General features: G+C 27.3%; 2 protein-coding genes across 2 annotated transcripts; both read right to left on the reverse strand.

Annotated features, from left to right (window-relative positions):
• Positions 1 to 4830: 4830 nt before the first annotated feature.
• On the reverse strand, positions 4831 to 80892 carry LOC101236710 (tudor and KH domain-containing protein). Its single transcript, XM_065806005.1, has 10 exons — positions 80399 to 80892; positions 66534 to 66657; positions 55497 to 55641; positions 38714 to 38887; positions 26965 to 27228; positions 21972 to 22134; positions 21794 to 21855; positions 18924 to 19075; positions 6018 to 6111; positions 4831 to 5937 (listed from the first exon to the last, which is right to left on the reverse strand). The coding sequence occupies exons 1-10, from the start codon at positions 80677 to 80679 to the stop codon at positions 4925 to 4927; spliced, it is 2472 nt and encodes an 823-aa protein (XP_065662077.1). The 5' UTR covers positions 80680 to 80892; the 3' UTR covers positions 4831 to 4924.
• Positions 80893 to 100517: 19625 nt separating this feature from the next.
• On the reverse strand, positions 100518 to 137146 carry LOC100208025 (tight junction protein ZO-2-like; the record flags this gene model as incomplete). The annotated part of the gene is given in 26 exon segments (NM_001309750.1): positions 100518 to 101201; positions 101278 to 101386; positions 101973 to 102125; positions 102587 to 102777; positions 102879 to 103339; positions 108877 to 109111; positions 109206 to 109555; positions 109630 to 109726; positions 109803 to 109928; positions 111024 to 111163; positions 112576 to 113024; positions 113124 to 113219; positions 113514 to 113561; positions 113953 to 114101; positions 114249 to 114422; positions 114555 to 114600; positions 114974 to 115076; positions 115657 to 115807; positions 117292 to 117532; positions 117623 to 117851; positions 117968 to 118732; positions 118793 to 119257; positions 119479 to 119581; positions 123346 to 123473; positions 123589 to 123630; positions 137038 to 137146. Coding segments are annotated over 25 exon segments (5082 nt in total). The 3' UTR covers positions 100518 to 101201; positions 101278 to 101279.
• Positions 137147 to 144179: the final 7033 nt, after the last annotated feature.

Genomic DNA, 144179 nt, shown 5'->3' on the forward strand with positions numbered 1-144179 from the left:
AAGTTCAACATCATTAGGAGCGATGGCATTTGCCGTGTACGTCGACCGGCCGGAAAACGCTTCGATTTACGTTACTGCCATAAGCTCGTGAAGCATGGTGGAGGCAATGTAATGGTCTGAGGGTGTTTTTCTACTAACGGTCTAGGTCCAATACATCGAAACGATGGAATAATGGACCGTTTCATATATAAAAATATCCTGAAAGATGTTATATTACCTCATGCTGAATGGAATATGCCAATAAAATAGGTTTTTCAGCAAGACAACGATCCGAAACACACTGCAAAAGTAGTCAAGCAGTGGTTTCAAGACAACCACCTATCGGTGATGGATTGGCCGCCTCAATCTCCGGATCTCAACCCTATCGAGAACCTGTGGGAGAACGTCAACCGCAGAATTAATCGTGAAGGTATTCGTAATAAGGATCAACTGTTTGAACAAATCCAAAAGGCCTGGGCAGCGATTCCACAAAGTTTCATTAATCACCTGATCGAATCTATGCCTCGAAGATGCAAGGCTGTGATCGAAAACAAAGGATTCGCCACGAAATATTGATAGCGAAATACAGCTTGGTCAACATTTTGTCGAGTTGCACTTGTTTTGTCCAGAAGGAAATCAACTTTTTTTAATACTTTTGATTAATTTATTAATTTTCGTGTACAAATAATGAACTTTGTGATGTATAAAACTTGAAGAACTTTGTCTCTAAACAGTTACATAGTTATTTCTCTAAATTGAAAAAATGCAGCACTTTTATATAAAGAAACTAAATTAGCATTATTTGGTTGCGCTCGTTTTGTCCGATACTGTATATGTATATATATATATATATATATATATATATATATATATATATATATATATATATATATATATATATATATATATATATATATATATATATATATATATATATATATATATATAATAGTACTTATATTAACTTGTAAAAAAGGTGATTAATTTGCCCACAATATTTTGTGACTCTATATGGTATTTAGATTTGGTTCAATACTTTATCATACTTTTAATTTATTTTAATAATTTTTAAGGTTACTCAAATGAGAGGAATGGGAGGAGCGACTCCACAGAAAATAGTTAAAAATGTTTTGAATGCTATCATGGAATACAGGCATTATTTAGCTCCTTATTATATACGCATAAAAGGTGAGCATTTAATGTGAGTTTGTAGCTATTGCATTTTGTATAAGACTGAAATATTTTTGTTAACAACAAATAACAGAATGTGAAACAGTAATACGTTGCTCATTTTCTCCTATTCAATATTTGCAAATATATTTTCGGTCGTTTTTTATTTCAATTAAGTCTTTTTATCTATGACTTTTACAAAACTAATAACAAGTATTTTAATATAAATTTTTATTGTGGATGTCTTTTAATTTGTTAACTTTTTGGAAATCTAATTCAAAAGCAAAGTTTCTTTACTAATTTTAACGTTTATTTTTGTTTTTCTGAAACATGCTCTCTGATTGACAGACAATTTTGCGATAAATATTATTTCTTTAAATACTATTGTATGTGGCAATTTGGTTATGATGCAAGCAACATCAAGTGTGCAATTGGCGACATTAAAACAAGCCAAAAAATAATGTTTTTGCTAAATTGTATTTATATATTAATATTGTTAAAAATATTACTCTTTTTATTTTTTTGCAATAATTTAAGTCAATACTGGACACACATACTGGGATTTAATTATTTATGAAGTAACCTTATTATTATCCTAATGAGGGTTGCCACTCGTGTTGAATCCCAAAAACACGTTTAGATTAAATTTAGGCTTTGTGGGAAAAAAAAAGACTTTATTTCTTATATCAAGACTCCATTTTTTATAGTTGCTAGAAATGGAGTCAGTATGAAAATGAGCTGAATAAAATTAAACGCCGAATGAACGGACAAAATTTAGACGTCCGTAAGACGTCCAAAAGCGTCTATTGCGGACCTCCGAATGGACTGTTTTGGACATCATTGGACGTACTTTATAGGTCCAAAATGAACGGACGAAAGTCATTGCATTTGGTACGTCCAATGGACGTCCGAACGAACCATTTTGGACGTACTATGACCGTCCGTGTGCTCATTGGGCTATTTTGTTTGCTGACAATACCAATTTATTTTTTTTACCATAGAAATATAAAAACTCTATTTAAAACAGTCAACAAAGAACTGTTAAAAGTAACTGAATGGTTTAGCGCAAATAAGTTGTCATTAAACTTAATCAAAACTAAATATACTTTCTTTTTATCGCCTTTATCAAAAAAGAAATTCCTCTAAAGCTCCCAAATGTTAGTATTGGAAAACAATTTATTAAAAGAAAACAGTCAATGAAGTTTTAGGTGTTCTTCTTGACGAAGAAAATTTGCTTAAAATATATCTAAAATATATCAAATTTGCTTAAAATATATCTACTTCTCTTTTATTCATTGTTATCTCAATTATTATTGGTGAGCACCAATAAAAAAAACTAAACAAACTTTTCAACAAACAAAAATATGCTTTAAGAATAATATCCAACGCAGACCGTCTCTCATTCACAACCACTATTTATTAATCTAAAAAGTTAATTTGTTTACCAAATAAATATATATCATCATTTAATTTTTTATCTACAAAATTAATAACGGTATTAATAACGGATGTCAAATAATTTTAAAACGCTATTTAAAAAAATTTAGCACAAATATCTTAATAAACATGCAAACAATAATTATATCCAAGCTAAAACTCACTCTGAAGCCACGAAGTTTTTTATCACAGCTAGAGGTCCCCAATTATAGAGTATAGTAGTTAGAAACAACACTAAAAAGCTTGCAAACATAAATATTTTTAAATCAAAACTAAAAAAAATAATCTTAATTAACTTCTTCTTGAGCAATTTTTAATTATTGGTCTTTAAAATATTGTATAGTATACTTTCGTTTTATTCACGACGATTTAGAAAATTGAGTTTTTTAAATAATTTTTATTTTATATTTTCTTGTTATATAACATAATAAATTTTTCTTCAAATTTTAAATTCTTTTCATTATATTTCTTAATTCGGATATCTTAATCGTAATAATTGAAAACTGTTCTTTATAATTTTGAATACTTTTTTTGTTTGTTTCTTTTTTATTTATGCTTTATGGTCATTTATTATTGAAAATAATTTTGGAATTTATTATCTTTATTTTTTTTCAAATTTTTTTAAATATTTGACAACATTTTTAATGACTAGATTTGATGGCTATATTATTTACGGATTATTGGGAGCTTGTCGATTAGACTATTTTGTCTTTTTCTTGCCCCCGCCAATTGTATATTTTACAAATACCAGTTGTGAATACTTTAAACAGCAAATTTATAATAATAAAATGTAACAATAATAATAAAAAATTTAAAATATAGTTTTTAAACATAAATGTATGGTAGAGTTTTATAAAATTTTGGTAGTGCCTTATATTGATGCGCTATGCAGACGCGGTGCATGGTTAGAGCGTTTTCTATTTAAGCAGGAGATCCAGAGTTCGAGGCGAGCTCTTGAATAGCTATTCCGCAATATTGAAAATATAACGAAAAAAAAAAAAAAAATGAATTCGCTCCGAGTCAAGTTTCAACATTAACAGGTGAAGTCTTAGCAATAATTTAAAATTATTTTTCTTAGAAAAACTATTAGCTAGTTAGTAATTTAATCGTTTCACATAAATTTTATACTTATAATAGAAAAAAGTAGAATACAGAAAGTACCTGTAGACCAAGATGTATATTCATTGATTTACAAAAGATTGGCTATTTGAGATTTTACACAAGCCTGCCATTTTAACTAAATTTATGATCACATCACTCTATTACCATAATTTCAGAATGTACAAATTTTATATAAAAAACTGTTTAGCAAATTTCATAAAAAAAAAAAAAAACAAGCAAAAATCAAACATAACAACTAAACTCTAGTAAATGTTTTTTCGCAATAAGTTTTTATTAAAAATGCATATAAAAAAATAAACAGCAACATTTGATTCTTTTTATGTTTTTTTGTTGTATTAGCAAACTTTTCCTCAAGTTGAAATATTCGCGCGAAGTGAACTTTTTCGTCGATAAGCATGCGCAGATAAAACATTTCTGGCAATTATGCTGATACAGCGTTTCGCTGCAGCGAAAAAAGTCGGATTCATTTCAACTTTAAGCGAAAGCCAATCAAATTTCGAATATTATATCACGTGATGTCAACAGTAAAAAAGGCACGTTGTTTTTTCAACTACAACAACAACAACAAATAAAAATTCTTAACCTGGCGTTGTTATTGATTTTCTATAAACTCACTCTGAACATTGGCAAACAGTAGTAATCAAAAATTTACGAAAAAAAAAAGAAAAATTTGTTGCTAAACGTGTCTTTATCTTAAATAAAAGTTTTTTATCTTAAATAAAAAATTTCTTAAACATATTTGATTTTGAAACATAGCTAAAAGTACAGAACACAAACTTTTGATTTTCTTACACTTACGAGTTCGGAGCTTTAATCATTTAGTGCAGGTGACAAAAATATTAGATTTTACATTCAATTTTGATAAATAAAATAAAAACTTAAAGAGGCATTCATTTTTTTATCAATAAATCATCAACTTAAAGTCATAAAGTTAAGTAATCAAGTTAAGCAATTTACTCAGTAATTGCTCAGGTTTAAGTGAACAAAAACTTAAGCAAAATTGCTGAAATTTTTATTCACGTAAAGCTGACCAATTACTGAGTAAAAGCAAATGCTTTTTTTTATTCACCTGGCCTATAGAATTATAAAAAAAGTTACACTTTTTTTTAAACATCACTATGGTAACATTTGATGTTTTTATTTCACTAAAACAAGAAAACTGGTAAAATATTAAACATCTTAACAAAACTTTCATAAATAAAATATTTAAAATTTATTAAAAACAATTTATATGATCTTTACTTGAAACTTTAATTGACTCACTAGACAAACCCATTTTCTTTTTTTCGTCTATAACTTGAATACTGTAAGGTAATCCATTCTTTTGAGTGTAAACCGGTCCTTTTGAAAGCGAATCATGCATTGAATCATAAAAGTCATTAATAGATTTTGCTTCTAACAACTCAACGGAAGAAAAATCTGGAATGTTGACAGAAATATCGCTCTCTATTGTTGATAGTTCTTCTGCATTTACGTCTTCAATATCGGTAATCGTCACCTCTGAACGTGCACTGAAAAACGAACCAGTATCATCATCATCATCACTAGTAAACTCCATACTTTTAACATTTTTTCGACTCGTTTCCTCTAATGACTTTTGAAGTTCAGTGAATTCATTTACTATTATTTCTTCACTTGACTTACTTATATCCCCGTTGAGCTCCTTAAACTCTTCGTCTCTGTTAAGATTGTCTGATAAATGTTCATTTACAACTGATAATATCGCTCCACTCAAAGTGTTATCGTTAATATTAACAAAATCATCAGAGGAATGTCGTGATGATGTAGACTTAGGAGTCGGTATATTACAAAGCGAATCTGTACTACTTTCTGAAGATGTTTTATTTTGAATAGCAACTCCAGACATTAACGAACTTATTATACCACATTCTTCTAATTGTTCAGTAACCTTATTATGCGTATTAATAATTAATTCATCATCATCAAAAAACTGATTTTCTAGATGCTGATCCCTATTTTGTTTTTCTTCAAAACAATCTTCAAAAATAGTTCTTTGATGATTTGTCTTATCGGTATGATTATCTAAAAAATTTAAATTCTCATGGAAAACACTACCACCTTCTAACTCATTACAAATATCTTCCTGTACACCTTGAACATCTGCAGGTTTGACATTAAAAATATTTTCTTGTACACCTTTAACATCTGCAGGTTTGACAAGACACGTTTCAAATTCAAAACACGCATACTCATTATTATTTGGATGATCTATGATAAATGATGCAATGTATGTAAAATAATAAAATACAATAAAACACACTTTACGATTTTTATTATGTAATTCGTACCTAGTGTTGTTAATAAACCATCATTTTCAATACAATGTTTAGATGAATCAATCGCGTAACCTTTTTTAACCATATCGTCACATATATCCAATTCCTAAAATTATTATAGATAAGTTATTAAACTTGTATCTATGCATGCATGCATGTATACATTTATGTAAATATAAATGTATGTGCATCCTTAGGAAGTTAAAATGGTACTAAAGACAAAATCTCATTCTAACTCTAAATATATTGATCAGAAAAAAAGTTTTATTTTCTGCTTTTGCAGAAACAAATTTTATTTTGTGATGATTATTGAATACAATAGAAACATATTTTGTTGCTATGATACTAAGTTACTGCTCCTTAACTTTTACAATGCTCGATAATAATTATTTGGAATAAAAGGTCTCAAAACTTATTTTTTGTACTATAATATATAACAAACATAATATTGCATTATTTAATATAAGTTTAACTTGAAAAATCTTTACATTCTAGTATTTTTTTTAGTCAGTTCAGAAATTTTAGTAAATCCTGGCACATGACATGGTATTTCCTCATAAAAAAAAAATAAAAAATTTATCTTCAAAGGTTAATTATATTTGTAAAGATAATTTATTATTGTATTTTCTGATTATGTGTTCGTTAAAGTTGCGCAAACCGCTATTTATCAGCGGTTCGTATATTAGTAACTGTCTAAATAATATTTAGAATACCCACTTAAAATGTGTAATTACAATTGGTATAAAAAGTTTAAAAACAAGTAAAAATAAACTTAAAAATGTGTGGAATAATTGACTTAGCATGAGTCATATAATATGGGTCATGGTAAGTCTATTCCAAACCAATCGTTTCTATATTTTTTCAATGAGTTAGCAATTAATGTTCAATACTTTATAACTTCTTATTGTAAAACTGTACAGTTCTATAAAGGGATGACAGTTCCATAAAGGGAGGACAGGGATAGACTTATAGATTTTTTTCTTTAATAAGTTTCTATTAAGTTTTTATTAAATTTTTTTCAGATCATCTGCAGCTTATTAGGACCCTCGCCTCGTTAATTAACTTTGAAGAAAATAAAAGTTTGAATGTAAAATCTTTTTTGCTATAAGAAAAAAAGTTTTCTTTTTAACGTGCATTAAACGCGCAAACTTAACTAATTACCTGAGCATATTAATAACATAAATATCTTGTGAAATACGCGCGAAAAATTTTTCCTGCTGATTTGATGTATATAAAATTTTAAAATATTTAAAAAATTCTCTCTCTTTCGTTTGTTATAGTATATAATATCTTTAGTAGGAAGGAAGGAGAAGTGAACTTCCTGGTTAAACACTCCTTCGCAGTGCTCTGTGATAGGACTTTTAAGAGTACCTTAATAACCAAAATAAAAAAATAAAGAATTTATATACAACTAATAATATCTATATTTTTATACTATAATTTTGTATTTAGTTTCCTTAACTGATATGTTTAGCATGTGTAAAATTATTGACTAAACAAAAAGTTGAGTAAACTTTTTAATTTTAAACTAAAGTTGTTTTTAATTGTTGTTGTAAGGTTATTCTTGTCATTATTTTTTTTTTAAATCTTGCTTTCAAGTTCTTTGCAAACCAGCACTTTTAGTTTGTCATCAGCTCATTATATCTTTTAATATTTGAAAACTTTTGAAAACAGTTGTAGCATATTTAATACACTTAAAAACTTATCATATATGTTTATGATTTTTTGGATTTTATTTAATGACTTATAGATAGTTTTGCAATGTTTTTATAGGCATTTAGCAATAAAGCCTATGTCATTTGATATTTAATCTTTATTACCATATTATTATAAGAACTTATGATTATTGCTTTGTTATAAAATACCATATTTTTTGTAAAAATTTTTTACAAAACCAATTTTATTACTGGGAACCCAGTTGTTGTTGTAGTAAAACTAGTTTTTTTGTTTTTGCATTAAAATCTAAAACTGTATAATATTTGAAAGTTAATTATAGGAGAACAAATGTTATTACTTTTGATAGACAGCCTTACTTTCCTGTTGATGTCTATCGCTAACAATGATTATTAGGTAGTTTCAATATTATAACTCACTGAGTAAGACTCACTGAGTCTAATAGTGAATGATTATTCACTAAAAGCCTGATTGGCAACTAAAGCAGGGCTAAAATTTCCAAAGCATTTAAAGACCTTGTTCAAAAGATTAAGACCATCATTGGAATAACAAGCCCAAATATGAAAATAATATTCCATACAAGATCAGGTAAAAGATTATATATATATATATATATATATATATATATATATATATATATATATATATATATATATATATATATATATATATATATATATATATATATATATATATATATATATATATATATATATATATATATATATATATATATTTATATATATATTTATATATATATATATTAGACCATTTCAAAATTGTATTTAAAAAATAATTTTTGAACTTAATTTGGGCTATCCTTTGATTTGATGTGGTTTGCGGTCAGGAAAATTAGTTTGCGGTCAGCAAAATTGCAAACATAAATAATGTGTTTTAGGGACAGCTCAATTAACTTTACTTTTTAACAGGTCCCTATTATTTTGAAAAAAGAAGTTTTTTGAAAAGTATGTCATGTTGGGTTTTAAAGGTAGCAAAATTATTTAAAAATTTCAAAAAAATGATAATTTCATATTACAATTATTATTTTAGATTTAATTGCACAAAAACTATGGTTTTTTAACTAGAAATAAAAAAAGTACATTTTCACAAGTTTTTAATAAAAATAAAAATTTATTAATTTACTTTTTATAAAACAATTATTATTATTGAAATTTATATATTATTTTGCTTCTTTTGAGTACCATGTTGACCTACTTTTAAGAAACTTTTTTTTTTAATTTTAGGACTCTATAGAAAAGTAAACTTAATTGAGCTGTTACTAAATATTGGAATAATGCTTTGAAACTTTAATGATTTACTTCTTTTCATAAATTAACAAAATGAGAGGGGGTAATATTTTAAGATTCCCCCTCCCCCTTTTTCCTTAGATAAAATCAGTGTTGCGAAGATGATTTTTAATTATCATTTTCTTAATCATCATTTTAATCATATAATTTTATTTTGTTTAGTTTTATCCAAAGGTAGGAAGTAGATTTAAAGATATTTACATATATTGAACCGCTTAATAATTTAAAAATTAACAAAATAGTATTACGTCTTGTATTCGAATAACTATTCAAACAAAAAACATAAGCATTAAATAAACATATTTACTGTTATTTTAATTTTAAAATCTTAATTTAAATATTAGCAAATCTTTTCATTTAACTCTTACTAAAGGTTAATAATATTTAAAGTGATTTTAAGGCGCCCTTTAAATTAAAGATAATTAAAGAAGAGATAATTATGATAAAAGTTATTTTAAAAATGTTATATTTTTTTAATTAAAAATCATATATATAAAAAAACATATTACACTTTTTTATTCATTCCGTCTGATAAAAAAATTACAATTAAGAAATATGTTACATTTAATTCGGTTTTTTTTTTAACTTTAAAGACATTGTTAAAAAAAAAAATAATTAGATTTAAATAAAACTTCTACTAAATTGTTGTAATCATTATTTTTTTTATTTTTAAAGTCAAAAAGAATATAAAAAAAACAAATTTTTTTTGAAAAAGTTTACATTTTGCTTTTTCATTTTCCTTAAGTAAACTATAATAGCAAGCTTAAGATCAAAAGTTCATTAATCTAAAAATTAATTTAATTATTATTTCAACAAAGAAATAATAATTATAAGGTGAGCTTAAGCGTAAATGTAATATAGCCTAAGCGTAAAACAAAACTTGTCCTACTAAATCATAAAAACTTCCAGATTGTCAAACTTGTGCATTCCCAAAGTTTATCGTAACTACAAATTTTCTTCCACTATTTTTTACAGACTTATCAATTCTTTATTGTCAACCCATGAGTTGAACGAATCAGGATATCCATACTACTTTACTAATGATTTGTTTTTGAGTTTACGAATAACTTTTTCAATTCTAAATATTTTTTGATCAGTTTTTTGCATTTCTTGTTCACAAAATGTACCTTGTATTTCTTCACCATTATCGTCAGTTAATTTATACGTTGGTGGATCTGTGAACTGAGTCTGTGACACAGTAAAACCTTCCTCAGTCCATCTCGGTGTGTATTCTTTTTCAAATGCTATCTTCTTTTTAACTATCCTAACTCTATCACCAATTGAAAACTTTGGTTTTACGGACTCTGATCGTGCATTTCCATTTAGATTCAACCAAACAATGTTTTCATTCTTTTTATCGCAAGCTTCAACTGGTGTAATTTTAATTGAAGAATGCCTTGTGTGGTTGTATTTATTTACCATTTCATCTAAAACGTCAATATATTTTCTAGTAGAAGTAGCTGAAAAGTATTTGAACATTCTCTCTTTCACTGTTCTATTCCAACGTTTAACTGCACAACTTCTTTCTTCATTTTCAGTTGAATATAACTGAACACCCAGCGCTTTAACATGCTTATTATAAAATTCTAAGCCTTTATCAACCCATATCTTATTACACCTTCTTTCTTCAAAGATTTTATTTAATGCATCAGCAACACCAACTCCAGTTTTACTCATCAATAGAACAATCCATCCGTACTTTGAAAAAACATCTATCACCGTTAATAAGTATTTTATGCCGTCATTCAATTTGGAAAAAGATTGCATGTCAACTAAATCAACAGCCCATAATTCATCGATTCCATTTACAATAACTTTTCTTTTTCTGAAATGTTTTACAACTGGTCTATGAAGTTTGTTTGCAAGTTTGTCAGTCCATTTTAATTCTTTATCCTCGTCTTTTTTACTGATCGTTGGTAGTTTTTTTGAACACCCAACCCAAACTTTGCTTTAGATGATATAATTGGTTTTATAATACCTCGTTCAATTCTTTCAGGTATTGTTGGATTTTTTATAGCATCCATTTCTTCGAGCATAATTTTATCAGCTAAATTTCTTTTTGCCGTGTCTTCAAAGTATTTATAAGCAAGATAATGATGGTAAGCTGCATTATCAATTCTATCTACAGGTTTCCTCCATTCTTTATATGCGTAAGTAGAAGTTAATCGTTCATCTAAATTAGTACCAGGACCTGCAAAGTTCATACCAAGTAAATGCATTTCAACTGGAAATTTTGACCACGGTAGTTTTATTTTACTTGTTGCTGAAATAATTGAACTAACTAAATCACCTCCTTCTTTTGCTGATACGAATTTAGTTTTTGTTTTTCCACAAATAGCACAAGTTCCACGTTGCATATTTCTTTTGTTTTTACTCACAACATTTTGTAAGTTTAGTGTATTTGTTTTGTTTTTGCATTTAACACAGTATATTTTTTTATATATAGTAAATGAAAAAATGGATATTATAGATTTATCATGGAATGTAAATAACAATAAGAGAAATAATAATAAGTTGTTACCTAAAACTATAAGAGGAATTATAGTTGGAAAGTCAGGTTGCGGAAAAACTACTTTCTTATTGAATTTACTTTTGAGACCCGGTTTGTTAGACTATAATAATTTACAAGTTGTTGGAAAATCTCTTTTTTAACCAGAATACAAAATATTAAAACAATCTTTTGAAAAAAAATTAACAAAAAAAAGTTATTCTTGAACTATTTAAGTTACAAGACAAAATAGAAAAATTAAATGCAAATCCTGAGCTTATAATTGAAGACATTTCCAAAAAACTTAAATGAGAAAAAGTATATGGAGTGCAAGTTTTTTGAAACAGCTGAGGATGTACCAGATCCCAAAGATCTTGCTATTCATAAGAATAACTTGATGATATTTGATGATTTACAATTAACAAAGCAAAATAAGTGTGAAAAATGTTATATAAAAGGAAAGCATAGTAAGATTGTTTCTATCTTGCACAAAATTATTTTATGTTACCTAGACAAACTATTAAGGAAAATACAAATTTTATTTGCTTATTTCCACAAGATTCAAAGAATTTAAATCATATTTATAAAGATTATGTTTCAAGTGATATGACAAAAGACGAGTTTATAAAATTTTGTAAGGATGCCTGATCAGAACCTCATGGACTTGTTATTATAGATCTATCTTTTAAAAGAGATTATGGAAAATATAGAAGTGAATTAGATAATTTTTATATACCAACTTGTGAATTTAAAAATTTTTAATAAAAAAAATTATAAAATTTTTTTTTTCTTGTATATATAAAAAACAAAATGTCATATTTATTAGTGAGTGGAAATAGCAATATCTTAAAAACAAAGTTTGCCCCTATTATTGAACTTAGACAAGATAAAGAATATGAAATGGCTCTAGTTAAATTAGAGACATATTACAGTTTTCCTAATATCAATTCTTCAAACAACAATTTTAGATATAGCGCAGGTAACGGAGCAACTTGGAAGGATATAAACATTCCAGATGGATGTTATGAAATAACTGATATAAATAAATATATTCAATTTATTATGACAGGAAACGGTGATGCAAGTGGAGGAGTTGCAAATATTACAATGGAAGGGAATAATAAATTAAGGTTAGCTTTAACTATTGCAACTGGTTATAAAGCTGGTTTTACAACTTCAAATTCAATTCTACAAACTCTACTGTCAAAACCAAAAACAGTTCTGTTTTTGGTTTTGACAGTAGTTTTTGGTTTATTCAGCAGACTACAATATATCAACTAATATCGTAAACCTATTAAATGTTAATAGTACACGTATTACAAGTGATATAATAGAATCATCGTATATAAATGGAGGAACTGATAACGTTATATACTCATTTTTCGCAACTGTAGGTCCTGAATACAAAATTGCTCTAGAGCCATATAACTTAATTTATTTACCAGTAACACTAAAAACAATATTATAATTTTTTATAATTTATTTTCTGTATATAATAAAATGAATATGAAATATTCAAAGAAAATTTAAAAAAATCTTTTAGAAGAAAATAACATTTCAAAAACATCTGACAACCTTGCTACATTGGTAATGATTGCTATGGATAATGGGTTATTAAATAAAGAATCTATTATAACTGAAGCGAAAGAAGTAAATGAGAAAAAATCAGTTGGGAGACCTAGAATACATCCAGTATTAGAAACAAATGTGAAAAGACTAGTTGGAAGACCTAGAAAAAATCATGAAAAACCAGAAAAAATTGCAGATCCAAAATATGAAAGATTAAGGGCAATTAGAAATAATCCAGTGTCTATTAAATTAACTAACATGGAAACAGGAGAAATTACAATATATCCATCATTATATAGTGCTATGCGCATAACTAAGTATGGATGGAGATACCTTGAATTACAAGATGGAAAAGTTGATAATGGTGTTAAGATTGAGATAATAAAATCTTAAAAAAATCAAGAAACAATCGCAGAAATCATATAAAATCTTTATATATATAAAAAAAATTTTTATATATGCATATAAGAAAATAAAAAAACTTTATGTTTAGAAAATAAAAATATTAAAATGATATAAGAAAAATAAAAATATAAAAAAAATAAAAATATAAAACAAAGAGCAGTACAAGATCCATTAGTTGAACAAAAAGCAGTACAAAATAAATTAAACGAGCCGATTCTGGATATAGCATCTTCAACAACTTTAACCCCTACACCTTTTATTGCAACTAATACAGCAATATCTCAAAAAGAATCAAGTAATATATATAATTCTATTGCAGATTGGATTACGTCTGTTACTGATACAATTAAAAGAACAACTAATGAAAAGATTGAAGCATTAAAATCTAAAGTTGTAAAGTTGTAAAATAAATTTGGAATTAAAAAACAAATAAAATTCAAACTAACACAATCATCTATTAAGAATGTTACAAAAAAATTAACAGCTACAGGTGAAAAAGGTTATGATGCTTTATCATTTATAAACCTTGTAAAAAATAGTCCAATTAAAATGAAAATAGAAAACCAAAGGTTTATATAGTTCTAACTTGTGAAATGTAGTGTACTGATATTAAAACAGGAGAAACTATAATCACAACTGCTCTATTAGCAACGAAGAATCAAGTTGTATTAGAATCAACAGGTTTGAATGAATTGCATGAAACATCAAAGCTGAGAATTCAAGAAAATTTATCATAATTTCAACGGTCAGGATGGAGGTTTGTTCCTATTAAAAAGATGGATATAAATATTATAGAGTATAGTCTTATAAAAGCTAAATCATACATTTCACTTGATAAAAATTTAGCAACTAAAAAGCTAATAATTAATATAAAAAATGAAGATAATGAGTGTTTTAAGTGGTGTGTCACAAGAGCATTAAATCCAACAGATAATAATCCTCAAAGATTAGACAAGGAACTTAAAAATCAAGCTAAAAAATTAAATCGGGAAAAAATAGAATTTTTAGTATCATTAAACCAAACTACACAATTTGAAAAAAATAATGCAGATATCAGTGTATTTCGATATGAAATAATAATGCAGATATCAATGTATTTCGATATGAAAATTCATCAGTTCATATTTTGCGTGTGTCAAAAAATAATGATCGTAAACATTTAATAGATTTATTGTTAATTTCAAATGGTGAAACTAACCATTGTTTAATAAAAAGTTTAAGCAGATTTTCTTAATTTCTAATTAAGAAAGACTTTCCAAATTGCTTATTAGGATTTAATACTGAAGAATCTTTATCTAAACATAAACTGTATTGTGGCACACATAATTTAGTACGTATTGAACTTCCGCCACCAAATTTAACAATGCAGTTCAATAATTATAACAAATCTATGAGAGTACCGTTTGTAGTATATGCTAACTCTGAAAGTTTTATCAAACCAATTAACACCTGTGAACCAAATCCAAATGATTCCTATACTAAGCAATAAAGACATATTCCAAGTTCATTCTGTTATTATAATAAATGTTTTGACGAAAGTATTTATCACCGCAGTCCAGTTACATTTACTGCGAGTAATGAAACAGATGATGTTGCGCAAATTTTTGTTGACAGCTTAGAAGAAGATATTAGGAAAATTTGTAACATGATTTAATTTAAAAAAAGATGATATATACTCCAGAAATTGATGATGATTTTAATGCAGCAACAGAATGTCACATTTGTGGAAAAGATCTTGAAAATGATAAAGTGCATGATCACTGTCATATTTCTGGAAAGTATAGAGGTGCTGCTCATCAAAACTGTAATAAAAAATATGCAATTCCAAAATTCTTTCCAGTACTATTTCACAATTTATCTGGTTATGATTCTCACTTATTTATAAAGAAATTATCAGGAGGAGAGTTGAGTTGTATACCAAACAATGAAGAAGAGTATATTAGTTTTTCTAGAAAAATTAAAGTTGGTGAGTTTATTAGAGATGGTAAGAAAGTTGAAATTTGGCGTGAACTCCATTTCTTAGATAGTTATAGATTTATGCCTTCTAATTTAGATGGTTTATCAAAGAATTTAACAAAATAATAATGTAAAAATATAGGAAATTATATTCAAGTAAAAAAATTAGATTTGTTACTAAGAAAAGGTGTGTACCCATATGATTGGGTTGATTCTACTAATAAATTTTCTGAAACACAATTACCACCAAAAGAATCAATCTTTTCAAAATTAAATGATGAAGGTATAAGTGATGATGATTACTCACATGCACAAATTGTATGGAATGAGTTTAATTGTAAAACATTTAGAGATTACCACAATTTGTACAACGTTTCAGATGTGATGTTACAAACTGATGTATTTGAAAATTTTTGAGATGTTTGTATAAACTGTTATAAATTAGATCCTGTTTGGTATTATACATCACCAGGATTAGCTTGGGATGCAGCATTAAAGAAAACAAAAATAAAATTAGAATTGCTGAGTGATATTGATGGTGAAGTATGGCATGATTTGACATTGATATGAAGAAAGGAATAAGAGGAAGAATTAGTATGATATCAAATAGATTAGGAACTTCTAATAATAAGTATATGAATGATAAGTATGATCAAAACAAACAATTAACATATATACAGTACCTAGATGCTAATAATTTATATGGGTGGGCAATGAGTAAACCACTTCCAACACATGGTTTTAAATGGATGGATGAAAACGAGTTAACAAACTGGAAATCAATTTCCTGTATACTAGAAGTTGATTTAGATAACCCTGAAAATATACATGATGATCATAATGATTATCCACTTGCACCTGAAAGAATAACTGTTGATAATGTTGAAAAATTAGTACCTAACTTGAATAATAAGAAAAATTATATAGTTCATTATGAAAATCTTAAATTGTATGATAGATATAAAGATAGGTATAAAGTTTGAAGAAAGAGCATGGTTAAGTGAATTCATTGAACTAAATACAAAACTAAGAACTAAAGCAACTAATGATTTGAGATTTTTTTTTTTTTTAATGATGAACAATTCAGTATTTGGAAAAACAATGGAGAATATTGAAAACAGAGTTGATATTAGATTAGTTACAAACAGAGATGAGGCTATTAAATTAGCATCTAAACCAAACTATAAAAGTAGAATAATATTTGATAAAAACTTAATAGCAATACATATGAAAAAAACAAAATTACTTTATATCATACCAATTTAATTAGGTATGTGTATATTAGATTTAAGTAAAACACTAATGTATGAATTTCACTATGATTACATAAAAAATATTCTGATCGAGCAAAACTATTATTCACAGACAAAGATTTTTTAGCATACGAAATAAAAACAGAAGACTTTTATGCAGATATTTCTAATGACGTTGAAAGCAAACTTCATACAAAAGAGTTTGACCCAAAGCACCCAGCAATTAATAATGTAGGTTTTAAAGTTGGTGCTAATAAGAAAGTAATAGGGATGTTTAAAAATAAAACAGCAGGAGCACAAATTTATAGGACTCAGATCAAAGTTGTATTCTTACAAAGTACACAGAAAAGATAATAAAAAATGTAAGGGAGTAAAGAAAAATGTTGTAAATAAATATATAACACATGAAGATTACAAAAAATGTTTATTAAGTAAAGAAAATCAGATGAGGAAAATGAATGTAATAAGATCTCATTTAGATGAAATTTACACAGTAGAGATCAATAAAATAGCATTAAGCTCAGAAGGCGATAAAAGAGTTTTTTTAGAAGATGGTATACACACATTAGCATATGGACACTACAAACTAAAAGAAGAAAAAAACAATAGTTTTTAGGTCAATGAGATCAAAGAGGCTGATAAAGAGGTCAAATAGGTCAAAGAGTTATTTTAGAAGAAAAAAAATAATCTTGTTTTAAAACAAAATGGAAACGATTAATAACAATTATTATAAACATATCAATGTTGAAGGAATAATTTTACCAAATGAACCACTAACAAATTTTTAAAGCAGCAAAAAAACTAAAACTAAAACATTTTAAAGGTGTATTTGTAAGAGATGTAATAATTACCTAAAAATACACAAAATAAAAAAATGTGGAATATTAAATACAAGAGATTCAAATACGCAGGGATTTCATTGGATTTGCTGGTATAAAGAGATAAAAAAGTTTTAACTCTTATGGACAACCACCACCAGTTGAAATTGTTAATTATTTAAAAAGTCCCGTTTATTATAATAGTGAAAGAGTTCAGATTGGAAATACTTCATTGAATGAAGTATTTCCAATCTGAATGACAATGTTGATAATATAATACCTAATCTACAATTTGCAAATAATACCAAATTCAAGTATTATTATGGTTAGCAATTACAGGAACAAGTGCTACTGGAACTGTACCAAGTAATGTATTTATTAAAATATATGCAGATAATACACTTTGCATAGGAAATTCTTCTTCTTCTACATCTATTAACAGAATAAATGATATTTTATTTTCTTCACTTGGTGGACCATATTATGCAAACTCTTTACAAGGTTGTAAAGTATACACTAACATATTCGCTACACCTTTTATTACATTAAGTCCATCAATACCACAATCAATTTCATCTTTTAAATTATACTCATCAACATTTAGATATTTGAATACAGTTTATGGTAGAGAATATATATTATTGGATACTGTAGGTAATAATAATGATGTTTATTTAAAATATGCTAGATTTCATGTTGTTAGTGCATCTGGAAATTGGTGGGAATCAAGAGTACACATGTATGATGCACTCAATTCTCCTGTAAAAACTAACTTTGCTATACAACCTTGGACACCATATAACTATAGTAATTCTACAATATTCCTGGATATGATGATAATAGTTCATATTTTTACTGTTCATCTGGTTTAGAAAATTTTTATCTTTCTTCAATCAAAAGCAACAATTGATTCTACAACTACTATCTCATTTTACAAAAATTATACCGATTCTATGCCTAGCGTTACTAATGGAAGAAGATTAGTGGTTACATTTAACTCTAGGGATGAACAAATTGGACAATCCGGAAGTTTTTATGCGTTAAAAGGACAATTTTACTATTACACTTAGATTTCAGTTGTGAAATCAATTGAGCTATATTACATTTACGCTTAATGTTTATGATTCACCTAGAATAACTAGTGAGCCAAAAACTATAAAATAAATTTTATAATTTTGAAATTTTTATATTTTTCTTTATATTATTTTATTTTTATTTGTTTTATTGTTTTTATTTTTCATTATCGGCTCAGAAATTATGGTTAAGATAATCGTTGAAATAAGCTAAGAAATTATGGTTGGGTTTATGGTAGTAGTAGGATATGTGCCAGAAACAGCCTTTTCCTACTACTCCATTATATATATATATATATATATATATATATATATATATATATATATATATATATATATATATATATATATATATATACATTCTGACAAATGTACCTTTTCTTCCGTGCTATCAACCATCTGAAGTATAGGATATTTAGCAGTATCTGTATTTTTGTATCCTATGACTTTTGCAACGAGTGGTAACCATTGTGAACAGTGAACAATATTTTCAAAATGTTCTAAAGCTTCATCTGACCAATCACTATCTAAATAAATAAGAAAAAAAAATTTGTGACTTAAATTTAAAAACTAAAAAACGATATCAATAAAAAAGGAAAATTTTTTTGGGAAGAGTTATTTTTCCAAAATTTATTAAGAAAGAGGGGAGGAGGATTACTAAAAACTGCAACAATTTCTGGAGAATCCAAATCTAGTTTTAAAATTTGAATTTGAAAAAAATTTGCTAACATGATTTGTATTTTTTTCTTTTAATTGTTTACTCAAAAAAAAAAAATTTTATTCATTTTTTTGTTAAAATTAATGAACTTTTTCAAAATCTAATAAAGTATTTATATTTGGAATTTAAAAGTTAATTAAAAAGATGTGAATGAAAAAAAAAAAAGAAGATGAAAACGAAGCTTTGTAACTTATGAACTCTTACAAAAGAGTAAAGACTTTTAAAAAAAATTAGAACCTGTACATTGAATTCAACAAATAATTATATACCAGTGACAAATTTACAGATAAAACTAATATTATATTCAAATAATTCTTAAAATGATTTTTCAGTAGTTTTCTAAACACAGATTGTCCTAATAAAGTGTTTTAACTTTATCTAAATTTTCTTGTTAATAGCCTAAATAGATGATAAGTATGTCTGAAATAGTCTAAAAAGATGATAAGGGATGATAAGAGTTAAATTTATCAGTTATATAAAAATCTTTTATTCTCACTATATCAAGTGGTCAGATGTCCACCAAAGTCGTGCGCTAACTGTACAAAAACATTTCTGTCAAACTTTCAAGATCTTAATTACTGCTATTTTAAAACATAGTCTTTTTGTGAGTGTGCACTCTACTCAAAGTCTCTGTAACTTATCTTACACAATGTTTGACAGATTGCCAATGACAAGATCCTTTCAGGACCTTCAAGCTTTGATAAAAATTGCCTAATTTCAGAAGTTGTTAGAGAAATAGTTAGGACTGATTTATAAATATGTGATACCTATAGTATTAGCTCCAACTATTTCACAGCACTCAAATTCAGAATAGAAGTCTTTCTTGTTCTTTGACACGAATCACTTTTTTGTAAATCCTCATTTCCAGAACTGTTTTAATAGCTAAACTTTTACATTATTCAAAACTTGAACACAACAATGTTTAACGTAAACACTCACTGAAACAAAATCAAGCTGGTCTTTGAATGGATAGTACTATTTTAGCAGCATCTACTTTCTGAAATGAGTTACTGCAGCTAGTAAAGTACATGTTTAGGACTTTTAATTCAAGAATGCTTAAATTGGACCAGAAAACAACAAAGAAACACCCGCATTGAATTCAGCAATTCAATTTTCTGAACCTTTACCTTACCATCCTTGTTTAGATTTACATATTCTTTTAGAAGTAATAAACCATCTTGTATGTGAAACAAGACTATTTAGTAAGAAATGAAGTTTAGGTGATGGAATCTCATTTTTTTAATGATGCAAAAAACTTTGTGACTAATCAAGTAAGAAATGAAGTTTTGATGATAGAATCCCATTTTTAATAGTGCAAAAAACTGATCCACAAATAAGCCAAAAAAAAAACTAACTTCTCCACTTTTTGCAATATTGCGGAAATTCTTCTTAAGCTAAGTTAAGATATTTTTTTATTTTCTTTATCTTTACAATGCTCATTACATAATTTTTTATCATCAGATATAACTAATCCTACAACAATAAGTCTTACTAAACTGATTGTACTAGTTTTCTTAGAGTACTAGTTTGCGGTATATATAATATATATCTACAGTGTAATACCTTAGTCATGATGTTAAACTGATCCACTACTAAAGCTTTTATTTATTGTAAACTTAAAATTAAACAAATTCAGTCATAAACAGTCCAAAACAGATTAACATTAGGAAGAGAATTCAGTTGATAAAATCTTCCAAGCTTTCAGCTTCAACTCCTTTATGTTATATTTAAATAAGAAATCCTGATTATGAAAACTTAAAAAAAGTCTAACCACAAAAGTGTGCAACAATAAACATTAAAAACACACACACAAATGTTTTATCAGAAATTTTCAGGCGTCGATAGAAATTTGTGAAAGTAGCTTTTCTATATTTAACACTTTGCAAATATGTGAAATATTGCTTTGAATAAAAAAGATAATTAAATAAACAAAATTCCTTAAAATATCTTAATAATTCATTTATCATAATAAAATTGATTACTAGGATAGAAAACTAATTAAATATAAAACAAGCTAATTAGTATGTTTTCTCAAAATATTTTATACACAAATGTACAGTATTTAAATTCTAAAATTTAATATTTAGAAAACAAAAAATTAAAATTGAATTAAAAAAAAAATCACTTCAGTGGTGATCACTTAAAAACATTATGCACAAATGACAATAGAACAAGTTTTTTAATTGCAATCTATTATTATTATCAACCAATAAAGTATCAATATGTTTTTTAAAACTAAAAAATATTAGTAGCAAATTGTCTGACTTGATTAATGGTAAAAACCAATTTTTTTTAAACCAACATTACATTCTCTTACACTACTTTGAAGCAAGTAAGTAAAAATCTTTAAATAACATTTATTATGTTATTATTCTTACTCATGAAAACAATGTTTCTTCAAAATATCGAGATAAGTGTCAACATTTGTAAAAAGAAATTAAAAAAATTTTTTTTTTCAAGACTTAATGCTATTTCATAAATATGTTAAAAAGTAGTTACTTCAAAATACTGTCTATAATAATCTAACCCTTTGCAGAAATTGGCAGGTAGCATTCAACAGCTTGCGGAGGAAGCACAAGATGTTCAGATCTTAAAATGTACCAAAATAAAAAATTAACTTTAAATCAGAATCACACTCATAATCAATATTCAAATAATATCTCAGATAACAATGATTAGAAGAAATAATAATTAAGAAGTTTTACCTTATTTGTTTTAGTTGGTCAATATCTTGATATCCTGTGTCTCCAAAATCAATATAAAATAGTTCAACAGCTCGAGAATCTAAGTTAACTGATTTTATACAAGCTCTAAACATCTCTCCACTGTCATTGTCAAAAGGAGCTACACAAATATCCCCTATTGTTCCTGTTTAAATAGGTAATATACAAATATACAAAAACACACACATTAAGACATTGTGAAATTTGTCGGCACCAGTATGATTGGTTGGTTGTAATGTTAATACCAGATTTTTTATTGTGGACTATTATTATATTTTTGATGTTAGGAAAACAGCTGTAGCTAATAAGCTAGATTTTAGTTGTTTTTGTTGAAGAGTTAATAAAGTTTATGTGATCTTGATTTTATTTTGTTGCGTTAGAATTTGGTTAAAAGATTTTTTCTTTATACTCATTAAATGCCAAGGCTTTATTATAAAAAGGTGCAGCTTTACTATTACTTTATTGGATTGGATTTGGTAATATAAGGAGGGTGGTTAGAATCAACATTAATGAACAGAGGGTGGTTACCTAGTTTTCTTTACAGTTGGAAGGAACTGTCGGATAAATTAAACGCAACATTTAAGTAATTTACATTTTTACATTTGTTTTTACCCCTAATTCTAGATTGAATTTATCCCTAAAAAGGTTGACAAAATTTTTCTTTATTTTTTTGGATTCTGGTCCATTAACAAAAAAAAGAACAGTCTATTGTCTCTAAAATTCATTTAATTGCAATCCATGTATGCTACTTATCATATGCAGGATGTAAAGACCAATAAGCTGGCAAAACTACTGTTTTGATCAGTAAAAAGCAATAAATAAACTTCTCAGATTTACGTCTATTATTAAGTTTTGAAGAGAAACATCACTAATAACTAGTTTATCTTGTCAGATAAATGTCAAAATGCTTTACCCTGTGATTTACAATTCCAAAACTTTTATCTGGTATTAACACCCCAACCAACCAATCATACAATTGCTGACAAACATTTAGAAAAAAAAATGTGTTAAAAAAATATAGTATACAAAAAATAGTTGTAAAGTTAAAACTTTACTGCAAAATATTGGATTCAATTATATTGGACTAAAAGAAAATACTTTTAAAGACCATTAGTGCTAACATTTTTAATGCGAGAGTAAAGCAAACTCAACAGAGCTTTCCAAACTTTTGTGCGAAATTAAAAAAAAGGATTATACAAATCCTATTATAACATGGAAAATTATTGATAAAGTGCAACCATTTAAACCCAGAGAAAAAATTATGCAACCTTTGCTAAAAACTGAAAAACATATCAAAACATCAAAATTGAAACAAAAGAAATGAGCTACTATCAAAATATCAACATAAAAAACTCATCATAAGTTAATTTTATCATAGTTAACATTAGCATAAGTTAATTTTTTTTTGTCGTTAAGATTGTTTGTAACTAATGATGATCACCTAAGGCATGTGTGTGTATATATATATATATATATATATATATATATATATATATATATATATATATATATATATATATATATATACATATATATATCTTTAAAAGTCATATCTTGTTATACGATATGTATATAAATAAATTGATTTTAATAAAAAAGGTAGCGTATAACTATTTTTTTAAATATATTTTAGATATAATAATATATTTACAATATTTCGTTGACCTATTGTGGTCAGCGTCATCAGGTAATGAAAAAAGCGTTACAAAACAACATAAAACCAACCATTTAAAAAAGAAGACATTAAAAAGCCTAAAATATAAAAACCAATCAAATAATATAATAGTGACGACAGCTAAATTTTTGTCAAAATTGATCCCCACTTTTTTGTTTTCACACTATCCCCGTCATCTCTATTTAGAACAGCTTGCCCAATACTTATCTCGTGTCGAATTCTTGCTTTATTTATCTCCAGGGATAACTTTTCTTATCCTGTATTCTGGAATGACTGCCAAGGTTTTAGGATTCAGCCAATTAAAAGTACCCTGGCATGTTCTAGAATGTTCTGTGGCTCCTGAACTCGACCATTTTTGATTTTTACAGGCTCTTTGGTGTGCCGCACTTCTTGAAATGATTTTCTTTTTGGTCTCACCAATATATATACTTCCGCATGAGCATTTAAGCTCGTAAACACCCGGATTCGAGTTCGGTGGTAGTTTTGTTTTGTTGATGCATAGTGAGTTATTTAAATTGGGAGTTGCATAGTATGTTATTTAAAGTAAATATAACTCTGATGTTTTGTTTTTGAAACTTTGACAATTTTGACAAAATTTAAAAAACTTAAATTAAAATAAACTGAAAATAAATATTAAAAAAATAAGTAATAAAAAAATAAAACTGAAAAAATTAAAATCTTCTACAACTTCTTTTTGTGGGTAGCATTTTTTATTTGTGAAAATTTTATTGATTCAAGGGATATTAATATAAATTTTGACCAATTTTGACAAAAATTTAGCTGTCCTCACTATTATATTATTTGATTAGTTTTCATATTTTATGCTTTTTAATGTCTTCTTTTTTAAACGGTTGGTTTTATGTTGTTTTGTAACGTTTTTTTCATTACCTGATGACGCTGACCACAATAGGTCAACGAAATATTGTAAATATATTATTTTATCTAAAATATATTTTAAAAAATAGTTATACGCTGCCTTTTTTATTAAAATCAATTTATTTATATACATACATAAGGGTCTGGCAGTAATTCGCATTTTTCACATTGAATTTTTAAAGCACTAAAAAATTATATTCATGGAATATTAATAGAAGAAAAGTTGAAGATAAATACTTTTTCCACTTTAACATTCAATCAAGTCTCCTTTTTTTTGATCACTGCCTCATCACCTCCTTTTTTTTTTCATCACTGCCTCACTGCCTAGGATGGAAGGACTGGCAGGTGCTTATTATATAGTCTCTTGACATTAAGTTCCAAGCACAGGTAATTGATGACTTCAGTGATTTGACACTTGAGTGGGCCTTTTTGCAACCCTTACTCTCAACTATGCTCCACACACTATAGTCAAGGGGATTCAGGTCAGGGCTGGATGGTGGCCAAAAGTGTTTGGGCCAGAAATTAGCCATATTGCCCTGAAGATATTGTTGAGTTTTCTGGACCCATGACAAGGTGCATTGTCGTGTTGAAAAATGTAATTGTTTTCTGGGAATGTCTTCTTCAGCAATGGCACCACATAGTGTTTTAGTAAGCTAATATACACATCAGAGGTAACTTTTTCTTTCTCTTTGATGTAGATTGGTGGACATTTCTCTCCATTAGAAGCGATGATTCCTAGCATCATAATAGACTGAGGGTGCTTGGTGTGACACACAGGTGGTGCTATGTCACCCTTCTGCACAATGAATCTGTCATTTCCCTTATTTATCACACAGTCAACACTAAAAAGTTTCATCTGAGAAAACTTTAACTGTTGATGAAGCATGGCTTTTTAGCTGATTTAGAAGCTTCTTTGATTGTTCCAATTGTAAAGTTTTTAGTCTTTCTGTTAAAAGTTGACATGAAGGTCAAGCCACACTGACTTTTCCAAGTGTTTTTAGAATTCTTCTGACTGTCCTTTCATCAACATTGAACAATTTTGCTGTCTTTCTGATGGATACAGTAGGATTCTTTTCAACATGCTTTTTAAGCTTTTCTGTGAACTTTTTATCAACTTTTTTTATTCATTGGAGAAGGCATTTTGGCTCTTTCAGCACTGCCACATTTAACCACTTTGTAAAATGTAGTTTTAGATACTCCAGAAACACAAATCACTTCACATGCAGACAAACCCGCTTGAATCAAATTTAAAACTTCGGTTCTTTTGGCTTCTATTGTAAAACTTTTAACTAAAATGTGTTTTATTTACTATTTTATTAAAATCTAAAATGGTCATTGAACATTAATCAACAAAAACAAATTGTGGAAGTATTTTATCTACATAACAAAACCTAGCAGAGAATTAGTTTGCGAATCGCAGCCGCACCCTGTATATATATAACAAACAGCATTTTTACTAAGAACATATCGCTAAGAACATTAAGTATTCTTTTTGTAGAATACATTAACTCTATTTATACTTCTTTTGATGTTAGCAATTAGAATTTCCCTAAATACAACTTTTTATAAATACTCCACTTTTTTTTTGTACTTATCTTTATACCTTTATTTTCAATGTTGATATATTTCTCAATTTTTATATCTTCAATTTTGTACTTCTAAGGGACTTTCAATATTTTAAAGTTGTAATTTCTTCAACAATTTTTTTCTTCTGTATATTAAATTAATTAAGCTAATGTTATCATTATCTATGTTTTTAACAGTTTTTTCAACATTACTATCAAAAAAAAGTATCAATAAAATATTTAATCTGTATAGTGTTTTTTTGTATGCTATTTATTTACAAAGTTCATTTTTGTTTTGTGAACTATCTAAGAATGAAATAAGCACATGATTTGGAGAAAGGCCCAACAAATTTTAAGTAAAAGTTTAGTTAAAAACACTCTTCAGTAATTTAAGTTTTTTTCATAAAGAACATCAAAGAACAACAGACACCAATATAAGATTGAGGTTTGTTAATACTCATAACAAATGAGTAAAACTAATATTTAACTATGACAAATTTTAAGTTTAAATTTATTTTTAATATACATTTTTTATGTTTTTATTAAATTTTTATTAACTTTTGAATTATTTTCAGCAAGTATCATTGTGATATAATGACAATTATCATCTATCCCTAATAAAAAAATTATCTGATAACCAAAAAAAATGACATTGGGATGACCTAGATCATAGTGGTGCCTATTGAGTTTTATGGGCCTTTATTGGTAGTATAATAGTGCTAGCTAAAATGGTAATATAATAGTGCTAGCTAATAATAGCAATTAACAAACAAAACAAAAAATTAAATAAGTTATTAAAGAATATACATAAAGTAAAGCATATATATAAAATTATTAAACATAATAATAATTTTCTGACCCTTTTCCAACCTAGCAATTTGAGATTGCTTTCCTCCATAAAATTCTGTCATCTCTTTTATTAATGCATCTAAGAATTGAAACTCACTGTGTAGATATTGCACCCAAATATGTTCTGGAGTTTCAAAGGCAGATACAAAAACTTTAAAATATTCATTAATAGGCAGCTGCAGAGATTTTAAAGGTTTTTGAATAATACTTGATGGCAGCTCAATGACATTTTGAATTTGATCAAATTGTTTTTTTCTTGTAAAATCAGTGTTCTCTAAAAAACATAAAAATTTATGTAATAGTGTAATAGATTTAAACAATAAATAATAATATTTAAATAGTTAACTCTTATAAAAAAGGCTACCAACTTTTTTTTCTGAACTATTATTATATATATATCTTTCAACCCTTGGAGAAACAATTTGAAAATTCAAATTTCCCAGAACATGATGGGTGTAAATTAAATTACAAGGAAAGTGCTTTGCAACTGTATAGTTACCACATTAAAAACAAAAGTGCTCTGCAACTAGCGCATTAAAACACAACTAGCACATTAAATGTGGTTATGCAGTTGCATAATGATTATGTTTTCTAATATGTAATAACAACCATCTGTATATGATATGATGATAATCTGTATATGATAATATGATGAACCATCTAAAGATGATCCTGACCTCACTTAAGTTGACCATTACTAAATCATACACTTTGAAAAACATTACACTATTTTAATATTAATAACAACTAATAAAGACTTTTTTTAACTTGTGACAATTTATTTTCTTATTTTTGTGTGTGAGGGGCAACTGCCTATGTGCGAATTACTAGCCGCAAATTATTGACTTTTTTTTAATGACTTGAGAGATCAACTTTTTTTAATAATTATCATAAATAATTTTTAAACATTAAAATTGTTATTTTGATCTGAAAAAAGATTTATAACAATAAACAACAAGATACTTGTAAACATAACTGATGCTCATTAGGGTGATGCAAAATTTTTAGGTTCAAAACTTTAGTTATCCTCAAGCTTGCCCTTGTTCTATATGACAATAGTAATTATTTTCCAAAATTTGAATCAAATCGGATGATATTTATGGGTTCCCATGTTTTGTCACATTTTGGAATGAGGTTAAAATAGTAAAAAAAAAATTTATTCTTTAATTATTTATTATCAATTACTTATTATTATGTGGTGGATTGTGGATGTTTAATGTTAAACAAACAATAATATAGTACTGTAATACTATGTAACTACACTAGGCAATAATAGATCAATCATTTTCATCATTCAACACTCAACTTCATCAAGGTAGACTTTGTTGAAGGATGTTATAAGTGCTATGCCTCATTCCGCGCAATCACTGACGACCTTCATTTGATGAACCTTGTGCTTCATTTCAAGATATGTTGAATCCATTTCCCACTCTGAAGATTTTTTTATTAAAAATGATTCAGCTTTTTCTTTGCCATTCTTCAAAATTAGATCGAAAAGTTCTGCGGCGCATTGTGTAACAAAGGAAGACAATGTACTGTGACAATTGAATGTGGCAGCATCAAGTCTTTTGAGAGATTTCTGTTTTGGCTGTTGTTTCAGGTTGTTTGCCATGTCTCTCTTGGTGTTTTTGTGGACATGGGAATCAAAGAAAGCCAATCCTATTAGATGTTCAGAAAAATACCACAGATGGCGATGAAAAGCTTTTCCTGCATTAATTGCAATTGTACAATTTGGATATTCTTGAATTCATTGAAGAAGCTTGGCATCATTGAATGGTGCTCATTCAGCTAACGGAGCTTCATTCCAAAACTGTCTGTATATAAATGCCACAAAAAGACTTATGTCTGTTACTCCTTTCTTATCCTTTGCAGTAATAACAAATTGATCTGAAACAAATATATCCTCATACAATATATAGCTTTTGCCGTCCAACGTGCATTGTGCGTTGCACCTGGTGCCCGAAACTTTACATTCAACTCTGATGTTGCAGTTGATCATCCAAGAAAAATAAGGCACAATTTCAAGAGTTCTAAGTAATCATCCCTGGGGTGTTGACCTCTAATTGCTTCACCATAATACACTAGCATTTCTTCACAGAGTTTGAGAAAAAAATCACAGTTATACAATTCTTCATTCCCTATAGTGAACACCTCCTTGTTGATTGCTGGCCATTGCTTCTGGAAACGGTTAAAATTCCAACTTCAGGTCCTCCACTGCTTCCAAATGCAGTTATGAAAATGGTGGAAAGCATGACTTCAAAGACATGGTGTCTGTATGCTATCCATATAAGATTACGGTCAAGATTCTGCTCTATTATTGTGCAGGCACCAATGTTAAACCCAGTGTTGGATTAAGTAGTGTCAAAAACCAGTCCCTGAACAAATTCTTCCATTTTCCAATCTTTAAGAGCCTTCATGCAAGCATCAGCCTGTTGCTCACCTGTACCTCGATCAATCTTTGGAATGCCCAGCAAATTTTCCACCTTACCACCAGTCACAAGGATGGCAATTCTATCCACTTTTTTTCTTACCACTAGTGATATCAAGTAAGAGCTTTCTATCCCAATACAGAAGAAGTGGATCATCAGGAGAGAAATCAACCTTGTCAGCTGTAGTCAGCGCTTCACAAACAGATCGCCTTTCTCTGCGGATTGTGCTGTACGACAATGATAAAACTTTTAGAGAGTGACCAAGAGCCTGAGCAACTGTTTCAACCAAGAAGAGTGCACGGCGATCAGAAATATGAACACGATCAAGAGACAATACAACATTATTTTTTAGAACTTTCATCTTCTTTTTCGTTGAACCACTTGTGCTCAGTGTGGTGGAAGTGGAAGGAGTCTGATATTCATCATCATCCGAGGAACTTGAGCTACTTTAACTCACAATGTCAACTGCTGATGAAGAAGAAATGAGTTCTGTTTTTTCATCAGTTCCGCTTTACTGCTTTGATTTTAGTTTCTCGGACTCGTTTCCGTGCCTCCCTAGTTGTTAAATTCCGATCAATTCCTGCCATGCTACAACTTAATAGATCTTCTTGCTGCTGATGTAAAAATGCTTTATCTTCATTGTTTTTTATAACTTCTGATGCATTTTTGGTTGATATATCATAAAGTTCTTCAAGGTCAGCATGGAAAAGTCCTTCTTTCATTTGACAGCTGTCCAAGATTTGTTGGACAGCTGTCAAATGTTTTGATCGTCGGTGTTTTTTCAGCAACAGATTCGTCATAAAGTTTTTTTAACTTTTTTTCTGCATTGTCAATTCTTTGAGTTGGAATTCTTCCTCTCTCCCATAAAACAAGAACTGCTTCAATTGTTGCCCAAATACTTTTTTTCACTTCTTGTTTCTCTTCTATATGATGGAAGAGCAACCTCCGAAGAACATCCCTTCTTGAAGGAAGTCTGGCAGTCGACAGAGTTTGTGTAGGTTTACCAACAAGCCACACCACAGCAGAAGATCTAGTGGTTGCCATATTAATTTCTATTCAAAATATATTGTTATATATATATATATATATATATATATATATATATATATATATATATATATATATATATATATACAGTGTTGCAAAAAAACCGGTTTTTTTTAAAAAAACCAAAAACCATAGGTTTTTAAAAAAAAAACCAAAAAAACCATGGTTTTTTTGGTTTAAATTAGGTTTTTATTAAAAAATGCCGTATTTAGTTACCCTTTTAAATTAAAAAAAAGCATAACGCATACTATGTGAGTAAACTATATTCTTTATCAATATTAATGTTATATTTCATCAAAATTATTCAATACATCATTATTTAATGTTCTATATATAAATACAAGCTTTGCTGCTTTTTCTACCCCCAATTGGTTTCTTAACTTAGAATGAACAAGGCCAAAAGTTGAAAAAATTCTTTCGATTCCAGCACTAGAAGCTGGTGCATTTAATAAACCTTCAATATCCACTATGTTACAATCCACAATTTTAAGAGATTTCCACCATTCTATTGGTGATACATTTTTTAAAACAGATTCACTATACAAATAGCTTTTATCGAATGGAGCAGATTTGGCTTTTAATTTGAATATTATTGGTAACAAGTTCTTGAACTCTTTATCTGCGAAATTCATGGCAGCTTCATTTTCATTTTCAGAAAGATTAGATCCAAAATATCTAGGATCTAGTGTGTTTGCCAGTAAATGAGCATCACAGCCTGATGGTATCTAGATTCAATTTTTTTTTTTTTTTTCGTTTGATAAAAATGATAAACTGTTCATCAAATCTTGAAAAATTTCAACACTGTCACTTATTTTTGCTTGATCACTTTGCAACGTATCTAGAGCTACTGCAATTGGTTTTAACATTTTTAATAAATCCTCTGCGTTTCGCTTTATCTGTATATCACTTACTTTTTTACCAATCATAGGATCCAATTCTTTATTTTTTTCAAACATTGTGAAAATGATGCTCCAGTTGTTGACATATTTTTCAACTGAATCACATACAGAATTCCAGCGAGTTTCAGTATTAAGTGGCAATTTTGTTCCTCCGCTTAATTTATAAATTGCTCCAGCTTGATGATTATTTCTTATATATTTTATTATTTGTGTAACATGCTTGCTCACATTTTCAATGTTAAGATCATTTGCTAAAAGATTCAGCATATGAGCAGCACACCCATAAGTTATGATATCTTTTTCAGATGACAGTTCTTGTCTCATTGATTTCATATTAGCTGCATTGTCAGTCACAAAGCTTTTTACTGTGCATCCAAATTTACGTCTTACAGAATTTATTGCTTCTTTTGCTAATTGTGTAAGATATTCACCAGTATGTGAATGACCAGAAGTGTTGATTGTTTCTACTAAAATGTTAATTTTATCTGTAATTACAGAGATACAAACTATTGGTTCATTATGTACATTACTCCAGCCATTTAAAGACATGGCTACAATTTTCCCATTCAATACATTACATTTTTCAATTTCTTCTGTGTAAACCCTATCTAATATTTCTCCTCCAATTTGAGTTCTATTAGGTAGAGTGTATCCTGGATGAAGCATATTGATAAATTTTTTAAATTCTTTGTGTTCAACTGTTCTGAAGCTAGAGTTTGTACTGTATATAAATCTACCAAGTTGCAGATCAAATAAATCTTTCTCTTTGAGGCTTGTTCGTGTGAAAAACTTATCAATTTTCAAATATTTATCAGCTGATGTTGAATTGGGCTGGAACCTTTTCATTTGTTGTTGTGATGTTGATGGTGAGTTACCTTTAAAATGAAATTGCAGTTTATTGAATTATTCTAGATATATATGTTTACAATTTAGGGAAAGTATAAAATTTAAAATAACAATGCACTCATTTAATTACCTTCAAGAAGTTGTTGATCTTCAATTGAATCCATAATTTCATGGGGTTGTGATTGCTTGCACTTTTTTATATGTTCATGCATCCTTTGAATTTGACCTTCCATTTCTTTTCTACACGCATTACAAACTGCTCTACACCCCTTTCTTTCTGGAACAGTCACTAGTGTATATTTTAACCAAATCATATCACATTTGCGCCCAGTTTTTTGAGACATTTTTGTGGTATCAATAAATTATGTTATAACTACTTATACTTTTGCTAAACATATAAATATATATATATATATATATATATATATATATATATATATATATATATATATATATATATATATATATATATATATATATATATATATATATATATATATATATATATATATATATATATATTGTTAAGAAAACTTCCTGATGAAATAAGTTCATCAGGAAGCAATGCTTCTTGATGAACCTATTGAAGGAGAAACTGCCTGTAGAAGAAAACAGATAAATAAGTGTTATTACTAATTTATTACTGCTTTGTTCTATAATAACACTGAGGACTCTATTCTATGAAAGAACAAAAACAAAACTCATGGATTCAAAAAAAATCATCTATATTGAAGATTAGTTTTATTTGTGAACATAACCCTCTTTTAGTTTCCTGTTGTAAGTTCAAATCATTTTTTAAAAAAACATTAATTTGGTTTAAACCAACATTTTTTTAATTGGTTTAAACCATGGTTTAAACCAATGGTTTAAACCATTTGGTTAAAACCATGCAACCCTGTATATATATATATATATATATATATATATATATATATAATAAAATAACAAATTTGCAAAATTTGAGAGAATCACAAAATTTTACTAATGGTTAATTCATCTTATAAAACATGGCATGCCTAAAATTGCTTCTTTTAGTCTAATCTTTGGTCCTAGGTGATAAAGGAACACAGGCAATCTTGAGGAGAATGCTTTTTGTGAACTTTTTTTCTATTACAATCTGAATCACCCTAATGCTCATAAATAAAACATATATCATAAGAACTATTTGCGATATATATTTGCGAATATGTGGATTTTTACTAAAATTTAATAATAATAACAAAAATATCTAAATACTCAAATATTTAAACATTGAGTGCTACATTTTTTTAATCATTATGAAACAAATAAATGAAGTTTTATCACAAATTTAAATCATAAAAATTGTTGACAAACATATAATCTTCACTGCCTTTGTTATTTATTTAGTTTCTTTATACGTTTGCATTGTTCTTTGCAGATTTGATCTTTTGTACTTTCTCAGAATCACTGACATCAGATTTTTTTGTTGATTCGTGTATTTTAAAAAGATTGGCCAAAAATATCCAATTAATCTTCTTTTGAGCTAAAACCTTTGTTTCCAAGAACATAAAAACACGACTCAGTAAAAGAAGTGAATAGAACATCTACATAAAAGCACGACTCAATGAAAGAAGTGCATAGTAATACAAGTTTATTGTATATACAATTTTATAATAGGTGACAAAATCGGTATACAAACATCACAATAATATTTAAATGTGCTTCTATATTAACTAAGAATGTTTTTTAATTTTTTTTTATAAACATTTTTTTATTGCGCAAATAAAAAATTTACTTATATTTACACAGTGTTATTCAGAAATAAACTAAAAGGATAAAAACTACAAAAAATGAGGTATTCAAAGAGTTGCAAAATAGAATACAACTTTCTGTTACAAAATAGAAGAATTTATGCTAACAAATGAATTTATTTTAGTAAAAACTTCATTTAATAAAAGCACATTGCTAAAAACACTTTTGTTTTGTTTTGTTTTGTTCAAAAAACAATTTGATTTTTTTAAATATATGCAATAATTTAATTGAACTTAAGTTTCAATTTTCATAGTAAATAAAAAGCCTGCTTTTGAACTTCTGTTATATACAGTTTTAATTTTAATAATAAATAATAAGCCTGTTTTTAAATATCAAATCAAAAAAATTCTCTAACTTTTAATAAATTTGTAACAAGTAAGTTTACAGTTTAAAAAAAATGAAGTATAAGTCATGACCTTTATTATCTTTTAAATTAGATTTCACCCTATCATTATCACATTATCACTACCATAATTACCCTATCACTGCCATAATTATCCGAACACTACCATAATCACCCCCATATATTACCTGTCATATATTACTACTGCCTAACTACTACTTTAAGGCTAACTCAAATTCTTTTCATAACGTTCTTCATGGTGATCCTTGGGTTGATGTTCTTTTTCCCTTCCAAAAATTATGCCTCTTATAATCTCCTAGATTCAGGCAGACATCAAACCTTGTGATAAAGCGTTAGGCATAGTGCATTTCATGTATTTCAAGGTGAATTTGCGTAAAGCTAGGCTATTTAAGTTAAGCTAAAAACTTTTTTTTTTGGTTTAACTCTTTCCCTACTAGCCATTTAAACAAAAATCTAGTTGCTGCGACCGCACATTTTATTAAATAAAATTTGGAATTTAATTTGTTGTTGACACTATCATTGACAACTAATTAAAACTTGAACAAGACTTTAAAAGCATATATCAATAGAAAGGTAAACAAATAGACTTTCCAACTAAATGGGTTTTTAACACGCATCATTGAACAATAAGAAATGCAATGTGCTTAAAACCATTGCCTTATAAATAGTAATGCAAACATTATGTCCAAAACTAATTCAATTTATAAAAATGTTTTTCTTCAAATGACTTTTGTAATTACTTAGCTAAATACTAATACACTTCTACAAGTTAAATTTTACAGTGTTAACGCTGCTTTATTTTGTAACAAAATAAACTTTTGTAACTAAAGTTTTTTTTATCAAGGATTACTCAAGATTTTTTAACTTTGTCAAGTGATTACTTTTTATAATTACACAATATGGCTCTTGTTTGTTCTTGATTATGTAGAGAATTAATTAAACCTTTACAACAAACACATGTGTCTAAAATGAAAATTTATATACAAAACAAGATAAATTGTAAACTTAGAAAAATTAAAAACCTGTCACCGGCTTGCGGTAGTGAAAGAGTTAAGCTAAAAACTTTTTTTCTGGCATTGGAAATACAGTGACAAAAGACAATTAAAATATTACTTTAAAGAACTCTATTTTTAACTAAATTAGCTTTATTTTTATAAATTTCATAGTTGTTTGGTTTCCATATAACAATTGATTTTATCACTTGAAAGACGCTGCGTTTATTACAAACATGTATGCTTGAAACAAGCTAGATTATATAAAATATAAATATAATAAAATTTTAACTTTTGCTATGTCTGAAATTATATTTACAAAAATTATATGAGAAAAGTAGTTTCTTTTAAACACCAGGTTGAAGTAGTTAACAGAGTTTACTACATTAACCTTGCATAAAGTGCACAGAATTTTCTGTACAAATGAATTTATAAAAAGTATTAAATGATATAATTATTTCAATATATAGCATATATTGAAATAATTATATCATTTCAAAATATATAGCATAAAATTTTATGAAGAAAAAATTATTGATTATATTTAACCATGTAATGATTAATATTGGCTTAATTAATTTTAAATTTAAATCTGTAAAAAATCTTGTTTAAACCTAAAAGACTTTTATCCACTTTTTTTATTTTAATTTACTAGAAATTCCTTATTAATATCAAAAATGTGCACAAAGTGTGTGTTAAAGTTTTTTAATAACACAAGTAAAGGTATGCATCAACCATTTTTTAAATAAAAATTTAATAAATCTTACATAAACCTGCCGGTAAAAAAAAAAAACTAAAAAACTATTACACAGTTTTTATTCTTGCAATATTTAAAGTTTTTAGTTTATGACTAGCTGACTTTTGAAAAATTAAAAAAAAACTATAATTTGCAAAACCGTAAATACATATTTAAATATAATATTCAAGAAATATTAATAAACAAACATTAATAAAACAAAATCAAATATTATCATATTATATATTGAGTGACTTAATGTTATTGCCTATTCATGAGTGATTGACACAGTACTCATGGCAGCCATTACACCCGAGTTAGTGGCGAGAAAGAGTCACAGCACTTTTTTTTATGAGAAAATTGGAACGATTGTGTATATCTAACTTTTGTAAACTTCAAATTACGAAATGTTAAAACATACATCAAGTTTTACAGTTTTCTTTAAATGTTATATACATAAAATATATAAAGACATATAATATAACAAATGAAAGGGAGAGATTTTAAAATAAACTTAAAATTTCTAAAAACATCAACACACCAGAAGAAAACTGTTATATACATATTAATTGTTATAAATAGCTTATACCATGATAGACATTGAGACTTATGTTATTAACATGCTCAGATAATTAGTCCTAATAAGCTGTGGATGGTCTAAAACTTAATAAAGAAAAATATGAATAAGCCCCTCCTGCTACTCCAGAAGGTGCTGCTGTATTTATTTTTTTGCTATAAATATATAGCCAAATTAAAAAAAATTAAAAATGTATTGTGTTTAGGGGCTGATTTGAACCCTCACAAAATTACACCAATGACAGGCCACTAGACCACTGAGCTATCAAAATTATGCATGAAAGAGGAAAAAAAATCATTTTATAGATCTCTTATAAGCTTTACTTTTGCAGAAAAGGTGAGTATGTTAATTTTTTTGCTTGTAATTTTTTTAAATGAATTGTTCTTCTACCATTGATTACAAAAAAGACATGCAAAATGCAGGTCTATTAAAATAAAGGACATCTAGAATATATATATATATATATATATATATATATATATATATATATATATATATATATATATATATATATATATATATATATATATATATATGTATATATATTTATATATATATATATATATTTTACAGTTTTCTTTAAATGTTATATACATAAAATATATAAAGACATATAATATAACAAATGAAAGGGAGAGATTTTAAAATAAACTTAAAATTTCTAAAAACATCAACACACCAGAAGAAAACACCCGTATTTTTATGTGTCCAGTCAGCTAGTCATATTTTTATTTATTTAGTTATAAACAAAAAAAATTATAAACAAAAAAACAAATTTTAAAAAAAATAAACAAATAATTTAATATAAAATACTTAATATAATAATAATAAACAAATTAACATTTTTTAACATTATTATGTAAAATAAAATTTTTGCAGTAATTTAATAAATAGCAATAGTTCAAAAAGCTTAATGTCAATAAAAATAAAAAGTAAATAAAAAGATTTTATGATGCTAAAAACTCCATTAAGCTTAAGGCTTATGCGTTGGTGCATTTGTCATCACAAGGCCCAAGATATAAATTTTTTTTTAATGGAAACTTTCTTTTCACCAGTTTTGAGAAAGGCACTGGACTCCACTGGTCCACCTCACTGGACTCCACTGTAATCATTTCTTTCATCTTTTCCACATAAACAACTCTCTGAAGTATAAATGTTTTTTAATCACTGCAAGAAATGGAATTTTAAGCCAAATAAAAGTTGTTTACTGTTAATAACTATCACAATACTGTTGATTTTATTATTTAGTGGCAACACTCTTACTGAATCCTGTACTATACATCTTTTCAGATTATCCTTTACTCTGACCTATCTTAGAAACCATACAATCCTTTGCAAAGTTAGCATCTGTTGCCTTTCCTTTATTGTGTTTGTCATTTGCCTTTCCTTTATTGTGCTTGTCATTTTTTTATTCCTGATTCCATTTCCACTATAAATATATTATTCATCTTTGTATACTGTTGTTATTATTTTGGTCAGTTCTTCTAACAAGGCCCTCACTTTTTTAAGCGCAATCCAAAAACACATTGAAAATGTTGTTGGATCTAATACTGTATTCTTATCTCTCTGTTAAGCTTTTTTAATGTAGTTAAACAGAAATTTTTAACTACATTAAAAAAAACTTCTTTAAAAATGTAATTTTTCAAACGTAAATGTTTTATTTTAGTATTAGTTTTATTTAAACAATTTTAAATAAAGTTTTCATTATTTCTTTTTTTAAAAATAGCATATATATAATATAAATAAAACTATAATAAATAATTAAAAAATGTTCAAAACTAAATATGAAATATTTAATCTTGAACAAAAACAAAAAAATTTCATACAAAATTATTTATAAATATTCTACAAAATACTCCATATAAACACAAATTCTTTTGAATTTGTTTTTAAAATGTTTTGAACATTTTTCAAAACAAACACAATTCTAAAAATTGTAAAGAAAAATCATGTACATAATAATTAAGTCAATAATTAATAATTAAGTTATTTTTTAATCTGCAAGTTCTTGATCAAAATAAAAAATAAAAAATTTCTTTACTTAAAAAGTGTTATAAAAAGCATACATGAAAATACAATCATGTAAAAACTTTTACCTTTCTTTGCGTTTTCATTAGTTTTATTCTTTTTATGAAATTCTGTTTCTTGGAAGACTTTTTTTTTAACAAGCAAAATTGCATCATCAACTTGAGTTTTTGTACCTGTTATGCGTACTCTACATTGATCACCAATTGAACTATCTTGATCTTTATTGACAATAATTTTTGCACCTAAACGCAGTTTAACAAATAACATATATATGCAGTGAAGGCTTGCCTATAAAGGCCATAGAGGCCCGGTCTCACCTACATTTATATAAATGTAGCATTTCAAGCACTAAAATATTTATGTAATTATGTATATCAAATAAAATTTATTTATGTAAATATCGAGTTTCTCAAAAACAGGTAGTTTCAGAAAACAGCTGTTTTCTGTTTTAAGTTTTAAAAAAACAGCTGTTAACAATTGTTTTCTGTTTTTCATGGAATTTACAACAAAATAGTCCGATTTCTAGCAATATTTTTTATTATAGTAAAATTTAAGAAACACGAGTGAATTCAGAGATTCATCCGATGGATGTGAATGAATCTTTGTTTAAAAGTTTGTTGAAATTGTAAAAACTTGTTCAACATCTGTGGATGTTGATTTAATTGTAAGGAGACCCTCATATAATTTTTCCAAATTTACTGTTCTTTTTGCTGTGTTCTGAAATACCAAAAATTCCTGTTTAGCTATTTGAACTCATTGTTGACTGTTGAAATGGGAGTAACTTTTCCTTTCTCAGCAATAAATCCAACTCTTCTTGAAGAGATTTTGAAGCTGGACTAGTCTGATGGCCTTCAGAATCGTCAGAATCAGAAGTTTCTTTATCTCCTTGAAAACCAAAAATTTTCAATTTTCCAGCAAAGAGCAAAGTGTCTCTTGATGGAATATTTGTAGGATCTCTCAGTCATCTTAATAAGTTCATTACATCGTTATTCCATCTTTCACTCGTTTGATTCTTGAGATTTTCATATAACTCCTTCCCAATGTTGTTATTTAAATTTAAAAGTTTTTCCAGCATAAAGCCAATAACAGTATCAGCTGTCAAAAGTGTTAAACTCTCACGACTCAGTGTCTCAACAGCAATTTTGATTGGTTCCATGGCAGTTTACAACATCAACAAAGCATTAAAATCTACCTTATTGATTAGATCAAGCATATTTAATTCAGTTAATGTCTCAAACAGGCAAAGTTTTGTTTTAATCAGTGGATCAATCATTGTGGGGATGGAATTCCAACGATGTTTTGTCAAGGTGCAATTTGAAGCTTCAAACGCTTGAGTTACTTTCGACTAAAATATTTGATTTCTAACGGTCCGACTTCTGATATATTTGACAACATCATTTTTCAAAACAGAACAGAAACTTCTTTCAAAACAGAACTTCTGAATAATCTACTTGCACAACCTCCATGTCATTATTTTCAAAATTGTTAACCTGATCTTCATCATCAGAGTCCGAATTCAACTCACTTGAACTAATTCGGTCGTTTTTCTTATACAAAGTGTCAGTTACTCCCAAGTGAATCCCATGATTAATGCAATACAGGTCGATAATCTTGACAATTTTCATATATTTCTTGTTGATTGCACCGTCTTGTGTTGATCCTACAAAATCTTTTTCAAATTCAATTGAAAAACTCTTCAAGTGATTTGATATTTTTAATGATTGCTTCAGTATTGCACGAACCAAAGATGCTAACTAATCCCAATTTGTATGTTTTATTTTCTCCACTACAATGAAGATTTATTCCGAAGAAGCTGCGGCGGCAAACAGTTGTATACTCATCAACATTTATACTGAATTTTCTTCCCTTCCCAATTTTTAAAACAATTTCTGTTTTAATATAACATAAGAATTTTACAACTTCGTACTTCATACAAAAAAGTAAGTAAAACAGATAGGGGCTCAAAGAAGATGAGGATGACAGTACGTCATCACAATCTTTTCATAGAGCCCCTTTAACAAAATTTCATTAAAATATTGTAATACGTAATACATAATAAAGTTTTGTAAAATATACATGTAATAAAATTTCAATTAAATATCTTTATAAAATGAGTAATTCGCTAATAAGATTGTTAAGCAACAAACAAAAGTTGAGTAGTAACATTAACCAAAAATGTTTCTCAAGTTTTGAAAATTTCTTTTTTTGTTATAAACTTAAATGAACTTAACGAATTCACTGTACCTTTGAATCATTTTTAAAAGGTATTCCATACTTTAGGACCTCAATATGCTATATTCTGAATATTTATTTATTATCCGAGGCAGTTTATATGCGTTTAACATATTTGCTCTAAGATTATAGCTTTCACTTTTATTTAATTCAAACTTGTTATTAAAGCTTATAGGATAGACATTGTAATTGTAATGATACATAAAAATTAAATGCTGATAGACAGTTATTTCAAACACATTTATCATTTTCATATCTTTCATTAAGAGTTAAGCGTGTTCATACCTGTCATTATAGTAAATGATTCTGCAAGCATGTTTTTGTAAACTATACAGTTTATTAAGCTTTGATGTTCGAGTACTTGCCCATGAAATGTTTGCATAGCTGATGAAGCTATGAGTCAGCCCAAAGTAGATTAATTCAAGACTTTGTGTATTGACTTTGTATATTTGATTTTTCTTGTTATGAAAATCAGCGTTGATTGATATCTTTCTTTTTTGATTGCATTGCGAATAAACTGATTTCTGGTGATAGCTCTGACATGGCCACATATGGATATTCCATATGTGGCCATGTCAGAAACTATTTCATTTAAGCTCTTACGTTGAACAAAATTAGGCATTGTGTTAGGTTTCTTTTCTGCTACAACTTGATCAGGAGGAATTTTTTCAGTTTGAGACCAATCAACTCCATGCTTCGATTTTAAGTGAGCCTTTAAGCTCATGGTAGATCCTCCAGAGCACTTCATGACATAATTGCAGCGATTGCAAACTCCTTTTATATCCTTAGTCACAGGATTTTTTCATTTTGTTGCAAACTTGCAAACAGATGACATCTCTATTGAATTTAGGTGTATATTATATATACATATATAATAAATATTCTTCATAATAAAAATAATATCTACTTTCTAGCGAAATATTAAAATAATTAATCACAAATTCAATTAGTTGAGCCAATAATATTTACAATTAATAATAACAACAACCTCATTGTTATGTTTTGTATTCTTATTTAAAGGAAAGAGAATCAGTATCATGTTTTGTTTAACATTTATTTCTATATTATATTAAACTATTACAAGTAATTATATTATGTTAAAACTATGTGTAGTGTTTCGTATCGTTATTACAACTCAGTTGAACTTAGTGCTACGGCTTTTATTCCATTCGTGCAAAAATTCCTCATGCTGAATGAATCTCTTAAGGAAATAGTTTTGCAATCATTATAGAGTTTTCATATAATTCTCTAAAGGGAACTGCTTGTGTTGCAATCTTTAAGGATTATTTTAAATGAGTATAAGAAATGATTGTCCATAGGGAATTGGTTTCATAACAATTGTTACACTCGCTTCACAAAACAAATATTTTTATAAATAAAACTTGCTTCACAAAACAAATATTTTTACGAATAAAACTTATTTATTCATAGTGCCCTCTATGAATAAATAAGTTTTATTCATAGAGGACACTCTTACTTTGTTACTTTGTACTTGTATTTTGTTCCATATAAAAAATCCAGAAATCGTTCAAAAATCAAACTGCTCTTTTAAATTTTTTAAATTTTTTTTTTAATTTTCTGTTAGAAAAAAATATTAAGATAAAAATCAAAAACAGGTAGCAAAAAATAGCTGTTTACTGTTTTACCATTTTGGCTAAAAAACAGCTATTTTACGGTTTCTGTTAACAGCTGTTAGAAACCCTATGTAAATATATAAACATTATTCAAATTTTAATCAAATCATTAGACAGAACTAACAAAGGTTTAAATTGATATTTAAAGTTAATATTTTATTTATAAGTTTTTTATAAGTACTGTAGTATTACTTCATTTCATTAGCAATGACTGCTGGACTTATATTTTCTGACCCTACTTAATATACACTACTGTTTATAATTATTCGAATGGCATTAACTTTTTTTAAAAATACTAATTTTTATGTTTATTTTTGCACTATTAGATAATTTAAAAATATTTTTACAAAGTACAGTTAAGTACTTGTAGTACTTGTACACACAATACTTGAACAATTAAGTACACTTAAAGTACTTGTACACACAATACTTGAACACTTAAAATACTTGTACACTTAAAATACTTGTACACTTGTACACACAATACTTGTACACTTAAAAAATTATGCAACACCTTCGATGGGTTAATGAGAAGCTATTCATTTTTCCAAAAGAAAATGACTTGAAGCTTAAATCTAAAACATATTTTTCAAAAACTTGTTTGAGTTATTTAACTGAGTTCAAGAACGACCAAATAATAAACAAAATGATTTAGCCTCTCCAATCATAAGATTTCTTCTTATAATCACTCCTATCGGATTTTTATTGAAGGTATTAAAAGTAATGTCAAAAACTAATGCCAAATGATGCATAAGATGTGGACAAAACTTATAAGTTAGTGGCATAAAATTGACTTTGACAATTGGATAAGTTTTTAGGTAGAATGCCAAGAATTTCTATGGTGGTTATTGTTGCTAAGAGTGATTAAAAAGAGTGATTTTCAAAACACAGTATGGAATTTTAAATTTATTTTCAAAGTTTATTTAAAATGTAAATAACTGTGACCAATCTGTGGCATGTATATTACTTCTGCGCAAACCTTGTTAAGTCATGTTAATAAAATGGCGGATTGCGATGGACTAGATTAATGTGTTATCTAACCTCATATTAAACATTAAAAAAAAAACATGAAATGCTTGAAACAAGAAAAAAGAAAAGCATTTCTTTATTCTAGTGTTTATTTATACTTTTGTTTGAACTGAACTGGTTATGGAATGACAGAAAGTATAATAAAAAGACATCTTATATTAATGAGTTTAAATATATTTGTTATCTGTTTCTTTTTATGGAAAGCATTCAATAATAATACTTATTTTTTATTTGTTTGTTAAACCAACAATTTCTTTTTTGCAAAGAAAACATGAAGCTATTGCAGTGTTTTATTTTTACCATTTTCTTTCATTAAAAAATATAACAATGATGTTTATGTTATACCAATTGTCCATTTATCCTAAACAGACTTGAAAATAAAGGCAGAAATAAAAAATTAATGGCCTATGAAGATAAGGAAGATGTTTTAAAAAATTTGATGCATTTTCCAATGCATCAATTCTCATCTTTCTCTACTTTTATATGCCTGCTATGGACAAAGCAAGAAATAAATATAGTGTTGATGCTTCATTGCTTGAAAAAGCAATATTTTAAAAATCTGATCATCACTATTACAACTAAACTATCACTATTTTTTAAACTTTAAAATTGAATATAAAATAAAAAAATATGATTTATGGTTTCATATTTAACTCTCTGAAACAAATTTGAATTCACAATCATGAATTTTGAAACATAATAATTTACATTACTTTAACAGAACATTGTTTACATTCACATTATCATTAAAATATAATTACGAAAACATTAAATACACTGAGTTATACAATATCCTAAATAAAATTAATTATTAAAAGATATTTAGGTCTTTTAAAGTTTTTAAACTTTCAATAATATCTTTATAAAATGGATATACCGCACTTTGCTAATAAGCTGTAATTGGATATACACTATTTTGAAAGTAAATGCAAATTTATAAACAAAAAAATATTTTTTTTTATTTACCAATACTTCAATTATTAACATTATCTAATATACTTTGTGTATATATACATTAAGTAACAATATTTTTTTTAAATATAAGAGACACAATTGTGTGGCGAAAAAAGTCAATTATCTCAATACCACAAAAATGGATAAATCGCATTTTGAAAATACACTCTTCATACATACACATACATACATACATCAGCCGTGGACAGGAAGGCGTGCAATCGCACTCTATTCATGACCACGCATTTATTATTTTTTTGCGACAACTTAACCACGGATAAAAATTTGAAAACGTTTGAGAAATATAGTACAAGGTAAATAAAGTATAAGGTAATAAAGCAGGAAATTGCTTTATTACCTTATATTTTATTTACCTTATACTTAAATTGCGCTAAATAAAGTATAAGGTAATAAAGCGAGAAATTGTTTTTAAAGATTGTTTACTATAAAAAAACATTTATTTAAATTATCGAAAGATATTGTTAAAAAGTGTATTTTTCACAATGAATATATTTTAAAAAAACTTTGTACAATTAATTTTATAAATAACAACAAAAACTTTTAAATGAACTTTTTGATGAATCCATAAATTTAATAAGTCAAAAACGTTATTTAATACATTAAGTTATACATAACTAAGTTATTTAAAAAAAAAAATTTTTTTTTGTTATGCTATGTAAACTTTCTAATAAAATTTATTTGCACTAAGCTAAATGCTTTCAAATAAAGTTTAAAAACACCATTGAATAAATTATCATAGAATATTAAAAAAAAACTTTTATTTCAAAAGTATTTTTTTAATAATGAATGTAATATTTTTAAAACAATTTATATTCTTAATATAATAAACAACGACGACAACGAATGCGTTTAAATAAACTTTTTTTATAAACACTTTTTGATAATTTCAATAAAGTCTGCTTTTTATTAAAAGATAATTAGATTTTTTTTATTTAAAAAGAGTCAGGAGTAGGTTTTGGCACTTGCCAAAGGAGGGGTGTGTGTGTGTGCGTGTATGCTAAGAAGGTCTTTAAAACTTTAACTCACTGGTTTTAAACTAGTATTTGTGAATGAGGTACAATTGGGTGGTATCGGACATATGTTTGGAGGGTGGTTTTAGACACCTTAATCAGTTTACATATTAAAAATAAAAAACTTTTTCATATAAATATTAATACATTTAACATAATATACAAACCTATAATAGTAATTCATTTAATTCCAATAAAAAGACCTTAGAATTGAAAAAAGAGTTTATAAAGTGTTTATTTTCATTAGTAAAAAGCTAATGTTTATATTTCTGAATGATGACATTTTCATTCCCATTCCTTACATATCAGAGGCAATTTTTTTTTAAACATATTTAGAACAGTCCAATGCTAAATTATTATATATTATATTTGTGTCACACTGGTAAAAAAGAGGTAAAAATATGGTTAAACTATGGGTCCAGAGCTACTTTCCAATTTAGAAACTTTTTTCTGACATTTTTTCTTTTATATTTTGTATTTTATATATCAAAAAATTTTATTTTTAGTTCAAGAGATAAATGTTTATACTTTTAAAAAAGTCTTTTAACACTTTGTTTTCTGTTAGTACATGTGAACAATCTATTTTTTCCTCAAGTGTCTGGGGCTACCTAACTTTCCCCTATATTTTGGCACATACAGGTATGCAATAAAAATAATTCAAGATATTGTTTTTATGAGTTTTTTTAATTTTTTGGAAATACATTTATCTTCCAGATAAATCATGTCATCAGTTTGGAAATTTGCTGCCTGATGTAAAATTCTAAATTTATTATTGAAGATATTGAAGGCATCTGTGATAGATGTGGTTCTGTTGTAATATATTTCGGTGGTACCACAACTACTTTGCGGAATCATATTTTGCGTCATGGAATTACTATCAATAGTCCTTTGACTGGAGAAACAAGCAGCAGCTCAAATCCACCACCGGAAGAAAAAAATTAAAACCATGGATAGTTTTACAAAAAACAATCTTTAAAGAAATTGTAGCTACAGATGGTGTTTCAATTAATATGATAACTAACAAAAAAACTTATTTGCTCATCGATTCAACAAAGAGGAAATCATCTTCTTAAAAATCCAACAACTGTAATGAATTAATCCATCAAGACTTTTCTGATAAATAGGAAGTGATGAAACCAGAAATTATCAAAAAAATTCAAATGGGACATAAATTCACCTTAAATCATGATGAATATACATCTTTGAGGCACAAAAGGTACATTGGTGTAATAAGAAAACCTATAAAACTAGCCTCATTAGGATTTATACAAAATATTTAGGATCATTTAATCCTTAATATTTTTTAGACATCCTAATGAGGCTAGTTTTATAGGCTTCAAATATTTTGTATTAAACTCTATTTGGTAATCCAAATAGAGTTTAATACAAAATATTGAGTATCATTTGAATTCATTTGGTGTTTGTATGGAAAAAGATGTAGTAGGTTCTACTCAAGATGATGCAGCAACCAACAAGAGCCTCATGCAATTAATGGATATTATTAATCAGTTTTGCTTTAATCATGTAATTTATCTTGGTGTATGTGACATATTATCCAAGAAAAATAAAGACACGTACCAATTCCCAAGAAAATGGACAGTGATTCAGAAGAGGATGAACATGGATTTTATGAAATTCATAAAAATGTCATCAGTTCATAATCAAATTTTTCAGAAAAAAGTGGCTGAGGAATTTGGTAAAGAAATCAAACTGCATCTGGATGTTTGTCATCGTTGGAATTCACTTTTTTCGATGACTGCGCTTTTGTTAAAAACTAAGAAATATTTATTCCAAACATTTACTGAATTATATGCTCTTGATGCAACGAACAAGCTAGATTTTGAGTCATTAGCTTTAATAAATTCCATTTTAGAGCTAGCAAAACCAGTAGTGGAATTCCTTAGCAGAGAAGATGCAACGTTATCGACAGCAGATACTGTTCTTGAATTCATGCTTGCTAAAATGTTTGCTATGAATACAGAAATCGCATATCTTTATAACATTCAAATTTAAAAAAGCCCGTCAATGAAAGAATTAGCAGAAATGTTTTGCAGTTGTTAAGGTGCATAACATCAAGGGCAAAAAAACCAAAAACCACAGTTATCTGTGGGTTTTTTTTTTTAATTAAAACTGAAACTGCGGGGTTTTTTTAACTGCAGTTTTTTAAAAACACTAATCAGATGAGCAAATATTTCAAATTTTGGGTGGTGTCTGACAAAAGCTCATTTGTCAGACACCACCCAAGAGAAAAATTCCACTAGGACTCCCTTTTGGAAATAGTTAAACATACTGTGAGTGTAATAGTGTGGTCAGTGATCTCAGCCATGGATATGGGTTCCCTATACATTGTGGAATAGATCACGAGGCAGGACCAGTACAAGCCAGTACTGAAAAAACAAGTTACTGCCCCAGATTCAAGAATGATTCCCTGGTAATCAAGAGTATATGTTCCTTCATGATTTACTTGTGTAAAATTAAACACTCTTAGCTTTATGGCACCATGCCATAAAGCTAAGAGCATTAAAGCATTCGTAGCTAAAAAATATGTGCACATTTTGCCTTGGCCGGGAAATTTACCTGACATGAACCCCATAGAAAATCAAAACAATTTTGCAAAATATATATATAAAATATATTAGGGTGATTCATATTTGACAAATTTTTGAAAATCAAGTTGGTCCTACCTGGAATGGTTGACCACCAATATAAAAATAATTGTAGGCCCCAAAATTTTAATGTCACGTGACTTTAGAGGTTCCCACCAGTCAAATTTGAGTATAAAAACATAGCAAACTTCAGTGGTCTGGCGGGGACCGTTAAAATCAACACGGAAAGCTAACTTTTCTTCTACATGGTATATTTTGGACTACTTATTTATAATAGGGTAGGACCAAAAAGAAATATGGTAGTATTTATTCTACATGATGTGGAGAAAGTGGCAAAAAAAACGGTATTTTTTACATAAAATGGCGCATTACTATGGTTAACTGACGCTGGTTTATTCTTCATATTTAGGCCAAATTTTGAAAATTAGTATTAGAACTAAGCATTAATAATGTTTATATGGAAGGGGCATGTCAATTGCTACCCACCCCTCCCTCACCCTATTATTGGAGATTTATACCCCATCTATCCCTTCTTTGTTGGAAGGAGGAGGAGGGGGGGGGGGATTTTATAATATGACTTTAAATAATATGATTTTATAAATCATATTATCTAAAATCACTTTATTTTCTTTAGAAAAGAAGACTCTGGGTTAAAAAGATAAACTTTATAACCGGAGAATTAAGAAGAGAGAACAGGGAAGATTGAAACATCCACAGTTAGTACACAGTGTTGAACAGTTTTCTCAAAGAGATGATTTTACTACAGAGCTTCAGTTTTCCTCAAAAACCAGTGATATAAACACCAGCATTGACTCAGATTGTTTGTTTGATTTCGATCAGCCAGGTCCAAGTAATGATACGCCACAGTTAGTTAAAGATTTTGTAAAAGATATTGCCATGACTTCAGTTTCCAAAAATATTTCCTCCAGATATTTGCTGCATTTGTGTACAGATTTGGTTGTTAGTTCAGGTGGAAATGTTGAAGACTTTTTACTGTCTCAATCTACTATTTGGCGGGCACAAAAGTAAACCATCCAGCAAAATGCTGCAAAGCTCAAAATAGGGGTTAAAAAAGCTGCTGAAAAAGCACTTTTCCCCATAATAGCTCACTTTGATGGAAAAATTATGGAAGATATTACTAATGGGAAAAAAGAGACAGGTTTGCTGTTTCAGCTAATATTGATGGAGACATTAAGCTTCTTGGAAATCCAGCAATGGAGCATGGGACGGGAGCTGCTCAGTATGAAGCTTTGTATAATGTACTGGAAGATTATGGAATATGTGACGATGTGAAGGGACTATGTTTTGACACAACTGCCTCAAATACTGGAAGACATTCAGGAACCAATATTAGGTTCAGTCAAAGACAGGAATCTATTTTATTAGAGCTTGCCTGCAGGAGGCATATATATGAATTTCATCTTAAACATTTTTTGGGAGCCAATTACCTCAGTCAAAATAGCAGCTCCAGAAAATTTAATGTTCAAACGGTTTCAGAAAAACTGGAATGACATCAAGGATACTGTTGATTCTTCCAATTTAATAAGGTTTGATACCGATTCCATCAGCAATACTTTCTTGGAAACTATCCAGTTTTGCAAAGATGCATTAAACACTGACATATTTCCAAGAGGGGATTATAGGGAGTTATTGGAACTTACCCTGATGTATCTGTATCTTAAAATATATTTCAAAGTTCGAGCTCCAGGCTGTGTTTCTCATACTAGGTTTATGTCAAAAGCCATTTACTACTTGAAGATTCAGATATTGAGTCCACACCTGCCCTATGATTTGACTGCTGCCCAAAATATTACAATGGCAGAATTTATTTTGATTTTATATTCTGTCTGGTTTCTGAGGACCTCATTGCCCTCAGCGGCACCATTTCAGGATGTAAAAGCCTATTGGCTCAGCGGCACCATTTCAGGATGTAAAAGCCTATTGGCAAATGGTGCAGTACAAAAATATGTAGAGAAACGCAACTCTGATTCCAAGAGAGTTCTAAACGGAATTGAAAGTACAATGATGTCAATGAAGAGACACACCTGGTACTTAGATGAAACTTTGGTTCCACTTGCTCTCCTAGACCCTACCCTTCCTGATGTGAAGAAAGAAAACATCGCAAAACATTACTCTCCAAACCAGTTTCTGATCATTTTCAGTGTTCAGTGAAGTCAAACTTGATAAACGAGTTAAAATTTAAACAAGAAGTGCCACAAGGACTTGCTCCATTATTTGGAGAGAACTCTTGGTTCATGTTCAGTTTATTAAACCTGACAAGAATGGAGGACAAACTTTGGTTAAACTGTCCTGCTCCTATGTGGTGCTATGTTGACCAGTTCAAAACATTCTCCAATTTTGTAAGTAAACTTGAAGTAGTGAACAATTGTTCAAAAAGGGCTGTAAAACTTGTATTAGAGTTTGTGAACAATGTTCACAATGAAGATGATCGTCAAGAACTTATACTAGCTGTTCAGCAAAGACAAGATCACCTCTGTGGGTCAGAAACCAAGGAACAGTTTCAGCTAGCGTATGAAGCAATAGGAAAGCAGAGAAAAAAATAACATGATTTATATACTATATTTATGCATTGCAATATATTATATTATATTTACATATCATGATTTTAATATTTATATTGCCAAATAATGTTTTTTTTTTTGATAAAGAAAATAAAGTAATTTTAGAAAATATGATTTATAATAAAATTTATATAACTTTGCCCCCCCCCCCCTTCATTTAACAAAGAAGGGATAGATGGGGTATAAATCTCCAATAATAGGGTGAGGGAGGGGTGGGTAGCAATTGACATGCCCCTTCTATATAAACATTATTAATGCTTAGTTCTAATATTAATTTTCAAAATTTGGCCTAAATATGAAGAATAAACCAGCGTCAGTTATACATAGTAATGCGCCATTTTATGTAAAAAATACCGTTTTTTTTGCCACTTTCTCCACATCATGTGGAATAAATGCCACCATATTTCTTTTTGGTCCTACCCTATTATAAATAAGTAGTCCAAAATATACCATATAGAAGAAAAGTTGGCTTTCCGTGTTGATTTTTAAGGTCCCCGCCAGACCACTGAAGTTTGCTATGTTTTTATACTCAAATTTGACTGGTGGGAACCTCTAAAGTCACGTGACATTAAAATTTTGGGGCCTACAATTATTTTTATATTGGTGGTCAACCATTCCAGGTAGGACCAACTTGATTTTCAAAAATTCGTCAAATATGAATCACCCTAATATATATATATCAGGCTTGGACAGGAATGGCATGCGATTACACTTTGTAATTGACCACGCTAATAACTGTTTTGATGTTCTAATTTAAGCGCAATAAAAAAATGTTACGTTAAGAACTTTTAATTGTTGACATTTTCTAAAGTTTTTATTTTACAAAGACTTAAAATAAAATAAAAAATTAATTATATTGATTGTTTAAATAAAGACATTTTGTATAAAATTAAAAAAAGTGTTCTATTTAAATTTTTTTATGTAGGCATGTATTTTTAATAAGCCTAAATGTTTGAAACTAATTTTTCAAGACTTTCAAAAAATCTTTCAAACGATTATTTTTTGAAAGATTTTTTTTTGAGTTACTTTAAAATATATTTAATAATAAAACTTAATTTAAATTTAAATTATAATTTATAGTAAAAATAAATGTTTAAACAATTTAAAAATATTATATATAAAACTTTTTAATAATTCAAACAAGATCAGTAAATTTATTAAAAAATCATTATACAATTATTAATCATTATTACGAATTACTTCAATTTGTTACATAATGTAAAAACAGTTTGATGGAACTGCAACCAAAACTATATTTTTATTATTTATAACCGGAACCAGAATTAAACGCAAACCAAAACAAGAACCGAAACTGGAGCAAAATCAATAATAAATATATTAACTTTTAAAGTTAGCATATTTAAACAAAACATTAGTAAAAATAACTAATAATGGAACACAACAACTAGAAGATTTTCTCAACAAAAAAAAAAGTTTTTCCAAATTTTCTGAAAAGATGCTGTTTCTTTTGTTTGAGAGAATATCTCCAGCTGTAGGTAAACAGTCTTTGATATCTGTGGATGTCAGAGGTGGAGTGAGGTACTTTTTTACCACCAAATCTAACTTGATTCTAGTCAAATCTAACTTGATTTTAGAATTAGAATTTTCTTCAGAGCTTTTCCTCAAGGCATTGAGAAGCGATTGGACAGTCCAAAAAATCATTAAACGCTGCTTTTATCATTTTGGAAAATGAACATGCATTAGAGTCTATTTGTGCCTAAGATTGCATAATAACTTTTGACATGACAACTCTAAAACTGTTATCTCATTCTTCCTCATCATTAAAATCCCCCTATCATTGTACCTTTTACAACTACCTTAAAGCTGACTAGGACTCTTTATGTGATTTTCTTGGTGATGGCCCTTGAGTAGAAATCTTTTGTCTTCCTGCTGACTAATAAGCCTCTTATGAAACTTCTTGGATTCAGGCTGACATGAAATCTTTAATTCCCTCTAAAAAATTTCGAGTCAAGCCTCACTTTACTCCATGGTTTTCCTCTCATTGTGCTGCTACAATTTCAAATTGTAATCATTACTTCTATATCTATGGCCAAAATAAATCTCCAGAAAACAGTTGTCTGTTTACTACTACTAGATACCATTGCAAAAAAAATTTGTCTGACAAATTTTCAGGTTGCAAAATTTCATCTCAAAAATTAGGCTCCAGAGACTTCTGCAGAATCTTTAACAGTGTCTATAATAAGAGCAAATCTGTTCTTCTTTCTTTTTCGCATGGTTTAGATTTTGTTAACTCACCTAAAGACAAAGCTGAATTGTTTACTAAGAAATTTTCATTAATCTCATCTCTTGATTACACTAATCATGTTCTACCGATATTGCCAACAAACAAGTTGATTCATTGCTTGACATTCATATCACTCCAGTTTCTGTACCTAAAGTGATCTCCTGCTTAGACTCCTCTACAGCTTGTGGTCTGGACCACATATCTGCTATAGTCTTGCAAAACTATTCTACAGAGCTGTCATTTATACTTTCAAAACTATTCAACAAATATTTATCAGAGTCTTGCTTTCCACCCTGCTGTTATCCCTATTTTTTAAAACTCTAGAGAGCAATCTGCTTCATCTAATAACCACCCCATTAGTCAAACACTTTATCTATTAACCTAAATCTTCTTATTCTTTTTTTTTAACATCTTCACTTCCAACAAGGCTGTTTACAGTGTGGACAGGTTCAAAAAACCTTAATGAAAAAGTTTCATTTTAAATCTCATTTTAAATCAAATACTTAAACGTTAAATTAAATCTAAATGCTTTGCGCAACATTGCATAACTTAATAAATGTATAATTTGCGAAATATATTGTCAAAATATTTCAAAAATCAGGAGTTAGTGTTTTACTTCCAAGGATAGATCACCATGAATAGTAAAATGAAAAAACCAAAATTGGATTCTGAAAAAATGAAAACAACAAGGTAAACACTTTTAGAGTTGTATGTTACTGGAAGAGAAAAGATGAAGTTTATAAAGCAAGATAACAATTAACAGACAACTTAAAAGATTGCAAATAGTATGAATCAGAAAAACAAGAAGAAGCAAGTGACTTCCAAAGAGCTGATGCTTGAGTAAAAAAATTAGACAAATAAAAAGTTTTTGGAGCACTTAGGAACAGTCATTAGTAAAAGGATGAGACTTAATTGAATGAGTAACATAAAAATGAATTTTAGTAGATGGGTACAAGAGATGCTAGCTCATTAGAGCCATGCCCATTATAGTATTTATAAAAAAAAGAAAGAGAAGCAACATTACAACGATGTGACAATCAAAGATCTGCTCCAGATACGGCAACAGTATTCCATTTAAGGTTTAAGATTTATAGAGATAAAGAATAGAATCTGGAGTAAGAAAGTGGTGAGCTTGATAAAGAAATGCAACCATTAGCAAATACTAATTTTGCAATGGAATTGATATATGGTTTCCAAGAAAGATTGGAAGTAAGAGTTAATACTAGAAGATGAAGGGTAGATGACTCATCAAGTATATTACTGTTTATAAATATAGAAAGAGCTAGATTGTCTAGATCTAGTTCTAGTTGCGATAATGATAAATCGAAAAAAGATTATTTATTTTTTGAGTTTGAGTTGAGTTTAAGTCTTATTTGAGTTAAAGTTCACCAGCCACTGAGAGCCTGAAGCTGTAGCAGAGGTGAGATCTTTTTCAACCTCAAATGCTCCCTTTAAGCAATTTGAGAGTGTTGGCCTCTTATCAAGACAGGAACGAATGGTAGTAATATCAGTGAACAATGTCAACTTGAATATGAGAATTTCTTGGAGATTGTTGATGTAAATTAAAAAAATATTGGGCCGTGGATAGAACCTTGAGGAACCTCTGTTACAGGAAATGAAAAAGAGTGCTGTCCATTGAGGACAACTTTCATACTATGATTAGTAAGGAAGGATTCAACAATCTTCAAGATGTTACCTGATACACTATAAGAAGAGAGCTTATGGAGAAGACCAGCATGCCAAACTTTATCAAAAGCTTTAGAAATGTTGAATACGAGTTGTTAGGAAAGGATGTATACAAAAATGTTGAATAACTTTAGGTGAGGTAACAAAATCTGAACCATGCAAGAAAAGAACAGATTTTCCCTTATTATAGACACTGCAACGTGGAAAATAAGAAATTAAAGGTGAGTAGTCAATTTGACCGGCTAACACATGGATTTAATTGTCAAATGTTTTTTTTGGACTGTCAAAATTTTCTTTTTTTCTTTGTTTAAATTTTCATCTGAGTAATAGTTCATAGTTGAAACTAAACGCACAAAAAAAGAGTTTGATAATTGTTAAAAATTAACAAACTCGTTCTCTTTTTGAAATAATGATTTTAAATAAAATCAATATATTTTTTAAGTTTTAAACTCGCAAATAACATTCAAATTCGTTCAAATATTTAGGATAAAAATTGGATTTTTTTAATTTATTGTAATATTTAATATATTTATTAAGTTATACAAATAACAACAACATCTTTCAAATAATAATGACAAAAAAACATTACAAGATACAAATACTAATTTAAACATGGAAATTATTTAGTTTTCAAACAAAGCCCAATTTTATTTCCATTAATTTTAAAGCTTATTATTTAATTTAAAAAACATTCTTTGAAATTATCATTTTTTTAATGATAATAACACTATAATGCTGAATGAAGCTTTATGGTATCTATTTCCAGAGCATTTTGAACTGTAATTCTAGCTGGAACCGTAATCTTAAATATCATCAGAACAGGAACCAAAAAATAACGTAAAATAAAAAAACCTGAAGTATTGCACATCTCACGAATATTTTGTCCACCTTTTCCAATTATTCTTCCACAGGTTGATTGTGGAACAAGAATCTCAGTTTCTAGTATTGGAGGTGCTTCCAAAATCAATTTCTTTATATGTTCTTCTGCTGCTTGCACCTAATCATATGTGCATACATGTGTGTATATATATATGCATGTATATATATATATATATATATATATATATATATATACATATATATATATATATATATCAGGCCTTGTTACGAGATTTCGCTGCGTAGCGAAAACGTGTAGCGCATTTCTAAGTAACTCAATCTCAGCAAATATATTTTGCATCGTTAGAAGTTACATTGCGTCACTAGCGTCTTTTCAAGTACCGCATTGTAATTAAAGTTATTTTATTAACGCGTTAAAAATCATACAAACAGTTAGTCTTTTTCTTACTATAACAAAAGTTACAAATAAAATCTAAGTTCTTATTAAAAAAATCATTTTTATTATTTTTTTCAAATATGAACTAAATTTTATTTTGAAAAAAATATTTTTTTGATGAAACGTAAAATATTTGTTTATTTTCTTATGATTTTATATTTGGTTTTTGGTTATTTTATTAACTGTTAATACATTTTTTCTTATTTAATTTGTGAACTCTTTTTAATAATGTTTTTAAACAATAAAGTTTTTTTTTGTTATTTATCAGTTACCGATAACATGTTCGTGATCATAATTTATTTTCATAAATTAAATGAACGTCATTAAAACTTTACGTTATTGAATTAACAATAAACAAAATATCTTATTAATAAAATATTTACATCAAAATAAATCGTGCATTTTTTAAACTTATTATGACTAAAAATAATTTTTATATTTAAAAGGAATTTATATATTTAATTCCTTAAGATAAAACTTAAAACACTTTTTTTTTTTTAACTAATTTTTAATAACAAAAAAAAAATTATGAAACAAACTGTTTCTTTAACAAAAAAATCTATTATTTTACAATTGTGGTTAAATGCTTTTACTTACGACTTTATTACTTCTGAATAAACGTCACCTTAACGGTAATCAAAAGATAATTTAAATATTCTAAAAGATATAAGTTTTTGCGTAGCGCAAAACTGCTGAACGCGTAGGCAAATCGCCTTTTCGCAAGCAAAATGCGAGCTGCGTAGCGCTTCTTAACAAGGCCTGATATATATATATATATATATATATATATATATATATATATATATATATATATATATATATATATATATATATATATATATATATATATATTAGGGCTGTCCAAAAAAATTTTTTTTTTCAGATTTGATTGCATAGTTGTTTATTTTGTGCCATTTGACATAGTAATTAACTGTGCAAAAAATCTTTCCAATCAGATAATGTTTAGGGGGTGCTCAATGACCATAAAGTTTTACGAAAAATGTGAAAAACATGGAAAAAGTAACAAAGTTCCACAAATTTCTAAAACCCGGTTAATTAGATTTTTCAAATTTGATCAGTTTTAATTATCTCTAAATATTAAATTCTGAATACAAATTACAATCCACATCCACTTTAGACTGGTTTATTAGCAGAGAAATTAATGAAATAAAATACTGCAATACGACTAAAGTTCTGGGGTTTTTGTTATATCAGAATTTTTCCAAAATAAAACACTAGGATTTTTGACTCTTTGTCATTGATTAAAATACGAATTATAAACAAAAAAACATATGAGCAATTAACATTTAATTATCGTAATGTTATAGTTCGTGCAATGTTAATGCTAGCGAGGACTATAACTCTTCAGAGTACACTTTCTGGCATCTGGCACTCGCTTTCTGTGATCCTCAACCACCTGAATTAACCTCTGCATTTCAGATTCATTCCTTGTAATCGATTCATTAAACATCGACATTAAAGCCACAGATCGTTCGGCAGCATCATTTACTACTTTCAATGAATATACTAAATTTTTTCCTTCTTGGTATTCTGGGGAATCATTCCAGGTAGCTGGATCGTTGTTGAACAGAAAATCAATATCAACCTTCATTGACCGCAACGCACTTGCTGAAACTGATGTCACCAGCATGTCCAGAGATTTCTTCTCTAGACTTTCAATGTTCTTTAATTTGATCAACCTTTCAGACCAGTTCTCACCGTGAAATTTCATGTTGGAAATCATTTTTCGCTTCTCTTCCGTTTGAAGTTTGTTTGAAAACAAAGCTAGTGGGACCAATTCTGGTGAAAGGTACCACAAATGGTTTTGAAAGTTCTTGACTGCTGCTTCGGAAATCGTTTTATTCACAACTGCAAACTGCTTAAGTTGCTGAAACAGAAACAAGTCATTAACTGGAGCATCGCTGGCATTTGTGCATGATATCCAAGATTTTACATAAACCAGACTAGCAAATAAGCAAAATTCACAGAGATTTTTTTCCTCTTTTGTGGTCAACTTGAACTCTTCACGAAATAAATAAATCTTAAAACAATAAATAACCTTGGCCATCCAGCGAGCCATGTGATAAGCACCAGGGATCTTGAAATGATAATTTTTCTCTTCTTGATCAGGCAGTTTTCCAAGTATTAACAGACAGAGATCCATGATTTCTTTGTAGTCATCCCTTGGCATTTTAACATGCAGGTTTTCTTTGAGGAATGCAATCACTTCATTTTGTAGTTCTTGCACCAGGGGTATTTTCATTCGAATGTCATCCAGAGGTTTAAAATTTCCTTGATTAACTTTGGGCCAATATTGCTGAAATCTCTGGAAAAGAGGTATGTTGGGACCAGATGATGGTCCAAATAGTGATCTAAACACTCCTGCTACTATGATCTCATGAACATGATGTCTGCAAGCGAAATATAACAAATTTCTACCTATATGTTTCTCTAGAACTACACATGCACCATTTTTGGAGCCAGTGTTAGAGGCTGTAGTATCAAAACTCATTCCAATAACATCACCAATTATGTCCCAGAAATTAAGCAGATGAATAACTGCTTTTGCTTGGGCTTCTCCAGTTCCAGCTGATAGTTTTGCTATTCCAAGTATTTTGTCAACATTGTGACCTGTCACACCTACAGATAGCCGGTCAACATTTGCTTTAGGGGCTGCAGAATTTGTACGATCTATCATCAGTTTGCCATCCCAGTGGACGATTAATGGTGGTTTGTCCAAATCGCAGAATTCAGTTTGAACAGTGGCTTCAATATTTGATCGATGATAGGTTCGTTTTCTACGGACTGTAGAACGTGACAATGATCCATCATCGAGGTTCTGTCCACCAGCCCTTGCAATTGCTGCTGCTAGTATAGTAAATTTTGTGTCAGATAGATTAATTCTGTCTAATGTTGATGAAACATCAGGCGAGTCAAGAATTGTATCTAAGATACATTGTCGTTTTGGAGTACTTGCTAAACTTGATTCAGCTGACCCTGAAGAACTTGCTTTACTGACTTGTTGTCTGTAATAAACAGGGATTTCTATCTCAAAATCTCTATCAACCATTTTGTCATTATCAACAGCATCGTTATCGTTGTCATCACTATAACTTTCGTCATGTAAAGGTTCAATAACAGGAACTATTGCACTCGCACCAGATTGTCTTTGCTCTTCTTTTAGCTTTCGTTCTCTCTCTGCTTGTTTCCTTGCTTCATTTCTTTCTTCTAATTTTGAAAGTTCTTTGTCCTCTCCAAACATCACCATTTTTCTCTGACATCTCTGATCCAATAAAAATTCTTTATCTTCTTCAATTCTGATCATGGTTTCAGCATCCTTGTGGGCAATGTCAAAAAGTAGGCCAATGGTGTCTGTAAATGATTTCTCTCTCGATTTCTGAGAATCTGACAATCTGGATTTTTTTTTTTTTATTAATTTAAATTCCTGGACTAAAGTTTTCAACTTTAAGACTACATTCGGATGAAATGCTGTCGGAATACGGGCTTTATTCCAAATAATAATCAGTTCATCAACAGTTGTTTTAAGACTTTCAGGCACTGACTTTTTGGTTGAATTAAGATGATAAAAAAATGTTTTTAAAACATCAGATGTTAAGGGAAGAACTTTATCTGGAAGATTTGGCTCTGGTTGTCCAATTAAAAAGATTTTGGTTTGAAGTCGTGTAGAGATAGCAACACGAGATGATGCTGCCATTTCAATGATAACTGAAATATTATGAGAAAATCAAAACTCAATACCATATTATACAAACTTATCATTCAGTTGTTGGTTTATGCAGCTGCAGCAATATATTATAATAATTATTACTAAAGAAATTAAATAAATATTTTCAAATTAGAAATTATTATCTGCACTTAATAACAAACAATACACTACCAGACTACCATGCTAGTTTTCTGTAATAGGTTACTAAGGTTAGGTACTATCAAAATATTAATACATTTGTTGTCAAACTGAAATTCCAAATAAAAATAATATTTATACTTGTAAACCTTTTTATTCTGTTTGAACAAATTCTAAATTGAGTTAAATAATAGTATTAAAATTATGAATACAAATTTTAACAAAATGATATAAACACAGTTGTTTTAAACACTAGCAGACATTTTTTAGTCTGGTGCCCTGATGACAGTTAATCTGCTGCACTTTAATTAATCTATATAGTACGCAATCAGACAATATTTCAGTGGAAAAAATCTAACTAACCAGGTTCTAGAAATTTTTGGAACTTTGGAACTTTTTACACGTTTTTGACGTTTTTCGTAAAACTTTATGGTCATTGAGCACCCCCTAAACATTATCTGATTGGAAAGATTTTTTCCACAGTCAATTACTATGTCAAATGGCACAAAATAAACAACTATGCATTCAAATCCGAGAAAAATTTGTTTTTCCTGTGTTCACATGAACAGCCCTAATATATATATATATATATATATATATATATATATATATATATATATATATATATATATATATATATATATATATATATATATATATATATATATATATATATATATATATATATAATTAGTAAAAAACACTTATCTAACTTTTATCTTCTACTCGGAGTTTCACCATCGCTGGATCATCAGGAAGAGTTACTAAATCTCAAAAAAAAAATTCAATTTATAGAAAAAAATATTTTACAGGAAGTTATAAATTATTATAAAAAATTATAAAAAATTTTTTAATTACAATATTTTTTTGTTAACGGGAAGTTACAGAAAGTAATTATGAAATAATTTTCTTTGGAATGGGGATAGTTTAATTTGGTCATTTGTTTTTATAATTTTTTAAGAGGTATTTATTTTCGTGCCTACATTTAGAAATTAATTCAGATTTTTTATTTAATAAATTTTCTTGATTCAAATGAGTAATTATTTCAAATTTTTCTTGCAAACATAGCATACATTTTTTGGAAATGTTATTGTAGGCAGGGGCGGATTTTAGAATAGACCATTGTAAATTAAAATTTTTATTTTTTTCTTTTAAATCCCAAATATATTTTGACAGCATAGTCTCTTTTGAATATTTTTTGTGTTTAAACGATTGTTTGTGGTTGGCATAACGTTTTTTCCATTCCCCCTCGGTTAAGCCAATATATTGTTTATCAGGGTTGTTTTGTGAGGAAACAATGCACTTGTAAATTACATTTTTCGAAAGGCATTTTCCATTTAGAGGGCAATCTATTTTTTGTTTACAATTACAATAATCAGTGTTTTTTTCTTTTATATGTTCATTTTTATTAATTAACGCGTAGTTGTGGCCTTTTATAATTCTTTCTAAATTTTTTGTACAACTATAACTTACTTTAATGGTATTTCTGTTAAAAATCTTATGTAATTTATTAGAGGGAGGAAAATGTTTGTCTACTAATTTTAGAAAAATTTTACCAATATTTGTTGAAACATTTTTGCTGTACGGGGGGTTGAACCAAATTATGTTTCTATTTCTATTACGCTTTTTTGCAATTTTCTTTTCAAATTTTAGCTCGAAATTTTGAAAGCCACTTTTTTTAAGGGCATCTTCATAAACGCGTTTAGAGGAGTTGAAAATATTTTCATTAGAAGAGTTTTGGTTTAGCCTATTGTTAATTGAAATTGGAATTTGTTTTAGAATTTGAGGGGGATGGTTCGAATTTACATTAATATACAATAATTCGTCATTAGGTTTTTTGTAGGGCTTATAGGAACTTTCTGAGAGGTTAAATGTGACATCAAGAAAATTCACTATTTTTAAATTTATATTTATTTCAATTAGGAAGCCAATATTTTTAAAAACTTTAATAATATCTTTTCTAATTTTATCGAGTTGTGGCCCTGATTTTTTATGCATTATTATTAAACCGTCGTCGCGATAAAGACCTAATTGATTAATTTGGATTATTTTAGCAAGGGTATTTAAAATATATAAACCTACAAATTCGCAAATTTCTGCTCCGTCGTAACTTCCCATTGTTACATCAAAGCATTCGTGCGTGGTTTTTTTCTTCCACGTTTCCTTATCAAAATAGAGTAAATTTTTTCTGCAGTGCTTAATTATACGGATAGTGTCCTCAGTAATTTCTAAATGGGATTTTCCAAATTCTATTGTTTTATCTAAAATTTCTGCTGTAATTGAGGGGTAAAAATCAATAATATCAAATTGTATAAATGTGCATTCATTTTTATTGTTAATTTTAGAAAACCAATCTATAACATCAGTGGTATTTTTCCACTGATGTAAACCTAATTTTTTCCGAATAGAGTTATTAATTTTGTCTAGTTTTATTTTACTAACGTGCCCTAGTTCACTTTTTGAAGGTACTAGTAGCCTACAAGGGAGTTTATTTTGAAAATTTGGTTTGTGATCTTTTAGCGAAACAAACGCTTGCGCTGGTGCAACTGATTCAATTCTCGCATCTAAATTAATATTTTTGGCGATGTTTTGAGCTTCTAAATTAATGGCGTTACATATTAAGCTCCAAGTTTATACTTGTTGAGCACTCTTTAATTGTATTTTACCTAACCTAAACATGGAAACTAACAATTTTACTTACTCTCTCAAAAATATCCCGATCCCAGACAAAAAAAGTTATACTATTTCATTAATAGACAAAGTAGAACACTTTATTAAAAGAATTCGTTGGAAAGCCCATTTTTTCTTAGAATCTGAAAAAAATAAAAACCCTTTAATTGAAAAAAAACAGAATGAAAATTATGGATTCAAAACAAAAAACGCCCCACCATTTATTTCTGACCTGGAAAATTTTGAAAATGATTTATTACACTTAATTAAAACTATAAAATTCCAAAACATAAATAATGAATTCCAAAAACAATTAAAATTAGACATTAATAATATAAAATTGAACCCTAATATTTTAGTTTTTGCTGACAAAACAAGTAACATTTACCAAATTACCCCAGAAACTCATCAAAAAATACTGCGCGATAATATTTCTAATAATTATACAAAAGCACCAAAAAAATTGGAAAACGCCATTAATTTAGAAGCTCAAAACATCGCCAAAAATATTAATTTAGATGCGAGAATTGAATCAGTTGCACCAGCGCAAGCGTTTGTTTCGCTAAAAGATCACAAACCAAATTTTCAAAATAAACTCCCTTGTAGGCTACTAGTACCTTCAAAAAGTGAACTAGGGCACGTTAGTAAAATAAAACTAGACAAAATTAATAACTCTATTCGGAAAAAATTAGGTTTACATCAGTGGAAAAATACCACTGATGTTATAGATTGGTTTTCTAAAATTAACAATAAAAATGAATGCACATTTATACAATTTGATATTATTGATTTTTACCCCTCAATTACAGCAGAAATTTTAGATAAAACAATAGAATTTGGAAAATCCCATTTAGAAATTACTGAGGACACTATCCGTATAATTAAGCACTGCAGAAAAAATTTACTCTATTTTGATAAGGAAACGTGGAAGAAAAAAACCACGCACGAATGCTTTGATGTAACAATGGGAAGTTACGACGGAGCAGAAATTTGCGAATTTGTAGGTTTATATATTTTAAATACCCTTGCTAAAATAATCCAAATTAATCAATTAGGTCTTTATCGCGACGACGGTTTAATAATAATGCATAAAAAATCAGGGCCACAACTCGATAAAATTAGAAAAGATATTATTAAAGTTTTTAAAAATATTGGCTTCCTAATTGAAATAAATATAAATTTAAAAATAGTGAATTTTCTTGATGTCACATTTAACCTCTCAGAAAGTTCCTATAAGCCCTACAAAAAACCTAATGACGAATTATTGTATATTAATGTAAATTCGAACCATCCCCCTCAAATTCTAAAACAAATTCCAATTTCAATTAACAATAGGCTAAACCAAAACTCTTCTAATGAAAATATTTTCAACTCCTCTAAACGCGTTTATGAAGATGCCCTTAAAAAAAGTGGCTTTCAAAATTTCGAGCTAAAATTTGAAAAGAAAATTGCAAAAAAAGCGTAATAGAAATAGAAACATAATTTGGTTCAACCCCCCGTACAGCAAAAATGTTTCAACAAATATTGGTAAAATTTTTCTAAAATTAGTAGACAAACATTTTCCTCCCTCTAATAAATTACATAAGATTTTTAACAGAAATACCATTAAAGTAAGTTATAGTTGTACAAAAAATTTAGAAAGAATTATAAAAGGCCACAACTACGCGTTAATTAATAAAAATGAACATATAAAAGAAAAAAACACTGATTATTGTAATTGTAAACAAAAAATAGATTGCCCTCTAAATGGAAAATGCCTTTCGAAAAATGTAATTTACAAGTGCATTGTTTCCTCACAAAACAACCCTGATAAACAATATATTGGCTTAACCGAGGGGGAATGGAAAAAACGTTATGCCAACCACAAACAATCGTTTAAACACAAAAAATATTCAAAAGAGACTATGCTGTCAAAATATATTTGGGATTTAAAAGAAAAAAATAAAAATTTTAATTTACAATGGTCTATTCTAAAATCTGCCCCTGCCTACAATAACATTTCCAAAAAATGTATGCTATGTTTGCAAGAAAAATTTGAAATAATTACTCATTTGAATCAAGAAAATTTATTAAATAAAAAATCTGAATTAATTTCTAAATGTAGGCACGAAAATAAATACCTCTTAAAAAATTATAAAAACAAATGACCAAATTAAACTATCCCCATTCCAAAGAAAATTATTTCATAATTACTTTCTGTAACTTCCCGTTAACAAAAAAATATTGTAATTAAAAAATTTTTTATAATTTTTTATAATAATTTATATCTTCCTGTAAAATATTTTTTTCTATAAATTGAATTTTTTTTGAGATTTAGTAACTCTTCCTGATGATCCAGCGATGGTGAAACTCCAAGTAGAAGATAAAAGTTAGATAAGTGTTTTTTACTAATTAATTATTGCTCTGTTCTTTAAGAACATTGAGCACTCTATTTGTAAAATACACTAAAATAATTTACATATATATATATATATATATATATATATATATATATATATATATATATATATATATATACAACCCGTAGATGTTGTCCGAAAGTTTTTTCCATATTTTGTTGACAAAAAGTAAAAATTAAAATGCAAGACCGGAATTATTTTTTTTTATTAATTGATAGACTGCCTGCCCCAACCAAACCCTCAGTCGATGTAGCAACACTCCCTTGCGGGTCAGGCTAAAAGATAGTAGATGTAGCAGCACTCCCTTGCGGGTCAGGCTATTTGTCAGTCGATGTAGCAGCACTCCCCTGCGAGTCAGGCTATTTGTCAGTCGATGTAGCAGCACTCCATTGCGAGTCAGGATATAAGATAGTCAATGTAGCAACACTCCGCGCATGATTTACAGTAAAAAAAAATAAAAATAAAAACATTTTATTAAAAAAATTAAAAATAAAAACATTTTATTAAAAAAATTAAAAATAAAAACATTGTTTATATTGTTAAAAACATTCAGAATGTTTTTAAAACATTCTGGTCAATTAAATTTGCGTTTTTGTGGTTTTTTTAAAAAACGATTTATTTGTAATTAAATTAATGGTTTTTCCTTTCGTCCAACACGCAAATGTTGGACGAAAGTCAAAAGTAATTAAAAGTGACGTATGTGTTGGCGAAAGAATCGCATTTTTTCTTTCGCCCTTCTCAAAGACAACAAACTATAGATCTATATATATATATTAATATATATATATTTATACATATATATATATATATATATATACATATATATATATATATATATATATATATATATTTGTATAAATATATATATAATGAGAGAAACTTAAATTCTGTAACTTGTGTTTATAATTTTGAATACATGGATAAAATTCTCTTTTATTTTTCTATGTATTCATTACAGGGTGTCTATGGCTCAAGTGTAAAAATAAGTTATTAAAAAATCTGAAAATGTTTTTTAGAATCAATTTTCAAATCAATTTTTAGAATCCGAAAACAATTTTAAGAATCTCATTTAAGTAACTTGAAAATAAATAGTATATTTTGTACCACAAAAATCTGAACTGGTTATAAAATTTATGAGTTGTTGCAATATAATTGTTACTATTACTATTATGTTAAATTAGATATAACACAGACGCTTTTAAGTTGACAGTAAGGTTGGCATTTCCCAATGCCAACCCTATATATATATATATATATATATATATATATATATATATATATATATATATATATATATATATATATATATATATATATATATATATATATATATATATATATATATATATATATATATATATATATAAATGCCAAAGTCAAAAACTAGTTTTTGATTCATTTAAAAAATCATTTAATGTATGTTGATCATGAAATTTTCTACTTTAAACTTGTTTTCCATGTGTAACTCGTGAAATTTTTATGCTACTTCAAACTTGTTTTTTATGTGTACTAAGCATTACTACAATTCAAACATTGTAGAAATAATGAGTATGATTTAATGAAAAAAAGAACTGTTAATTTTCAATTGTTTAAAGCATTATGATCTAATTTTTGTGTTAGCAAAATAATATTTATGAATAGAAAAACAAACATTGTAACACTAATGCATATTGAAATACCTGCTCATAGTTTCCAGTAATAATTAAAGTTCTTTCTTTTAATTTCTCGTCAGTTGTCTTGCTTGAGGTCAGAATTTCTTGATCATTGATCAAATCATTTTCTTCTTTATTTTTAAAATCAAGTCTAAAAAATATATAAAGACATTTCTAAAAGACCACAAATATGTTTTAAAAAAGAGTAAAAATGAAACAGGGAGTTTTTTTAAACTAGTCTGGTCAACATAAAACTCCATACATTGCTCAACATAAAATTCCACACATTATTATGAAATCAGGCAATGCACATAAAATTCCAGGATCATGCCGTAAATACAAAACAAAAACTGATTTTTTAACTATAAAGTCAAATATGATGTGTTTAAATTAAAACGTGGCTCTTATCTCATTTGCAATGTTTTAAAATATTGTTCTTTCAAGTCTCAACAGTAAAAATAAACTGTAGAACTTTTTAAACTAATATCAGATAAACATTTTCAAGTTATGTGAACATAAACTCATATATAATCAAAAATAACAAAATGATCAGAATAACAGTTGAAACCTGAATAATTTAATCAGAATAAAAGTTGAGTTTTAATATAAAGAATAATGACTTATTGACTACTTGTTTACAGGAATATATGAAATGTGTAAGTTAGATCATTGAGAAAGGGAAAACTCAAGTTTGTATATTCTCAATGTTATCCAAGCAAAAGCAAACTTAAAAAAGAAACAAAATGAGAAAAAAATCCAACGAGGTGCATCATCAAATTTAATTAAAGATTTCCAAATGAGATTTAAGAAAAGAAAATCAGAGATTATTAAACAGACAGCTTAAAATGAAGATGATAGATTGCTGGTTTGAGTTAAAAAATCATTGTTTTTTGTACAGTACTGCGTAATTTAAAGTATAAAAAACTAATATTTTCCTAAGGACCACAAAGCATTATAAACCAAACATTGTCAACCTGTTTGAATACAATTTAAAAGAAAACCAGAAAATTGTTAAAGTAGAATTTAATATTTTTATTTCAACTTTATGTTGAAGATGTAAGGTAGAATTCTACTTTATGCCTTAACTGATTATAATTCACTACTGAACTCTCATGGAAACCATATACAGAATCCATTACCAAGTTAGCATATGCTAAATTCTATTAGCATATGCAACTCATTCTATTATCTCCTAATGAGGGTTAAGCTCTAAAACGCCGTTTTATGGTTCTGAGGCCAGCTGATAGTCAAGTTTCCTAAACTCTGTGGTAGCTTTCAGAGAGGCTAATTTTATCAAAAGCTTTAAAATATTAGAGTACTAACAGTGCCATTTTGCGCATGAATGGTGTACCTGTTCGTATTTTTGGTGTGCATTGTCGAGGCCACATTTGGAGCCCTTTGTTAAGGCTCCAAATGTGGCCTTGACAATTTTATTAATAGTAATGAGGCAACCGCTTAGGCTATTAAATAGTGTACTGAGTACAATCTATGCTTTGGGTCAAGTTCTTTAACAAACTTAAAAATGAATGAAGTAACAAATACTATAAAACACAAAAAACCATTGTCATCATCAACTTCTCTAAACCTATCATTCGCTAATATTCTTGGTCTTTGAAGTAAATTTTCTTCTGTTGAGTCTTATCTCTTGCAAGGTTCACCAGACCTTCCTTTTTTTTTGTAAGGTTAATTTGAGTTCTGGCTGCCTCATCTTGTGATCTCAGTGTTATTTCCCTTAATTTCGTAAAGACTCCGATAGCCAGACGCTTGGCCTAAGCATTTATATTCGTAGCAACTCACCCATTTGTTGTGAAACTAGATTCGAATCCACCAACTATTCTTTTATGTGCTTTGGTTTAGCACCACTTCACTCTATCACCTTTCTTTTTGTTCTATATTGCTCTCCTTCATCTCAAGACTGCACTCTTTTTGATGTTATTTCTGATCAAATTGACCAAGCCATCTCTATTTATCCATCAGCCAATATCGTTGTTGTTGGTGACTTTAATACTAATCACACTGAACAGCTCAGGTCAGTGACTCTTCAGGTGTTAAGGCCCACAACTTTTGCCTTTCTCAATCTCTAATTCAAATAGTCAACTTTCTAACTTGTTTTCTAGACAACCCAAATCATTTACCTTCTCTACTCAACATACGTCTTGTTTCTGATCCTAGTCAGTGCTCAGTTTCTCCATCATCATTTATCTTATATCATTTGTCTTCTTCATTAGAATCCACCTACCATCATACCTCTTACAACTTAAAGCTGACTGGAACTCTTTCCATGATGGAATTCATTTCTTTGTGATGGCCCTTGGGTAGAAATCTTTAGTCTTCCTGCTTATAAATGTGCTTCTTACATAACTTCTTGGATTCAGGTTGGCATTGAAACTTTTATTCCCTCTTGACAATTCCAAGTCAAACCTTACTCTTCTCCTTCGTTTACCTCAAACTGCTGCAATTTCCAATCGAAACCATTACTTCCATATATCAGAAAAACAATTCTCCAGAAAACAGACGTCTGTTTATTATTACTAGAAACCATTGTAAAAAATTTTTGTCTAACGCCAAAGCTCGCTATTCTCAGGTCATGAAATCTCGAATTTCATCTCAAAAATTAGGCTCTCGTGACTTCTGGAGAATCTTAGTATCAATAACAGTATCAATGATAAGGGCAAATTTGTCATTCCACCTCTCTTGTACAGTTCAGATTTTGTCACCTCCCCTAAAGACAAAGCTGAATTGTTTGCTAAGAACTTTTATCAATACCATCTCATGATTCCAATAATCTACCTGATATAGCCGACAAACAGGTTGATCCATTGCTTGACATTCGTTTCACTTCAGCTTCTGTATCTCAAGTGATTTCCTGCTTGGACTCTTCTACAGCTTGTGGTTCGGACGACATACCAAACATTTAATCTCTTATCTTAAATCTAATAACTTACTTTTTGATCATCAATATGGATTTTGATCTTCTCGTTTTTCCGTAGATTTACTAACAGTATTAAACTATAGGTTTTATTGTGCACTAGATAGAAGGGGAGAGGTTAAGGTTATCGCGCTTGATATTTCTAAGGCTTTTGATAAAGTTTGGCATGCTGGTCTTCTCCATAAGCTTTATTCTTACGGAGTATCAGGTAACATCTTTAAGATTATTGAATCCTACTTTTCAAATTGTAGTATAAAAGTTATCCTCGATGGGCAGCAATCTTCTTCATATCCTGTAACTTCAGGTGTTCCTCAAGGTTCTATCTGTGACCCTATACTCTTTTTAATTTACATTAACTACCTTTCAGATATTCTCACACCTAAGGTGGCATTGTTCGCTAATAATACTGCCATTTGTTCTTGTCTTCATAAGAAGCCAACACTCTCTGATTGCTTGGAGGGGGTATTTGAGCTTGAAAAGGATCTCACTTCTTCTACAGCATGGGGTTCACAGTGGCTGGTGAACTTCAATTCAGATAAAACCCAATTTTGTTCAGCCAATTATTACCACAATAATTTAGATCTTCCTATATTTATGAACGGTGATGTACTTGACAAGTCATCTACCCTTCATCTTATAGGATTAACTCTAACTTCTGATTTTTCTTGGAAACCATATATCAAATCCATTGCAAAATTGGCATTTACTAAGGTTACATCTCTTTATTGTGCTCCACACTTTCTTACTCTGGATTCTATTCTTTATCCCTATAAATCTCAAATCCATCCTTGTACGGAATACTGTTGCTATACCTGGGGCGGATTTTCCAATGATGTCCTTTCTCTTTTAGACTAGGTGCAAAAATGCATTGTAAACATAGTTGGACCTACTCTTGCACCCAACCTCCAACCATTATCACATCACTATGTTGCTTCTCTTTCTCTTTTCTTCAAATACTATAACGGGCACTGTTCTAGAGAGCTAGCATCTCTTGTGCCATCTACTAAAATTCATTCTTGTGTTAAAGTCTCATCCTTTTTCATAAGTCTCATCCTTTTTCTGTGACTATTCTTAAGTGCTCCAAAAACTCTTATTCGTCTAGTTTTTTTCCTCAAACATCAGTTCTTTGGAATTAGCTTCCTTCAACTTGCTTTCCCGATTCTTATAATTTGCAAACTTTTAAGTCATCTGTCAACCAATAAATGTGAAGTGACGAGCCAGTCCTAAATGGCCTCCTTTTTAAAGAAATCTAGGATGGCATAAAATAAAGATAAAGATACAAATGAAGATGTAAAGAGAAGATTCTCTCCTCATCAAACTTCAATTCTGTTCTGAATGAAAGAAAGAATTCATCCTTTCAGGAGAATGTTTAGACTTTTTTTTTTATTGTATATTATATTCTTTATTTCTAACTAATTTTAAAAACTTCATGTTGTGTTTGTATCTATATGTAATTGTTGCTATATTGATGACATGGGTCCTAAATATTTTAATAGCAGAATTTTGTAAAAAGCTGCATGCTTAAAATAGGAGATGTATAAAAAAATATTCTGTTTTTAGAGTAAAAATATGAAATGACACAAGTTCCATTGTTATTTTTCAAAGACTCAGGGTAATATTTAAACAATGCACAAGTTAGCATCACTTTTAGATAAAAAATAAAACTTAATTTATCTTTAAAAGCGATACGTTAGCTTGAGGTTTCCATTACTTCAAAAATTACTAATTTTTAAAACAATAATGGACAATCTCTTTGAACTAATTATATAATAAAAATTTATAGCATATTTAGTGTAGGCACAAATAGAAATTAAAGCAAATGCATGGCTTTAACTTGATTGAACTTGATTTTAATAAATTTTGATTTAATAAATACTTTTTGATTTAATAATTTATTTTTTTTAATTTACTATATTATGCTCAACAATAAATTATATATTTTGCAAAGTTTTGCTCATTTAGACCTACAAGGTTTTTATTTCCTATTTTCATTTGATTTAAATTAAAATTGCTTTAACAACACAAGTGAAAGCGAATATCAAATATTTCATAAAAAAAAAAAAATTTAATTTAATTAAAAAATCATAATAACAAATTAAGGAAATAAAACAAAACCAAATACTGGCGTGTTTGTAATTGTTTAGATAAAGACAAAAAAGGATTTTATGTCTATAATATTGCTACATATCATTTTTAGATTGCTTTGAGTTAATTTTTTAACTAAACAAGTTTTGCTGTAATTTAAAGTTTGTCTTATTTAAACTTGGTCTAAAAAAGGTTTATAAAAAGTTGATCTAAAAAAGGTTTATAAAAAGAAAAAATAATAAAAACTATAGTGTACCTAACTAAAAAAAAACAACCAGAAAATTAGATTTTTTAAACTTCTTGAAATTAAAAAATATGATGAAGAGTCTTGTTCTCTTTGACTTGATACCAGCTGATTTTTTAATTACTATAAATGGAGAATCTCATACAACATTAGATGAAATTGTTCATTCAGTATATGCTTTGGTTAACTTATGTCCATCTTTAGTGGCATTTAATTATTAGCATAAAATTTAGTAGCAAATAATTTGAACAATAATTTAAAAATAACATGCAATTAAACTAAAGAGATGTTTATGAGATTAATTGAGCAAAATATTATTTTATCTAAATATTTTTTTTTAAATGTATATTAAATAACTTTCTTTCACTCTCTCTCTCTCTCTCTCTCTCTCTCTCTCTCTCTCTCTCTCTCTCTCTCTCTCTCTCTCTCTCTCTCTCTCTCTCTCTCTCTATCTTTATTTATATATATATATATATATATATATATATATATATATATATATATATATATATATATATATATATATATATATATACAGTAGTGGCCAAAAAATTAAGAAACGTCATAAAAAAAACTCAAATTTTGCAGTGTAAATCTTTTATTGAATAAACACAATAGAAAATGTAAAATAAATGAAAAAAAATAGATAAATTATAGAACCAAATTATAGCAAAAGTACAGTTTAAATGACTTGAATGTTATAGTTCAATACTTTGTCGGATGTCCCTTATTATCAAGCATGGCTTGTATTCTTCTTAGCATACTATGTACTATTGTTTTACAAAATTCTCGAGTGATTTCATTAGTCCACACTTCTTTAAGAACTTTTTGAAGATGTTCTTCAGATTTTGGCTGATGTGCTGCAACTTTCTGCTTCATTATATTCCAGCAGTTCTCAATAACATAAGGATCAGGTGAATTTGAGGGCCAATTAGATAATAATTCAATTTAATTATCAGTAAACTACTTCTTAACTGTTTTAGCTGTATGACAAGGTGCTGAATCTTGCTAGAAAATGCTGGTTTTAGTAATTTCCATGTGCAATTTCACTTTGTCTTTCAATACACTTAAATACTTTTGTGCATTGATTTTTTCACCTTTTTTAAAGATGTGCAACCTGCATCGGCCTAGCGCTGTGATTGCTCCCCATACCATGACTGAAGGAGGATATTTTACTATTTTTATAGTCAGGCCTTCCCAGGAGAGGCGTGCGGTGGCACGCCTTGAGTGAACACGGATATTTATTTTTTTTTAGATAACTCGGCCACACTTTTTTAGCATATATTAAAAATAACGCATTTTTAAAAAGGCGCTGAAAAAATCAAATTAAACTCGTTGTATTATTTTGTAATTTTTTTAATAATTTATTCTTTTCATTAATAAGGAAATAATAACATAAAAATAATATATATATATTTTTTTTTTTTTTGAATTTTTTTTTTCTCATAACAAAATTTTTTATTTTTTTATTTTACATTTTTTTTTCTACTAATTTTAAATTTTTTCGCATAAGTATGTCTTTCTACAAAAAATAATTTCTAAGTTCTAGAAGAATGATTATATACAAGGTTCTTATTAAGGATATGAACGTTTAGCTCATTCTATTAAGACATTACATATCGCCGCGGAGACCCGGGATCGCATCCCGCGTCGGCAGAGCATATTTTTCAAAATAGATTAAAAAAGTTTTCGGTCACATTTTCTGTTTATTTTTTCGACTTGTCTCAAATATCATTGCTGAAAAAATCAACACCTAAAAATATATTATAAATAATTATAATATAAATAAATAAAAAATAAATATAAATAAATAAATTTTTTTTTTATGTTTACTAGACATAAAAAAAAAAAATTGTAATAAGAAAAAAAAAAAATTTTTAAATAAGTATAAATATATATATATATATTTCATTTTTATGTTCATATTTTTATATTAATGATAGGAATAAATTATGAATAAAAATAATAAAATAATACGACTATTTAGTTAGGTTTTTTCAGCGCCTTTTTAAAAATGCATCATTAATATATGCTAAAAAATCGTGGCCAAACTCTCAAAAAATATATATATATATATGCGTGGTCACTCAAAGCGACCGACCGCACGCCTCTCCTGGGAAGGCCTGTATAGTGTACTTTGGATTCAGGCGTTTTCCCACAGGTATTCTAACATAATTATAGCCCATCCTTCTAACTTGTTGAAACGTACTTTCATCTGTAAACATTACACGTTCCCACCATTCTGGTGTCTTGTCTTTTAAACTCTTACAAAATTTATTCCTAGCTTGTAATTGAGATGGAGTTAATAAAGGTTTTTTAGCTGGTCTTCTTGCAAGTAGACCAGAGTCATAACACAATCTTCTTATAATTGTTCTTAAACTAATAGTAAGTCCCCTTTCCATAGCAAGTTGTGATAACTTTGCAGATGTTGTGTGGGGCTCACGATTAACAACATTCTTTAAAAAAAAGTCTTCTCGTGATGTATTCACACATTTTCTACCACAATTTTTGTGATTTGAATAGTCTTGCACACGTAAAGCATTTTGCACAGCACATCTTGATATTTTTAATTGTTTTGCTATACTACTTTGAGAATAGCCCTCTGAAAATAGTGCGTTTATTTTACCTTAAACAAAATTATAAATATCATACTATTTACCCATAATATCACAACTATGGCAACCTGACGGTGTAAAATAAATCAAAATATCTTCAAAAATCAAAATATAATAAAAAAATTATTTATATCCAAGGTAATAACACCATAAATAAAAAATAAGTTAAAAAAGTTTAAAAAACGTAGCCTGCCTTAATTTTTTGGCCGCTACTGTATATACATACATACATACATATATATATATATATATATATATATCAAGATTTTTGTTTAACAGTTAATGACAGGTTTTTTTTCTCAGCATGTTTTTTTTTACTTTTAGAATGTTTGTTTAAATGTATAATATCCCTAAAGGTCATTTGGTTTTTTGTTCCAAAACCATAAACCTTTAGAAATTTTTAATTTTACAATGTATATCGGTACATCTTACCGCCATCTTTTAAATTGATCGCCATCTTTTGAATTGATCGCCATCTTTTGAACTGATGTTACCATATTGCCATCTTTTGAACTATTAACCATATCACCATATCACCATATCAACCATATCAACCATCAACCATATCGTAATCTCTTGAACTGATGTGACAGTAACAAATTAGATCCCGAAATGATAAAACATTACTTTCATAGTGTTCAGGTTCACTAGTTTTAAAAATAATTTTTAAAGGACATGGATACTTTTTTTAAATTCCTTTGATATGTTAAGACTTCTTCACAAAAAAATCTAAGAACTAAAAAGTCCTTTACTGTATATAGAAAAAAATTGCAGCATTAATATTCAGTAACAAGAAGTTGAGTTTGTACTTGGTAGTAATACCCTTAGTCTTTTTTAAGTGAAAATTGAGTGTTTTTTTGTAATTAATGATAACAAGTTTTTACATTTTCAATCATATTTTGATTTTTCTATAATTGTACGGAAATTCAATTTCAAAGCATTTTTTTTTTAAAAGAACTCAACAACATCATCTGGTACTTTAGAATTATAAGATTCAATAGAGTATTTATGAGCTGATTCAAAGATTATTTCTATAATAGCTGCCTTTTTTATTTTGATTTATTTAGCTAATAAAAAAAACGTTTTGTTGTTAACTGTGCTGGTGAGTTTGGTGGTAACCATTAAGAATTGTAATCAGTTACTGTTTTAAAACTGCAGCGATATGTGTACATACTTCAGCAAGGCCTGCCTTGTAATTACAGTGTGGATATTAAATTCTGCAACAATCTATGGATTAATTTCGTTATCATTAAGATGTTAAGAATGAAACAACTAAAAACTTTACCAAATTTATTATTTCTTAACAATTTGCAAACTTCTTATGCTAATAACTCTTGCATTCCTGACCCAACTTTCTAACACTTGATTAAATGCTTCCATGTTTTATAGGTCTTCATATTCAACTTGTTTCTCCACGTAGCAGCCTTGTTCGTTGAGGTTTGTGTTTCGGAGTTATAGGGTTGAGAGAGGGTTGTGACCACAAAAGTAGGCTCCTTGACTATAGTGGCCTTCTCAGCCTTGGGGAGGTGATTAATTAAAAAAAAAAAAAATCCTCAGCTGCATAAAAACTTGGTGAAAATAATAGTTAATTTAATAAATTAGTGTAAGTTACAGCTGGAAGGGTTTCTTCATTGTTTTTGAATTTGTTATCTGAAATTGAGCAAGTGTCTATGTGCCTTTGTAGAAGATTTGCAATGATATCTGTTTTTGAAAGGTACAGTCGTCCCCCGGTTAACGAACCCCCTGTTAGCGAACTTTCGGTTAACGAACCGAAAGTTTGCCCAAAATCCTCCCCCGGTTAACGAACCGGAACTCGGTTAACGAACCGGGACCGCCAAATGGCGTGCACACGCGCGTGAAGGTTGGGCGCGCCGTCCAGCATTTCCCCCTCAGTTTTGTGAGTGTCATGGAAGCCTGGGAGGTGAATGGTTGTGCTGGGTGTGCTTTTGTTGTTTCATTTTTTTCTTTTCTTGTTTCACTAATATTTTTCATGCATTTTTGTGCTTTTTTCTAGGTTTTTTTCCCACTTGCGATTTTTTCGATTTTGCGATTTTTCAAAATGTCGAACCAAATGCGAAAAAAAGCAGAAAAGTTTTCGCTCTTGAAGAGAAAAAGACAATCATTCAAAGAGTGCAAAAAGGTGAAAAGCAAAGTGACCTGGCTAAGGAGTTTGGTGTGAATAAATCAACCATTTTTTGATAAGCAATGTTCATGTTCAATTTTTAGTTTTTTCTAAAACTTTGACAAGCAATTTTCATGCACAATTTCAATTTGTTTCAATTTTTAAAAGTGCATAAATCTCAGGTTTCAATCATTTCACCTTTGCCTATTTTATTTATCAAGTTGGACAATTTTTTGAATTTTTTCCCCCATTATTTCGGCAAAATCCACCAATTAAAAATTTTTTAATGGCGGCCTATGGGAAAACGCGTTTCGGTTAACGAACTTTTCGGATAACGAACTAGTTCGTACTCCGAATTAAGTTCGTTAACCGGGGGACGACTGTATATCTAGTGTTTTGTAGTACAACATTTCTTTACTGAAGATATAGTTATTAAACTTTATATTTATTTAAAAAAATTAAAAAAATGTTGATCATTATATTATTATATTAATATTGGTACTAAAATCTAATTAAAACTTATTACAAATGGTATTAAAATTACATTTTTTATCCTCTCATAATGGCAACATTAGAAAAAGTCACGCGACCCACAGTAACACTCTAAAGACCGACTATAAAAGTTATAACACTTTATAAATTTTGTCTTCCACTATCTTTTAATGGAAAAACTTACTTGAGCAAACTGTAAACAGTATTAAGAGCCAAAGATCAGAGGGGCAACAGTATCAATTTTAGAATAGTCTAAACTAATTTACTTAATGCAGCTAAGCAAAAAGAAAATAGCTTATTTTTACATGATAGAGGTTACTTACTAAATAAGGAAGTAGTCTAAAACATTTCTAGGGTTTACAACTATTTTATAACCATTATTAATTTGATTTTCAATATTGATGTTTTTTACAGCAGTTTTTATTTTTGTTCAAAGTTTATGGAAACCTTTGCTGAAACCAGTGCTTTAAAGTTTTTAGATAAAAAGTCTATATCAAGTTGTATGTTTTTATTTTTCTTGAAAATAAATTTAAATTTACACAATTCTACTAAAGTAATATTTTGACATAAAAAAAAATTAAATGCCATATTTATTTTAGTAAAAAATAGCAAAGTCTTTGAGCCATATATTAAAGGTTTACACACTTTAAACAATTTTATTTGTTTAATTAGAGTATACTACTTTTATTTAAAAATAAATTGCTCTTTCTACTCTTCCTGACTAGTGAAAAATGGCAAAACTCTTTTATAAATTTAAATCAGCTATAAATTTCATATTATCTAAATAAAAAATTATGACTAAAATTGAAAACAGTATATTTAAGAACAAATTTTATTCATATTTTTTCTAGAACGGTTCAAACATACAAAAAATTAAAACAGGGAGGAAAAAAACCCTACTCAAATAGTTAAGAAATAATAGATACCTGCAATTATGTTTTAAGTAAAGAAATGTCTATAAAACAGGCCTCCAAACATGTTAGGTATGACAGGAGAGCTTTTTCAAAACAAGAGAAAGGTGAACTACCTATTGATGCTCATCAATAGGTAGTTCATCTCATTTTTATACTATTAATAATAGAGCAAATTTCTAGTGCATACAAAGCATCTTGCAAATTGCACTCGTGTACATATATTTGATGGCCACATTTCTCATACTAGCTGTCCACTTATTGGTTTTACAAAAAAAAAATTCTTCTACATATTCTTGCTATTTTACCCATCTTTAACCATTAGATACATCTGTTTTTTTGACCTGTAAAAAGTAGATGGCAAAGTTTACTTCTGAAATATGCAAGAACATATAATGTATCAGTCTCAAAGAAACATTTTCCAGGACTACTACACACCTTTTTTAGAGTTCATTAACTGTGGAATAAAAAAGTGTTTTTATAGAAACTGGCATTTTCCCTCTAAACAAGGATGTTATTGACACACGCATGAATAATTGGTGTTTTCAGTTATCACTAAAGAAACCTACATTTCATCTTACAAGATTATGTTCAATGCCTTGAAAGAATTTCTGATAATGATGCTTCCCCTACAACATCAATATAATCTGCTTCACTGTTAGCCATTTTTACATCAACTTCAGAAGGCTCCTCTATCAAAGATTTTTTTCAAAACAATTAGTCCAAATGCGTAGAGACCTCTTATCGCAGAAGATCTTCTCATTACTCAGATTATTAGACAATAATCATACTCAGGTTATTAGACAATGTTTAAGTCATAAAGTGAAACTGTGGCAATGGCTCTAAGCCTTAGTAAAATTTCAAGCCTAAAATTATTGTTGTCTCTTTTTTATTTATTTGTTGTAACTTCTACCAGTCTTCATACATGATTTTCTGATGTTTCAGATATGTCACTTTCAGGCTTTGCAACTCAAAACTTAAGAATGTTCATACTTATGCAAAATGCAAAATATATAAATATTTGCAAATAATTACACTGACTAGAGTCTGGGAACCAAAAAACCCTTATGTTAGCCCTTTACCCCCAACCATAAGGGCAATAAAGCAATAAATTTTTTTTATACTACTTGGTAATATATTAAAACTCATTAACAGGTTTTTAATTTACAATTTATAAATTATCATCTAATTTTAAATGGTTCCAAAGTTGACTATTCAAACCTTGCCTTGAACCAACTTGACTTAAACCCACCATTTTAAAAATAGATTTTGGTCTTTGTTTCTGTTCTGTGTGCAATGGAAAGCTGAAAATGTGTACACTTACATATTTTGAGGCAAGGAATCCAATAAAACAACTTAAAATACTTACAAATAACTTACAACTTTACAACTTAAAAAAAAACATAACACCAAATTTACGGTCAAATTTACTCAAATTTGTTACATATAAAACAGGAAATACAAAAAATCAAAGGAAAAAAAAGGTGGTACTTTTAAGTGCTAATATTTTACAATTTTTGGAAAATTTTCCCACCCACTTTGAGCATATAAAGACCCCCTCCACCTGGTTATTAAATTTTACTTGTTGTGAATAAAGAAACTCAAATCAGTATTTATATGAGGCATAGGACTTTATTGTTAAAAAAAGATTTCATAGAGTGCCATAAGAAATCTTTTTTTTTTTAAAGAATAAAGTGCTATGTTTTATATAAAAATATGTTGTCTATCAATAGAAAAAAAAATTTAGAACTTCACAAAACTTATTTATTTCAATAGAAAAATCTAGAAGTATATAAAAAAGTGGTATTAATGCCCTCCTGTGTGCTATACTTTTATAAAATTATATATTTTTCATTAACAACTTAGTATGTCCTTAAATTATGGAAAAACATAAATTAAAAATTAAAATTGGTTATATACTTTGTATACCAAACTATAGCATTTTTTTCAGTGATTTTTTTTTCAGTGATGTGCATTTGGTGGCTAAACAAATAATGCAATAGTAAAATAATAAAACTCAAAACGTGTTATAGCGATCTTATTAATCTCAAAGATAATAAGTATCTTTAAGATTAATAAGATTGAATATAACACATTTTTATGTTTTATTATTTCAAAATATTTTTAGGTGTTGTGATATAAATAAACAAACAATGTAGTAACAAACAAACAAAATCTAAATAAGAAAAAACTAAATAAGAATAAAACAAAATCTAAATAAGAATAAAACATATCTCATAGTTTAATTGATTGCATCTTTTAGTTTAGTTATTTTTGGTGCAAGAAAGAATCCAATTGCTCCTACACTTGACAATAACTGTATTACACATAGTTAAACTCAGTTTATTCATTGTTTCATTGTTAATATGTAAATACATAAAAACAAAATCTATTAAATATAAAATAACTATAAAATCAAAAATTATTATTTATATACACAAATATAAAATTCTTTATGTCATAAAAATTAATAAGTAATAACAATAAAACAGACCTAACACCAAAATAGGATTTAAGATAATTAATATTAGTGCCATTTTTTCCTATAATGCTTCCAACAATATGCGATGGAACCTTTACTACTTTTTTTGTCTGAAAATCACTAACGTTATTGTCCTGAGAATTCAAATCATTAGATTCTACAACTTCATTGTTTTCATCATGGTTGTACGTTCTTGTATTTTTTTTTTTACGATATAAAAAATATATGCTAGCAAGAACAACAGCTGATGATATACATGCAATCAAAATGTATTTCTCTTGATGGCTATTCATTTTCAAAAAATATGTTTTCACGTTTCTCCCGCGTGAGTATAGAGTTTTAATGTCAAATAATAATTCGCAAATATAATTGGTGACTAATTTTCGGCATATCTTCTTATTTTAAGGTTGCTAAAAATAATTCAAATTAGACATTAATACTAGGCATAAAGATAGATAAAATATTCAAATCAAAGTATCAATAGCTTTTTTTTCAACACGCTTTTTACACTAACCTAATTTTAAAAATGTGGTTTCTACAAGTTAAAGGATTATCAGAATTACTTATTACATATTATTTACAATAAGTAATAAGTAATGAGTAACACGTAGATATATATATTATTTATTGTAAGTAATATGTAATATACAATAATAATAATAATAATAATAATAATAATAATAATAATAATAATATTTAATAATAAATTGTGAAATTTAAATTTTAAGTTAAATTAGTTTCGGAAAAAAAAAGATTTTTCGATGCGCTAAATTATTTTCGAAAAATAAAAAGTATTTCAAAAAATTAGATTAAGTGTCTGTTTGCGCCTTTAATAAAACCTCACAAAAACTAAAAATAAAAATTAATTATTAAAAATGTTCCTGTAAACAATTTTTATACAAAGTAAAAAGCCTCGATTTACTTTAATCGTAAAAATAATTTTAAACCTACAACAACTGGTACAGTACAAAAATTATTAGCTTTTTACATATATACATTTTTTTAATTTAACTTTATTTAACATCGGTAGGTTTTATAAATATATTATATAAACTAAGTATCAGTAAAATACTGAGCTATATAAACCGATGATGGTGACCATGGTTACCACATGTATATTTATAATAGCTATTTAATTTTTTTTTTTTTTTTCTTTTATTGTTGACATGTTTTGCATAGACATTTAATTGCTTTACACTTTTTTAAACATATAATGTTGGTTGAGGAAGAAATGTCTATTGGGATTAAGCTCCAAATTAATGGTACTAGATAGCGAAGTGAACGTTTTCCGTACAATTCTAATTTAATTCGAGGGGTCTTAAAGTAAGCATTACTTCGTGTATTGAGCGTTTTCTTATTAACGAATAGAATGTCACTTAGTGAGCTTCCTCTAGGATTATTTTAAATTGTGAACATTTTCACAGCTAAAAACTGCAAATTTCTTTGATGTACTGAGACAGAGTTATCCTTTTTTAAAAGTTTTTCGAATATTATTTCGTCGAGCTCATATCAAACTAGGGATGGTATGTTTACTTATTTTAATGTAAATAAGTTACTTTTAAATGAAAATATTAAATATATATTTAATATTTAAAAGTAAATCATTTTTTCAAAAATAATATTATACTACTAAATATATATCTAAAATTTAATTACATAAAGTTAATTTAAAAAGCAGCATGATACATGGAGCACCATGAAATATTGTAATTGTGGAGGCATCTTAAAAGTTTTGACAACCACTTTCATAAAGTGACATCATTCGGCCTGCGTGGGATCGAAATTTGTGTTTTTTCAATGACAAAGTAATTCATTAGTTATTAAAGCTCATAAGTTTTAAAGTATCTTATTTATTGTGTCTATCGATAAGTGACATTATTTTTTAAACTACAATGCATAAGCTTTTTACTTCATCAAACAAAATCATTGAAAAAACAAGTTGGTATTAAAAATAAAGCGATAGTTTTCTATTAGCAAATATAGGGTAACTTGATACAGCATTTGAGGGGGGCCCTAAAACTGTAGAATAGTACTCCATTGTGTCATTAATAATTCTAAAAATCATTTCTTTTAATATTTATAGGTAATTCTAAAAAGATTTATGTAAATATAGTACAAGGAGATCCCATTTCGATACAAAGCCAATATTTATTGACGCTTAAGAATGACACTTAAAACGATATATTATCTGGAAATTCTAGTTTTTGAGGGACGTATTCAACACGTTTTTGTATTATACTAAAGGGCTGGTCATATGTTGTATCATCATATTTGTATCATCTTAAACAAAAACTTACACGAGCAAACAGTATGCTTTCTCTAATTCGTTACTGTTACCTATCCAAACTCTTCAAATGATTTATTCTTCTTTATTCTTTTCTCACCTTTGCTATTGTTGTATTGTTCGGGGTCAAAAAAGTAACTTTTTATTTAATAGCATTGCTAGTTTACAACGCGCATCTACTAGAATAATGACGTTTTCATCAATGAGATCTGATATCTAAAAAATATTTTCTGAACTAAAAATTCTTAAACTCCATGTTCTTGTAAAGTTTTACAACTGTCTTTTAGTGTTTGACTTTCTCCAAAATAAACTACCAAACTCTTTTTTAAATTTTTTTATTAAAACAAATGAAATTCACAATCATCACACCAGGAATGCAGAAAATAGTAAGCTATTCTCTCTTTTTACAACACAATTAAATATGGTAAGTTTTCCATAAAACATCAATGTATTCCCAATGGAATCAGTATATTTCTGCATTAATAAAAAAAGTCTAAAAAATAATATCCCCTTGTTACGGAATATTTACTGCTCAACAGAATTCAATTTAAAAATATATTGTTGGAGTGTATTTCTTTATAATTTCTCTCTGTACTGAAATTGTCTTTGATATATAATTTCTTTAACGAACGTTAAAGAAATTATATATCAAAGATTTGATTTTTGATTTATTTATTATTTATCTATATTATATTTATTTAATATTGTGTTATTATTGCTACATTTTAGGTTATTATTATATTTAATTATTATCTATGATATGTACATACAATTTATATTGTATTATAATTATTCTTAATATTATTGATACTTTATTATTCTTGGTATTATTTTGTATTATTACTATAACTATTACATATATCATTATTATTTGTTTACCAATCTTATCTTTTTTCTCTCTTACTTATATTTTTTATATATTTTTTAGGTGTCACTCCATTGACTAGTTTGTAACTATATGAGTGACACCTAACTAAATTCTATTAATTTACGATGAGCATTTGTAAATTTTTATTGATATGATTGGAAAAAAAAAAATATGGAGGAAAAACTTCCTGTCGAACTGAGATCCCGTCTATCTTATAAACCTCATTTAATTTCAACACGGCGTTCATATGTCAAATAATTGACAAATTTCAACGCGGCGTTCATATTTCAAATAATTAACACCGTCTAAGCAAGATCTTTCCTGTGGACAATCGAGATTCCGGTAAGGCGGGTTGAAAATTCTTCAGATGAAGGCAAGATGAAAATCAGTTAGGCTGGATTTTAGTTTAGTTGCAAAATTCAAAAGCATTTGGTGTATACTAATATTTAAGTTGTTCAACCGCGTATGTAAACAAAACCCGAACATCATCTCTTTATGCTTTTTTCAAATTACAAAATTTTTTTTTTTGCGAAGACAAAAAAAAAACCCTAATCCTGGCATGTATATTTTACACTCTTTTATTCTAAAAATACTGGCCTGAAAATGCTAAACTTTCAAATGACTGTATTATTATCATTTAAATCATACTTTAAATAAATTTAAATTAACTTTATTTTAAACTAGAGTATTAATCCTTTATATAATCATGCTGTATTGGGTGTCCCAGAAACAAACTTTTTTTCCCAGGATACTTCTAAAGTTTTTCCATTCTCTGAAGTCCCTTTACTTTTTGACTACTGAAAAAAATCAGCAGTCAAAAAGTAATATATGTAAAACTAACAAAATCAAATTTTTTGAAAAAAATTGCTTCAATATTGAATTAGTTTGCGAGGAAATTTTTTCTCATCTTCTTTTTTTATTATTATTAAATATTTTTTGTGTGAGACATTTTTTATAAGCATATTTATTTTTGAAACAGGTTCGGGTATGCATACACTAAATTTTATGAGGCTCACAAACATGCTTAAACCTTTGAACGTCTGGATCCGCCCCTGCTTCTGATACATATATTTTTGTTTTGCATTAAAAAAAAACACAATAACTTTATTAAATAATTTTCATGCCTTTAATAAGCACGAGAATTCCGGTATTAATATATTTGTATTCTGATATTCGGCAAAACATGTGCAATTTTTAAGCTCAACAATATACTTGTCGTTTTTGCTTATTTTATTTTTAACAAAATCTGAAACTTGATATGTTTATAAGCATTATATTTATCAAAAAGGATGCCAATTTAAGTCGCTGTTGGTCAATTAAAAAAATAAATTTTATTACTCAGCTTTGGTCACACGTGTTTAAAATTTTTGAGATGATTAAATAAATAAATTAATGTATATTATATAATTCAATGTTTCATAGTATTTTGTAAAATGGGTCATTTTTGTAAGAAAGCCACAAATATAGGAGAAAAAAGAAAGATTCAGACTAACCCCAGAAGGCTACTATTTCTTCTAAAGAATCATATAAATCAGTTGCCTATGAACCATCTCAAAATTGTACTTATATATATATATATATATATATATATATATATATATATATATATATATATATATATATATATATATATATATATATATATATAAATATATATATATATATATATATATATATATATATATATATATATAATATATATATATATAAATATATATATATATATATATATATATATATATATATATATATATATATATATATATATATATATATATATATATATATACATATACTGTTTGTCAAATCTCTAAGGTCTTTGAAGTTTAAATCTTCTAACCCTGTTGTAGCTAGTTCTCAAAAGTTTCCAAGCAAAGATCTTATCTGCAAGGGTGGACTATGTAAAGATTCCAATCATAGATGTGCTGCTGCTCTTGTGATGGGTATATGGAACAAGGCTGGTTTTGGAAAACTCGTCATTTCTGGAGCAGTCTCAGATATTATAGAGACATGTTTTTTTATAATTTTTAATCTTTCTCTAAAAGACGGCATTTTTCCAGACCAATTAAAATTGGCAAAAATAGTTCTGATATAAAAAAGAGGTGATGACTCGATAAAATCTAACCATAAACCAATTTCCACACTTTCCTGTTTTTCCAAAATAATAGAGCGTATTATGCACAACAGACTGTACAATTATTTTCAAAAAAAATAAAATTCTTTATCATAAACAGTTTGGTTTTCGTAAAAACCATTCCACGGAACATGCAATAACTGATCTTTCGAATCAAATTTTGAATGGTTTTGAAAACAATAATTACACGCTCGGAATTTTTCTAGATCTATCTAAAATATTTGATACTGTCAACCACAAGATTCTTATCTATAAACTACGCAACTATGAAGTAGTTCACTCTAACTTAAAGTGGCTGTAATGTTATTTAGAAAATCGTAAACAAGGAGTACCATATGATTTAAGCTCACAATTTGAATCAATAAATTGCGGTGTTCCACATGGGTCAATACTTGGACCTTTGCCGTTTTTTAGTTTTAAAAAATTAAAAAACTAAATCTGAAAACCTTCCACTTGAACTACTATAACTAGCAATTAACAATATTAAAATAAAAAGAGTTTTTTCAATGAAAATGTTTGGAATAATTTTCAATGAACATTTAAATTGGAAAAGCCAAATTAAGTTAGTCGATTATAAAGTTTCAAAGACTCTGGGGATTATGTACAAGGCAAAACATCTTTTGAATAAAATATGTTTAAAAAATTTATACTGTTCATTTATCCATAGTCATAAGAACTATCTTTATTCATCTTTCCTAAAAAATATTTATACAAAACAAAATCAAGCAAGTCGATTAGTTTTGGGCGCAGATAGGTAAGAAAGTGCTGAACCGTTACTCAAGGAAATAAATGCTCTATTCGATATAAACTAAATATTTACCATAACTTGTATTGTTATTTATGTTTAAACTCCAACATGAAATAATTTCAAAATAATTTTATAAACCTTTCTCTCTAATTAATTAAAAATATGAAACAAGACACTCAATAAGTAATTACTACATTTCACTAACATCACTAAAAAAAATCTGACTTCTCAATTACATGTTGGGAACCATACTTCTGGAACTTGGTTCTTGACGAAAATAGAAAAAAAAGAAATTTTTAAAGTTTTTTAAAAAAACTTTATTTAAAAGAACTATAAAAAAACATTTACTAAGATTAAACAATACTTACATTTTTTAAATTTTAAAAAAAAAGAATTTTATGATATATCTTTCTTGATGTTTTTGTTTTGTCTGTTAATTTAATAAATTAATTTTGTAAAATAAATATAAATAGATGAATTTAAATCTTCGAAATGTTTTGAATCTTCTTAAAGTTTAAATCTCTTTTAAACATTTAAATATATATAAATACATATTACGTATTGTAGTGAATATGTACACGTATATGAATCGATTTGTAAATTTTTTTTTTATTATTTGAAAGATATTTTATTTTTTGCAAACTTTATAATTTTTTTAATTATTTTTTAATTATTTTTTAATTTTTACAAACTTTTTAGTTTGACTCTTTTGTATAATATTAATAATAATATTAGAACTTGTAAAATTATATTTTTCTCTATTTCACGAAGAGGCTTGATGATAAAATATTTTGTCTTCTACTTGCCCCAGTCTGATTGTAATTATATATATTTATTAGATGTTAATATAACATTGTAAAATGTGTGTATATGGACGAAATAAATCTTACTAACACTTTTAAATAAAGAAAAATATTTTTTTTAATTTTTTTTAGCCGATTTGGACCCTAGAGAACGGGAAAAGCTTAAAAGATATTTTTTTATGAACACCCTTTTGCTAAACTTAAATGTAGTAGGACTACAGAACTCTGTGGTAGTGCCTACTTGTGACTTTTGGAACTCTTAAGCGGAACTCTTGGAACCCTTCAATGGCTGCCAAGAGTTCCACTTGGCAGCCATTAGAGTTTACGGTTAGAAAAAGCCTTTTAGCTTATAAATTTATGTAATTTATTATAACGATTTATATATAAATTGCCATTTTTTAAAGAACAATTATTTAGTGAAAAAGCAATAATTTTGAACTTTTATTTTATTTCTTAAACCGCACCAGTGAACTTCCATATATCATATATCAATCGGAAGAATATTAAACAGGCTTTCAGAGCTTATTGTTAAATATTTTATAAAATTACATTTCATGCCGCAAAAATGCAGAGAAAGATAGCTTTTTAGACTAGGAAATAATAGCATGTTTGAATGTGACTTTTATTAAATTCGGTATGTTTCTGTAAAAATCTGAATACGTGTAGATAAACTTTGACCCTTTTACTTTTAATCCAATATAGGTTTTGATGCCGCCTGGACCCGCCCAAGAACAACTATTTTCAATTTAAAAATGTTTCTACTTAAATTGATTTTTTTTTTACATAAACCATGAGACTCATTTTTATTCAGTGCTAAATGACGCTAATGACGCTCCAATTTTATTTTTTTAATTTATTCCTTAACATACATTAAGTAAAGTAATTAGATTAAAAATATAATCAAAAAAATTGATTTTTTTAAAAAAATACAAAAGAGGTTTTCCCCAAATAAGGGGACTTGCGAAATAAGAAAAAACATGCAAAATAGAAGCACTGATATCATTTAATAATAATAATTTTGAACTGTATTAAGTAAAAGAAAATATCGTAGTAATAGCTGAATATTTATTCGCTATCGGATAAACTGCTATCGGCTTCTATATCAACGCAATCTAATTGTCGATAAAGATCAATTAGTTCAGGTAAAACCTCTTCATTAACATCCTTACTTCTTGTGCAATCAGTAAAAGTTGCAACACCTCTTCTGGTAGTACTGATTTACATGGAGACTTAAAACGACTTTTCAAAATAATATTGGAAATATAAGGATCTGATTTTTCTAAACCTCGACAAAAAACATCAGTTAAGTTGTTAGTTCTTGAGGTTTTTCATGATCTATTCGATCTTTTCTATGGCATTTGTGAAGACTTTCTCCAGCATTTTCGCCATGATTTGAACTCCATGAGCTAACACTTTATGAACACAAGTAGGAATTTTATACCATGAATATTTCTCATTGATAATTAAAACTGTTTGTTGACAATAATTTTCAAATTTGATTAGATCAATTGGAATTTGACAAGATAAATATATTAATATTGTTTTTAAATGGACAATAAGATTTAAATCTATATCCAAAATTTCTGATAACAATATTGGTTCTGAATAAGCTCGCCTTGCAGTATTGCCATTATTGGATGAACCAGTGCTACCTGGATAGGGTTTGCCTACGTGTAAATTTAATTTTTCTCAAAATCTTTTTTGTAAAAGACTTTTTCGAGCTTTTACACAACCTTTATTTAATTTTTTCTTTTGCCTGCCATTGCTTAATATCCGATTTGTACGACAAATAAAGGAGATATTCCATGAAACGGATCCAGTAATGAAAACTTATTCCAAAGAGTAAAAATGGTTGCTCAGTGTTAAATAATTTGTTTGTGTAGTTTTTAATGTGACTCATTTCAGTAGGTGTTGTTTTACAAAGCGGACGCAACTGATAAGACCGTGTTTTAGTAATTTCCACTAAAACTTTTCCATCGATGGCTGTTAAAAATAAAGAGCTTTTGATATAAAGAACTTTTCCATTTGGTAGCCATATTGTAGTATCAGAAAGTTCATTTATTTGTCGTTCAACAAAAAATTTTTTTTCGAGAATAAGTTCTTTACTTTCTTTACCATAATTTGAGATCATGCAAAATCTAACCGAATTAGGAGTTGGGTTTGCCCAAAACATATCTCAGTCATATGTTTAAAGTCTTAAGGGCACAATGGTAACAGAAAAAAGCGAATCGCCTAATGAACTTTCAAATAACTTATCAAACTTTTGATTGAATTGGGAAAAATTACTGGCTTCATCAAATCCCCAATTTACAACAAAAATCAACTCAATTGAGTCCTTTTCTTTATTAGTAATTTTAGATATAATTTGCGCCTTTTGTGATTCTACTATTATTTGAACAGTATGTATTAGAAGATCTTGTAATGGCACATTTGTCTCCTTGTCAGAGATGTGCATATTATTTGGTTTACACTTTTTTTAGATTCCAGAATATCGCTGTAAAGCGGATATCTGCACCTCTCTCTTTACTTTCCAATCTTATCGCCATGTACTGAGGTTTAGTAAACCATAATTTAATAGAAAAACAAGTCCCTCTTCTGGAGACATTTTTTTTATTTCTTTGTCAATGTTTTTATTGATATCATATGCCAATTGTTGATCTTGTAGAATGCACAAAATAATTTTTTTTAAGTTCTTATTACCTATTTGTTTGGCATGTTGTTTCGAGTATATACTTAGTATCATATTCAGCTTTTTCAGACAGATTAGAATTTGCTATTCTTTTATCTCGTTTTCCTTTGTCTTTAAAAGACAATGTATGCCTCTCATTAATTCTGGCGTTTCTAACACGTTTGAGAGTTTCCAGATAACTTCTTTAAATTCAAAATTAAATTCATGTTCTAACCAGGAAACTGACTTTCTATGAAATTTGTACTTTGAGTATTGAACATCCTTCATTTTTTGTTTGTAGATGGTTTGTAATGCTAATATTTTTTTTCTAATTCTTTTTCTTGAGCACCTTTAATTTTCATAACATTCTTCTTCTCAAAATTTTTTAAACATTCCGACATTTTAATAACATCAACTGTCACAAAAGAAATAAAATCTTTATTCTTTAACTTCATTTAAGACAATTTGTACTTTATTTTTGAATCGACAAAAAGATTTTTTGTAAATGCTTGCAACTTGCGAAAGCTTTTGAAGTTATATTAATTTAAAGGAAGAATTTTGAGATTATATTAATAGTAGGTCTTAAAGTTACCACAAATATATCTTTTTATGACAATATTATGCAATTTGATCGGAAATGACAGTCATGCTCTATATAAAAAAAGAAATCAATTTAAGTAGAAACATTTTTAAATTGAAAATAGTTGTTCTTGGGCGGGTCCAGGCGGCATCAAAACCTATATTGGATTAAAAGTAAAAGGGTCAAGGTTTATCCACACGTATTCAGATTTTTACAGAAACATACCGAATTTAATAAAAGTCACATTCAAACATGCTATTATTTCCTAGTCTAAAAAGCTATCTTTCTCTGCATTTTTGCGGCATGAAATGTAATTTTATAAAATATTTAACAATAAGCTCTGAAAGCCTGTTTAATATTCTTCCGATTGATATATGATATATGGAAGTTCACTGGTGCGGTTTAAGAAATAAAATAAAAGTTCGAAATTATTGCTTTTTCACTAAATAATTGTTCTTTAAAAAATGGCAACTTTGAGCATCTGCGGGGAAACGCCAAGTGGTCTATACAAAAAATTCTTTCAGAATATGAAAATATGACTAATTTGCAACAATCTTGCATAATCAGAACTTTTTATATTGGATTTTCGCAAATCTTGATTTAATGCCACTCTTTGATTATTCTAAACCATTGTGCAACGGTAGAGAAGTTTAAAGAAGAATTATGTTTTCTTTTTGGTTTAGCAACTTTGTAAATGCTTTATGTTTAAAGACTGCAATCGCCCGAAGGAATACAAGGTTTCCTTTAAGGAACAGAAATTTCTTGCTGATCAGTGAACAAAGTGCCTAAAGTGCATTGGGTTGCTCGGTTTGCAAGAAATCAAAAGGCTTCAATCACGTGCTGAAAGGAGGCAGAGAATTCCTTCGTAGTTCTAAATCTACTGCATCTTGCTTATTGCAGCCTGGTGGTGATGAACCGTAATCAATATCAATGTGCTTGGAAGATGACAATGCAATGGCTGAGGATAAGGAGCCTGATGACTAAATCAGATACATCTTTAGTGATTGATAAGAATAAAGATTGTTTAAGAAAGGTATCAAACCATGCAAGAGTTTAAAGGCCAGAATTTAGACATTGGTAATGATCATTTAACAGGTCTTTACACTTCGAGACAAACATTGTAAATAGAAGTAGTAGATGGTAAGTACTACCAAAGAACAGTTGTATAGTAACACTATTCCTAAGTGAAAGAACCAGGATATATCTACGTTTGTCATGTTAGACCAGCTTCAGGTTAAAGTCTGGCCATTGTTGAAAGTATTCACAACTATATCAAAGTAGAAGTGCTCGGTATATGATATAAATCATATTCGTGTTCTAGAATGGAAAGGTAATAAATACTGGACTTTACAATGAAACCTACGTTGTCTTGAACTAAGGAGGTTAGAGCTGTAAAACAATGTTTGTCAACTACATTTCAACAAAGTTAAGTTTGAGTTCTTAAATGGTCCACTTCCGGACCCACTTCCTAAACTGGTTTCATTAATAAATCTTCAAAGGCGTGTGAGCTGCTTCTAGTAGTAACATTCAAGTGCACCTTAGTGCACTTAAGTTATCACGCTAGTTAAATGTATCTTGCCATCAGATGATATATACCTAATTTGAGTAAGGACCAGAAGTATTTGAGGGATATTGCTCTAGCCGTTAGCTCAGATATGTGTCCACCAGGTCTTGCTAAGCGTGATTCACGTCTCCTTAACATGCCCCGCTGGTTGACAGCAGCCAATAGGATATTAAGACTGAATGTTTCCACCACAAAACCATCAGAAAATTTATGTACCATAGTAAACTTCGTTATCAGAATGTCCTATTTTGTTCTTGCATTAAAATAAATCATTCAATTAAAGATGGAGCTCGGCATTTTTTTTATTTCATTCAGTCATCCAGATACTTGGATGTATAGCTCTAGTTTATCTATTGAGCAATCTTTTAAGTATACAGTATTATACATGATAATATAAAGATATTTTCTTTATTCATATTTATACACTTACACGTATATATACACATACATATATATATATATATATATATATATATATATATATATATATATATATATATATATATATATATATATATATATATATATATATATATAAGTATATATATATGTAAAACTAAAACTGTAAAACTTGATATAATTTTTAAATTACCTAATTTAAAGTTTACATAAGTTAGATATTTGTTGACACTTTCGTTCACATTTTTTTATAAAAAAATGTGCTGTGACTCTTTCTCGTTATTAACTCGGGTGTAATGGCTACCATGAGTTCCGCGACAAACACGCATGAATGAGTAAAGGCAGCGTCAAATTCAGTATTAATATAATATAGGATAGAATGAATTCAATTCATTTGAAGGATTCAAAGGTATAAACTTTAAATTTTAAGTATAAATTATAAATTTTAAAAAGTAAACTTTTTCAGGACTTAAAGACATGGACTAAATAGTTAATTAGCAAAATATGATTTCAAAATGTTTTATAAAAAGTTTTAATTATTGGTTTGACTTTGTTGAAATATTTAATTTTTTTTAAATTTTAGGTGTCAAGGAAAAATTGTTTAAAGCCTAAACAAAAAGCTCTCAACAATATTTTTTTATGAATAATTTTCTACGAACAATTCAACCAAAAAAAAAAAAATTCATTTTGGTTTAAAAATCTTTAAATACTTATAAAACAAAATGAACACTTTATGAAAATATAAAAACTATTTGAAAAGTGTTTTTAGTTTTTTCAATTTTTTAAATGCAAAAAAAAAACAATTTAAGCAAAAAAAGATAATTTTTAGAAAACTTTCAAAAGTTATTTTATATTATACATATGTTAGAGGGGATCGAAAAAAGCAAAAGTTTTACAATGCTTTTGGGGTAGGGCGTAAAAGTTGCCTCTATACATAAGTAACATCTGTTCAAAATTTCACCACCATAGGATAATGCACTCTGTTCTGTTCTGTTAAAGTTTGATAGATTTTGTAAATTCTTTAAAAAAATTTTTAGTTTGAAACTGTTTTTAAAAGTCACTGGACTTTGCGATAGTGTGCCAAAGCTGCACCTATGTATGGTTAATTACTGAGCAAAGTTTGCCGCCCCATCGACAATATGATCTGTTCTGGCAAGAGTCTAAAATTATCGCAAAATCAACAAATACACTGTTTTTTCATTATTTTAACTTTAGGTCTTTAGGTTTTGTAGTCTTATTCACCTAAATTTAAGCATGGTTTTTCTCTATTTCAGAGTGGAGCGAATAAATTTATCCTGTTTATTTTAAGAAAACACTTTTCTTGAGGTCTGCGTAACCAGTTTAACTGTTCTTTCTTCAGCTTGTGTGTGGCATGAAAACTTTGTAAAAGTCCAATTAATCGATATTTATTTTTTCGGCATTTTAAATCTTCTGTTGTCACATCATTTAGTATTGGTGGTGTAGTTACTTTGCTGGACAATCAGTCAATTAGTTCGATGCAGTTGTTTATTTCAAAGTTTATTTTTGGAGTATTAAACTTTCTAATCCCAACGTATCCAACCTCATGTTTTTATGACTCTTCGGATGCCAAGGGCTCTGATATATGCTATTTTATCAGTTAACATCGCAAGCAGAGTGTTTTCTGGACACGCGAAGTAAAAAGTATATATGTTACTGTTACCCGTAGTACCAGGAATTAGCTATATGCTAATGCTGATAATATAACTTAATGTTGCAACTCTGAGTTTCATGTGTTACCGCGATGAACTATATATATATATATATATATATATATATATATATATATATATATATATATATATATATATATATATATATATATAGATATATATATATATATATATATATATATATATATATATATATATATATATATATATATATATATATATATATATATATATATATATATATATATATATATATACTGAGGCATATTCGTTTAGACGCATCAATTTTTTTCTCTTTATCTTAATTTTTTTCTACGTATTGTCAACTGATATGCATGCAAGTTATTATCAAAATAATTGTTGTGTTGTGGGCTAATAAAAATCACACAAAAATTTTTTCTATGTGTCTTTATTAACATGAGAGTATGTTTGATATACAAAAGTACATTTTTTAATTGGAATATATCTATAGACGCAATCAGGTTAATAACGGTAATTATTGATTTTTAATCACTTTTACACAAATAAATTGATAAATTTTAGTGTAATTTGATCTTTTGCTCTGCCAGTATCGTTTTTATTGCATTTTACGAAATGCCTGAAGGAAAGTATTTGACAGATGCTGAAAAAATGCAAATTTATATCGTGGCTCAGAAATCTCACCAGCACTTTCTATACGTTAAATAGCAAGAAAAATTGGAAGATCTGACCATGATCAAGATCGGCATCTTTCATTTTAGAAAACAATAATTTTATTTTTGACGACCAAGTATACCATCAGATTACAGGTACAGCCAGATTATGGGTACAGACTTTGCCCCAGACTATGCATGTCTTACAATTGGATTTTTAGAAGAAACTTTGCTTTTTCCGAAAATCTTACCAAAATACTTTTCGAAAGACGAAGTTAAAAATATATTGAACAGTTTTATTTTAGATATGTTGATGATGGTTTTAACGTATGGCCAAAAAATCTAGACATCGCCAAGTTTAAAAGTTCTCTAGAAGAACTACATAATTCAATTAATTTTACGGTTGATTTAGGTACACAATACAATAAAAACGGAAATATCTACAATGTCATTAATTTTTTAGATGTATCGGTTATTCTTAAAAACAACAAACATATCAAAACAGATATATTTTACAAAGAAACAAATACCCACGACTATTTAAATTACAATAGTTTTCATCCTTTCCACATAAAAAATAATATCCCATATAATCTTGCTAAAAGAATAATTGTTTTTACCTCGGATTATGCTATAGAAAAACTACGTTTAACGGAACTAAAATTATGGTTAAAAGAATGTCTTTACCCAGATAATATTATAGAAAAAGCATTTCATAATGCCAAATTACAAGGACCAGCACCTTTAAAAAAATCCAAAGAAGTTTTTCCTCTGGTAACTACATTTTATAGCACTTTAAACTGCCAGCCAGAACAGAAACTAACCTTTTACTTAACAGAAACTAACCTTTTACTTAGTCAGAAACTAACCTTTTACTTAGTCTATCTACTAATGCAAGGGTAAAGGAGGTTTTTTCAAATATACATCCAGTAATAGCCTACAAACAACCACCAAATTTACTTAGACAACTAACTTCTTCAAAATTTCATTCTATTTCATCTATCAAAAAAACGGGTTTATTCAAATGTAAAGATATTCGTTGTAAAATTTGCCAATTATATTTACAAGAAGTTGATAAGTTTGAGACGTCAAATGGAACTATTTGGAATATTTAAAGTCGCATTACTTGTAATAGCAAAAATGTTATTTATTATTTAAAGTGTTTATCATATAATGGTTTATATACTTACACTGAAAAAAACAAATAATTTACGAAACCGTACTAATGGTCATATTTCCAGTTGCAGAACAGGAAATTCTACAGACCAATTTCACAATCATGTATTTGAATGCCAGAGATTGCACAACAAAACTATAGAACCTTTTTTCCAACTCTTTGTTTTCCTTGAATTAAAAATTGAAAAGTATTTGTTGTCATATGAAAGTCATTTACATAAACAAAAACATGACACATTTAATTGAGACTTCCTTTTTAAAAAAATGTTACAATGGTAACTCATAGTTACAATATAGCAATTTAATTTTTCTATTATCTAACTTTTTACAGTTATATAAAAAAATTTTGATAAAGCATTAAACATAGCACTACTGATGAAAATAGTGAAAGGCCTCTAGTGCTTTTTATCATTTATATATTTATTTAAAAGAAATAAATCTTTTTTCAAATTTCAAAAATTCAATTATTGTTTTTTTTTTTGCTTGGCATACCTTTTTCCATTATATATATATATATATATATATATATATATATATATATATATATATATATATATATATATATATATATATATATATATATATATATATATACATATATATATATTAGTGAAATAAAAAACAACTTTTAGTTTAAAATACATGTTTCGAACTTACAAAGTTCATCATCAGTTTACAATGACCAATATAAAATTTTCCAATATATAGGTTACAAAGTACTTAAAAATCCATTAAAAATTGCTATTCAAAAAAAAAACTTGTTATAATACATAATCAAAATAAAAAATATAATACAAAGGAAATAATAAAAATACACTCAAATTTACAGTTAACATTTATTACACAAAAAGTATTGTACAATAAAGGACAGGATGTTAATTAAATTAAGTTAGAACAATTCAATAACTCTTTTATTTCACTAAAATAATAGTATCATTTGTGCTCACCAGACCTTTCGGAAATATATATATATATATATATATATATATATATATATATATATATATATATATATATATATATATATATATATATAGATCTATAGTTTGTTGGCTTTGGGAAGAGCGGAAGGAAAAAAGTGATTCTTACGCCAACATATACGTCACTTTTAATTACTTTTAACTTTCGTCCAACATTTCCGTGTTGGACGAAAGTAAAAACCATTAATTTAATTACAAATTAATCGTTTTTTAAAAAAACCACAAAAACGCAAATTTAATTGACCAGAATGTTTTAAAAACATTGTGAATGTTTTTAACAATATAAACAATGTTTTTTTTTTATTTTTTTTAATAAAATGTTTTTATTTTTATTTTTTTTAATAAAATGTTTTTATTTTTATTTTTTTTACTGTAAATCATGCGCGGAGTGTTGCTACATCGACTATCTTATAGCCTGACTCGCAAGGGAGTGCTGCTACATCGACTGACAAATAGCCTGACTCGCAAGGGAGTGCTGCTACATCGACTGACAAATAGCCTGACTCGCAAGGGAGTGCTGCTATATCGACTGACAAATAGCCTGACCCGCAAGGGAGTGCTGCTACATCGACTAAGGGTTTGGTTGGGGCAGGCAGTCTATCATTATTAAAAAAAAAAAAATTCCGGTCTTGCATTTTAATTTTTACTTTTTGTCAACAAAATATCGAAAAAACTTTCGGACAACATCTAAGGGTTGTATATATATATATATATATATATATTCGGGATTGTAAAATTAATTCTTGGAATTTCACGGGAAATTCCGGCATTATTTTATGCATTAAAACTAAAAGAAAAGTCATAACTTAATTAAGTATATTGTTGTAAAATGAATAAAACTTGTACATAAAGTTATTTATTTTGTCTTTAAAAAATATGGTCGCGGAAAGCTCAAACTATCTAAACTATTATCAATTAAGCGACTTTTTATTTTATTGGAAACCTAATAAAATAAGAAACGTAAACTCCAAAAAAAGTCTCTATCGTGTAAATTGATATTCAAATAAAGGGTATTTCGAATCCACTCATCTGAGGAAATTGAAAACTCAGTTCCACAGTTAATTTTTTGTCTTTATTCATTTCTTATAACAATCTTTATATTTTTAGAGAAATCTAGAACCATTTTTTCAACAGTGTTTGGAGATTTAGGTATGTTGACAAATCGCCTCATAGCCAGCCAGCTCATTTATCAATAGAAGTGCATATTAAGTTAAAAGAAATCCCATATTTAGCTGTTAATCTTGCAAGCACTTCCGACAAATTGTCTTCCTTATTAATATTCGATGATAAAAATAAACTAATTAATTTTTTTTAACTTTGTGATTCTTCTTCCGATGTCGGAGAACGTGCTAGTTCTCCTTTAAATTTATTTTAAGAAAATGAAGTAGATGCGAATGAAGAGCTTTTGTTGATCCACCAGTAATTTTCAATATTTTTTTGCAATGGCTCAGTTTACAAATTGTTGTTTCCCTTTCTTTGTTGTTTGTTTGTTTCCATATAGCTATATAGAAACAAACAAAAAAACTTTTATTAGAGGAAATGCTTTATTAATAAAGCATTTCCAAAAAAAGTTTTGTTTTAATTCAAAATTACTTGTATCTCTATGTATAACAAAAAGTCTACTAAAATCATCGTGGAAAAAACAGAAACTTCATGAGAAATTAAAAAAAAAAAAACTTATTCAAATGAAATTAAAAGTAATAACTATAAAAATAATTTTGAAAAAATCAAAAAATACTAAAAAAAAAAATTATTATTCTGAACTAATAGAAAAATCTAAAGATAATTCACGAGAAATATGGAATGCAATTAAAGAAATAATTGGTCAAAACAAATATAAAAATAACGTTTTGCCAAAAAAACTTTTGATTGACTGTAATTTAATATGTGATAAAGTGCTAATAGCTGAAAAAGTTGAATAGATTTTTTGTTAATGTTAGCTCTAATTTGGCAAGAAGTATTTCTTCAACTTTGCTAACATTTGATTTCTATCTAACAACTTCTAATAAAAAAATGGATGAATTAAAACTCGAAAGAATCAAAACTTTGCCTTATTACGTCTTAAAAAATAACAAAAGTGAGGATCAGATAAAGTTAGTGCCAATATATAAAACTAGTCTATGATATAATTGAATTATCCTTATTGCATATTTTCAATCTATCTTTTAAGTCAGGCATAGTCCCAGATAATTTAAAAGTTGCTCGAGTCACTCCAATTCTTAAGGCTGGTGATGAGTTTGACCCCTCAAATTACAGTCTTACCGTATTTTTCTAAATTGCTTGAACATATAATGTTCAAGCAATTTAGAAAAATATTTAAGTGTTCTTTTGAAATAGATTAATAAAATAAAATCATCAAAAAAACACTGCATCAACTAAAAAACAATGTAATTAATTTAAGTTAACCTTAAATTTAACTACCTTTGTAAATTCAAAAACTGAATTATATAATTACTGACATTATTCATTATCATTAATCGCATTATTTTAAACTTTCTTTCTTTTGCTTTGTCTTATTTTTTTATGGAGTTACCTTTTAATAAAGATGATCTAATTTACTTATTTAATATTAATATTTTTGTAAACATCTTATGATGATGTCACCCGTTCCCCCACGTCCACCTAGTGACGCCACTGATAATGACATATTACTTTATATTATTGATACCTGATTTTATTCATACTCAATTTTTGTCAAAGCTTTGTAAGTTATTTTTAAGAATTGCTTTGTACATATTATTTTATTTTACATTAGTTAAAGAAACATAATTACAAAATTCAAATTTAATAACTTCAGTTGCTATTATTTTATAGAATATGATGGTCATAAAAATTCAGAGTAAGTCTCCCTTGTAAAAGCAGTTCAAGAAAATAGTTTTTTCTTAAATCTCTCAACTACAGATAAAAACAATGGTTTGAATTATTGGATAAAGAAAAGTTTCCACTGCTAAAAGAATTAGCCTTTAAATTATTTGTACTACCAGCATTTTCTGTATTTTTGGAGAGATTGCTTTCTGATTATGAAAATACTTATGAGAAAAAGCGATCGAAGATGTTATTTCAACGCAGAGAAATTCTATTGTTTACGCATCATAATTCAACAAAATTTATTACTCAGTCATAAAATCTTTATTTTTTGCGCTTTTTAATTTAAACAATATATTATTGAATTTAAAGTATCTTTAAGATTGCATCAATAGTTAAAACGAGTTTTTTTTCTTATTATTGTTAAGTATAAAATATCCGGTATAACCAATTGGATAATTTTATTATCCTGCCGGATACCGGGTAATAAAAAATCTAGCCACCGGATATATAATGAAAATCAGCTGCTGATTACAAATGTTTTCAATGTTTTTTTTTATTTTAAGAAAAATAAAAAAAACATTGTAACGCACTTTTTTCAGTATACACATTTCAAAATCTATTATTTATTGAAATATCATATGTTCTAAACCAGTTTAGAAAAAGCTTTTTTTCCTTGGTTGTTTTTAAGGATTTACACGGGGAACATGTCAAATCTCTGAGGTTAACATCCAAAACAAATACCAATATTTTCAGCGAAATAAAATCGCGTTAAAACATTGCAAGAACAAAAACAGCATTAAAAGGTTTTAAAATATACTCACACCTAAATTTACATTATGAAAATGAATTGACAAGATTTAAAAAAAGAAATATAAATAAAAATACAAAATAATCAATGTGTATAAAATGTTGATAACTAAATTTTAATATAACTAATTATGCCATTTTATTACTTAAAAATCAACCCAAAAACAATTTATCCCATTGCTAGCCAAATTAAAGAAATATTTTACAAAAGTATTCAAACCAAAACGTACAAAAATAGCAAGAAATATAAAATCACAATTAATAAATCCTAAAAAAAAAAAAAGGTATAAGGATTGTCAATTAAGAAAGAAAATCTTGTCAAAATACAAAATAATGATTAGTAATTATTATTTACAGAAATAAAAACATGATCAGATAGCAATAAGTATTCGCTTAGTTTGCACATTCGCAATGTATAAATTATAGTATGTTTCAAAGTTTTCTGATCACATTTGTGTACCACGTTGTGTAAGATATTAATCAATTCACTTTTTGGTGTAGTGTTAATACTTTAAACCGTTTCAGCGAATTTGAAATAAATAATCCGTACATAATAAATATGACGAAAACGTATAAAAATAGAGGACAATTTTGTACAAATGTTTTGACTATAAACAAATAACTCGATTGAAGTTTAAAATCTGAGTAACAAAACTGACGGCAACGAAAAATGCTATAAAATAAATTAAAACAATTTTACCAATACAACTTTAAATTTCAACAAAATGTTTAGAAATAGCATAACATACCTTTAGAAATGATCGACAAGAACTGAAACAGTGTCATCTGTAACTTGGTAAGCTCGACCAGAATCTAAATCTCTCCCACCAAGTTTTACATTTTTCCAATGTCCAGGTCCTAAGCAAATATAAAAAAAGGTTTAGCGTAAATTAGTAAAGCAATTAAACTGAAAAAATTAGTTAAATGCATAAGCTATTGTTGCAAAAACTTTTCACTTTAGTAAAAGTGTTTATTTGTATAAATATTGTTCCATCGGTCCTATTTTAACACAAAACAAGTATAAATATACAATTCTCTGAACTATATAATATACAATTTTGTAAAATATATATTATTACAAATCTTTTATAAAACTATTTTTATTTCATAAGCATTGAGGCACTTTAGTTTTACAGCAAGCACTATCAATTTAAAATGCTCTGAAAATAAACTTGAAGTGTAAAATATTATTATTTTTTGACAAAAAAAAAACAACAACATTAGTTTTCCTTTATAAATTATTAGAATGAGTTCTAAAACCAAATTGAAGCTTAACAAAATCGCCATGGCTGACAGTTTAAGAAGTCAATTACATCATTTTCTTAATGATTACTGTTCAGGATTTCAGTAACTCTGGTTGTTGCTAATTGAATTTTAAATAATGAAGACTATAGTTTGATTAATAAGAAATAATTGCATATTATTTTCAAAACTATAAGTTTACCACTTCCTCCTACTGTTGTACTATCTGAAGATTTTAACGAAAAAGCCATTCCATCACTAGTTGCTCCTTTGTGAGGAAGTCGCAGCTCAATTGGCTTTTTAAACTTAAGACCATGTGGTCCACACATAACAAGAGGGCTCAGTAAAGTTTCACCTATGAATTAAAAAAAAAAATGCATATTAACATAATTAACAATATTATTAACATAACTAATAATATTATTAACATAACTAACAATATTATTAACATAACTAACAAAATTATTAACATAATTAACAATATTATTAACATAATCAACAATATTATTAACATAATTAACAATATTATTAACATAATTAACAATTTCATCAATAATAAAAGAATTAATAAAAAATATTTTCGACACTTCAATGGTATTAAAAAGAACAAAGCAGTGTTATGTTTATGTTTAACAAATATTAGGTTTTAAAATCTTTCTTAATACGGGAATGCTTTTCTTTATAACACCATCTGCTTTTACTAATTATTGGGATTCATTTTAAGGATTAAAAGCATCAAAGAGAACATCAAATACAACTGACTTCCTAATAATATTAGAGATTCTCTGCAATTTTTTAAGAAATTTGAAAACTCACCACTACTTGAATCTAAAGGAGGCATATGCTTGCTGTCTTGACATACTTTGAAGTAAACTTCTTGTTGCCGACCAGCAGGTAAAGCACCAGCAGGAATATATATGCTAACATTTGTTTCTGAAGACTCTAGAAGACCTCCACGATGATCAAACCAACCTCTTGCAGTTGCAATAACTTTAGGTTCATCATCACTAAATGTAAAGCTACAAATTTTAAAAAAAGTAATCCTTAAGTAATAAAAACTACATGTATACAAATATTGGTATTAGTAAATATTAGTCAATGTTAGTACCCTTCTTCGTCTCGGTAATTAGTTTTATCTTGTGGAGGTTTATATGGAGGATAATAGTCATCATTAGAAGGTTTTTTATAATTAGATGAAGGAATGCTGTACCCCTCATATTTGGAAGGTTGCTTGTAGTGTGAGTCAGAATTATTAAGATAAGACGGTTCTTGTTCCTGACGTGAATTGCCATAATCTAAGTTAGTAGTTAATTGAGAACGTGGTTTCACAATATCATAATTAGGAACAGATGATTCAACTGATGGAGCAAAATTTACTGTTGCATAAGGCTCCACTATTGGATTTGATTTTGATAACACTTGTTTTACTTCAGGATACTGAGTTGTTGGTTTATAAATATTTTGAGCATAAAGCTCTTGACGTGAACCAGGCTGATTTCTTGTATCAATTATGTAGTTTCTTGGAGCAGAGGGTCGAGGAGGAGGTGATTCATCTTGTGGAACAGCAACCTAAATTTAATACCGTATTAAAATTATTATGAAAAGTATGTAAATCAATTAACAATTCCACATTTTATTAAACTAAAAGATTTAGTCATATTAAGAATGCGCTAAAATCAGTTTATAAAATTAGAGCCAGAAAGGATGTTATAAAAAAAAATTTCCAGCCTAAATTCAGTCAACATGACTTCTGTAAATTTTAAACTCTAATAAGTAATCAATAATGAAATAATATTTAATTGGAAAAACTAAAAATAAACTTTTAGTCGTTGCACCACAAATGTAGTTCAGTCAATTTCAGATAATTTAAACTTGATATCATATTACATCTAGTTTAAAAATCAATGAAACAACCTTGTATTAAGATATTTAGTTGCTTAAGAACGTCATCAAGAACCTCCTGCAAGACCTTGTTAAGTCAAATCATCTTTGATTTGGGAAAATAAGAAAGAAATATTTTATTTAAATACATTTTTGTTTAATTTGTAGCTTAAAAAATTTGGGAGTGAACATTTGTTTGTTTTGGAAATCAGGATTGTGTACTTTAATGACAATACTACAACCCTGTTTTTTGCAGATCAAAACTGAGACAACCAGAGACAACCTGTTTCACAGATCAAAACTGAATTTATTTTGAAACTACCACTAAAAAAAAGTACCATCCAAGCTTTACAAGCTCCTCCTATTCTTACCCACAATTAGAGTAGATGTTTTGTCACAATTTTCTTTCTCCTGGGTTAGGTTTTTTAAAATGATCTCCAATTGTTGAGACAATTTGTGTTCATATTAAAGAAAACATGAACACAATTTAAGTTCATATTAAACAAAACATGAACACAACTTGTGTTCATAATTAATTTAAGTAATCATAAGTTAAAATAAATCTACAGGTGATATATCATTCATGTATGTTTAATTCATAAGTGTTATGTATATGACATATAGTATATGACATCATTGTAGAATTTTTTTTTTTCTCAAGATATTCAAGTATTTTTTTCCATAAATCAGCAAACCATATTTATTTATATAATTTTTCAACAAATCTCGGGTCAAATGAAATAGTTGAGAGTTTTAATTCATTTTTTTTTAAGTTGAAGTTTATTAATATATAAAAATCAAACAATTATTTAAAAAAATTTTTTTAAGCTTTATTTAATTGGAAAAAAAACTAGTTCATTCTATCCTCATATTTGAGGAGAATGAAATATGCAAATTGATGGGTAATTAAAAGAATACTAAAAAATATTAAAAATCCAACCAATGATAACAATTAAAAAAACAACTAATACTAACAATTAAAAAAACAACCAATTCATAAAGAAAGTATTTTTATCTATGTGATGATGTTTATCTTCTGGAGGTTGAGTTGAGTTGTCACTTTGTGCTGCACTTCTTTGTGCAATATAACTTGGTCCCTTTTACATGTCGCGTTGAATGCATGTTTAACAAAGCCAAACCTTGGATTTTAAATTTTCGCACTGATACCATTCACTGAAGCATTGCTCAAAACATTATGGCACTTTTTACACTTGACTTGGTTTGCTGCTGTTGTTGGAGTCACTGTTTTTGATTGATTTATCTGCTACTCATCATCAAATTCAAGCTTACATTGTTTTTTAGCTTGCTTTGCTGCTTTTTTGCTGTCAGCACCTTTCAAATTTCAAATGTTTTATATTTATTAAGACATTCCCATTCCCATCATGACATGTCTACACATTTTTTTGATCTGGTGTCAATGTGTTGGCTGCAAAACATTTGCTGCAAAGCTGTGGCATTCTATTGGGCCAATTGCAATTGTTTTTAAACTTCTTTTTGAATTTCCTTTTGAATAGCCGGAGTTATATTTAAGGTTGGTTGCAGGTGAGTTAACTGTGAATAAAATGAATAATAACTATTTCATTCTATTCTCTATTTTATTTGACCCACTTTTCACTCTTTTATATTTATATTTTATTTCTTTTAAATATGCATTAATTCTTGATCACATGACTTACAAGTGTTATATTTAAGGTAACCAGTGTCCTCCTATTTTTTGTGAGAACTAAATGAAATTAAGATTTTTATGACAAACTCCTACATAAAAAAAGACATTGCTTGCCTTATATATTCTGAATTTTTTTAAATTTAAACAATGAGATTTTTTCTAATTTTATGCAGGTCATAAAATGCTATGAGTTTTTTTTTCCACTATAAAAATGATGTTTTTAATAATAATTAATTCAAATAACAAAAGTGTTTGATAGAGGTCCTTGAGAAATTGTTAAATCTTTTAATTAGAAAACATTAATTTCCTGTGGTTTAAAAAGTACACCATACAAGTAATGTATGGTGTACTTTTTAAACCACAGGAACAGATTGCTTACCAAATAAAGAACTTGGGAGCAAACTTTTCAGTTTGAATATACTTGAATTTTTTGGCAACATATCTACATTTTGACTGATAAAAATAATTCTGCCCTGGCAATAGTGAAAAGTCCTTTTTGCAATACGTTTCATACTCTTCAATTATGCACAAGTTTCCTCGGTTTAAAAGGTTATATAGCTTTTCTGATTGATAAATTGCTTAAATTTCTCCACCGATGGATCTTTTTATGATATACTTTATATTCTTGAGATCTAAATACCTTTTCTATCAAAGCTTGGCTGCATTTAAATTTTACTCTCAAGAGCTCTTTGCAACTGACATGGATTTGCCTTTATGGAGCAAATAATTGATTTTGCTTTATATTTATATTCAAATCCTTCATTATTTCCACTTCCAGCTTCTCTTTTAAAAGATTGATTCTGTTTATATTGCTGCAAAATAAATCCAACTGATGACGGAGAAACACTGGTCAATTTTGAAATGTCAACTTGTGATAATAAAGGATTTTGAAGAAAATTTTTTCAAAAAGTTCTAAAACTTTTCAATTTAATATTTATCTACGCATTTTTAACCGATAGCCAATATTTGTTATCATTTCAATCAAACAACACATTAGTTTCTGTGTGCAAAAAAATTAAAAAAATTTGTCAAGTAGTTTTTGAGTAATTAACGATTAAAAGGTGCTGAATTTCATCGTGTTCAACTAATATGTGGATTTAGTTCAAATTTTGTTAATTTGAATATGGAAAAAAAAGTCATCATATATTTTCCCATCGCATTTTGAAAAATAAAAATGTGGGTAACTCTATTCCAATCAGAACCACTTAAGAAATAAAAAAAATATGTGTAAAGATATATATATATATATATATATATATATATATATATATATATATATAAATATATATATATATATATATATATATATATATATAAATACATATATATATATTGAGTTGCCATTTCTGCATCAGTAGCTATGAGGTCTAGTGCACACAAAATAATTTGGACCATTGTTGTCCTTAAACGTGTTTGAATGTGCTTAAGGATCTATTTGCAGTTGCTACACTAATGGGTAATGTCAAATATACATAAGTGCTGCTATTATACTTTTAAATGAGAAACTTATATGATAATATAAATTATGGTGAAGAAAGCCATGTTGATTTGCACAGGGCATTTTATTATTGTTAATGTGCTTAAAGATTTTGTTTTAAACAATTTGCTTTTTTCTAGAGAGTAAGTAGTATTTCAGAATTAAAGAATTTATAAAAGATTTTTGTAAATGGAAAAAAGGTTTATAGGAGTTTAGATTGGTAAGTTGTCTGAAATAGAAAAACCCAAGTTATCATTACCCAGCTAGCACACTGACGTTGGGCCAACATATGTAAATACATTGCTAACATCAGCTGTTTGATCCAATGTTTGTTTTATTGTATTAATATTAATGAAAACCTGGATAACAACGTGATCAAAAATAGTTAGGAAAATTAAATTCTTCCAACGTATGTAAAAACATTGCAAATATTGGTTGTTTTTTCAATCTAAACCCAACGTTGATCTAATGTATAATAATCAACGATGACCAAATGTATATAACCCCATATTGATCTGAGATATATGGACTAACGTTAATCCAATGTTAATCCAATGTGTATGGAATAATGTTGGATTATATACATTGGATTAACTTTGCTCCATATACATTGGAATAATGTTGGATTATATCGAGTGGAACAACCTTTTGTTTGCATCAAGAAAAAGCAGATATACAATTATAAATTTGTATAGTTTATAAGAATTACTTTTTCATCCAATTATTTTAGTTGATTATGGAAATATATTTTGCTAATAAATTTTTCTCTTTCTTATATAACAAAATCAAGCCACAAGCATAGCAAACATGAACAATGTATCTTTAATCAAATGCATTAGTTACAAAGTTTAAGCAAAGTTATAATTAATATAGACAAATGTTGATTCATCAAAAAGATAAAATATAAGTATAAGTACATATATACAATTATATATGTGCATAAACATGTGATATGCAATGTGTAGATATCTAAACTAAAATATAAAACAAATAAATTTAATTCCAATAAAAGTTAAATATAACGTTGTGCAAACATAAAATATAACCTTTAATCAACTTAAAATACAATGTATTTTAAGTTGATTAAAGCTTAAGTTGATTTAAAATACCTTAATGGTTTAAACATTTGATCTGCAGTTTCATGGAGAAATAAAATATTATAATTGACTGGTGCAGTAAAGTTTGATATTGAATCGTAATTGCTGTAACTAAACAACAGAGATTCACTTTAGGGAAACAGTTTTGAAACTAAAATTCCTCAAGTGATACTAAAGCGGCCCTTAGTATTATTACCTACACAGCATTAGGAAACAGTTTTTAAAATAGAATTACTGTTGTAAGTAAATAACAAATCCAACATATGGTTTGAGCAACCATAGGGTGTCTGGACATAAGAAATATGATATGTTAAAATTACTGACAATAAAGCAGCCATCATAAGGTTTCCTAATTAAGCTATGAGATAATTTAAAGGAGTTTGAGAAAAGTTTTATAGAACTAATTTGTGAGAGATAAATACATCAGTAATAAAGATAGCTACACTGCCACCTTTACATCCATCTTGGCAACCTTTTTTTCAAATTGAGTTATTATTTTAAGACAATTGCTTCTCTATTGTACTTTGCTTCAAAACCTTAAGACATCATACTTACCACTTAACTAAATTGTATATTTATGAGTTAATACAGTTTGTTTTAATTTTTTAGATATAAATAAATAAAAAGCTCATTATTTGAAATATTAGTCAAAATTTTTATTAAAGCTAAAAAAAATAGTCTGAAAAAGAGTTTGTAGTTCTTAGCTATATAATAATGGCGAAGATTGCTAATGTTGCTATATTTGTATACAAACATTATGTATGTTTATATTCATATACATTTATATACATGCATATAATTTTTAAGAATGAAAACTTTTTAAAAAGAAAAGTGAAAATTTTGGCTTGGGCCCCTAATAACTCTGGGCCCTCCCGCAAATGCAGGCCCTGCGCTATGCTAGTGTATATATATATATATATATATATATATATATATATATATATATATATATATATATATATATAAAACAATTATAAGATTAAACCTTGGGTGGTTGAGATGTAACTTTTTGCTGAAATTTGCTCATTCTTTCTTGCAATGTAAGAACTTTTGTAGGTACTTCCTCAGGTTGGTTAGTTCTATATGACGGTAACTGCTCAGGCTCTTTGTAGACAGGTCGCTTTGGACTATCATAATGGTCTTCACCAGCATTAACTTTCTTTAAGGAGCGAAGCTTCTCATCCATCGAAACTTCTGTTTTTATTTCAGTTGGAAAAACTCTGCAATTCAAAATAATTTTTAAGGTAATATTAAAAATCATTGTAAAATAATAATAATAAAATATTTTAATTAAATTAAAAAATTAAACAGTACCTAACTGAATTAACCAGCTTTGCTTCAGGTGGACTTCTTGTAGGAGGAGAATCAGGTATTGGTTTTGGAAGTACATAGTTTGGATCACGAAGAACAGGTACATTTTCCTCCAACAGATCTTTCTCATTAATTTTTAATGAAACTGGTTCATAAACAGTATCTTTAATCTTTTTTGAAGCAGGGTCTCTATTGTTGTCTCTAAATGACTCTCTATAATCTTGCTTCAAGAAGTCATTATATTCTGGTGGTCTATACCCATTTGGAGGTTCCCTGTATTCATTGGTGGGAGGAACATATTTACTCGATTCTTTTCTAAGTGAACTCCTCACATCTATATTTTTGTCAAGAATCTATAAACAAGTAAAAAATAATACATAGAAAAAAAAAAGCTGAAAGATTTTAAAAAACATATAAAATGACTAACAGCTGTGGGAGGTTCTACATCATAAGATTCAATTGTTTGATCTTTTGCTGTTTTTGGATCCTTATCATTTTTAACTTTTTCACTTTTAACATGATCTCTATAAAAGAGAAACAATATTTATAAATATACAAGTAGATTAAAATTGCAACTAAACCATAATAAGTTTTTTTAACCTTTCACTAGAGCGATCCCTCTTTTTATCTTTAGACTTTTCCCTGATCTTTTCTTTATCAGTAGATTTTTTCTCTGGTTCAGGAGGATTAAATACTGGAGTATCATCAATTGGAGATTCAGGAGGACTAAAAGATTTTTGATTTAATAATTTTTAGCTTAGTTAAATGTAATAAAAAAAAATTAAGGAATCTTTATTTTTGAAAAGTACTATAAAAAACATAAAAAATTTTAAAGGATAAAAATAAACAAAACAACAAATCCAACAACACCAATACAAAACCAAATATAATAGAAAAAACTTTAGTTAAGCATGATGAATAAAATTCAGCATATAATATTAAGATGAAGACATTTATGTTTTTGATAGAAACATCATATATCACATATATATACACACACACACACACACACACACACATATATACACACACACACACACACATATATATATACACACACACACACACACACATATATATATACACACACACACACACAGATATATATACATATACATATATATATATATATATATATATATATAATATATATATATATATATATATATATATATATATATATATATATATATATATACATATATATATATATATATAATATATATATATATATATATATATATATATATATATAAATATATGCCTGTACAATATATATAATGTTAGTTTTAATGATGGCAGGATACAGCAAAAGTACTACTTGAAACACAAAAAGGATAAAACTTTTTCATCATAAAAATATACAAAAAAAGTAAAAAATATATTTATTGCACTTTCCAAGCTTATTAAAAATAAACTTCAGTAATGAAACTTGTTTAAACAATAAACCTTAATAATTAATAACAATAATAATAAAAACTTTAAAAAGCAGCCAAAGAAGCTTTGTTGTTGTTGTTCTCAACACTACGGCTTCAATAAAGAAACCTTGTAAAACAGTGTAACTGCACAGTAAACAAATTGAGCACTGTAATACTAGAGACATGAATGGGATCTGAACTCAACATCTTCTCCTTTATAAAGCAAACACACTGTTACTGCCTTATGCACTAGGAAATGTTGTTATTTAAATAAAACATTATTTAAGGTAATTCTACAAAATATTTATACAATTTTAAATCTCAAAAGACAACTGCTCCTAATTGTGGTCATATCACACACAAAAATTAATTTGCAACAAACATTTGAAATTAAAAAAACAACCTTTCATTATCATCATAATGTTTTCTTGCAAAAACAGGAGAAGAAGATGCACTCTCACCCTCTGTGTCACTATCAACACCAGATGTATAAGAGATATAATTTGGTTGATGAAACATCATATCATCTAACATTTCATCAGGCTAAAAGCAAAAATTAAAAGTAATTACTATTAATTTACTGTTAAATTTAGCAAATTAAATGTAAACCAAGCATATGGTCATAAATGCTTAAGGAGAGTCCCAAGTGCAAAGACAAGTTAAGTTTATCTTGTAAATAAACATTAGAAAATAAGTTTTGAGTTTATTAAAATTTCCAAAACAATTTATTTATTGAGATATTAAGGAAAAAGATTTGTTATTTTGCCATTATTCTTCTGGTTGAGAGGTTAATATTAACTCTAAACTAAAATATAACTATAAATTTGACAAAATAAAAATTGTAATTAAACGAAGAATACCGCTTTTCTAACTTTGTTTTATTTTTATTTTCATTAAAATATTTTGTTTTTATTTACAATGAAATCGAATTTATTTGCATTATTTCTTACTAAATCCAAAAAAGAAAAAAAGAAAAATTTTTTTAAAATAGTATTTCTGGTTTTAAAATTTTGTCAGTAGAACTTTTTTTTAACAAATATTTGTATAATTTTTGAACTTACATATCTTTTATTTATAGCACAAATATTAGTTTTGTTTTTATAGTAAAGTAAATATAAGTTAGATCTTTAAAGGGTTTACTTATTTGTGTTATTTTTATGCTACTATACATTTTATTAAAGGTTTTATACAAAAGCATTCTTCTACATAAAAATTAATTGTGATAGGGAAAACTCAAACAAAACGTTTATAACTTGCGTTTAAGTTATTTGAAAGTGGGAGGCTGAATAAGAGCAAATTTCATAACTGCAAAAAGTTGCAAAAACTGGCATGTATATGAATAGGCATAAGTGTACCATAAGAATTTGCAAACATTGGCATAACAGTGGTGTTACAGAAACAGGCATAAGTGGGAACTGGCATAAGTGCGCTGTAAAAAATTCAAATATCAACATAAGTGCAAATTGGCATTTCACACATATGCTAATTCGCACTTATGCCAATGTTAACAAACTTTTTAGCCCACTTATGCCAATGTTTGCAAATTTTTTTAGCGCATTAATGCCAGTTTGCACTTGTGCCAGTTTTTTCAACAGCTTCGCACTTATGCAAGTTCACACTTACATCAGTTTGCACTTGTGAAATTTGCACTTATTCAGTCGTCCCACTTGAAATAATTTTTTTATATGGAGGTCATTTATTAACTATAAAAGCATATTAATCAGACCAGTATTAAAAAAAAAAAAAATTAAAGAGCCAGAACTTACCTTCGGAAAAAAAAAAAAAAAAAAACCACAGCAAAAATTATAAGGTTTTTCTTTAATATCTCGACAAATAATTTGTTCTGGGAAGTTTAATTAACATGAAACTTACTTTTTAAGGATTATTTATGATATGAACACAACTTGTTTGGCACTTGGGTATCATTTTAGGCAAAATAAAAAAATTAAACTAACCTTTTCTTCTGGCATCCATGCAGATTGTGATTGTTGAGTAAAAATAACCTCTTTTAATTTTTCATAAAATGCTCTACTTAAAACATCTCCACCAGCAATATGAGTGTTAATTTTAGAAGTGAACACATGTGGATAAAATTCGTTCAGTTTATTTGCATTATTAAAAAGATTTTTAACCTGTTTTGCATTCAGTGGATCACCTGTAAAATTGGTGACATTTGTAGGAGAACTTAATATTTCTTTAACTAAAGATTGCCTCATATCTTTGACTGCACCCCGAGATGGACTGTTTAGCATAACAACTATCGGACATAATTGTGCATACATAAGCATTTCAATTCCTTCAGGTACTATATCCAACAAACAATGTTTGTTCTTTGCGATGACATTTCTAATTTCTGATAAACTAATTGAGTTGTTATCACCAGGATGATCATAAGCTGATGGACCTTTATTGAATAAATATTAAAAAAAAAAATTTTCAATATTAATTATAAAACTGTAGCAAAAACAAGAAAAAAGCTAGAGACAAAAAATGCTTGCTATACTTGGAAGTTCAAAACGATCTGGCATTTCTTCAAGAAGCTTTATTCTGGCTAAATCTGCTAAAGGACCAAGCACAACAACTGGTCTCATAAAATCAGCTAAAAAACAACAACCAAGTATTTTTAAGTTTGGATATTGAACAATATATTACTTTATTTTATATTTACAATTACTTTGCACATTTACATAAAGATATTTATATACAAAATGTGAAAAAACTGAATATATACGCATATGTTGTGAAGAATTATGTTAAAAATATCTTGTTAATATTATGTGTCAGTATATCAATTTATGTTACGCTGTTAGGTATTCTTGACATATAATGACTAGAATATCTAGCATAAACCAATGATAAAAATAATAGTACAGCAGAAACTAAACTATCTTACCTACTTTAAGTACAACACGTTCATAAGCTGGGATCTGAACACCTTCAGCTAAAAAATAATTATATAGATTATAGTACATAAAAATTAATCTAATAATTTTTCCTCTTGTTTTTAAGTTGCTGTAAGAAAATCTGACAGTCTTGCCACAGAGCAACACAGAACAACATTGGTAAGACAGTCAACGTCACCTTTCTTACGAATGCTGCTTATATGACCAGAGCATCACCAAACCTCAGTCCTTTAGACTCTGAAACTAGGGCTTTACAACAGATGCTTTTAATAACTAGGTTTCAATAAGTGAATTATTTGGAGATTTAGTAAATAATGCCATTTATTGGAAGTAAAAGGGTAAATATTAGAAACTTTAAAAGACCGCACAAAAAACATGAGCAATATTTTAAAAATAAAAAATTACTAAAAGATAACTCTTTAAACTTACTAAAAGATAACTCATCTAAACGGTCTTGTGAAACAAACTTTTGCTTTTTAAGAGTGCCACCAATTGAATTCCTTCTTTTTAATTTTGATTTACTAGGAGTTAGTGTTTGTCTTTCTTCCATCTTCTGTGCAATAGCAAGTTGCTCTGCTCTAAAAAATGAAGTAATGAACTTGAAAATTGAAAATAGTGATTTTGAAGAAGCTCATGTATTATACAAATAATTCGCAATGTAATCAATTTGACAAAAATTGAAGAATTTTGTATGCAATTTCTTTACCAAATATATATTTTTTTACCTTGATTTATTTGGGAGGACACCTCTTTCAAGCATTTGCGCATTCTTTCCAACCCTTTGTGCCTGCCAATAGCCTATCAAACCTTGGTACATAGTGTCACGAACATTAAAAATTTCTCCTTTTCGAAATGTTAACTCATTTGTATTTGCTTTTTCAGCATGATCAAAATTAACTCTAAACATAAATGAGTTTAACTAAACAATAGTTACTAAAAACAATTATTAAAACCATATATTCCTAATACATATGGTAAAATAATTCTGCATACTAAAACGATAAATATTTCATTAGAAACAAAAAACAAACCTAATAAAAAAATTATCTCCTAATTCCTTTTTTATTTGATCGAAAGCTAAAGAAAATATTAACATTAAAATATATTACTAATACAGCATAATATAAAAAAAACATATTAATATAAATAATCGACATAGGAATTAAAGCAGTACTATAATACTTATAAAGTAAATAACATTTTGAAAGGATAATTAATATGTTACTTAATAATAAATAAGTAAATAATATGAATCAATGGTATTTGTTCTCAAAAATTATGCTAGAAAGGAAATTCATTCATTTTGTTTTTATTAAATTTTACAAATTTACATAAATAGTTTAAATCTATAAAATGCCAAACGTATCTTCAGATGATTGTAAGTTCCAATTGCTTGTAACTTATGAATGTAACTATAAATGCAAATGTAATTATAAATGCAAAAAATTACTTGATTGTTTGCTTTCAACTACAAGTGATACATCATCAGGAAGGGCAAGCAAAATTAAGACTGCTTCTTCACGAGTTATGTTTTCAAAGTCGATTTCATTGCACTAAATTTGCAATAATAAAGAAATAAATTATAAATTAAGAAAAAGATAATAAATCACAAAGCAATAAAAACAACATTAAAATTTAATTATATAAGTGATTAAATTAAAAAAAAAATCAATGACAAATAATAGAAGAAAAGAAAGAAGAAAAAGATAAAAAGTTAAAAAAAAAAACTAAAAGAAAAGAAAAATATAAAAGAAAAAGTGGAAGACAAGAAATAAAAAATGGGAGGAGTGAGAGAAAAGTTAGTAAGTTTTAGAAAAGTTTAATATGTTAGGTAATTATATCTTTACACATTTGTTTTATCAATTTTTACAAATAAAGTTTTACAACTTTTTATAAAACAAAATATTTTTGATATTAAGTTTTTTGTTATAACTTTTTTTTTTTGTTAGAAAAAAATATTATTTTTATAGATTAAGTTAAAGTAAATGACTTTTTGTGTTATTAACAAAAAAATTAATAACCTATTTATTAAAATTTTCTATTTTTCCAGAAAGTTAAATAACTATAATTTCTTATTTTTTATCTTTATTTTTCATCTAATAAACAAAATGCATTTGTGGTCATAATAATTACCATAATAATTTGATCTCCAGGCTTAAGCCCTTCTTTTGCTGCAGCACTATCAGGACGTATAGCAGCAACAAAAATGCCAACAGAATTACCACCTGCAACTTGAATTCCAACACTTCCTGTTTTGTGAAAAGATATTACTTTTGCATTTGGCCTAATAAAGAAAAAAGATTAAATTTTTGTGATCCAGGACCTTAGCTTGTGGTAAGCTTAACACATGAACTGAATTTTTTGAAGTATTTTTAAACGATTCTAAGCTACTTGGAGATAATGTAATCAAAATTAATCATTATAGTAAATAAAAAATTGAAAATAACAATTTGAAATGTCACTCTAATATAAATGGAACAAAGTTATTACTATAATTTTAGCTATTAATTTCTATAGTCTTAAAAACAGTGTAGAAAAATTATTTTCTGAATGCTGGTAGTAGCAGTTCTAAACAGTTATAAATGTAAAAACAAACTTTACCAGCTGATCTACAAACAGAACCTCATTGAGCAGTTAAAACACATTGCAATAACTAAGAACAAAAAAAGGTGACCATCATTTGATGACAACATCTCCTGCATGAATCCAGTAAGAGAAAACACAGGATGTTATAAGAGCTGTTTACTAACGTTAAATTTGTACAAAAAATCCAGGAATATGTTCTACTGATTTTTTTAATGTTTAATATACAAAGATTGACAATAATCTTTTTTACACCATTAGGTGTAAAACCATGTTTCCTTTACACAATTAGTTGTAAAGGAAGCATTACAATAGCAGAGCTAATTGAGGTAATCTTTTTGTATTGAGTTAAAATACATTGAGTTGGCAAATCCAAATTTAAAACCCTGCTGAGGGCTTTTAGTAACCTTGCATTTGTGAGCTGACTATAGTGTAAAACGCTTCACTTATAATATTATTTAAATGAAAAACAGAGAAAAGCCACGACCTAAAACTATTTTTGATTGACATCAGGTTGGCACAAAATTTTTAACATATGGGTTTCACTATAACAACATAAAAACAAGGTCATCAAAAAATTACTGACTTCAAGCACTTTTAGATTAGCAATAAGGTAGGCATAGCAAAATGCTGACCCTAATTTTGAGGGCTTATATACAGTTTTATCTGATTAAGATTATCTGATCATTTAGATTTTACATAGAATCTTATATTACATCTAATAATTTGGCCAGGGACTTTATATTAAAGTTGGCCAAATTATTAGATGTAATATAAGATTAAGATCAGCATTGTTATAATATATTTTGCATACTTAAAGTTTTAGAATGCTGACTTTGATCCATCTGGAAAACTGACAGTTTTCCAGACAAAAAAAAACAACAACATAATATTACATGCAAAAATTATACATTTTTGCCGCAATGTCTTTTATATCTAAAAAGTACCTGCCTAACTCTAAGTCAATGAATGTATGAAGCCCCCACATGAACTGATTGCAAAATAAAGTGATATAAAATAACACACAAAAAGATTACAATTGATTAATTTATTGTTTTTAATAGATAGTGTCTCATTGTGCACCAAAACCATGTTTTAATAACAAAACAAAAAAAAACTATAAAATTAATAGCATGGAGATATGAGTATATATAAACAAGAATAAATTGAGGTTAAAAAACTTACAGCTGAGACATTCTTCGCTCTAACTTGCGATTACTTTTTAAACGTTCAATTTTTGCATTCATATCCTCTACCTCCTGATTTGGATGTGCTGCACTTGAAAAATGTTTTTTTGGAGTAGCTTCAGCCCAAGAGTCTTTGGTGTCATTATGATCATCATTTGAGGGTACTGGAGATGAATGACGATCTGGAGGTGTAATTTTAGATGATTTTCGATCAGACTCCTTGTGAACGATCTTTTCTTCTAAATTTTAATTTTAAACTTTAAACAATTTAACACAAACATTTAAACTTTATAAAGTTTATTAAGGAAAAAAAAAACTGAAAAAAATACCTTTAGTCTTAAGAGAGGGTTCAGAGACTTCTTGTTTTTTTTTTCCAGAAGACGCTTCTTTAGATTTAGGTTTCTCATTGCTTACTTCTAATGATTTAGGTTTTTCAGGTACTATATCTTGTTCTAGTTTTGGTTTTTTAACTATAGTTAAAGTTAAAGTTTCAGTAGCCCCTCGTATTAATTCTATACATTCTGAAATCTTTAAATTATCCAGAGGAGTGCCATTGATCTACAAATTCAACAAACGAAAGATTTAAAAAACAAATTTAGTTTAAAAAAAATAAAAAAATAAAACTATGAACATTTTAACTCTTGTAAATAAATGAATATCTTAAACTTGTTTACCTCACGAACAATATCCCCCTTTTCCAAATTTTTAGCTTTTGCAGCAGGGCTATCTTTTGCTAAATCTTTAACAAAAATTTGTTGACCTAGTGAAAAACCATATCCTTGATCTCCACGATTCAAAACCACTTTAATTGTGTCTACATTTAAAGCTTCCTTACTTTTGCTTCTATGCAATGATTCTTTACTTTTTGAACGAGTTAAATCATCTCTACTTCGCGATTTGCTTCGACTACGACTTGAAGCCTTTTCACCATCTTCATTCGCCCTGCTAGAATTTAATTTCTCCATATCATTTGGTTTTCTTTGAGTACTTCTACTTCTAGGTTTTTCTACTCCTTCAGTATCTCCTTGAGTTTTACTTCGACTTATATGTTTATCACTATTTTCTATGCTATTTGGTTTACTTTGAGTACTCATAGTTCTAGCTTTCTCTTCTTCTCCAGCATCTTCTCGAGTTTTACTTTGACTTTTTTGTCTATCGCTATTTTCTTTCTCCATTCCACCTAAAGAAGCCTTACTTTGACTTTTAGGTATTTTTACTGATATTTCAGACTCAATAGTTTTTGAAAGATCTTCACGAGTTTTACTTTTACTCCTAAGGGACTTTTCTTCAGTTTCAGGATCTTCTCGGTTTTTACTTCTACTCCTATGAGATTTTTCTCCTACTTCAGCATCTTCTCTGTTTCTACTTCTACTTCTGTGAGATTTTTCAGATTTTTCTCCAGTTTCAGCATCTTCTCGATTTTTACTTCTACTCCTGTGGGATTTTTCAGATTTTTCTCCTGTTTCAGCATCTTCTCTGTTTTTACTTCTACTTCTGTGAGATTTTTCAGATTTTTCTCCTGTTTCAGCATCTTCTCGATTTTTACTTCTACTTCTATGGGATTTTTCTCCTTCAGCATTATCTTCTCGATTTTTGCTCCTACTTCTATGAGACTTATCTCCTCCTTCACTATCTTCTCGGTTTTTACTTCTACTTCTATGAGACCTTTCAGACCTATCTGTGTCAGCATTATCTTCTAAACTTTTGTTGTGACTTCTACTTGACTTTTCCCCTTCTTCTCCTTTTTCTCTACTTTTGCTTCTATGCCGAGGCTTTTCACCGTCATGGTCATCCTCTTTTTGGTGACTAGAGTGATGTTTTTTGCCACTCTCTTGTTCCATTTCTTTTGGTTTTTTACGAGATCTTCCTCGTTCAGAGTCTGTTTCTTTAGAACCATTGACTTTGCTATCATTCAAGTTTTCAACATTTTTCTTTGGAGGATTACTTGATGGTCTTTTTATTTCCTAATAGATAAATACTAGATTAAAAAAAAATATATATATAATTTAGGAATTCAAAAATGTTACTTATATACAAACTCTATATAAAAAAACTATGCAGATTTCCCTCTAAATTGATTAATAAATTTAATGTAATCAACATAAAATTTATTAATCAACTGAGAGGGAAATAAACAAAGAAACTCTTAACAATATAAACTTACAAAAAATGTGAAAAATATTACCATTCTAGCTTCCATCCCGGCTGCTTTAAGAGCTTCAACAGCATCATGATGTGAACGACCATCAACATTTCTTTCATTTACAGACAATAAGATATCACCAACTCTATACATACATACATACATACATACATACATACATACATACATACATACATACATACATATATATATATATATATATATCAGGCCTTGTTAAGAAGCGTTACGCAGCTCACATTTTTCCTGCGAAAAGACGATTTGCCTACGGGTTCAGCAGTTTTGCATTACGTAAAAACTTTTATCTTCTAGAATATTTAAATTATCTTTTGATATCGTTTACGTGACGTTTATTCAGAAGAAAATAATGTCGTAAGTAAAAGCATTTAACTGCAATTGTAAACTAATAGATTTTTTGTTAAAGAAACAGTTTGTTTAATAATTTTTTGTTGTTGTTAAAAATTAGTTAAAGAAAATAAAGTGTTTTAAGTTTTATCTTAAGGAATTGAATATATAAATTCCTTTTAAATATAAAAATTATTTTTTGTCATAATAATTTAAAAAATGCACGATTTATTTTGATGTAAATATTTTATTAATAAGATATTTTGTTTATTGTTAATTCAATAACGTAAAGTTTTAATGACGTTCGTTTAATTTATGAAAATAAATTATGATCACGAATATGTTATCAGTAACTGATAAATAATAAAAAAAAACTCCTTATTGTTTAAAAACATTATTAAAGAGAGTTCACAAAATAAATAAGAAAAAATTTATAAACAGTTAACAAAATAACCAAACACCAGCTGTAAAATTATAAGAAATTAAACAAATATTATGTTACGTTATAGAAAAAAAAAAAATTTAGTTCCTATTTGAAAAAATAATAAAAATGATTTTTCAAATAGGAACTTAAATTTTATTTGTAATTTTTGTTATAGTGAGAAAATAAAAAACTGCTTGTATGATTTTTAACACATTAATAAAATAACTTTAATTACAATGAGGTACTTGAAAAGACGCTAGTGACGCAATATAACTTCTAACAATATAAAATATATTTGCTGAGTTGAGTTACTTTGAAATGCATTATGTGTTTTCGTTATGCAGCGAAATCTCGTAACAAGGCCTGATATATATATATGCATATATACATATATATATATATACATATATATATATATGCATATATATATATGCATATATATATATATGCATATATATATATATGCATATATATATATATATGCATATATATATATATGCATATATATATAAATAATTAATTAAAAAAGTAAGATGAAAAAAAAACAACTTTTTTACGGTACTTAAAGTTTCATGCCGTTTGCGGCACTCATCAGCCATATATTTAAATCAAGAAAAAACCGTTCAAAAATACAATTAAAAAACCGTTACAATATTAAAAAAACAATGGAATGAGTTCTGACGTCAAATAATAATAATAGTAATAATAATGACAATAATAATAATAAAAATAAAAAATAATAATATGGAAAAACATCTTTTTTAATCGCCAGTGTCATATTGGGACAGAAGGAATCTGTTTCTATGTCTACACTTAGAAACAATCTCACTCCTTTTATTCAATAAATTAGTACTTTTATTATATAGAATTTCATATTTTTCGGTGAGACATAATTTGCAAGATTTAGATGTTGGATTATATGCTTTACATCGCCTGAGAATTTTCCACTTGACTATAGGGACTAAATTAGCTTCTTTTAAGTTCCATACATGTTTTGAGAGTTCAGTATCATTTTTGTATTTAGCGATGTTAAATGATTTAACGTGATTAGCGTATCTTAATTTAAAAGGAGTCTCACTTATCCCAATGTAGGATTTTTCATTAGAAGATGAATCAAGATTATCAGTTGTAACAGTTGCTTGATATACAATGTTGCTTTTTAAACATTTATTAAACAACAGACAGAGATTTTTATTATAGCAGTTACAGTCCTGTTGATTAAGGTATACTATATAACAACCTCAAGCTTGTTATATAGTTGGTTTATACCGTGACGATGGCTTGGCAGTTTTTAGTAATAAAAGCGGCCCTCAAATGGAAAAAATAAAAAAGCATTTTGTCGAAATATTTAAATGCAATGGCTTACGGATTTCTATACAATGCAACATGAAAATTGTAAACTACCTTGACGTGACTCTAAATCTTAGTGACTGCACTTTTAAACCTTATTTCAAACCTGATAATACATTAAATTACATCCATGCTGATTCAAATCACCCGGCGAGTATATTCAAACAAATACCACGTTCGATTGAACTTAGATTGTCTACAAATTCATCTAACAAAGAAATATTTCAAAATACTATTCCTCTATATAATGAAGCTTTATTAAAGTCTGGTTATAAATGTAGTCTAACATATAATCCTATAACAATATCAACTCCAAAACGGAAAAGAGCCCGCAACATCATTTGGTTTAACCCTCCATTTAGTAAAAACGTTAGCACCAACCTGGGAAAATGTTTTTTGAAACTTATTGACAAACATTTTCCTAATAATAATAAACTGCATAAAATCTTTAACAGGAACACAGTCAAAGTTAGTTACAGTTGTATGCCAAGTGTAAAATCTATTATAAATTCGCACAACAAATATATTTTATGCAACAATACAAACCTTAATCAACAGGACTGTAACTGCTATAATAAAAATCTCTGTCTGTTGTTTAATAAATGTTTAACAAGCAACATTGTATATCAAGCAACTGTTACAACTGATAATCTTGATTCATCTTCTAATGAAAAATCCTACATTGGGATAAGTGAGACTCCTTTTAAATTAAGATACGCTAATCACGTTAAATCATTTAACATCGCTAAATACAAAAATGATACTGAACTCTCAAAACATGTATGGAACTTAAAAGAAGCTAATTTAGTCCCTATAGTCAAGTGGAAAATTCTCAGGCGATGTAAAGCATATAATCCAACATCTAAATCTTGCAAATTATGTCTCACCGAAAAATATGAAATTCTATATAATAAAAGTACTAATTTATTGAATAAAAGGAGTGAGATTGTTTCTAAGTGTAGACATAGAAACAGATTCCTTCTGTCCCAATATGACACTGGCGATTAAAAAAGATGTTTTTCCATATTATTATTTTTTATTTTTATTATTATTATTGTCATTATTATTACTATTATTATTATTTGACGTCAGAACTCATTCCATTGTTTTTTTAATATTGTAACGGTTTTTTAATTGTATTTTTGAACGGTTTTTTCTTGATTTAAATATATGGCTGATGAGTGCCGCAAACGGCATGAAACTTTAAGTACCGTAAAAAAGTTGTTTTTTTTTCATCTTACTTTTTTAATTAATTATTTATTGATCTATTTTGTGATTATTTCACTTTATATTGATCACTCTTAAATCGAAAAAATTGATTATTATTACATAATCAAAACAACAATATATATATATATTTATATATATATATATATATATATATATATATATATATATATATATATATATATATATATATATATATATATATATATATATATTTATATATATATATATATACAACCACACACACACCTATATATAACAACTACTTTTATTATAAAATTAAATTCTTTAATAAGCTCAAAAATAAGTGTAGAATTATCAACACATTTCTGACCAGCACAACAATCGTTCTATAAGAATAATCATTATCATTAGCCATTTTGTCTTGCAGAATTACTGTAGGTTGCTTTGACAGGCAGATTGTTGTACAGACTAATGTGTGTTTTTTGTTGTTGATATTTTGTTAAATGAAATACTTTCATAAAAACTCTAAATCATATATCAACTAAAAACAGTAGTAAAAAAAACACAACAAGAAAACATACTTGAGTTTTCCGTCAGCAGGACTTCCTTGCACAATATCAGAGACAATAATTGAGGTATCTCCAGTTTTAAAATGAGGATTATCAAGACCACCTGAAATTGCAATACCAAAACCTTGCTTTGCACTTTTCTAAAACAAAATTTCACCACACAATGATAATTACCAAAATTAGTAGTACTATTCATGCATGCCTAAAAATAATTTTTAATTTTATTAAATCAAAAAAGTTAATTTCAAAAACTACCTTTTCAAGAGTGACTAAGGTCCGCTCCCATCCATCTTCATTCTGTGGAAAAAAATCAATACAGTTATGTTAATTAATACTTTAAGCTAAAAATAAGTATGATATTCAAAATAAACTTATTCTTATTATAAGGGATACTATTAGTAATACTAATAGTTAATATAATAGCTCAAATATGTGAAAAATTAAAAGTAATATACAGCAAATTTGATTTTATCTTTTAAAAATGATTTTGTTTTGTAATTGTATTTAAAATGTGGCATTTTATTTATTTAAGTTTAGCTTTTCTTTTCTTTTTGTTTCAATCTGAATAAAAAAACACAAAAGTCATTAGGCTACATAGATTTAAAAACTTTTACACATTCATTGATACAGTTTAATATAAAGTGCTAAAACTATACAATATCATTTTACTACTTGCAAACATAATAATGAGAGTATAAGATGGCGACTGTTTTAAGAATTTGGAAGGGAGAAAACTATTAGTTAATTACTTGATTTTATATAAAATATTTTTGATAAAAAGTTTTTTTTGGAAGACAACGCTTGTTTAATTAAACAGTTATGTTTAATATCATTAATAAATATATATAGGAGTGTCTTTCCAAAAGGTGCCGAGTTATTTTTTGAGAAAAAATGAGTTTTTCTGCTTGTTTGAATAAATAAAGTTGTCATCAGCTTAGTAGTAGGTATTTTCAAAAGGAACTAAATAATAAAATAAATAAAAGTATAAGAAAACTTGCAAAATAGTAATTCATTGATTTCTGTACAATGAGTTTTTTAGTCATAGCATTACCTAACACTTTTTAAAAATTCATTCATCTTATTTAATCGTTATACACATATTTTAAATTTTTTTTATTGAAGTAAAACATTAACTTCATTTTTTAAATATTACCATTGTTCTGTTTAATTTAAACCGCAAGATTCTGTATGTATACACATACAAAGTGCTTTTTTACTAGAAAAAAAGGTGGCAGAACTCTGACTTTTTTTTTATGTCAAAAATGAAGCAATAGACCTAATCTATAAATAACAGTATTTCAACTTGAAAAAGAAACATTTATTTTAGCCAATTATAACTTACAATTTTATCAAGGATTATCTTGTTAAGGGGACTATATATATAGATAGTTGTAAAAGAGGATCCAAGAAGCATCAAACTCTTGGCTATCGCTTGTTTAAAGAACATTTTGTAAAAATGTAAAAACATCCATAAATTTTTTATTACAAAGTGTAATATTGCAGCGCCTGCGAAACGTAAACAAAACAAAGTTTTTACACACTTGTGGCAGTCTAGAGTTAAAGTACTTTATGCTAAATGCAATTGAAAAGCTGATGTAGGGGGCTGTTGTAAGCATGTTAATGCAACATTATACTAACTAGTAGACAATACAGTCAGACATTAAACTGGTCCCAGCAAGTGAAACACATATTGACATTTTACAGATATAGCATGTTCCAGGTAAATCAACCATCTCTCTCTCTCTCTCTCTCTCTCTCTCTCTCTCTCTCTCTCTCTCTCTCTCTCTCTCTCTCTCTCTCTCTCTCTCTCTCTCTCTCTATTATTCAATAATATTGAGCACTCTTAAACGCACAAGAGTATTTGTATTATTATTATTATTTTGTATAAATTTGCTCCTATAAGTTGAGCACTCTTCTCAAGTCGTCAACAAAATGGAAAAAATAAACTTGAAATATTCAATCAAAAATATACCGATTCCATCTGAAAAAGAATATTAATTAAAACTACTAAACAAAACAGAAATGCTCATAAAGAAAATGAGATGGAAGGCGTTCTTTTTCATAAACAACTACCCAAGAAATGATTCAAATTACTCAGACTACGGAATCAAATCATCAAAATGCCCACTACAAATAAATGAAATGCGTTCTTTCGAAAAAGACCTTATAAACTTAATTAAATCAATAAAATTTTGCAACGTAAACTGCAAGTTTCAAAATAATATGCAAAAAGATTTAAAATCCATACGTACGTTGCATAAAACATTAATAAAGGCAGACAAAACATCTAATTTGTATAAATCTAAAGATTAATACAACAAACTGTAAACAAATGCAATTACCAGGGTGTTAGCCAGCCTGATGGCACCATGATAACGCGGTTTCCCACTTGGTTTAAAATTCCGAAAGGTTCTTAAGATCATGGTAAAAAAATTTTTTTAATTAGTTTCAGATTTAAAGTGTTGCGCTAGATGAGTAAAAAACGCAATTAGTACGCACGACAAGGAAATGAATTGAGTTAATGAATTAAGAATTAAGATCAATTTTTTAATGTGAAAAAACGTGTCGTCATTAACAAGCAAGATCATTCATTAAATAGTTGAAAAAAAAATTATTTTTAATTTTTAATTGACGTCAGTTATTCTTGAGTTAAAATTGTTCAATAAATTGTTTAATAAATTATTTCATTAATTTATTTTTGTTATTCAAAAATTCTTTATTTACATTCTTGATGTTTATCTTAAGTTAGGAAAGTTACAAATAAAATTTGCATATTAATAAATATTATAATTTAAAATAAGTTAATAACGTTTTTATATTAAAAGATTTATTAATAATTTCGGTAAAATAAGTTAGCTGGTAAAGTAAACCGAAGACATGCAATGAAACGTATTACATATTTTATATTTGCGTAAAATATAAAAGAAGATAATTAAATAATATTATAATATTATTAATTATTAACAATATTTACAATAATTACAAAAAAATTTTTTTTAAATTTACAAATACAAAATTTACGTAGATATTTAATGTATATCTGTAAATTAAAAAAAAAAAAAAAATAAGTTTTTGTATTTAAATATATTTTTTTACTTAAATACCTAATTTACTAGATATTTAAATATGCCGGTTAAATTTAGTTGATGCCCTCATTTTAAAATACTATAACGTCTGTATGATATTTTGTTGACTACGACATATTTCCGTTAAATGATCAGGTCTGTAAATCATGAAAAGACGAAAAAAATAAAATGATAAATTTTGTGTTATCATAAAATATAAATGTTTGAAGCGAAAAAACCCAGACCGTAGATTCTTTTTTTTTTTATATAAATTTTTTTAAAATCCCAATCGCTTGTCCAAATTCAAATAAGATTTTAAATAAACAAGATTTTTAGGTAAAATGAACATCATAGATTAAAAATTTGATATGTTCCGATCGTTTATTGGCGCTTGTTCTTGATTGCAAGTTCTTTTTTGGTCGGAATTCTTGTATTTTTTGTAAAAATTGATAGAAATATTGTATTTTGACAACTATATAAAGCTAATATAGGTCAGAAACAATTAGAACTAGGATCTATAGAAAATTAAGGCACTTTTTCAAAAGATTTTTAACAAAATTTAGTTAACGCCAATGAGAGAAAGTGATCTAAAGACTCCGAAATGGTATTCTTTAAATTCATTATTATGGGTAGTAAAAAGGATTAGAAAATTATATAAAAAAAAGAAAGGTTTCTTCAAATATTAAAAAAACCTGAAGCAAAAAAAAAATATAACATCTAAAGCTTTTGTTTGGGCATAATATGCTTATAAAATCATGCTAATTTCAAATAAATAAGTTCGAATAATTTGTAAATCGCCTTAACTACACCGAGTATTTAAATTAAAGTAGCATTATATTTGATGGAAATTGGCGAGCCAACCAAGTTTTTCAATTAAAAGTTATTAAATTTTAGAAACTTTTATTTAACTTTCATTTAAAAGCTATCGATTTAAGTAAGTTTTTTAACTTTTGAATGCATCTATGATAAAAATTGTAATATAAAATATGTTGAACAATACCTATGTAAGAAAGTTAAGAAAATTTTTTTAAGTATTTTAAAAATTTTAGTTTTAAAATGCTAAAGTATTTAAAAACTGAAACATTCAAAATCTTTCCATATAATTAGGGTTGCCTATGTCTGGATTTTACGAAAATTAAAATTTTACGGATTTTAAAAACCTGTAATAATTTTTTTTAATGTTTTCCTTCGTAAAAGCCGTAAAATCCTGGCATTCCTACGTATAACGTATAGTGTTTTTTATCGACTGTTGTTAATTAAAAAGTTGTTTTAGCAAGTTAAAAAGTTACAAGTTGATCTTGGAAATTATCAAAAATGTTTTGTTAAAAATTAAATACTATTTAGCATTTTTTTTACATTTATAATTTAAAAATGAAAATAAAAATAACAGAAGACAATATATGTAACTAATCGTTTAAACCTTTTACAACTGTATTTAAAAGCGATGTACGCAATTAAAATAGATCAAAGTTTTAATGAATAAATTCATTAATTCATTCATTAAAAAAATTGCAAACAATTGTCTTTTGTTCTTGTTTTCTCTCTACAATATTAAACAAAGGAGATAAGCGATTTAAAAATGAAAACTGACGAAAATTGCTCAAAATGAAACAAGTTGAATAATTAAAATTAAACATTTATAAAATATAAAAATATTCCTGAAAAATAAAATAGAAAAATATTCCTATGAATAACCCAGCAAAAATAGAAAATTTTTATTGTTTCTAAAAAAATTGTATCTACTTTTTAAAATGTCAGAATGTAATGACCTTTTTTTTTTTTTTTGGCGGCACCTAAATTCCCAATTTCACTAAAACGCTGTACAAATTTTTTTCCTGGCTAACACCCTGATTACTTCTACCTACAAAAAATCGATGCCAGAATTAAAAGATCAAATAAATAAGGAAGGAAATAACATTTTAATCCACCATGAAGCGTATAACAATATTAAGATAAACGGATTGTCCGGCTGTTTATTCACTTTAAAAGACCATAAGGATAATTTTATTAACAACCCTTCAGTTCGCCTTTTGAATCCTTCAAAAAACGAGGTAGGAAGAGTTAGTAAAGTCATTTTATCTAAAATCATTCACAAATTAAAAAATAAACTATGGTTGAATCAATGGCAAAGCACCCAATTTGTTATAGATTGGTTTAAAAAAATCAAAAATAAACACCTTTGCAAATTTCTAATTTTTGATATAAATGATTTTTACCCATCTATTAGTGAAAACACTCTTACACATGCAATCGATTTCGCCGAACAACATGTTATTATAAATGACGATGATAAAAAATTAATATATCATGCAAGAAAATCGTTAATTTTTAAAAACGATGAAGCTTGGATAAAGAAAAGAGGCGGATTATTTGATGTCACAATGGGAGCATTTGATGGAGCTGAAGTGTGCGAACTAGTTGGTATTTTTATATTGTTTCAGCTCTCTGAACATTACGATAAAAATAATTTTGGCTTGTATCATGACGACGGACTTGCTATTTTTGAAAACAGAAGCAGCCAACAAATGGAAAAAATCAAAAAGCATTTTACACATATTTTTAAAAGTAACAACCTACTTATCTCTATCCAATACAACAATAAAATTGTCAACTATCTTGATGTAACATTGAACCTGATTGACAGTTCTTATCAACCATATTGTAAACCTAATAACCAACTTTTGTATGTTCATTCTGACTCAAACCATCCACCTAATATAATAAGAGATTCCTCGCACTATTGAGTTAAGATTATCGACTAAGGCAGTATATGAAACTGTTTTCAATAATTCCATTCTTCCGTATGAAGAGGCTTTACGTAAATCAGGATACAATTCAAAACTCACTGACCAACCGCAAATACACAAAAATCAAAAAAGACATCACAAACGTAAAATTATATGGTACAACCCCCCGCTTAGCGTGGGGTTGTACCATAAAATGTTGAAACTAAAATAGGAAATCGCTTCTTAGCTTTAATTGACCAACACTTTCCAGTAGGATGCAGGCTTCATAAAGTTTTCAATCAAAACTATATTAATGTTAGCTATAGTTGCATGCCTAATGTCTTTAATAAATGCACATAACAATAAAATTTTACAAAGCGATAAAAATAAAACATCAAAAAAATGCAACTGCATAGACAAAAAAACTTGTCCGTTAAATAACTAATGCCTTTCTAACGGGGACTAAAGTCTTTGACGTCTTTTTGCTTTTGTTTTGCTTTGTTTTTGTAACGTCAGAACTCGTTCCACCGTAATATTAATTTGTAATTTTTAAACGGTTTTTAAGTGACGAAATACACAATGCTGATGATTGCCGGAAGGCATGAAACTTAGAGTTCCATCAAAAGTTGTTTTTATTCATTTTATATAAATAAATAAATAAATATTGCTCTATTATTTAATAATATTGAGCACTTTTAAACACACAAGAGTATTTGTATTATTATTATTATTATACCATAATAATACATTATCTATTGTGTGTGTGTGTGTGTGTGTGTGTGTGTGTGTGTGTGTGTGTGTGTGTGTGTGTGTGTGTGTGTGTGTGTGTGTGTGTCTATATATATATATATAAAAAACCAAAGTTGTAAATGAGTGAATAAACGGTGAATCACCTGTCTAAAACAGATACGGCAGGTGACACGGGGGATAAGCATTTTTGTTGGCTTTTTTGATATTTATATAAAGTTAATGAATAAAATAAAATTGATTAAGTTTTAGTAATAGTTTTTTAAGTTTTAAACAGTAATATTTTGTATCATATCATGAATACATTAGAAAAACAATTATCAACAACAGTTGCTTTTCTGATATTTAATTATTCAAGCATCATAACATTTTCTAGAAAAATTGTTAAAAAGAACATTGCATTTGACAAAACTTTTTAAATTCTTTTTTAACATACATTTAAATCACGCTTCTTATTTTCATATTTAAAAAGTTTCTTTGTTACTCTTTTTCTTTGTGAAACATTTTTCTCAACTTCATAAGTTTAAAAACAACACTGAAATAGCTCCAAAGGAGAGAGCAAGTAATTATAAGAAAAGATTTGTAATTAAATTTGTATTTTTGCATAAGGTTTATTTCACCTGTATGTATGTATGTATGTATGTATGTATGTATGTATGTATGTATGTATGTGTGTGTGTATGTATGTATGTATGTATGTATGAATGTATGTATTTATATATGTATGTATACACACACACACACACACACACACACACACACATGTATCAATCCTCGAAATTCAGCAATGCCAACCAAGTGTTTGAGGTCTGCAAAAAAATTGTCGACCTTGTTTCTATGTTTTATGGTTGAACCTTAGTTTTATATTTTTTCTGCTAACTTGATGCCGACCTCACATAGATTAAAGTCGGCAAACCATTGTTCATTGTCAACCTTATTTTTCCTAATTCCGAGGGTTGATATATATATATATATATATATATATATATATATATATATATATATATATATATATATATATATATATATATAAATATATATATAAATATATATATATATATATATATATATATATATATATATATATATATATATATATATATATATATAAACAACTTTAAAAAAGTATTCTACACAATAGAGTGCTCAATGTTCTTAAAAGAACAGAGCAATTATATATTAGTAGAAAATCACTTGACAAAATTTTTTTCCATTTAACACTGTGTTTCATCAACAAAGATTCATCAGAAATGCATTCATTTCTGATGAATCTTTGTTGATGATATATATATATATATATATATATATATATATATATATATATATATATATATATATATATATATATATATATATATATACACAAAGGGGCTATTCTTGTATATATATATATATATATATATATATATATATATATATATATATATATATATATATATATATATATATATATATATATATATATATATATATATATATATATATATATATACACAAAGAGGCTATTCTGTTTTCGACAATGTCGACTGTATTTGGGCGCCACTCAAATTAAAATTTGAGGACCTATTTTTTTTTTTAATCTTTTATACGACAAATATTGTTTTTTTGTATAAAAAATTGTAGATTTTCCGCTAAATTTCTCTGGGACGGAGGGGTACCGCCACCCGAATTTTTTTCCTAGAATAGGCCCTGATATATATATATACATATATATACATATATATATATATATAATATATATATATATATATATATATATATATATATATATATATATATATATATATACTCACACACACAGGGGTGTACACTCAGACTTTTGGTCGGTCACCAGAAGGGCAACTGAAAGTAACCAGTTAGTTAATTTGGTCAGCTGACAACTTTTAGAGTTGCCCGCTATTTAATTTAATTTCAAATGGCGCTAAAAATTATTTAAACTAATCTAACAAAAATTATTAATTGAATTTAAATACAGTATTTGAAAAAGATTATATTTCCATATAATTATTTTTTTTAAACAATCTTATACTTAAAATAATCTTTTGTTCATTTATCACAATTTATTTTTTTATTTAAATTTTCGATATTTAAGTATTTTTTAATAAAGATAATAAACAATTTATAGATATGTTTTGTCAGTTACCAATAAGATACTTGTAAATGCGATTTATTAAAAGCATTTTTTTATAACTTTCTTATAAGAAAAAAAAAGTTTTTAATTTCCTTTAGCTTAAAATAATCTATGATGGAGAGACTCATATTTTACGTAATGAATTAGTTAGCAGGCGATTAGAAAAAAACAATAAAATTGCAAAATTGTTTTACATTTATTTGACAAATTTTATATTCAACGTTTTACTAATCTATATTTCTTTAAAACCAAGTTTAAATTTTTAGAACTATATTTAATTCAAAGTCTATAAAAATTTTTTTTAATTTAACGAAAACTAAAATCAAAAAAATAAAATTAAAATAAATAATAAATTATAACAATAAGATTATTTAAATTAGTTTGAAATAAATAACTTTAAATTGTTTATCTTTATCAATGTTTTCATTATATAATATTATACAAAATCCTTTAAAATAAAGTAACAACTTTCATCTAACAATTGTTTAATAAAAATGCATATTTAAAAGTTAAAAAAAAAGATTCTTAAAAATTTTTTGCAGTAATGTAAACAAAAGAAAAAAATAATGTTGTTATTGACTTCGACTAAAAGTCGACAAGTCAAAAGTCAAAATTGGTCGACCAAGAAAAATGAATAATTGATTTAATCGATTATGGTTTTACTAATCGACTAAAAGTCAATTTAGTTGAGTGAAAATCTTTTTATCTTTTTATCTTTTCATTAGATTTAACATTCCAACCTTTTATTATTGTTTGTTAAAAAATACAAGTCAAAGGAAACACTATCTTTTCTCTGTTTATAAAAATACATTTAACTTTAACTCATAAAACAGGTGTATTATTTAGGCTAAAAGCTTTTAAATTACAAAAATAAAAGCTATAAATACTTTCTTAAATAAAAACATATTTTTTTTACTTAAAAAATTATAATAAAAAATACATACTTAAATAACAATAAAAAAGCATATATGATGTTCATTAATACTTTATATAAAAAAATTATTAGCAGTGATTTGTTACTTTATTTAAATGCTTTTTAATAATATAAAAACTTAAGTAAAAGTCAAAGTTATTTAATTCAAACGGGTTTCAAAAAAAAAAAAATTCTTCTCAACGAAACTTTCCTTTTTTTTGAGTGTATTAACTTTAATGATTTTTATATCAAGTTTATTAAAAAGACAAACATTTTTTAAAATTGTCGCTTATAAAATTTAAATTATAATTTTTTTAAAATTACATTTATTATAAAAAAATCGTATATAATTAAAAATGTAAATAAAAACTCATATAAATTACATTGATACTTTAATTGAAATCATTAGTTATTTCATTTAAAAGCATTTTGCTAATATAAAAACATTAGTAAAGATAAACATGTAGTATAAATTATTTATTTTTAACATAATAAAAAACCAGCGCATGTTAAAAAATGCGCATGATGTTATAACATGCGCTGGATGTTAAAAACCCTGGTCAAATTGTCAAAACAAAGCCTTCCTGGCCTGAAATTTATTAATTTCAATAAATTTTAGCTCTTTCATTTAAATTTACTTTATAAAATTTTTTTGTTGGGTTTTGTCGAGGCATTGTCCAGAACAAAATAAGACATTTCGAGTCCTCTGTGTGTGCGTGTGTATACATATATATATATATATATATATATATATATATATATATATATATATATATATATATATATATCAGGCCTTGTTAAGAAGCGTTACACAGCTCCCATTTTGCTTGCGAAAAGGCAATTTGCCTACGCGTTCAGCAGTTTTGCGCTACGCAAAAACTTATATCTTTTAGAATATTTAAATTATCTTTTGATTACCGTTAACTTAATTACCATTTTACGTTACCAATTACGTTAATTAAATTACCATTTAACCACAATTGTAAAATAATAGATTTTTTTGTTAAAGAAACAGTTTGTTTGATAATTTTTTTTTTGTTATTAAAAAGTAGTTAAAAAAAAAAAGTGTTTTAAGTTTTATCTTAAGGAATTAAATATATAAATTCCTTTTAAATATAAAAATTATTTTTAGTCATAATAAGTTTAAAAAATGCACGATTTATTTTGATGTAAATATTTTATTAATAAGATATTTTGTTTATTGTTAATTCAATAACGTAAAGTTTTAATGACGTTCATTTAATTTATGAAAATAAATTATGATCATGAATATGTTATCGGTAACTGATAAATAACAAAAAAAAACTCTATTGTTTAAAAACATTATTAAAAAGAGTTCACAAATTAAATAAGAAAAAATGTATTAACAGTTAATAAAATAACCAAAAACCAAATATAAAATCATAAGAAAATAAACAAATATTTTACGTTTCATCAAAAAAATATTTTCTTCAAAATAAAATTTAGTTCATATTTGAAAAAAATAATAAAAATGATTTTTTTAATAAGAACTTAGATTTTATTTGTAACTTTTGTTATAATGAGAAAAAAACAAACTGTTTGTATGATTTTTAACGCGTTAATAAAATAACTTTAATTACAATGCGGTACTTGAAAAGACGATAGTGACGCAATAAAACTTCTAACGATGCAAAATATATTTGCTGAGTTTGAGTTACTTAGAAATGCGTTACGCGTTTTCGCTACACAGCGAAATCTTGTAACAAGGCCTGATATATATATATATATATATATATATATATATATATATATATATATATATATATATATATATATGTATATATATATATATATGTATGTATGTATATGGCAAAGGTTTACGACTACCGCTTGTGGTAAAAAACAGCTCTTTGTTTTTTTAAAAATTGATATAAGTAAACTTCATTAAAAAAATCATTAAAACAATTGAGAAACTAATTAGAATTTGTTTTTTAAAAACCCACTAAAATGTAATTTAATAGACTAGAATGTTGCTTTTTCAGAAAATAAAAATAAAAACATTCAGAATGCTTCTAATTTTTATTTTTTTAATGTTTAGCGCAGCAGAGTGTACATTCATCGACAGACAAATAGGTATAACATGCAACAAGTGTACACACATTGACTAACAAACAGGTAGAACATGCAAAAAGTACTTCTACATCAACTGAGGATTTTGGTTTAGGCAGGCAATATATTTATTAAAAAAAAATTCGTTTATGAGTGTAAATTTTTTGTAGTTTTTAACAGTAATTCTTTTAAAAATCTATCAATGTTTATTCAGCCGTGGTCACAAACCCACACATATAAACACACACACTTATATATCAGGTTTTATATTTTAGAAAAAAATAGAACGAGATAAAAAACTATTTATGTTATAATATAATTTAAAAAAAGTTATAATGCTATTATATAATTAAATTGAATTACATACAAATATGACTATAAAATTAGCTGGGTATGATTTTATTGCTCTGATTTTATTATTATGATAGTATATTTTTATTATTATGATAGTATAATTTTATTATCATGATTGTATAACATTATAATAGTATAATTTTATTGCTGGATATGATTTTATTGCTTTTATAGCTGGGTGGTTTTATTGGTGATTTATTGAACTAGAGCGTTTATAACAAGATATAAATATAAATATAAATAAGATTGTTTATAACAAGTAATACTTGGAGAAAATATATCTGAATGGATGATATTCTAAATGGTGTTCTTCTAGAATCGGTACTTGTATCATTATTTATTTTATACATAAATGATATAATATTGACCAATAAAAAAAAATGCAAGTTATATGGAGGTGATATAAAATTATTATATGTACTAGATCATAACAGCAAAAAATGATTTAAAAAATTGTGTTTAGAATTTAACAATGACAAGTGTAAGATATGCATTTTGGAAAAAATCATCCTAAAAATATTATATTACTCTATATTAATACAAGTGAACATGTCCAACATAGAGCTACCAATATCCACAATTTATAAATGTTTATCGTATAATTATTGTAAAATTGACATCTACTCTTAAAACTGATCAAGAGGTGCTACACTGAGGATCAAGAGGTGCTACACTGTTAAACTCTATACACTAATGTCATAGCTTTGTTTGTTTATATTTATTTGCTGTATGATATTTATAAGTAAACAGATCATTATAATATAAAAAAATAAACTCAATAAAAAGATTTTTGAATTTTAAAGCATTTAACATATTTTTATAAAACTGTTTTTAATAAAAAAATTTGATTTAGTTGAATCAAAATACTGAAGATGTTGAAAATACTTATATATGACATGCTATTACAAGAAAACTAACCTGATGTGAGATATTTTCCATGCTTATAAATCCAAAAATAATTCAATTGTAAACTTTTAAAAGCCTACTTGCAGCAAGTAAAACCTTTAAAGTGATTCATTATTTATTAAGTATTTCAGCTAATCTGTCTATTTATTTTAATTCAATTGGTATTTGAATATGTAAAACATTAAATTTTAATCAAATTGATTAATAGTAAATGTATAAATTAGTTACATTGAAATTATGTTCACTAGGTTTTTTTATTAAAGATTTAAAAAGTTTAAAGTTTAATGAAAATTAAAATGACAAAAATGACTTCAAAATTTAGTAAGAAATTAAAAAAACAGTGACTAGGTTTAAATTTAAGAGATTAACTAAAGAAGAATAGTTTATATTTTTATTAGTTAAAGATTTGTTTCTTTAAATGCACATAATTAACTAAGTGAGTCATTAGGTTGAGACTTAACAAACCTTTAAAGATGAGTAAGTTAAGACTCAACAAACCTTTAAAGTTGAGTAAATTAAGACTTAACAAACCTTTAAAGTTGAGTAAGTTAAGGCCCAACAAACCTTCAAAGTAAAGAGTAAGATAAGGCCTAACAAACCTTTAAAGTTAAGTAAGATAAGACTCAACAAAATTTTAAAGTTGAGTAAGATAATATTAAACAAACCTTTAGAGCTGAGTAGGTTACCAATAAAACCTATTGTTACTTTTATTAATTTACAAATAAAATTAAAAACAAAAATTTTACAAATAATATTTACATTACAAAAAACAAAGATTAAAAGTAAGCTTACCTGCTTGCTTCCACCTTTTGTTGAGGCAGGCATTATCAAATTTTGCAAAAATCCTTATCTTTAAGTATTTTGTACGTATACCAATTGTTATTATTATTATAACTAAATATAAATTTGCTTAATTTTACCAATAAATATTTATTACTATAATCTATTATTACTAATATGAAATTTATCAGAATTAAACCATGACTAAACAACTAGAACCAAACTTTAAAGTTATAAAGTACAAATTTAGGGAACAGTACAAATTTAAAAGAGATCACTAAAAATTTATAGACCTTTATGAAATTATTTGTAAAGTTCAACCCCCATGGTTCCACTCTTGCTTAGTTGGATCGGTTTTCAACATAGGATTTTTTTTATTAAAATAAGACATAATAGGATAAGAAAAGTTATTTTACAACCAATTATAGTTCTTGGTATTAAATTAAATTAAACTAAGTATTTTTATTTTGATACTACCATTAGGAAGATTCCCACTTAAAGTTCAGGAGCTCTTTCTACCAATATCAACAACTATATAAGGAGTTTTCCTTCTCAAACTATGCTACTATCTCCATTCCTTTTGTTTTATATTAAATCGTTGTATGTTCCATATCAAACAGTGTTGTTTGAAGTATTATGTAAAACAAAATTTTTAAAACCTAGATATACCTTATGCAGTCACAACTATGACAGATAATACTTCAGAACTTTATTAACCACCATATATTACTAACTTTTGGTACTCCTTTTTGTATATTGACATTTATGCATAAAAAGTATATCAAAGTATATTATTGGTTATAGAAATTTTTCAGTTTTCAAATAAATGCAAATTAAATATTTAAAAAAAGATTATACTTCCAAAGTGTTTTTCAAAAATTGTATAAACTAATTTAAAAAATATTTATAAATAATAAAATGTTTAAACTTTTTCATATTACATCTATGTCATATTTAATCTCTGTTAGTTCCCTATAAAATTAAATACTGAGTTCTTTGTGGTACATAAAATATTCTTTACAGATTTCTTTTAAGTGGTTTTGTTTGCCCAGAAAATATAGGTCTAGTTTAGTAATATATTGACAATCTGATGTTGTTTGATGTTCTTTACTATATCCAATAGGTGTGTAAAGTATAAAAAGTACGTACTGAATAATGAAAAAGTAAGCATTAATACAATGTAGATAGGAAAATACTTTTACATTTTAAAATATTTACTATGCTTTAGAAAATTCACTAAGTTAAAAATAGTGGCAATAAATAGTTAGTATATTAATTTTATAAAATAAACTAAAATAAGGTAATTAAAATTTTTTTTCACACTACTGATTTATTTGTGTCAAAGTTAAAATTGCAACAACATAAAAGAAATAAAGAAATAAATCTTTAAAAAATGCATAACTTAGTATAGCGTTTTTTCATTAAGAATTTGATATAAGCTAAATAAATGTCTTTTTAAACAAAAAAACCGAACCTAATTTAACAAGAAAAATCTTGACATATGTACTACAATATAAAATGCACTGACAAATGTAAACAAATGCACTGATCAAATTCGAAATGTTTAAAATAAGAAACATTCAAATTACATATACAAACAGTTCAATAACAAATGTTTTAAAAAGTTTAAATATATTATTTTAAATATATGTGCACGTATACATTATTGACATATAAAACCAAAAGTGTTGATAAAGAATACATTACATGCGCATAATGAGTTATCCTTTGCGACTTTATATAACATTGAGCATTTTATAATTGTTAGATTGCGGGAGGGAAGGATTAACATTGCGTCCTTAACGAAAATTTAATATAACATTAATTTTATGGAGAAATACTTAAAAAATTTTAAACTTATTAAATATTTTTTTAAATAATATTTATTAAATAAATTAAAATATTTAATAAATAAAAACGTAAAATATAACTCTGGTTTTATAAATAACAACATAAATACATATAAAATTTTCAGTCAGTAAATTATTAAATATCGGTTGAATCAAGACTCAACTTTGAGCATGTTTTTGTCGACAAACATTTATTTTTATCGCACTATGGTTTTATTTATTAGCGTTTTTTAAGTTTCAAAAAAATAAAATCAAAAGGTTGTTTGCAAATATACAAGATTTGTATTGCTAAACAATGTCTTATCAAATTAATTCAAAAAACTCTTCGGAATGTTGCTTACTTTGATAATAAAAAAAATCCATTGGTTTACCATTTTTTAACACAATATTTTCTTTTTTTTTCATGCGTATGGCAGTTCCTACACTCGTCGATACTTATGTTAATTCATTATTAAACATTTTTTGTGTTCATATAGTTAGTGTGTGAGTTAAAAAGTATGTAAGTTGTATTTTCAGGTAAAACCTAAATGTTTCGTGGACTACAGAAACTGCTCAAACTCCATTAGAGGGGGCTCTTTTTCAAAAATTACTTTAAAAAACAAAATTTTTTAATGCGGTTTTATAATATATGAAATAAGTGTACACATGCTACCGTAGCATAGATGCTACGTAGTATGTATAGAGAAAATAAACACTTAAGCAAACATTTAAACGTTGTCGGTTCAAAGACATAACAGTTCAAAAATTGTACATGAATAGTTATGATTTTAGCTAAGTTAATTTAATATATATATATATATATATATATATATATATATATATATATATATATATATATATATATATATATATATATATATATATATATATAAACTATGTTAGTGTATTTTACCTTTGTGTTTACCTTTTGACGGTCATTTTAAATAGCACACATTTACTTTTTATTTAAAAAAAACCTAAGTTCTTTTATTATATCAAAAGATAATCATTCTATTCAGTATTTAAAGAATATTCTTGTAATTCATTTAACAAAAAAAAAAAATTCATTATCTATCAACTATGGGACGAGGTAAACATGGAACAGATGTCTTTCGAGGACAAGTACAGGCATTTCGATATCTAGAATTGAACAATTCTGAAATAGCTCGAAGATTGGGTTGTTCTCGTAAGAAGTTATCAATGCTATTAATTTATTTAACGATACTGGTTCATTAAGCAACAAAAAACCCAAGTCTCGCAAACGAAAGACAACCCCCAGAGAAGACGCAGAAATTGCCCGTATTAATAAGCTGAATCCTTTTGTTGGCGCACCAAAAAATAAAGAATAAATTGCTTAAAATTTAAAATTTGAACAGTCTGTCAGCACTGTTAAAAGTCGCTTACGCGAAAATAAGCTATTTGGAAAGGTTGCCCGAAAAAAACCATTGGTCTCAAAACGTAATCTCGTCAGCCGTTTGAAGTTTGCAAAACAGCACGTACACAAAGATTTATGTTTTTGGCAAAATGTGCTTTGAAAGTTTAATCGCTTTGGATCCGACGGAAAACAATATGTTCGTCGTCCCCAAAACCAAGAACTCAGCCCTCGCTATACTCTTAAGACCGTAAAACATGGTGGTGGCAATGTGATAGTTTGGGGCAGTTTTTTATGGTGTGGTGTGGGCCCGTTGCATAGAATTCAAGGGACAATTGATCAACACATGTACAAAGAAATACTTGAAAACGTCATGTTGCCATATGCCGAGGAAAATCTCCCTTTGGTTTGGAAATTCCAACAAGACCCTAAGCACACCGCCAAAAGCGTTAAAATGTGGTTTAACGCTAAAAAGGTTAATGTATTGGAGTGGCCTGCACAGTCACCAGACCTAAATCCGATAGAAAATTTGTGGGAGGAAGTTGACAGAAACATAAACCGGTCAACTGCAACAAATTTAGACCGACTTTGGATTGAAATAAAGGCTGCTTGGGACGCCATTACGCCTGAACGATGTCAAAAATTGATCTTGTCAATGGGTTGTCGTTGTCAATCAGTTATTGACTCAAAAGGATACCCCACTAAATATTAATTTACCTCTAATAAAGTTTTCTAAACTATTTATACAAAGAACCTCAATGATTTTGGTAGCAAAAGGACGAAATGATAGTTTTGTACAGGGTGAGCTATTTAAACTGCCCCCTTATTCTGTACTTCTAAATCATTTATACGATTGTACTTTTTTTTTAACGAAGTTACTTTCTTTTCTTACTCAGTAATGTTATCTTCTAAAAATAATATTTTTTTTGGCTGATCTGTGCTATTTATTTTGTCGCCACTGTATATATATATATATATATATATATATATATATATATATATACATATATATATATATATATATATATATATATATATATATATATATATATATATATATATATATATATATATATATATATATATATATATGTATATATATATATATATATATATATATATATATATATATGTATATATATATATATATACATATATATATATATATATATATATATATATATATATATATATATATATATATATATATATATATATATATACATTATTATATATAAACATATAATAATATAAGTAATAATATTATATATATATATATATATATATATATATATATATATATATATATATATATATATATATATATATATTATTACTTAGAGTATATATTTAAAAACTGGTGTCATATTTTCATCAGGTTTCTGTATGAGTGACACCAACCTAATAAACCAATAACATATTATTATAAATAGTTTCGTTCTTGTAACTATCATTATAATATTATTTATTACTATTCTTTTTTAATTGGAATTATTGTGAACATACTTATTATTTCTATTATTATAATTTGTATTAATTTTTTTTTCTTATATTATTATAATGTATTATTAATTATTACTATTATCATTGTTATTATTATTATCAAAACTATTGTAAAAATTATTTACGGAAAATAAATAGCTTGTTGTTGTTGTTATATATATATATATATATATATATATATATATATATATATATATATATATATATATATATATATATATATATTAGGGCTTTGACTTTTTTATGACCCCATGTTCCTGGATCGTAAATATTTGTACAAAAGTAATGAAAAGAACATTAATTCGATTTTCTTGTTGAAAATGGTCACCCACAAATCAAAAATTCGAATTTACCACATATGCGTATGGATAAAATTTCAAACAATTTTATAATGGTTATTTTTTAACTGTATTTTTTTTATTTAGAGAGTTATAATGTAATTTTCAGGCATTTATCAATTTATTGTTACATCATAACGCTCTAAAAATTACAAGTAAGTATAAAATTACAAACTTAAATAAGAATTCTACAAGTACGAGAAACTACTGTATATCAAAATCATGTTATGTAGTATTCAGCTTAATTAAAGCGTAATATAAAGTTCTTATGCTTTTTTGGACTAAATAAATCTAAGCTGGAGGTTCTCTTTCTTTTTAGAGATCAACAAAAAGATCTTGAAAACACTCGGTTGCTTGTTCTGCACACTGATTTGATCTGGGAATTTCCAGCCTCGATAGTTCCAAACCTTTTTCACTGAGTTTTACGATTTTCGTGACAGTACAAGCTTTACATAGCTTTAGAAAATCATATGCATTGTACATTTGGTCAGTAAACCAATCGTCCACCCACCTGTAAAAGTTAAATCTACAAATATTGAGTATTGAGTTTCTTCTCTCTGGTGGAAGAATACATTTCAAAAACAAGTATTGCTTAAGAATTAGTGCATTAATTAATTTAGCTATTTTTGAAGCTTCACTTTAGAAAATACTCCAGATTCTTCAAAAAAGTGGAATACTCGACTTGAATGAAATAAAATTTTTATATCATCTCAAAATCCTGCTGTTTTAGTAATCATTTCTTTACCATTCTTGAAATTCTTTCAGAGCTGTTTTTAGTTTTTATAAATTCTGCAATAAACGGTTGTTCAATATTGGGCGACATGTTGTTTACTCAAAGTTTGTCATCCATTTATATGCAAAGGACTCGATCAAGCATAGTATATTGACAACCAATGAATTGCGGTTCTTCCAGTTTCTTTCAAGTAAAAAGTCTTTGTAACTGACTGACCAGGGCCAACTCGGGACAGACGTGGGATTTTAAGTCGGTCCTTCTGACAATCTTATTTCTTCTTACAGTGTTTACATTCGTAGTGACCGCAACAATCATCTTTACACTCTTCGATAAATTGTATTCATCGAGAATAGCTAGTGCTTGTAACTTAACTTTTTTTTGTTTATTCTATAACACTAACACTTGATATACTTGGTGACTAACAGGCCCGTAGGAACAAAAATTATATTAGGGGGGGGGGGCAGTACTACCTTGAAATAGTTTTCAGGACATTTTTTTTTTTAATCATTATTTCAGTCAATTTCTTCGAAATTATTTATTTGAAAAATTATCAGGAGGGGGGTGGGGCAAATGCCCCTGCTGCCCCTCGGTTGCTACGGGTCTGACTAATACATTTACCATCAAAGTGCAGTGACCAGCTTTTTAAATGTAGTGTTCCCTTCATTTTATTCTTTATGTATAACAATTTCCTTAGTAATTGATCTGAATATACAGACTTTAAAGGTGTGTGAATGAAAATTTCATCTTAAGATAATTATCGATAAAAGACTGTGAAGGTGTTAGAATGTCAATTTTATCTTGCGATAACTGTCAACAAATGGTTGCTACTTTGCTGCTTGATAACTTTGAAGTTGTGACTAATTTATTTACAGTTTTGGTTTTGCTTCAGTTCTTGCTGGTACTTGAAGGCTGTGCATCTAAATCTTCAGACTTCTGATATTCTGTCAGTCTTGGATTCAAAAGTTGATGTTGAAGTTAGCGTTACTGTTGTTGAGTTACCTCAACAACAGTAACGTTCAAGGACATTTTTCAAGAACATTTTTCTCATTTTGAATGGATGGATAGTTTTTGAACAAGCAGTATTATCAGTTGTATACCAGATCTGTCTTCTGATTTCAATCTGAAGATGATACAACCTTTTATTCTCAATGCAGAGCCATTTGCCATCTTTTTTTGTGATTTTAAAAATTTATTCAATGGATTGCATTTTCTTTGTTTTACAAATTTATCGACAAAGCGCATGTCTTCAGCATTTGATCCAAATTTGCCTTTACGACTTGAATTGATAAATGCGTAAATTTTAATTTCTTTTGCTACAAACTTGTTACTACTTTCTCAATTTGTTTTATGCGTTCTCGACTCCTTTGATGGATTCTCCC

Source organism: Hydra vulgaris, chromosome 09, assembly GCF_038396675.1.
Source record: "Hydra vulgaris chromosome 09, alternate assembly HydraT2T_AEP".
Classification (NCBI taxonomy): Eukaryota; Metazoa; Cnidaria; class Hydrozoa; order Anthoathecata; family Hydridae; genus Hydra; species Hydra vulgaris.

Bases quoted from the DNA above. Each gene is read 5' to 3' on its own strand.
- LOC101236710 (XM_065806005.1), bottom strand. From the start codon at position 80,679: ATGAATAGCCATCAAGAGAAATACATTTTGATTGCATGTATATCATCA. The intron at 66,658-80,398 runs GTCTGTTTTATT...TATATTTTTTAG, and splicing joins AAATCCTATTTTGGTGTTAG to ACTTGATTTTAAAAATAAAG. The intron at 38,888-55,496 runs GTTTTTTTATTT...AACTGCGTTTAG, and splicing joins TGAGATGTGCAATACTTCAG to GTGCAAAAATTATTGTCAAT.